Source organism: Loxodonta africana, chromosome 20 (assembly GCF_030014295.1).
Source record: "Loxodonta africana isolate mLoxAfr1 chromosome 20, mLoxAfr1.hap2, whole genome shotgun sequence".
NCBI lineage: Eukaryota > Metazoa > Chordata > Mammalia > Proboscidea > Elephantidae > Loxodonta > Loxodonta africana.
This window is the reverse complement of record NC_087361.1, coordinates 42,803,085-42,947,263: the sequence shown is the minus strand read 5'-3', so window position 1 is coordinate 42,947,263 and position 144,179 is coordinate 42,803,085.

Below are 144,179 nucleotides of genomic sequence, written 5' to 3'. Positions count from 1 at the left end.
TACACCACAGCCTGGTTTTCTAACAGTTGCACCATGTAGAACATTATTTCCCAGGAAATATGGAGAATTAGTTTTTCTTTTTCTTCTATTGTTTCCTTTTTTCATTTATCCACTTGGTCTACAGTGCTACATATGTTCTCCAGGATGGCTGCATATAAATATAGCTCTATGTTAAATGGTCTAAAAAATATTCATTTACCTTAATGAATACTATTTATTGAGGAGAAAGCCATCTTACACTGGGTTTTGGTAGCTACGTGGTTTGCTTGAAAAGGTGGCATAAGCCCTGCCTTTATTGTTCTGCAGTGTATCGATTCTCACAATATTCATTCTGTTAAGATAATACTAAACAACTCTTTCATACCATATGCTATTTGACATCCATTTCTATCCATTAAACACTGGACTTTCTATCGATTTTATTGTGTGCAGGGGAGAGATACCAGGTGAATCTCATTTGCTCATACTTATCTGCACAAATGGCAGGGCTAAAAGGGGAAAAAGGCTGGGAAGTTTTGTCTAGATTTTTCCTGCCCTCACTAAAGAAACTGTTGAATATTTCACATTAAGATAAATTATTTTCTTTGTCTGGAGAGAGGGACTAAAAGTTCATGTCAATAGTCCTGAAAATTTATTTATATTTATAAAATAAAATGTCTGGTTAAGTTTATATTATGTTATGTTTGTTAATCACCTAAATACACAAAATTGTATTTGGTAGTTTGATTTACTCAGACTATGTCAGTTCCCTTCTTAGTGTAACTGATAGTTTTGCCACAATCCAAATTGTAATTAGAAATTGCCTACAAGTAGTTGCCCAGCAGATCTTTACATGAAGTTTGATATAAGTAATAAGAGAAGAAATGAACATCGTAAATCTAGTTAGTGACATTTCCTCTGCAATAGTATATAAATCACAACTCTACTCAGATATTTTAAAAATGTCCAGGCTGAGAGGACCAAGTAAAAATCAGTGGATAATTATCAATGATATCTTGGATTCCAATAGCTGAAAGCTGACAAAGCAAGAGCTATATTTAAAAAAAAAAAGAAGAAGAAGCTATTTATCATGTATGTAGCCCAAGAAGATTATAAATGGGAAGCATCATTCTCACCTGACTACAATGCAGCAATGCACTGAGAAGCTAGGCAGGGAACCAAGGTCACTTGGCAAGCTAAAGATAAGGAAATGTAATTTTCCAGTTAAGTAGACGAGAAGAAGTGAGAGGTATACCATTATTTGGATTAGAGAGATATACATAATTTTTCTATTCTTCACAGGATGATTTAGGGTCTGCACACTCTCGTGTAAGAAGCCTCAGGATCTCTCCCAGGATTGCCATTAGCTAGTTGTCATGGATTGAATTAAGTCTCCCCCCCCGCCCGCCAAAATGTGTGTATCAACTTGGTTAGGCCATGATTCCCAGTATTGAGTGGTTTTCCTCCATTTTATGATTGTAATTTTACATTGAGAGGATTAGGGTGGGATTATAACACCATCCTTACTCAGGTCACTCCCTGATCCAAGGTAAAAGGAGTTTCCCTGAGGTGTGGCCTGCACCACTTTTTATCTCTCAAGAGATAAAAGGAAAGGGAAGCAAGCAGAGAGTTGAGTACCTCATACCACAAAGAAAGCAGCACCAGGAGCAGAGTGGGCCCTTTGGACACGAGGTCCCTAGGCTGAGAAGCTCCTCAACCAGCAGAAGATTGAGGACAAGGACCTTCCTCCAGAACTGACAGAGAGAGAAAGCCTTTCCTTGGAGCCAATGCCCTGAATTTGGACTTGTAACCTACTACACTGTGAGAATATAAATTTATTTTTGTTAAAGCCATCCACTTGTACTTCTGTTATGGCAGAGCTAGATGAATAGGACACTAGTTGTATAATTGAGAAAAAATCTTTTTTCTAGATTTTGGTTTTATCTTCTATAAAATGAGTGAGGGATTTGCAATAGTTGTCTTCTCATTAACTTTCACTCCTTCCAATAGTTATGTATATGTGAAGATCAAAACTATCATCTTTAACATTGTTTGAAGTGAAAGAGAAACAAGGTAGTATATGTGGCAAACTCAAATGCCAGTCTTTCTGATTCCTGTTTAACAGGAGCTCAATTCTTCCAGGAGACAAGTTACCTCATTTACTCATTCATCTGCATATATTTATCACATACCTGCTGTCTGCTAGGCACTGGGGATATGGTAGTAAACAAATCAAAGACTCTACCCTTATGGAGCTTACCTAACCTTTCAGGCTCTCTTTCAGCTGATTGTCTCAACAGAGCTCCGGTTAGTACAATGAAAGTGGGATTCCAAGAGATCTATTCTGTCTTCATTAATACAGGGAAAATCTTAGCTTCCACTTACCTTTTACCCTTCTCTCTTCCCCTTCCTTCTGTCCTATTCCTGCCTGGAATGCCAATGGAATGCATATAGTTGAAAAATTAACATTGTAGTTTGGAGTAGATCAGCACATCTTAGAAATTAGAAGGAAAAAAATGATCACAATATTTTTGGACCCATGTTGACAACTATTTTTCTTCATATTTACTTCCGTATGTTTTCTAAACAAACTTAAACATGGCATTTTCTGTGCTGGTTTATTGTTTCAGCTACTGAGTCTCTTGGCCAAAATTGCATTCCTTTTTCTCCTTTTACTTTAACCACATCAAGCCCGTTATCCTCAAGGCTTCTAACCCTTAACCATGCCCTCTGCTCATATAGCCTGTGTGTTGAGCTCTCAAAAAAAATACTACATGATTTAATGTAATTTCGCTGTTTCTTTTATTGGGTTTTCCAGTCCTTTTAAATTCTTATTCATTCTCCAAGACTACTAGAAGCAAATACACTACCATGATACATTCCCTCACCCTAATCCCGGAGTAGAGTTAAATACTCTAGTTTTTGTATCGCCAATATAGCTATATTGTTGTTGTTGTTAATTGCCATCAGGTTGGCTGTCACTCATGGCAACCCCATGCACAACAGAACAAAACATTGGCTAGTCCTGTGTCATCTTCATAATCGTTGCTATGTTCAAGGCCACTGTGTATTTTGAGTGCCTTCCACTATAACTGACAATATTCTATTGTGATCCATAGGTGTTCATTGTCTAACTTTTGGAAGAAGATCACCAGGCCTTTCTTCCTAGTCTTTGTGTGGAAGCTCTGCTGAAAGCTGTCCACCCTGAGTGACCTGCTTGTATTTGAAATACCAGTGACATAACTTCCAACATCATAGCAACATGTAAGCCACCACAGTACAACAAACTGAACGGCCAGTGGTAGATGGCTTTATTAAGCCAAAAACAAATAAACACATTGGTTTGACTCATAGTGACCCTATATTAGACTATTGTCATTTCAATGTGCTTATTTGTTTAGAAGTTTCCATCCTCTACTCTAGAAAATTTTGAAAAATGTCTTCTCAGTCCTGCACAGTGTCTGGTACATATTGAGCTTTCATAAATGTTATATATTTTTACTTGCTTTGCCACTTCTATTTCATGCCACACTTCTGTTTTCGTGATAATAAAACAAGTCAATTCAACTCAGCTCTTTAAAACAGTGCTTACAATATCTGCCTTGTAGGATTGAATGAGAAATACATGAAAGACTAGCACAGTGTTTGCCACATAGCAAATCCTTGGTTAATTACTTGGTCTAAATATATACTTATCTTTTTCTTTTTTTTTTTTTTTAATTCTAGACTAGAGAGAAGTGAATGCAAAGATGTTATCTACTTGTCTAGGCAAGTGTTTGTAGGTATAGGAAATAGAAGAGTGGTCAAAATACAGATTGGAGAAATTAACAAGTTTGGAATAAGAGTTGAGGCCTAATAGTACACTGCTCGTGATTGTCAGCTAGTGAGTTTATTCTTTACACAGTGAGGGGGGGAAGATTTTGAAGAGGCATATAATGTGATCAAAATTTTTGGCAAATAGATAGAGATATTAAGGCATGGAGACATTACATGATTTGACATTTGGAGAGCTAGCCACATAAATAAATGAGAACCGAGCATTGATAAGACCTTTCAGTCTCCAAAGACTCCTACCATTCTCTAATGTAAATGATTTAACACTTCTGTTTCAATTTCCCTGATCATATATATTTTTTCACAAGGTGATTTGGAGTCTGCACACTCTAGTGCATATATCTCTATATTAAATAGCATAATATATATTGTATTATTTATTACAATTGTATATTTATATATTATGTAATTATTATGTAATATTTTATATTTATATCATATTTATAAGCATGGGTAGACCAAGGTTATGGGATCTGAACCTTGTACACAAAAATGTCTCGCCTAAGAAAATAATAATTATATTTAATTATAATTATATTTAAATATATATTAAAATACTACAAATTTTATATCATAATGTATATTCATTAATATAAATATATAAACTCTAAAAGATAGAATTAGACAACAGCTTTTTTATAGTATAACTCAATAGCTAGGATTGTGTTCTGATTAGTTTTTGAAAATAGAAATATATTTGTAGCAAATGTTAGAAATACTTTCTTTTTCTTATCTTTTACAACTCTACATTTAATATAAAATTAAAGAGAGAAATGTTTCTTGTTGAACAAAAGGTCAAAAACATTACAATTCCTTACTTATCATCATTCTATTTATTTACTGCTAATCCAGTATGTCTTACATCTGAACATAAAGAAAATGAAAATTCTTAAAACTGGACTAATAACCAACATTATGATAAATGGAAGTTGTCAAGGGTTTCATTCTTCTTGAATCAACAATCAATGCCTGTGGAAGCAGCAGTCAAGAAATCAAATGACATAGTTTCATTAGGAAAAGGTACTGTAAAAGACCTCTTTAAAGTGTTAAGAAGCAAAGACATCACTTTGATGATTAAGGTATGTCTGACCCGAGCCATGGTATTTTCAGGTGCCTCACATGTATGTGAAAGCTGGACAATGAAAAATGAAGGCTGAAAAAGAATTGACATATTCAAATTGTGGTACTGATGAATATTGAGTAAACTATGGACTACCAGAAGAATGAACAGATTTGTCTTGGAGGAAGTACAGCCAGAATGCTCCTTAGAGAGGGATTGATGAGACTTTGTCTAGTTTACTTTTTGCATGTCATCAGGAGGGCAGTCACAGGAGGAAGACATCATGGTCACTAAAGTAGAAGGCCAGAGAAAAAGAGGGAGACCCTCAATGAGATGGACTGACACAGTGGCTGCAACAATGGGCTCAAACAGAGCAATGATTGTGAGGAGGGCACAGGACCTGGAAACACTTCATAAGGTGACCATGAGTTTGGAGGGGATTCGATGGCCCCTAACAACAACAAATCCTTGTCATCTCTGATTTTCTGTCTCTCTTCTTTTCTCTCTCTTTTTCTATCTGTGCCTGTCCCCTCATCTCCCTCTTTCCATATGTGGTAGCAATTGAAAAATTTTCTTATTATGAAAACATGAAAGCATTAAAATATATGTTTTTTCTATAATCCAGTTAATGTGTAACTGGAGTCAGAACTGTTATATTAATATAACACAATAATTATAAAATAATATGTAGAGAAATAAATTCCTACATAATTGCTTGGTAATCAGGTGGCTCTTCAACTAGATTCTTTTTTTTTTTTTTTTTACCTTTAGTGAAAGAATGGATCCAAAGATTAGGCAAATATTGTGTCAAGAATAATGCAGATTCTATTTTTAAAAGAAATTAAATAATAAAATCATGACTTTCAAAAGGCAAATACATGCTCATTTTGTTTAAGCACCAAAAAAATTAATTAGGAAACTACATAAATTTAGTAAAGTACAAGGAACTCAATTTGCCACTTTCATATAGCTCTGGTTACTTTTAATGCTCTCACTTTAAGCTGGATTTGCTTGTCCAGATTCTGGAAAATTTTACATTCCTAGTCTCGATTGAGGACTGAGATATTTTGCATGGTAATTATGCATTGTTCCTACTTATCCTGAACCAAGTTAAAAAAAAAATTTATTACTGTAGCCATCATATGTTGATGTGAAGCATTTCATTTCCTATTTCAAACTTCAAATAAAATTTCCCTAAATCTTTTTTTTTTAGTCTCGATTGAGGACTGAGATATTTTGCATGGTAATTATGCATTGTTCCTACTTATCTTGAACCAAGTTAAAAAAAAAAAATTATTACTGTAGCCATCATATGTTGATGTGAAGCATTTCATTTCCTATTTCAAACTTCAAATAAAATTTTCCTAAATCTCAATTCACTAAGTAGAGTTTGCTCAGTGATATCACTTCACCAAAAATTTACTATTCATATTTACTAGCAAATATATCTTCTCCAAAATGATCTCTTCTTTTTAAAATGTGGAGCTCTGAAACAAAACATAAAGCTACATAAAATGTAGTTTCTGTAAACCAGCAGTGGATTAAAAGTGTGAGGAATTTCAGAAGTTCAAAGCTCATAAATGTTGAATTTTACCTTAAACTTCCTTTCTCTTTTCCCCTCTGTCTTTCTCCTCCTTTCTCTGTCATATAAAATAACAGCCATAGAGAACAGACTCAGTACTATGAACCTAAAGGCCAAAGTCTAGAAAGTATTCTATTTCTGCCTTTTCACCTCTTTACCAGCCAACATGTAAAACTGGGGTAGACTGTAGCTTTGCATTGGTGGACTCTTTTGAAAGGGAATCCCTGTAAAATCAAAATAAATAGGTAATGTTGTGTTAGCTAAGTTGAAAAGCCAATCACCAAGATTAAGTGGCATTTGAAATGACACCTCAGAGTTATTTTGCATCAGAATATAAATGTTTCTCCAGCTGCTGAAGTGAATCTCCAGCCACACGGGTCCTGCACATTTAGCAAATTGCTATGCTTGAGCAACACTGTCTAAAAGGACAGCAATGTCAGATTGAACGCTATAGGCTCCCTGATTAATAGAAGTCGCCATATGATGGAGTAAGTTACAACCTTAATGTACAAATAATGAACCTCTATTAAAAGGAAGGGTATCATAAATCAAAATACTGTAGAAAAACCATAAACCTGTGGCAACATAATGGCCACTAGGGCCCACGCTATATTAATCTTATATGGTGTAATATTATTTCTCTGGGAGAAACAATTAAATATATCCCAGAAGAAAGTGAATTATGAGAGTGATAAACGTTCTGGACTATTCATTTAAATTAATGGCAAGGTTCATATTGAGATACCTCGTGGCTAAAGTCTCTTCTCAATCTGCCTTGAACTCTGCTTCAGTTAAGATAAACATCAGCTGCATCTATCTTCCTTTTCAGCATTTCATTTGTCTGAAATGACCTCTGAAATGGAGGAAGAAAAGAAAAAAATAAAATAAAATAAAGACAGAATAGCAAAAACAAGCAGAAATCTCTCCCCTTCGAATTTTTTTCCCTCAGGTAGTATACTTGCTCATTTTATTTATAGCTTTCCTACTTCTAGTCAAGTTCTACTCATAGTTACGTACACTATTTCATAGCATTTAGTACTATGTCTAGCACTTAAATTTGTGCGTTTTGATATATTTCCTGCACATTTTCCTGTTACCAATTGCATATTGGAAATGGACTTTCCATATGAATTAAATTCTGAAGAGTAAATAAAATATTTAGCCCAGAGAAGTAGGTTTTCATCAGTGTGGCTTGGCATGTCATGATTTTTAAGTATTACTTATAGGTAAGATCAGAAATCTTGGTGGTGTACTGGTTAAGTGCTACAGCTGCTAACCCAAAGGTAGGCAGTTCTAATCTACCAGGTGCTCCTTGGAAACTCTGTGAGGCAGTTCTACTCTATCCTATAGGGTTGCTATGAGTTGGAATTGACTTGACGGCAATAGGTTCAGGTTTATAGGTAAGATAGATTCTAGTAGCACGGATAATACAGGTTGATTGATTATATATTTTGTGTTGTTAAAATACACTCCCATTCAACCTTATTTTATTGGATTTTGCTCATGGTATGATCAGGGTACCTCAACATCACCTATATCAAAGTCCAATATCTCTACTGCTTTTAGGACTTTGTGGTAGCACAAATGGTTAGGCGCTTGACTACTAACTGAAAGGTTTATGGTTCAAAACCGCCCCCAGGTCCCTCTGAAGAAAGGCCTGGCAATTTGCCCCAAAAGGCCACAGCCTTGAAAACTCTATGGAGTGCACTTCCATTCTGCACACATGAACACATGTAGGCACATGTGTGGTCACCATGAATCGGAATAAACTTTAGGGCAACAGGTTTGTTTTTTATGTGTGTGCGTGTTCTAAGATATAGTAGGAAAGTATTTTAGTTATTCTACTGTGTTAAAAAAAAAAAGGAAAGAAAACTGAAAATTTATTTTCCTATAATGAATTTAAACTTAGTTCTTGAACCTCAAATTTGTTTCTATATTGGATACTTTTGTATTACCAATTCAAATACACATCAGTCATTTCCAGATTTTTTTCACGTATCTTTTGGTGACTCAGTCAATTCAGGATACCATTTCTGTCTCCTTCCATTTTGTATAAGTTGATCTATTTACCTAGGCCCATAGTTTTTGGCATTTATTCACCCTGGCTTCCACAGTCATGTGGTATCCCAGAAGGTCTTTGGTTATTAACAATTATCTCAACTGCATCTGCTGTCTATGATGTGGGGTCCACCACCATCCCAGGATAGTAGGCTTATGCATTGTGTGCCCTTCATGTCTAAATTTTGATCTCACTATAAAATCCCTAATCCTCTAGGGTGGGGCCAGCAGTGGGTGAGATGTTAGGGAACCTGATTGGCCTTGTGACACAAGAGACGTAAGGAGGTAGTGAATATTTCATGTCCTAAGTCTGCCATAACTTAACCTGGTTATATCTCTAATACAATATATAATAAAAAAGATATAAAGAGACTGAGAGAGAATATGTCCATATAGTGATAAAAACAAAGACGAGAATGTAATATGATACAGCATAACATGAAAAGGATCAGGTGAGTCTTTCACCTAGGATGATCAAAGAAGTCCCCTTTAAAGATGTGATATTTGAGATAATTCTTAAATACAGAAAGAGTGTCAGACTGGTGGACATTTGAAAGAAGAGTTTCCAATCACAAACAAATAAAACCCAAAAATTTAAAGACAGGGAAAATATCCTGGGAGAGAAAAATACTTTGCATTTTTGAGAAGCAGAGAGAAAGCCGCTATGACCAGGGCATTGTATACCAGGTAAGCAGTAGTAATGTATGTAGCCAAATGAGACTCAGTGTGCCTGCGTTTTAGACCATCATGAGGTTTTAGGTTTATTTTAGTTGCCATTAATCTCTTTCCTTTTCTGGATGAAATTAATGGACTAGATTCATGTCATAAAAACATTACTATGGTTGCTCTACGGAAAGAGGGCTGAAGAAAAACAAGAATGGAGGTTGAGATACTAGTTTGGAGTTTATAGTTTGAGAAAAGTGATCATAGTTTAGTCCAGGCTTATTGCCCCAGAAAGCATGAGAACTACTAAAAATGGAGGAATTCAAACGTGAGCATATCTAATATATGTATATATGTAAACCCACTGCCATTGAGTGGATTCTGACTCATAGCAACCCTATAGGACAGAGTAGAACTGCCCCATATGGTTTCCAAGTTGCAGCTGGTAGATTCAAACTGCTGACCTTTTGACTGGCAACTGACGTCTTAAACGTTGCGCCCCCAAGGTACCATATGTGTGTGTGTGAATACTCAAGGTAGGAAAGATGGTATTCATTTACTAAAATGGGGAAGATTTAGGGGTGGGGAATCAAAGGCTTTGTTTTGTTTTATCTCTGTCAATTGAATGATGATGACCAATATGTCTTGAGGTCTGTGTTCAATAAGTATTTTTGAATAAAAGAAAAAATTTTTTTTTTTCTTTTTAAGGAATGATTAAATAATGTGATGCTTATGAAAACACAGTTGGAAAATATGTGTGTGTGTGTGTCTGTTTCTGAACAGAGTATTATGGATAGCCTGGAGACTGAAATACAGGTTAGAGAGCCATCACATACCCAGAGCATTGAGGACAGAACTCTGGGGAACACCAGAATTTAGAGTTATAATAGACAAAGAACTCGTTGCCCTCGAGTTGTTTCTGACAGATAGCGACCTTGTAGGACAGAGTATAATTGTTCCATAGGGTTTCAAAGGAGTGGCTGGTGGATTCAAACTGCCGACCTTTTGGTTAGCAGCCGAGCTCTTAACCACTGTGCCACCAGGGCTCCAATAGACAAAGAAGATACTGTAAAATACTGAGAAAAAGCAGATCTTAAAGTAGGAGAAAGACCAAGTGAGAGTGGTGTTATGGCATCTTATCCCACAACAAACAAAATTAAATCAAAAGGTCAGATATCTACATATGTCTACGCATTCAGTAAAAATCTATTCAATTCTTACAGGGCTCTGTGCCAGTACCTATAATAGAGGGAAGAAATAAAAGGATGAATAGGATATGGACACTGTCTTTGAGACACCCAGTCTAATGTGAGATAAGGACATAAATAGGTGAATTACAAGATGATGGATTAAATGTCAAAACTTAAGTAATCTTGTTTCTGAAACTTGTTTTCTGAAGAGAGTATGTAAATTTGAGTGTCTCCCAAACATCCAAGATGTAGAGCAAAAGGTGAAAATAAAGTAAAAAACAAGCTATTACACTTTTTTGCATGTAGTAACACTATAAAAGTTACTTTTTCTTTAAATATAGTTTATAATTTGAGATAGTAAACCAACTTTTGAAGAAAGCAGAAACCAAATAAATACTAAATCAACTGCAGATATGTTGCAATTTTAGCCAAGTTGAGTATGGTCTGGAGGACTTCTGGTGATTCTATTGGCCAAACCCTAAAATGATAGCTGTAGGTTATTAACATGATAGTAAATGAGAAGTTTTAAATTATTCTACATTTATGTTATTGTGTAGCAGGTTGTCTTAAAAACTCATTGTTGTCGAGTTGATTCCGTCAACTTTAATTTTTAGTTGTGGACTATAACAAAGGAATATGCAAAGCAAAGCTGGACTTAAAACACAGTTTTTGAGTAGAATTTCAGTGACAGAAGCCAAATGTGAAAATGTTTCTTGTCATTTCTGGTATGAATCACTTCAGTATTATTTTTACAGTCATTTAGGAAGGTATCTAAGACAAAATGACCATCAGTATTTTGAGGCAAAGTGAAACCAAACAAAGCAATTGTGATGACATCGTTATGGTAAACTTAAAAAAAAAGACGTTTTAAATGACGATGTTAATAACTGTATTTTCTGTAAAAGGATGGTGATGAAACAAAACATTCCTATATGGAAACAGTTATATCATCTGTCAGGCTAATAGCCTGAGCTTTGAGTTGAGCACTCGTCTGCCATAGAAGAGTGACAAAAGCCACACTATTTCTTGGACAACTGACAGTAACTCTCGCCAAAAACAATTCAGGGGGTATCCTCTCAACAATTACAAATTCCCAATCATTACAATGCTAAAAACAGACACATCAATTTACTTGAAAAATTGAAATTATGTCTATATTATATAAATCATATTAAAATATTTCACATTTTAAGTAATACTCCCAGTTTAGGCAAATGCTACGCATTGTCGAAATATGAAGGTCAAGCTAAAAATCACTCCTCCTTCTTGTAAAAAATGCTGATAGATCTTCTTTAACTGAAATCCTTCTGTATATCACCAAAGTTAAAGCAGTATGTTTAGTTAATACATAAATGACTTGACATACAGGTGCATAAACTCTTTTGCCTAACTATTCCTCTATTGTATATTTTTCTCTTTTACTTAACAAAAATATTAAAATCTATTAAAAATACTGGAATAGGTTTGTAAAATCTATTAAAAATACAGAATGGGTTTGTAAAAATCTATTAAAAATACTGGAATGGGTTTGCAGCTGGTGAATTCAAACTGCTGACGTCTTGGTTGGCAACTGAAATCTTAAACAGTGCACCACCAGGGTACCGTGTGTGTGTGTGTGAATATTCAAGGTATGAATGATGGTATTGTTTATTAAATTGGGGAAGATTTAGGGGTGGAGACAGATTTTCTTTGGGCTCTGGGAATCAAAGGCTTTGTTTTGTCCCTGTTAATTGAGTAATGACTGCCAAGATGGCTTGAGGTCTGTGCTCAATAAGTATGCTCCTATATTTTCTGCTTCCTTTTAAACAGTTTATTTTTCCTACATTCTTAAGAAGTCAAATTCATGTGCTGGATATTTCTGTGTTCCCTACCCCTTGTGGCATTGGTGGTTCAGTGACATAACAAAGGGTCAGGCTTAATTGCAGATCAGTGTAATGTCTGTTGCTCTCACATTCAATATGGTACTTAATGTATGGTTTCACTTTAGGAGACAAACAATTTAAAGACAATTTGTAGACAAGACAAAGCTACATCACTTGCTGGACTGCTAACCATAATGAGGTTGTACAGGCTTTGAATTCTCTCTCCGTAGCCTGGTAAAACTTAGAGCTTGTGTGACCTCTCTGAGTCGTACTTCTCTCTTGTGAAAAAATAACAAAATAATACCACTTCTTAGGGAGTGTTGTTGCAAAACAAAAATAGTAATGTAAAATGATGAGCAAATTGTCTAAATATAGAAGATTTTCAATAAATGACAGAAATTATATTAATGAGATTGTTTTAATCTCTAAGAATTTGAACCCCCAGAAATGAAAGACTAAAATCAACCTAAAATAAATATATGTGCTAATTCATCAATGGACACTAACTTACCTTAGACTGGGCTAATAAATAGTTAGTTGATATGACCAGAAATTTTCCAAATTAAGAAGGCCAATACATCTTAAAAAACCAATCAAAATGTATTAGTTCTAGTCTTGGGAAAGCTTGTTCTCAATAATGGCTAAAGGAAAGACATTCAAGTGATAACCGATATTCAAATAATATATGATAAACCAATTATGGTACATAATATAGTAACTTACCAACTGTATTTTAGATCAATAATACATTCTTAGCTAAACAGTGTTATACAAAAAAACAAAAACAAAACAACTCACAGCCATCGAGTCAATTCCGACTCATAGTAACCCTCTACGGAAGAGTAGAACTGCCTCACAGGGTTTCCAAGGAGCGCCTAGTGGATCGAACTGCCAGCCTTTTGGTTAGCAGCAGAACTCTTAATTACTACACCACTAGGGTTTCCAGTGTTATACAAGCTATAGTTATTTAAAACTTCTCCTTTAACCTAAAATTAAATAACTCTGTAAGAAATAACATTCTAAGCTTACCTATGAAGAGAGGATAATATGATTAGCAACACGTAGAATGAACTAAACCTCAACAAACTTCAGTGAATTATTCTCAACAAGATAACAGAACCGATATAAATAAAAACAGAGGCTGACTCCAAGCAGATATTCCAACCTCATCAATTTGTTCTACCAAAATTTGCAACATCTAGAGGCTACAACTCTTTCCTTTACATTTAAAAACATGACTTGCCTATTTTAACACATCCTTTTTACAAAGGACCCAGAGCAATGAAATTTTAACAGTGGAATAATACTTGGCTTTCTATACACTAATATGAAAAATTTTTTTTTTCTTTTCAAATCCTTAAAAATATATGGCTTTTATGTCAGAAATAAATGTTATCTGTATAACATATTCCTACAAAGTTTGTTTTATAGAATAAGTATTCAAAGAAGGGAATGACCACCAAATCCAGAGCCTTGAATGAAAATTTGACTACCTGGAAATGTCTCATAGAAGAACAGAAAAATAATAAAAAGACTGAATCAAATCTGATGAATGTCTTTAAAGTTCTCTTAACACAGGGTAGTTAAACCAGATTATACATTCAAAAATAAAAAGTGACTTGATGCAAAGAGAAAATTTAATATACCTATTTCTCTCTCTCTTTTTTTTTTTTGCCTTCCTCCAATAAAATAATCAAACTCCAAATTGCTAGGATTTTTAAACCAAGGAAGGGATTTTTTTAAATATAAAAAGTCATTATAAAGAATTTTACAATAATTTTGGATTAAAGTATAGTATAAAAGAATGGGAATATTATATGTTTAGCATCAATTACTTAACAGGTGATGTGCAAGATTTTTTTGCTTCTCTGGTAGCTCTTTTAATGAGCTTTACTTAGCCGTTTAGAAATCTGTGTTGCAGACATTCTGTTTTGACTGTGACCTCCAGTTACATCCCAGATCCTCGTCAATAGTAGTTTGTAATGAGAACATATTAAAGAATACAGAGGGGGTTCCAGGTAAGACTTAACCAATAGTGACAATTTAACTTGTTTTCAGGAATTCACTGTTTAAAAAAAAAAAAAAATTCATACGTACAAAAAAGTACAGAGGACTTTTGGAATATATGTGTACTTATTATTAAAACATACACACACCACTTTACCCTCTTCTGTTTACGTAAGTCTGAACAAAGGGTGTGAAAGTTGCAAATATGAAGATGTGTATAATTAGGTAATAGCACCTACTATTCAGGCTTACTATCGTACTTAGTCAAAATGATTGGTGCTCAATATAACTGAGAAGGAGAGAATGTAGAAATATCTATTGATTTTTAATTTAGGTCATCGTATCATAAAGTAACAGGAAAAAAAAAAAAAGGACAATGAAAGAGGGAAAGATAAACCATTATTTTACTCCCATTTTCCAAACCAGTAATCCTTGGATATATTTGTGCATCATGAATGCCATTAGCCCTCGCCAGTAACTGTAGTATGACATTAAGTTGAAAGGATCAATGTCAGTACTTGCTGAGTTTTTTTAAATGTGATTTATTTCATGCAAAGCAAAATAAACTTTCCATAATCAATTATGTAATTGATTTTTAAATATTGGAGATGAATTGCAACAGAGGGAATTGTGGTGTCTCTACCTTGTCTTTTCATTTATATTGAAATACAATTTCATTAAATGACACAAAATATAATTGAATTTCACAATTATATATGCAAGGAGGAACATTTCTCAGGGTGTGAAATATGTTGCAACAAAATCACGTTCAGAAATTAGCATTTATATGTTCCTGTATACAAAAAAATTATGGTCTCTACAGGAAAAAAAAAAAAAAAAAAACTCAAAACATAAAGACACCCAGAAAGATAAATGGTAACCGGGAAAATAAAAAGAAGAAATTAAAAACAGAAGCAAACTTTAGTTATGAAGACCCCAAAATGGATTCTGTATGATTTAGTAATGGGTTATCTAGAACTATCGCAGCTTTCGCTGACTCAAATACTTATCATTTTGGGTCTCTTTGCATTTATTTATTTACAAGGATATGCAAATTCTTTTAGTAAGACTTTATTTTGCTTGTTGATGTACCACTTGCCTATTCTGTGGGTGCTTTTGTGTACTCTGCCTTACCAAATTTTATGTGCAAAAAAATCCAGATAACGAAGTATAACCACTTATGAAATAACATTATGTGAAAACAGTATACATAGGAGTAGGTGCCTTTTAGTTTTCTTTAGAAAATTTATTGTAGTGAATGCCGTAATATGTGGAATGTGAAATTCTTCTAGTGACAGCCTGGAAAATCAAGAGTACCTAAACTGGATGCCACGTCAGTGTATAAAAATTTTTGCTGTCAAGTGTGTTATTGAAAGTGACACCATCACAACCTTATATAAGTGTCTTTGATTGATGACATAACCAAATAAATATAATAAAGAAGAGTGTAGCATTTGATATCTAGTAACCTATGATCAACCTGCTTTAAAATTTTGCTTTCTCAGCTTTACCTCATGGTGATTTTAGTGTTTGAAAAAAAGGTCGAAGTGACAGCCTATAATTATTTCACTTTTTTTCCTCTAAGTAGGTGAATGCCATAAACTATAAATTGACGTGTTCTTATATACCCTCAATTGTCAACACTGATTTACTTAACCAAGTAAATTTCCTTAGGCAATGAAAATAAACATGGAAAAATGTAACTCATTTTTATTCTAATTTTGCTACATATCGTAAAGTATTTTATCCTGGAAGTATTCTATTTAAATACCCAATATTTTTTCCCCAATAACTTAATTTCTACCAGAGTTCAGGAATTTAAGTCCAAATGATTTTTACAAATTTTATCCCTTTTTACCCTCTGACATGTACTTAGAATCTAGTACATAATCTCTGTATTTTCCCTTTTTAATTTGAACAATTAATGACACAAAACAAAGTATTTAGAAGTCGAAATAAATTTTAAAATCACTTTGATAAGCAGCTTGCTTGAACTTCCCTCAGTTTCCCCCTTTGTGAATGTATTTGCTCTCTGACTTAGTACTAATGAAATTATATTTACAAAGGTATTTGGTGTCCTTTAAGCTCAAAGGTGCTATGCAAATAAAATATTTTATTATCATTACTATGCACCTTTCATGTGTACATAACTCAAATGAAAGTCAGTAAAGGTTAAATGCCTTTGAGGTCTATTCAGTCAGAATTCATTTATTAATCAGTGATAGAATGGAAACTGTCGTAATGTGTTAAAAGATTGTAGATTGTATGTATGTGTGTCTGTAATTAACATAGAATATTTATTTAAAATGCCAATTTGAAAAGATTATCTGCATTAAATGGCAATATGATATAGTTAACAAAATAGACTATAAAAGTCCACATTTAATATTAATAAACAAGGTAGAGTTCCTTCAATTGGGATGTACAAATAAAAGAGCTAAAATGATATTGTATAGCAGAACATTTTCTATTATCCAGCATTTCCTTGCATATGTTTTTATTTCTTCCTCTAGATTGTGCTCAGACATATTGCAAGAACGATATTTTCTCCAGATTAACCCTACTTTCTTTTTTTTGCAGGTGCCCATGCAGATTTTTCTATCAGGGATTATGTAGAAGAAAAATAATTGCACTGGTCTTCGAAACATAAGAGTTCTTACCACAGAGCTTTTAGTAGTTAGGCTGCTGTCATGCCTAGCCATGAAAATTATTTATCATAATTTTTCACATTTATATAATCTTGTAAGGTTTTAAAAATAGAACCAAATGATATGATTAATATGAAAGCACTTTGGTAAGAATATATTACTGTTTGCTTGTAAGGTGTCAAGAATATTTCACATCCTCATGAGGCTAGTAGTGATACTGCACAATTTTACTTGTCCCGAGAAGTTGGTAGAGTATGGCCTGTGCAGAAGTACGTGGAGGAATGAGTATAGGAATCAGATCAGACATGCTATGCAAAAATCTTTTAAAAAGTGGAGTTCTTCTAAAGTCTGTAGAGTTTACATTACAACACTCAAGAAGTAAATAAAGCAAACCAAATGAATGAACAAACGAATGAATTATAGTTTATGATTTGCCATTTTGTGATGAAATGGACTAATCTGCCCTCACTCCATGAATGTTGGTCAACTGTCTTTCACCATAACTTTCATGTTTGTTCTCCTTCCTTTCCGAGAAGTGAGGGAATGGCAGTGAGAGACAGACAGAGCAGGTGTGAAGAGCCTACAAACGGGGAAGTAGTTTACTACATCATGGCCAGGTCTTTCTCCCTTGGAGCTACTGGATGGGTTCCAACCGTCAGCTTTTTGGTTAGCAGCTGAGCACTTAACTCTTTGTGCCACCAGGAATGAGTGCAGATATGGGCGAACTTAAAAATTCAATGGGAAGAAATTCAGGTAGCAGTCATCCCATACCTCATGATTTATCGCAGAAGATGGAAGAAAAGAGGGGAGGCAGATGTTGGGGAGAGTGCAGAAAGAGTGAAATTATCAAGGATAAGAGAATGCATTCCCTACAAAGTTATACCCTTTATCCCTTTCATGAATCATGGGACTCACTGTATCCCAACCACTTTGTATGCCTCTGGAGTTCTTTGGGAAGGAGTAGCCAGATTTTAATGCATTTAGCCTCAAGGTGGGAGCCTTCTGAAATGCATGAAACTCAAGAACCCTGAACTGGAGCCTCATTTTTCTATAGACTGAACATTATCTTAGGTGATACCTCCTGGATGTGTGAATTTTCTAAACTTTCGACATGTTTGCCTTTATTTCTGTGAGATAAGTCTCCTCTCTCTGTTTCCTAGTCCCTATGTTCTCGTGAGAATGTGCTTATTTCAAGAGTAAGCTATTCCCAGTCTTCATATAGTCATAGTGGCCATTTTCTCCCTAATGCCTTTTACTGTTTCAGTTGTTACACACTCCATTCTTTTCTAGCATCTGAATAGTAAATAATACCTTTGCAAAAGGAGTAATGCATTGCAGTGGTACCTTTCAAGATATTGCAACTCCTATAAGTTATTCTTCCCTGCGTTCAATCTTAGGGCCCAATCATTGCTTCCGTGTGTAACAGGTGGATGCACCACTGTGAGCAGGTCTGCAATATTCCAGGGCAGCTGTTTCTGCTTCCTAGCTGTTAGTACTGCTTTTGTTATAATGAAGAAGACATGGTAACGGTAATTTCCCTGACATATAAATTCCTTTCGTTTTATTTATTCAGCCTGTCAGCACTACTTTTGCAGTAATGAAGAATGCATTGTAGTGGTAATTTTCCTGAGACAAAAAAGACCTTGGCTTTATTTATTTGGGCTGCAAGTACTGCTTCTGCAGTAAGGAAGAATGCATGGTGCTGTGTTTTGAAAAGTTTCATGCAAAATAATAAAAAAGGCTAAGAAGGATACTGGAATAAAATGTACGTGCAGTCATTGCCAGGTGCCTTCATGTTTTACTTCATGTTTTACAAATTTTCAAGAAATAGAAATGAATAATTTTGTCATTGAGTCATATCAGCAGGATTTATGATATCCAGGGTCTCATGGGATATAAGGGGCCCCAGATAATGAGTGTCACAAAGCATAAATCATAACAAAAATTTTGAATCAGTCCTTTAGTCAGCATGGCTTCCATTACTGAAAACACAGGATATCACCAAAAATTTCAAAGGAGAACATAATTGAGTCTTGAAAGGGTTATGCTGCAGAAGATATGAATACTCAATACAGTAGACCAGTTAAATAATTAATATAAAAAAAATCTGGTTCTTCCCCCAACACATCATTCTAAACCCTGCAATGTGGCATGTTGTTTCCTAGTCTCTCATAAGACAATACTTTCTTCCCTCTAGAAAATGAATTGCAAAAATTCTGGGGTCAGGAAAAATAGTGAAAGAAGCTGAGTGGTCCACATGGTTGCATTGAAAACACAGATGTTATTTGGAAGGGTGAATAGTAGAAACTGATCCATAGTCTGCTTCTCATGCCCAGTTCCAGAACACCTAAACCCAGGTTCATATTGTTCACACTGGACATAAGAAGATCTTAAAGAACTTAATTGTACCCATAGAAAAGACCAATAGAGGAAACCTCCTGTATCACTTTCCTATAATTGTTATAAGAGTACCACACAATGGGTGGCTTAATAAAAGAGAAATTTATTATTTCACAGTTCTGGAGGCTAAAAGTCTGAATTCAGGGTGTCAGCAGGGCTATGCTCTTTCTGAAGGATCTAGTGGAAGATTCTTACTTGTCTCTTGTAGCTGCTGGTTACCCCAGGTGTTCCTTGGCTTATAGTAGCATAATTCTAATCCCTGCCTCTGCCTTCCCATGACTGTCTTCACTGTGTCTGTCTCTGTCTCTATGTTTCTTCTTCTCTTCCTATAAGGGCACTAATCACATTGGATCAGGGCCGCCTTGTTCCAGTATGACCTTACGTTAACTATTTATGTCTTCAAAGACTCTCTTTTAAATAAGGTTGCATTCACAGATAAAAGGGATTAGGATTTGAATATATCTATTTGGGGGATGGAGCCCTGGTGGCTCAGTGGTTTAGAGCTTGGCTCCTAACCAAAAACATCAGCAGTTTGAATCCACCAGCTGGCCCTTGGAAGCCCTATGGGGCAGTTCCACTCTGTCCTATAGGGTCGCTATGAGTCAGAGTCAACTCATGGCAATGGGTTTGGTTCTTTTGTTTTATTTGGGGGATACAAATCAATTTATTGGAAACCCTGCTAAAAAGCCCAAATATTCTGCAATGATGCTAATCGAAAATAAGTCTTTCCATTGGACAGAAAACTTTAAATCAGCTTTTTTATATACATACACCTTGTATACATACACCAATTGCAATTCATTTGAGGAAACTTCCAAATGTAAAATATGGAGATGAAAAGCATAGATTCATGCACGTGTGTGCACACACATACACACACACACACACAGAGGGATGGGCATGAATTATAGCAGTGAGCAAAATAATACTTCATAGAAACTTTATATTTTCTGAAATTTAAAGATATAAATCATTATTGTAACATTAGTAAAATGATACAATGAAAAGAACAAAATAAGAGTTCTTTCTAGTTAGATTCAAAGAAGGTATTAATTAAAAAAAAATCTCAGCAAAGAACTGGAGGATAAAGTATTTTATGATAAAATTACTAAAAGTTGCATAATAAGAGAAAACAGTAAGAAAATTAGACATTTAATGCAAAAATAATGAAAAGATAGGCATTAGGAGAGAAATGTTAAGAAAATGAGGCTTCAATTTACGATTTTATAATCAAAAAGTAAGAGACACTGTAAGGGGAAAAAATCGACATCTTAGTAGGGAGGACATTATCAGTTTTCCACCACCCTTGAGTTTGATTCCTGTCTGTCATTTAGAGTTCAAATAATACAGAAGCTCTCTAGAACTTACTTAAACCATCCAAACTAAACTTCTGACCTGCTTTAAAAAAATCACAGTCAGAATTATCTACATATCATTTATTAATACTTTATTTTTATTAATTAATTACCCTTTATTATCTATTTTGACACACTAGAATTTAGGTTCTGTAAGAACTATAAGAATTGGGTTCCATAACAGCTTCATTTGTTTTGATACACTGCTTAGAAAGATTCCTGCCATATGTTGAGGGCTTAAAAATTTTTGGTTGACTTTTCTATGGTTCATTTTTGGTTTGTTTCTTGGTTTAAATGTTTGGAACATCTCCTTGAGCTAGTTACATTTTTTTTTTTTAATACCCACCTTAAACTGAAATGACTCTTGTTTTGTATTTTAATATGGCAACATTACTTTTCTCTGCTCACCATTAGTTAGGATTGAATATTTTAGATTTAATACGTGTATCCCAAGATCTGGTAAATCTGGGAGTAGGCAAGTAAGCAAGAGACATAATTAAATTCCTGCTTTAGCAAGAACCTATGAACAACATCAGGAATTTCGGTAAAATACTGGGCACAAGTTCCCCAAAATTTTTGGAAGAAAGAAATAAAAATGAAAAGTATAATAAAGTAGCAAAATCTGAACCATTCTTTTGCTTTTTGAAATAGTTTCCTTTATTATTTTGGAAAATAAATACAATAAATTCTCTTTCTGTATCATTTAGAATATCTTGGCTTTCAATGCATTCTAAAAATTATTACCCATAATTAACTAACTTATAGTTAATTATTCTGAGAACAGATGGCAAAATTAAATAGCTTTTACATATTCAGCTTTAAAACAGCATGTTTATTACTGAAAATTCATAGTGAAATATTTTAACAGAATGGCCACTTTTCTACTTGGAAAATTTATTATACCTTTTACTTTTTTGTATTTTTTTAGATATACATTTGTCCACAGTAATTTAAAAATTTGAAGTAATATTTAACTGTACTTTCATTGTAGTCATAAAATTATCCATTGGTCTGCCTTTGGGTATGTTCTAGTATTTCAATTATTGCACATGGCTATAAATGACACAAGCATTTGAAAGGGCTCGTTACAGATGGTTAACTTTCTTATTAATGGGTTGGAATGTGCAGGTCATAAATCTATACCTTGAGAAGAGAAGTCAATTAGTTTTTTTTTTTTTTTTCCCTTAATAGTCAAAGAAACTTACGTATTCATAGATATATTTTCTCCCTTTCTGAACAAAGCACAAAGTTTGTCAACTCTAACTTCTAAAAGCCTTTCAAACTCTTTTATTTACTTTGGGTAGGCAATATAATGGTTCTCCCAATTGGGTAGGCAATATAATGGTTCTCCCAATGATAACCCACGTGCAAATCCCCAGAACCTGTGGATATGTGGCAAGGGTAATTATGGTTGAAGATATAGTCAAGATTACCAATCAGTTAACCTAGAGAAGGGGAGACTATCTTGGATTATCTGGGTGGGTCTGATGAGCCAAGAAACACGGGCAGCCTATAAACAATCAGTTGCCATTTAGTACACTCTGACTCATGGTGGCCCCATGTGTATCAGAGTATATGGGGCCATAGCTTTTTCAATGGCTGATTTTTTAGAATTAGATTGGCAAAATACTTCCAAAAGGTTTCTGGGTGGACTTGAACCTCCACAGTTTTGGTTAGCAGCTGAGTTTGTTAACCATTTGTTAACCATCCAGGGACTCCATGGGCAGTCTATAGATGCTGGAAAATCCAAGAAAATGAACTTTCCCCTAAAGCCTCCAAGAGAAATGAACCCCTGCTTCCACCTTGATTTTAAACCAGTAAGACTCGTTTCAGACTTCTGACTATAATTGTAAGATAATAGTTTTTTAAATCACTAAATTTGTGTTCATTTGTAATAGCAACAATAGAAAATGAATACATCGTCTACTTTTTTTACATTCTTCACTGTCCTGTTACTTCTTTCCACCCACTTTGTTATGTACCTCTCACTCAAAATGCTCTTTTAGCTGACCTGGCATCAGCTCCCAATTCACGGAGACCCACGTGAAACAAAAGAAAACTGCACACTCCTGTGCCAACCCTATGCTGGGTTGTGGATTGGGCCACTGTGATCTACAGGGTTTTCACTGGCTGATTTTCAGACATAAATATCAGTTTATTTACATTAATTAGTTAACTAGTATACACAGAATAAAATTCCTACTAACCTAGATTTTTTTTTTTTCATTGTATCAGAGGAAAGTTTCAATTTTGATATTTGGTATTGGAAAATATAGCCCCTCAAGGTTTTCTCTGTTTTCCCTACAGACTGCCTCTCTAAGTGTTGTGAACCATACGCATGCCTTACCTCTCCAGCATTTATCAAGATGTTTAAAACAAGTATCTGGCTATATCACTATATCTTGGAATTTGCATCTGATTAAAGTATATTGTTGTTAAAAGATTGATCTCAGTTCATAATTGGGATTCAGACATGGACAAATTGATCAAATAGCATCTTACTTAAATCCTTTCCTCTCATTTAGAAAACAAACAAATTTCTTATTGGTTAGCAGAAAAAAATGTATCTATAAAATCGCATTGTACTGAAATCATTTTCTATCATTTAAGAAAAGTATCCCTGTTTTAATGAAACTTGATATATAAAGTCACAAAATACTTAAAATGCTGTATTTTCTTTTGAGAAAATACTTAAAATATTCTTTAAATCTGTTATATAAAAAATGGTTTTATATATCAACACCAATATCTACATCCAACTAATAATGCTATCAGATTCCAGATTCTTTAAGCCAAAAATAACTGAAATCACATTTCTTTAAATTCAATGTCATTAATTTCACAAATTATCCTATTTAAGGAATATACATGAATCATAACTACAAAAGCTCCAAATTGAAATCTTCATAAAATTTCCATTCAAGACTTATATTATTCCCAGTTTATACTTCCTCCTTCTTGAATTTTCCACAGTAAACTGTTTAGTTTTGTATACCCAAACTTTACAAATTATTCAGTCAGGAAACACTTATCACTTCTTTTCTGTCTCCCAAAACGTGACTTGAAAATAATTGGAAAGAAGTTTAAAAGCAATGTTAGTAATTTGAGGGAGTAGGCGAGCTTGAACTTTTTAGTTTTATCTGTGCTTTTAATTCTCCTTTAATAGACTTTCTAAAGCTTTTTTTTTTTTTGTCTCTATTTAAGTCTAGTTTGACAATTTCATTTTATAAACTTTGATATTAGCAAAAAGTTCTTTTGTGGAAGACTAACAAGGATGTGTTAAAATCAAGAATAACCAACAGCATTATTACTGCTAAACTATTGCCTTTTCACAATTAGCACTACAGATGTAAGAGTTAAAAAAAAAAAAAACAGAAGGTATATTTTTCTAAGTGTTGTTTAAAAATAAACTTTATAGTTTTATGGAAGGTAAATAAAATTATTTGTTAGAGGTCTTCTACCCCTTGGGGATGGGCAAGAATCTCTCTCCTATGTAAGACTTGTAAAAATTCAATACAAGGAGCATGGTCAATTAATTAATGAGTGGTTACATAGTCTCTCCCCTGAAGCCCAGGAGCAAATGACCTACCTATGGCTGAGGAGTGGAGAAGACAACTGAGAACACTGTCTCCTACCATGTGGAAAGTATGGAGTCTACCACAGGAACTAAAAGGAAACACGGAAGAAGACTCCTTGAGAGGTGTAAGTGTACAGGGAACTTTGAAAGCTAAAGGTGGAAAGAGAAGTTTTGAGAAAATCTCTCAGGCAGCCTATGCCACACTCTAAACTCAGGATAACATTAAATGAACTCAAAACCAGTGTCACAGTGAAGGTGACCAAGCAACAATAACATAAAAACCCAGCTTGATTCTGGACTAGCTTGATAAAATCTTCCAAAATAATGGCATTGAAGAAGCATACCCACTTCCAGTCATAAATATTGTTTACCTAAATGTCTGCTGCTCTACACATGAGGTTGGCATTTTATCTAAAATCATGAGTGTTTTTAGTTATGTAGAACTGCTGTAATAGAAATACCACAAGTGAATGACTTTAAAGAACAGAAATGTATGTTCTTACAGTTCTGGAAGCTAAAAGTCAAAATCAGGATCTTGGCTGTGTTGATTTCTTCCTTGTCAGTAGTCCAAGAATTTCCTTGGGTCTTTGGTGGTCCTTGACTTATAGACAATCCCCACATGACATCTGTCTTCCCTGTGTGTGTATGTGTTTTGTATGTGTGGGTCTGTGTTTATTGTGATGGTTTTATAACTTGGAAGTGGGTAGGTTTAGGACCCATCCTACGTATTGAGGTTATGCACTCATTAACATAAGAAAAGAAAAGCTCCATTTCCAAATAGGCTCATGTTCACAGGTACCAAAAAATAAATAAATAAATAAAGAGAAAACACCAAAATTGTTGTCCTGTCAATTCTGATTCATGGTGACCCCATATGTAACAGCATAGAACTACTCCATAGAGGGTTCATGGCTGTCGTCTTTACAGAAGCATATCACCAAGTTTCCTGCAGCATTGGTGGGTGGGTTTGAACAGCCAATCTTTAGGTTAATAGCCTAGTGCCAAACATTTGCACCACCCAACTAGTTTAGACAGGTACAGAGCCCAGGAATTTAACATATATATATATATATATATATATATACATGGACACAACTCAATTCATAACATTTCACCTTTTGACTCCTCATAATTCATGTCCTTCTCAAGTGCAAAACACATTCTCCCAATCCCAATGAAATACGCAGAAAGCAAGAGAAAACAGCCTACCTTAAAGAGGCAAAACAACCAACAGAATAGGATTGTGAGATGGTCCAGATTTGGGGACTATTATAGGTATAATTTGGGAACCCCACTGACACAGTGGTTAAGCACCCAGCTGCTAATCAAAAGGTCAGCAGTTCTAACCCACCAACTGCTACATGGAAGAAAGATGTGACAGTCTTATTCTGGAAACAATATAGGACAGTTCTACTCTGTCCTATATGGTTGCTATGAGTCAGAACTGACTTGATGGAAACGGGTTATACAAGGAAATTAAATATCTATGTTTATGGAGTTAAGGGTTCTAGTGGAAAAGACTATCAATGTGTATTAACAGATAGGAGAATTTAACAGAGAAATGAGTACTAAGGAAGCATTAAAATAGAAATAGTATAAATAAAAACCACTGTAAGAGAGAAGACAAATACCTTCAAAACAGTCATCAGTAGAATTGATAGAGATAAGAAAAATAGCCATATTGGTGCAGTGGTTGAGAGCTCAGCTATTAACCAAGAGGTCGGCAGTTGGAATCCCCCAGCCACTCTTTGGAAACCTGATGAGGTAGTTCCACACTCTCCTATGGGATTGCTATGAGTCGGAATCAACTTGACAGCTAAGGAAAAGAAAAATATTAGTGAACTTGAAAGCAGATCTCTGTAAATTATGCAAGCTGGATCAAAAAATGAAGGAAAAGGGCCATCTAGGAGTTGTGGGGCAATATCAAATAGTGTAACAAATAAATCTCAGAAGGACATGCTTAGAACAGGGCATAAAAAATTGTTGAAAAGACAATGGCTGAAAGTTTCCTGAAAATAATGAAAGAATATGTGAATGAAGTCCAAATGTAATTACAGACACAGGAATTTCAGGGAAGAACAAGCAGAATAAATTGTGTGCACACACACATGCACACCTAGGCATATCATAGTCTAACTATTAATAATAAAATGTGTTGAGAACTTCTTGACAAAATTCAAAAAAGAAAGACACATTGATTACCAAAGAAATAAATACAGAATTAGAACACAGTTTTCATCAGAAACACTGCAATCCAGAAGATACTAGAATAATATTTTCATAATGCTGAAAGAAAAAAAATGAAAAATGTCAATCTGTTGTTGTTTTTGTTGTTAGGTGCCACCGAGTTGGTTCTGACTCATAGCAACCCTATGCTCAACAGAGCGAAACACTGTCCAGTCCTGAGCCATCCCTATAATTGTTTTTACTCTTGAGTCCACTGTTGTAGCCACTGTGTCAATCCACCTCGTTGAGAGTCTTCCTTTTTTCCGCTGACCCCGTACTTTACCAAGCATGATGTCCTTCTCCAGGGACTGATCCCTCCTGGCATGTTCAAAGTATGTAAGATGCAGTCTCACCATCCTTGCTTCTAAGAAGCTTTCTGGCTGTCCTTCTTCCAAGACAGATTTGTTTATTCTTTTGGCAGTCCATGGTATTTTCAATATTCTTCACTAACACCATCATTCAAAGGAGTCAGGTTTTCTTTGGTCCTCCTTATTCATTGTCCAGCTTTCGCAGGCATGTGATGTGACTGACTTACCATGGCTTGGGTCAGGCGCATCTTAGTCTTCAAGGTGACATCTTTACTTTTCAATACTTTAAAGAGGTTGTTTGAGCAGATTTGCCTGTATGTTTCAAAATGCTGAAAGAAAAAAATGAATAATGTCAATCTAGAACTCAATATAGGAAATGTTAAAGGACATTCATCTGACAGAAGGAATAAAATACTTAAAGAACCCTAGAAATACACAAAGCATATAAAATATACACGAATGGTTAAAATATTAACAAATAAAAGAGATTTTCCTAATTTTTACTCACTCTAAATAATAGCACCCCAAAGCAAAAAATAGAGTATTGCATTGCAGGGTTAATATTATATGTAAAAGTCAAAAGATATTAGAAAAGATGGAAGGGAGGAACTAAGAACATAATGTCCTCTGGCTTTTATACTATACATACAGGAGTATGATATTATTTGAAGTTAGGTGGTGGTTAAATAAATATGTGTACTATAAGTTTCAGACTATCTATAAAAATATGTATTTAAAAGAGGTATAATTAATAAGCCAATAGTGCAGATAAAGTAGAATCATTAAAAAAAAAATTGTTGCTCTAAAATCAAGCAGAAAGAGGGGAAAAAAGAAGAAATTAGGCATAAAACAAAAAGACAACCATTAGTAAGATGCTAGATATAAATCTAACCCTAACAGTAATTCCAGTAAACTGAAATGACCTAAAGAAACTAATTAAAGGAAGACCTCTTCAGACAGACTTAAAATTAAAAGACCTAACTATATGTTCCCTAAAAAAGTCTCACTTTAAAAATGAAGACATACATAAGTTAATAATAAAAGGACAACATAAGATATAGAAACACTAATAAAAAAAAGTTGACCTATGGATATTGACATCAGGCAAAGTAGACATCAGAAAAATAATCACCAGTATTAAGAAAGATCATTACATAATGATAAAGGGACAAGTCCACCAAGAAGACCTAGATATGTGTGTACTTTTTAAAAAAAGTTTCAAAATATATGAAGTGAACAATAATTAAATTGAAAAAAGAAATAGACACATTTTCAGTATTTATGGAGAATATAACACCACTCTTACTATAATTAATATAAATAGAAGACATTTATTTATGCCTATTCCAAAGAAAGGTGATCCAGCTGAATGCAGAAATTATCGAACAATGTCACTAATACCACATGCAAGCAGAGTTATGCTGAAGATCATTCAAAAATGGTTGCAGCAGTACATCAACAGGGAATTACCAGAAATTAAGCTGTATTTAGATGAGGACATGGAACCAGGGATATCATTGCTGATGCCAAATGTATCCTGGCTAAAAGTAGAGAATACCAGAAAGATGTTTGTCTTTGTTTTATTGACTATGCAAAGACATTTGCCTGCGTGGATCATAACAAATTATGGATAACAAGGCAAAAAATGGAAATTCCAGAACACTTAATTGTACTTATGAGAAATCTGCACATAGATTAAGAGACAATTGTTCCAATAGAGCAAGGGGATACTGCGTGGTTCAAAGTCAGGAAAGTTGTGCGTCAGGGTTGCATCCTTTCACCATACTTATTCAATCTGAATGCTGAGCAAATAAAACAGGAAGCTAGACTATATGAAGAAGAATGGAGCATCAGGTTGGAGGAAGACTTATTAACAACCTGCATTATGCAGATGACACAACCTTGCTTGCTGAAAATGAAGAGGACATGAAGCACTTACTGATGAAGATCAAAGACTGCACCCTTCCGTATGGATTAAACCTCAAATAAAGAAAAAAAAAATCCTCATCACTGGACCAATAAGCAATATCATGATAAATGGAGAAAAGACTGAAGTTGTCAAGGATTTCATTTTACTTGGATCCACAATCAACGCTCATGAAAGCAGCAGTCAAGAAATCAAACAACACATTGAGCAAGTCTGCTACAAAAGATCACTCTAAAATGTTAAAAAGCAAAGATGTCACCTTGAAGAATAAGGTGCACCTGACCCAAGCCATGGTGTTTTTGATCACCTCATATGCATGCAAAAGCTGGACAATGAATAAGGAAGACCAAAGAGGAATTGACACCTTTGAATTATGGTGTTGGAGAAGAATATTGTATATATCATGAACTGCCAAAAGAATGAACAAATCTGTCTTGAAAGAAGTACAGCCAGAAAGCTCCTTAGAAGCAAGGATGGACATGTTATTAGGAGGGACCAGTCCCTGGAGAAGGGCATCTTACTTGGTAAACCAGAGGGTCAGTGAAAAAGAAGAAAACCCTCAACCAGATGGATTGACACAGTGGCTGCAACAATGGGCTCAAGCATAGCAAGGATTGTGAGGATGACACAGGACCAGGCAGTGTTTTGTTCTGTCGTTTGTAGGGTTCTTGTAAGTCAGAACCGACTCAGAGTCACCTAACAACAACAGCAACAGAAGATAGAAAATTAGTAAGGATGTAGAAAACCTGAACAACTCTATCAACTTGACCTAACTGACAATTATAGAACACTTTACACAGAAATAGCAAAAATCACATCCTTTAAAAATTTAAATGGAATATTCACTCAGATAAATGATATTCTGGCCCATAAAACAAATATGATCAATTTAAAAGAAATGAAATCATACAATACATTCTCTGTGAAAACACTGGAATTAAACTAGTAATCAGTTACTGAAAGATATATAAAATTCTCAAAATTTGAAAATTAAACAATACACCTCTAGTTAAACCATAAATTAAAGAGCTACATAGTAAATTCTAAAATATTTTCAACTGATGAGCAATGAATATGCACTATATTAAATTTTTTGAATGCAGCTACAGCAGTGTTTAGATGAAAAGTTTTAGCATTGAAATGTTTACATTAGAAAATAAGAAATTTCTCAATTGAATGATCTAAGCTTCTACCTTAAGAAAGTAGAAAAATAAGAGAAAATTAAACACAGAATAAGCAGAAGGAAGGAAATAATAAAAAGAGCAGAAATCAATGAAATTAAAGCAGGAAAAGTGTTGTGAAGACCAGTGATATCAAAAGCTGTGTTGAAAATTAATAAAATGGCTGAGCGTCTAGCTATTGTTGTTTGGTGCCATTGAATCAATTCTGACTCATGGCAACCCTATAGGACAGAGCAGCACTGCCCCAAAGGGCATCCTATGCTGAAATCTTTATGGCAGCAGATCAATAGTAACTGCGGGGTTCAAACAACCAACGTTTCATTAGCGACTGAGGGCCTAACCATTGAACCGCTAGGGTTTCTTGGAACAAAGGAGAGAAGGTACAAATTAACCGTAGCAAGAATTAAAAAGGACCCTCATTTTGAGCCTATAAACATTAAAGAAATATTAAAACAAGTTGATATTTATAAATTTGATAAATGAAATGAACATATTCCTTGCAAGAAACCTACCACCAAAGCTCCCTGAAAAAAGAAATGGATAGTCTGAATTGTTCTATGTCTGCTAAAGTTTACAGAATTTGGAGATAAGCTGTTCCTGGTATTGGTTCAAATAGCAATGAATCAAGGGACCAGGTTTCTTCTATATTTCCCATCTACCATGCTTAGAGTGATGGCATTTAATTTTCCTGCATATTAATCACAGTAGCCAAATAGTTCTAGCAATTATATCACGATACTTACATTCACAGTAGGAAAAAAAAAAGAGAGTGAAGAGGTATATCAATCCCTTTTATCAGTAAATCAAAAACTTTTTCTGAAGTCTTTCCCACAAAACAGATATCCCCTTATGTCTCATTGTCCGGAGCAGTGGTCACCATTAGCTACACAGAAAATGAAGGAACAAGATTCTACTTATTGGTTTAGCTCAATCAATACCCAATGATTGTGGCTGGGCTTTTGATGGCTTCAAACAAAATCAGGTATCTGATTATCCATGAAGAAAGGGAGAATAGATATTTGTAAGAAGTCCCAGTGTATGCTACATCGTTCTACTGCAATCTGGTTGTCCTATCAAAATTTTGATAAATGATGTCAGCATTAGCTAGAAAAATAAGCTAAAAGAAATACCTGCCATTGTAGATTTAAAAAAGAATTTTAAAACAGTGTTATCTGGTCTCTAATATAATATCATTCAAAAAAAATTCTTTGTAGCATGAAGCAAGATTTTAAATTTATTTAATTAATTTTTATGTTTAAAGTAAGATTTCTCTGCCTGTGGGTAGAATCCATCTGTCAGATCACAGAGTAAACCAGACAAAAGTGGGACAGACTTTCTTATTTGGATGATATGTATGAAATGTGGTAATTTTGCAGATTTGGATGCTGAAAAACATGTGAATTCCTATAAGCAATCTATGAACTCAAGCCAAGAACGTTAAGAAGAAAAAAGTCAAAATTATTGCTTTGAAATTTGTTTTTTACGTGCAGAGACCTCTGGGCTGGTTGTGAACCAAACTGCATGATTGTGAACGTGTTCTTTCCTAGCAATTTTAGATAATGTGTGTGAGCTTTTCCCCCATACCACCCATAGTAATGGTATATAATGCTTGATCTCCTGTCTATATGAATAAAATCTAAGTTGATCTTTAAAAAAATTAGTAGAATAACATTAGGTTAAGAGACATTGGCGGCTTTATTTTTTTTCAAAATTTGGCAGTACCTGAACACATTAGTGACATGGATCTCTAAATGCAAACTCAAGCATCATTTTCTATGAGTGTATTTTAGCCTTTTCAGCCTTTAGTATGATGATGATTAAAGCACCACATTCATAGTAACAGTTTTGTTCTTCAAAGTTTTATATTATCTGAAAATAAATGAATGAATAGTAACCATACAAGTTACATGTTAAAGGGTTTTTTTTCATAAATTAAAAGGAGTTAATTTTCAGCCAAATGTCCATAAGTAACACCGACCCATTTTTCCATACAACTTATTTCTTCTGTATATTTAAAATGCTTCTTCTTATTTGATTGTGGCATTTTTCCAGTTTCTCCGTATTGTTGTTTTTAGTTGCTGTCCACTTGTCTCCGACTCATGGTGACCTTATGTATAACAGAACAAAACATTACCCAGTTTTGTGCCATCTTCACAATTGTTGGTATGTTATAGCCTGTTGTTGTAGCCACTATGTCCAGTTCATATGAAAGAGGGTTTCCCTTGTTTTCACTGACCCTCTACTTTATCAAACATGTTTTCTTTTCTAACAGTTGCCTTTTCTGAGGACATGTTTAAAGTGCAAATCCAAGTAAAAGACAAATATTACAAATACTCTTCACTCTTGTTTGGTGAAATGGAATATGGATATTTGAGCATTTTTAAGCTATTTGTGCATTTAATTTCCCTGGTAGTTTTGAAATAATATCAAAAAATATAGTCTTTTCTAAACAGTGCTTACTCTTTTTTTAAAAAAAAGTATGATGCAATTTTTGTAACATACACAAAGGAGTAGAGAACAGCATAATGAATTGTTATGAATCAACAATAGTTTAAAAAATAAAACTTTTCCAGTAGAGTTTAGCCTTCCCCGCCACACCCCTGAATGTACTTATTGTACCTATCCTTCCCAGTGGTGCCCATTTATTTAGCTTAGTCTTCTTTATTCCTATGCATTTTTTGAACTTGTATTACCTATGTATTTATTATTAATTATATGTATAGTTGGAAACCCTGGTGGTGTAGTGGTTAAGAGCTATGGCTGCTAACCAAAAGGTCAGCAGTTTGAATCCACGAGGCACTCCTTGGAAATCCTATGTGGCAGTTCTGTTCTGTCCTATAGGTTCATTATGAGTCAGAACTGGCTTGACGGCAATGGGTTTTTGGGTTCTGATATGTATAGTTTTCTTTTCCTTGGGTTTAAACTATATATCCTTATGAAAATTGCATTTTTTTGCTCAATGTTACGGTTGTTTGCATCTTGTATGGTGATATATTGAATGATATACTATTTGGAGGTTTAGTCTATCCTGCTCATGATGAGGAAACCCTAGTGGTGTAGTGATTAAGAGCCACAGCTGCTAACCTAAAGGTCAGCAGTTCAAATCCACCAGTCGCTCCTTGGAATGTTATGGCACAGTTCTACTCTGTCCTATAGGGTTGCTGTGAGTCAGAATCAATTCGACGGCAATGGTTTTTTTTTTTTTTTTTTTCTTCACTGCAATGAACATTTAAGTTTTATTCAATTGTCACTTTAAGAGACTTTACTAGATATAGTCTAATAAACATACCCTTGTGCACATGTGTAAAAGCAACTTCAGTGTATAAATACAAGTGAAATTTCAGAGTTTTTCCTGATTGTAAATGAAATTATTCTAGTTTTCCATATTTCTGTACTATGCTAGCTGTAGATATTTTCATAGATACTTTCAGCAGTCTAAGAAAGTTCCTTTCTAATCCTGGACTGCCAAGAATTTTTTTATTGTGAAAGATTATTGAATATGATGAAATACATTCCTGGAGGCCTTCAGTCAATCACATGAACTTTTAAACCTTAAACCTATTAATGTGTGGCAATTAATTATGCAATTTCAAACAATAAGCTATCTGTTATGGATTTCATTGTGTCCCCAAAGATATATGCTGAAGTTCTTATCCCTGTACTGGTGAATCTGACCTTATTTGTAAAAATTGAATGTTCTTAGTTGTTATCAATTGAATTTCAAAAAGTTATCCTGGAGTAGAGTGATTCATAATCCTAATCCCTTCTGAGTGGCATCTAATAAAAGAAAGAACAGATAGAGAAACATAGTCACTCACAAAAGGGAAGACAACACGTGATGACATGTCTGCAAGCCAAAGAATACCAAGAAACAGAGTGCCAGGAAGCATCTTCCCCTAGAGCCAACCAAGAGAAAGCATAGCCCTACCAACACCCTGAATTTAAAACTACAGCTTTCAGACCTGTGAGAAAATAAATGTGTCTTTCTTTAAATTCACCTCTTTGTTGGTACTTTGTTATTGTAGCCTTTGGAGACTAAGAAAGAGCTTGGTACTGAGAAATGAGGTGCTGCTGTAAGAAACACCTAACAATGTGGATGGGCTTTGGGATTGTGTAATAGGTAAGACTGGAAGAGTTTTGAGGTGCTTGATAGTAAAAGTCCAAATTGCCTTGGAGAAACTATTGGTAAATTATGGATTTACCAGGCAATTTTGGTAGGGACTTAAAAAGAAAATGAGGAGACCTGTAGAGAAAGTTTCTGTTGTCATGAACAGAATGTTCCTAGAAATGTGGATGCTAAATGTGCTGTGGTGAAGGCTTAAAAGGAAATGATGTCTATGTTATTGGCTACTGGAGGAAATGTAATCCTTGTTATAAGGTGGTGAAGAACCCGGATGAGATATGGTCAAATGATTTGGAGAAAGTACAACTTGTAAGTGATGAACTTAGATATTTGGCTGAGGAGATTTCTAAGCAAAATCTTCAAGGTGCAACCTATTTTTTTCTTGCTGCTTATAGCAAAATGCAGGAGGAGAGAGATAAATTAAGAAATTAGTTTAAGTTTCTAAACTTGATGAACATGAAGATTTGAATGTATCTATTGTTTTTTATTGTAATAATTAAGATTACATAGGAGAAACAATAAGGGTCCATTGGATAACCATTTGCTAAAGAGATTGGTGTGCAACCTATGGATCCAGTCAACCACCTCAGTGGAAACTCTGTCAGCTTAACATGAAGAAGACAGAGACAGGATGAAATGAAGGAACACTGTCTGTCTCCTGGAATTCCAAAGGCAGGAAAAAGGCCAATGATCTGCTTGCCTGCAAACATGTGTAGTCAATTCAGGAAAAGGAAAGGACCATTCCAGGAGCAGTTCAGAGGCCAGCAAGACTGCTGACACAAGCATAGGAGATGGGGTCATTTCTTTCTTTGTTTCAGAGGGTAGGGCCGCCACTTTGATTCTAAGGAGTGAAAATCTGCCATCTCATTGGGTGAGGAGAACAGGGGTACAACCCAAAGTAGAGGGGGTAAGGATCAACAACCTGGTGGGCTGGGTGAATGGGGCACTCAGATATGAGGAAGTAGGGCCAATATCATGGTAGACAGGTAGAACAGGGCCACACAAAGCCAAGGGGATGAGGCTGCCATCCCTGTGCACTGAGAGAACAGTGCCACCTAAGGATCTGAATTTGAAGAGCAGGGCTGCCTGTTGTGCCTGGAAAATTATTTCTAACCTTTATATCTAATGAGTTTTTTCCTGCTGGGTTTCAGGTTTGCTTAGTATCTATAACCACTTCTTTCTCTCCAATTTCTCTGTTTTAGAATGAGAATGTCTGTATCTGTTTCACCATTGTACCTTGAAAACAGATAACATATATCTAGGTTTCACAGGTCCACAGATGGAAAAGAATTTTGCCCTAGAATGGAACATACCCAAGATCTTACCCATACCTGATTTAGATATTGTAAAAGATGGTATTTTGACTTAGAGCTGATACTAGAATACGTTAAGACTTCTGCGGTTGTTGAGATGGGGTGAATGTATTTTGCCTGTGAGAAGGACATGGATGTTTCGTAGTCAGTGGGTGGAGTGTTATGGATTGAATTCTATCCTGAAAGAGTTATGCTGAAGTCCTAAACATCACACCTGTGAATACGACCTTGTTTGGAGAAATAAGGTTTTTCTTTGCAGATGATATCAGTTAAATTACTGCAGTCATATCTGATTAGGGTGGACCCTAATTCTAATATCTTCTGAATGGCATTTTATAAAAGAGAAGGATAGACATGGAAACAGTCACACACACTGGGAAAATGTAACCTGTGAGGATCTATCTGCAAGTCAAGAGCTTCTAAGAAACTCCCAGGGCTACCGGGATGATAGGAAACAAATGGAGATCAAGTATAACCCTGCTGATGCTCTAAACTTGGACTTCTAGTCTCCAGACCTATGAGAAAATAGATTTGTTTTATTCACAGCCTCCTACGTCGTGGTACTTGGTTATAGCAGTTTCAGGAAACTAAGTGTTTTGCATTTCTATTGTAGGGTCGCTATAGAGTCACTATAAGTTGGAATAGACTTGATGACAGAGTTTTTTTTTTTTTTTATCTTAAATGCAACTTGTTTATATATACATTTTAGATACACTAGTGGGTTTAGTGTCCTAAAATTTACTCAACAATATTTGTATTATTTGCTTACATATTACTTTTGTACCCACTTTTTTTTTCATATTACAAATACAGTTGTATTAAATAAGTTAAAGAAAAATTCCCTAATTTTCTCTTCAGTGCAATAACTCATTTTAGTTTGAAATTATCTGTTTCCAGAGTTTTTAAATTATCTTTTTAAAATGCTATACAGTTCCTTCTAGCTGTATTATGTCCTTGTGCATAAAAAGTATAAGCATCCAAGTAAATTCATTATCTGATAGACCTTAATTTTATCATATCTGTGTTACTTTAGAGCATTCCTATATTTTTACATTATCTTGTTCTCTAATTTTGCCATCTATTGTTATTCATTATGCTTATCTTATACGTATATTTTTTTCTTTGGGAAATTTAGCTGTGTCCCTCCAAGTAGGCACACAGTATCTTTCCCTTCAGAGATGATGATAAAATTTAGAAACCCATTTCCAGATTGTGTCTGGTATAATTTATCAACTGTCATGGTCTAACACACCCTAGTAATTTCAGCAGGTGTCTGGGGAACTGTTTGGGCATCTATTATAGGGTTTGAAATGCCAATAACCAGGTGTTCTCCTGTCACTGCGGTTACTGTTATTCCCAAGGGCCTTACAGTCTCCATTACACTACAGAGGTTAATACAAGAAGTAGTTCAGAGATAATAGTCCCTGCCAAGTTTCACACCGGCAGGGCTTGTTTTTCATAGTATCGATTAAATTTTAGATATAACAAGAAGAAATTCCTGGTTATTAAAATCGTTCAAAAAGAGAAAGACCTGGAGAAAAAAAGTTTAAAGATACTTAAAAAAAAAAGTTACAAAACATTTAGGAGCAGTTTAAAATGTGTTCTTCTGTCTTATCATTCGTCTGCCATCAGATGCTAACTTATGAGATGTTAGGGCAAAAACACGGTCATTATTTTATTATTGATTTATTGGTACAAACTAAATGTGGCTTGTTCCTTATCAAGCAAATTTTGAACCCCTTACTCAATAGTTTTGGAGCCCTGAAGGTGCAGAGGTTAAGAGCTATGGCTGCTAACCAGAAAGTTAGCAGTTCGAATCCTGAGTGTTAATTGGAAACCCTGTGGGGCGGTTCTACTCTGTCCCATGGGGTCCCTATGAGTCAGAATTTACTCTATGGCAATAAGTATTTTTTTAACTCAATATTCTTAAGTCATAATTCCTTCAAACTACTTCTGGCCTTTGGTAATTGCATTCTGTAAGATAATCTTTAAGCTTAACATTATAAAATGAAGCCACAAAACATATTTTAGTTTTGCTTAACAATAACATTGTCCTACATAAATACTTCCTTTGCTATTCCCAGGGATTAAATTTGAAGATAGTTAATGTTGAAGATAGTTACTCTTTCAACATCTTCCCACAGAAAGGACTATAAAACCATTTTATATACTTTTCATGCTGTATGTTACTTAATTGTATAATTTTACACTAACAAGGGAGAATCCCTGTGTAGGTCAAATGGTTAAGCACTCAACTACTAGCCAAAAGATTGGCTGTTCCAACATATCCAGAGACACCTAGGAAGATTTATTGTTGTTGTTTGGTGCCATTGTGTCAATTCTGACTCATAACCACCCTATGTACTACAGAACGAAACACTGCCTGGTCCTGCGCCATCATCACAATCATTGCTATGCTTGAGCCCGTAGCCACTGTGTCAATCCATCTCATTAAGTGTCTTCCTCTTTTGTGCTAACTCTCTCTACTTTACCAAGCATGATATCCTTCTCTAGGGACTGATCCCTCCTGAACAACATGTCTAAAGTATGTAAGACGCAGTCTCGCCATCCTTGCTTCTACGTTTGTTCTTTTGGCAGTCCATGGTATAAACAATAGTCTTTGCCAACACCACAATTCAAAGACTTCAGTTCTTCTTTGGTCTTCCTTATTCACTGCCCAGCTTATGTGTGCATATGATTCAATTGAAAACACTGAGGCTTGGGTCAGGAGCACCCTATTCTTCAAGGTGACATCTTTGCTTTTCAACACTATAAAGAGGTCTTCTGCAGCAGATTTGTCCAATGCAATGTGTCTCTTCATTTCTTGGCTGCTGCTTCCATAGGTGTTGATTGTGGGTCCAAGTAAAATAAAATCCTGGACAACTTCAATCTTTTCTCCATTTATCATGATGTTGCTTATTGGTCCAGTGGTGAGGATTTTTGTTTTCTTTATATTGAGGTGTAATCCATACTGAAGACTGTGGTCTTTGATCTTCATCAGTAAGTGCTTCAAGTCCTCTTCACTTTCAGCAGGCAACATTGTGTCATCTGCATGCCTCATGCTGCTAATGAGTCTTCCTCCAGTCCTGATGCACTTGCCCTGTTCTTATTCATACAGTCCAGCTTCTCAGATTATTTGCTCAGCATACAGATCGAATAGGTATGGTGAAAGGATACAACCCTGATACACACCTTTCCTAACTTTAAACCACACAGTACCGCCTTGTTCTTTTTGAACAACTGCCTCTGGATCTATGCACAGGTTGCTCATGAGCACAATTAAGTGTTCTGGAATTCCCATTCTTCCCAATGTTATCCATAATTTGTTATGATCCACATAGTCGAATGCCTTTGCATAGTCAATAAAACACAGGTAAACATCTTTCTGGTAGTCTCTGCTTTCATCCAGGATCCATGTTACCTCAGCAATGATAGCCCTGGTTCCATGTCCTTTTCTGAATCTGGCCTGAATTTCTTGCAGTTCCCTGTTGATATATTGCTGCAATCACTTTTGAATGATCTTCAGCAAAATTTTACTTTCTTGTGATATTAATGATATTGTTCGATAATTTCTACATTCGGTTGGATCACCTTTCTTGGGAATAGGCATAAATATGGATCTTTTCCAGTCAGGTGGCCTGGTAGCTGTCTTCCAAATCTGTTGGCATAGATGAGTGAGCCCTTTCAGCGCTGCATCTGTTTGTTGAAACATCTCAACTGATATTCTGTCAATTCCTGGAGCCTTGTTTTTCACCGATGCCTTCAGCACACCTTGGACTTCTTCCTTCAATATCATCAGCTCCAGATCATATGCTACCTCTTGAAATGGTTGAATGTCGACCAAGTCTTTTTGGTATAATGACTCTGTGTATTCCTTCCATCTTCTTTTGATGCTTCCTTCATGGTTTAATATTTTACCCATGGAATCCTTTACTATTGCAACTGGAGGACTGTATTTTTTCTTCAGCTCTTTCAGCTTCAGAAATGCTGAGTGTGTTCTTCCCTTTTGGTTATCTATCTCCAGCTCTTTGCTCATGTCATTAATAATACTTTATCTTCTCGGGCCACTCTTTAAAATTTTTTGTTCAGTTCTTTTACTTCATTTCTTCCTTTTGCTTTAGCTACTTCATGTTGAAGAGCAAGTTTCAGAGTCTATTCTGACAACCAGTTTGGTCTTTTCTTTCTTTATTGTCTTTTTAATAATCTCTTGCTTTCTTTGTGGATGATGTCTTTGATGTCATTGCACAACTTGTCTGGCTTTGGTCATCAGTGTTCAATGTGTCAAATCTATTCTTGAAATGGCCTCTAAATTCAGGTAGGATATACTCAGTCATACTTTGGCTCTCTTCAACTTGTTCTAATTTTCTTTAGTTTCAACTTGAACTTGCATATGAGTAATTGGTGATCTGTTGTGCAGTCGGCCCCTGGCCTTGTTATGACTGATGCTATTGAGCTTTTCCATCATCTCTTTCCACAGATGTAGTTGATTTGATTCTTGTGTATCCCATCTGGTGAGGTCCACATGTATAGTTGCCTTTTTTGTTGGTGAGAAAAATATTTGTAATGAATAAGTCGGTCTTGCAAAATTCTATCATGGGATCTCTGGCATTGTTTCTATCACTAGGCCATATTTTCCAACTACTGATCCTTATTTGTTTCCAACTTTTGCATTCCAACCTCCAGTAATTATCAATGCATCCTGATTGCAAGTCTGATCAATTTCAGACTGCAGAAGTTGGTAAATATCGTCAATTTTATCATTTGTGGCCTTAATAGTGCATAAATTTGAATAATAGTCATATTAACTGCTCTTCCTTGTAGGAGTATTATCCTATCACTGACAGAGTTGTACTAGATCTAGATCTAGGATAGATCTTGAAATGTTCTTTTTGATGATAAATGCAATGCCATTTCTCTTCAAGTTGTCATTCCTGGCATAGTAGATCACATGACTGCCCAATTCAAAATTGCCAGTATCAGTCCATTCCTGCTCACTAATGCCTAGGATATTTATCTTGATTCATTCCATTTCATTTTTGATGATCTCCAATTTTCCTAGATTCATACTTTGTACATTCCACTTTCCAATTATTAGTGGATGTTTGCAGCTCTTTCTTCTCATTTTGAGTTGCCACATTGGCAAATGAAGGTTCTGAAAGCTTTACTCCACCCATATCGTTAAGGTCGACTCTACTTTGAAGAGGCAGCTCTTCCCCAATTGCCTTTTGAGTGCATTCCAACATAGGGACTCATATTCCAGCACTATATCAAACAATGTTCCACTGCTATTTATAAGGTTTCACTGACCAATTCTTTTCAGAAGTAGACTGCTGGGTCCTTCTTCCTAGTCTAAGTCTGGAAGCTCAGTTGAAACCTGTCCGCTATGCTTGACTCTGTTGGTCTGAATACCGGTGGCATAGCTTCCAGCATCACAGCAACATGCAAGCCCCCACAGTACGAAAAACTGACAGTCATGTGGGGGATAGGCCTGGCAATCTGCTTCAGAAAGGTCACAGCCTTGAAACCCCTATGGAGCAGTTCTATTTTGCACCTATGGGATCACCAAGAGTCAGAATCAACTTGATGACAACTAACAATACCATGCTAACAGGGCTCAATAAAAATTAATTTATTGTATCAATGCCTTTATGTGCTTATATATTTTGCAGTAAAAATGAGATTTGTTTGCAATACATAGGTGTTGAGTATTGGAAAGGCAACGTGCTGCATTTATTTAGCTTAGGAACTTTCTTTACGCAGTTCCTATGTGTCACTTGACACAAGGAAGAGCTTAGAATATATAAGGACTCTTAAACTGGAAGGATGAAGGTTTTTTAAAGAATAACAGCTTCACAAAGAGCCTCCAGATCTCTAATTACTACTGAATCCACCGCATTGTGACTATTGTTGGCATATCTTGTTTTGACTGCTTAAGAATAAAAGCGACTTTAGTTGTCTTTGCTTCTGTTTCCATGAATAATGAGGGTGGTACTGAGTCACCTGCAAAGCCTTCAGTGGGTGATGGTTAAATGAATTCCAAAGAGAAAATAAAAAAAAAGAAGGAATAAAAAGGATGGTGTAAAAATATTTTACTACTGATTAACTAAATCTTAAATATTTACTCAGAACATTCATTTGAATTTTCTTATTAATTTGAATGAAATTATTTTTAATTTAACTACTTCTAGTGTATTCCAAGACACAAAAGTACCTGGTAAGAAAAAAGTCAAAAAGACAGATGGAAAAATGTGGAACTTCCATGTAAATAGTCAATGTAGAAAAATACATTGTATGAGCAGAATATCCCAGTAAGTATGAAGATCCACTGATTTTAATTTGTGTGGTTGAAAATAGTTCTGTAAAAGGCATTTTAATTCTCAGAAACTCTTTGTATTAAGTCCATCATGATATAAATATTTTTTAAACACATTCTGTATTTAGAGTAAAAATTAGATTTTTTTTGTCACAAGCATACATTTTTTGTAAAATTTCATGCTGGGTAAGTTCAAATACATCATTTCAATGAGTACTTTTTTTTTTCTTCTTACTCCTCCTTTATTCTGATGTGGCCTCTCATGAGTCTTTGATGCTAGGTACTAATGTAAAATAAGGAGAACTCCTTATTTTGTCTATGTTTCAAATAAATGTTACTAAAACACACAATGTAAATATTAAAATATTGTCCTGCTAAGATACTAAGCAAGGTGAAGTTGCACCTATGCCTCTAAAGCTTTCCATTTACAAAGAATCATGTGATTTAGCAAAAGAAATATCATATAAAGGAAATTTAGTAATTAATTTATTAGTATATATTGCTATTCCTTAGCTTATTCAAGAAAAGTTTTCAGGACAACTGGGATTTACAATTAGGGTTGATGACATTCCATTTATATTATTTGCAGCATTTCTTCTGGTGTTGATAGAAATGTTTCATACATAAGGTGGATATTATATATAAAACAAGACAAAAACAAAAACTGTTGTCATTGAGTCCATTCCAACTCGTAGTGACTCTATAGAACAGAGTAGAACCCTGTGGGTTTCCAAAGAGAGGCTGGTGAATTGGAACTGCCAACCTTTTGGTTAGTAGCCGAAATGTTAACCACCGTGTCACCAGGGCTCAAAAAAGCCAGGGCTGCAAGGGTAGAGCTCTGTATCTTCTATTGTTTGTTTTTAATTGAGGTGAAATTTACATAAATTAAATTAACTCTTTTAAATTTAATGTAAAAATGAACCATTCAGTGGCATTTAGTATATTGTGTGTTGTGCAAACAACACCTCTAGTTCCAAAACATTTTTGTTATCCCAAAAGGGAAGCCATACCCATTAAGCAGTTACTCTGTATTTCCCCGTCTCCCAGACCCTCACTACCATCATTCTGCTTTCTATCTCTATGAATTTACTTATTCAGGATATTGCACATAAAATGGAATCATGCAGTACGTAACCTTTTGCGTCTCACTTCTTCACTTAGCATAATATTTTTGAGGTTCATGTCTTTATAGCACATATCAAGATTTCATTCGGTTTTATAGCTAAATAGCGTTCCATTTTGGTATACACCGCAATCTGTTTATCCATTCGTGTGTTCACAGGCATATGGATTGTTAACACCTTCTGGCTGTTATACATAGTGCTGCTATGAACATGTATGTTATGTATTTGTGCATATATTTGTGTACATGCATTTGTTTGAGTGCCTATTTTCAATTCCTTTGATTTGATGTAGTTAGTTGTCCTTGAGTTGATTCTGACTCATAGTGACTCATGGCGATCCCATGTGTACAGAGTAGACAGCTTCAAAGGGTTTTCAAGGCTGTGACCTTTCAGAAGTAGCTCATATAAAGGCTCTGCTTCTATAAAACTCACCCACCCCTTTTACTCTTACTGTCATCAATTACATTTCTATATATTTTATACCCTTTAACATAGGTTTAAGATTATTGCCTGAGTTTTTCTTTTATTTCTTTTAATTGTATTAAAAACACTTAATACAATAATATAGGATTTTCTAACACTGGAGTTACTTTTACCATTGTTCATTGTTTCTTCCTGTGCCTTCAAGCTACTGCCTAGTGTCCTATCATTTCAGCCTCGAGGACTTCCTTTGACGTTTCTTATAGAAGAGGTCTACTAGCAATGAACTCTGTAGGTTTTTATTTGTTTGGAATGTCTTGATTTCTCTATTTAAAAGAACAGTTTTGCCAGATAGAGAATTATTGGTTGAGAGTTTTATTCTTTCAGCAATTAAAAAATGTGCTGCTATACTCCTCTGGCCTTTGCGCTTTATGATGAGAAACCTGCTACTAACCTTATTAAGAATCCCTTGTATGTGCTGTTTTACTTACATTTTCTGTATCTTTGACTTAGACAAGTATATTCCATACTACTCAGTTTTTTGCAAACATGGCCTCTATTTCTGTATAGATCTCTTTGTGTTTATTCTTAGAATTTATTAAGTTTCTTGAATGTGCAGACATTTTTATTTTATCAGATTTAGAAAGTGTTGGGCCATAATCTCTTCAAATATTCTTTCTGCTCCTTTCTATCTCTCCTCTCCTGAAATTTGAATTATACATGTGTTGATATACTTGATGGTATCGCAGGTCTCTTAGGGGCCTCTTAAATTTTCTTCAAAATTTCTTTTTTCTGTGCTTTACATAAGATCATTTCAATTAACCTATCTTTAAATTCATTGATTCTTTGCTAAAATCTTCCATTAAACCCCTCTAATAAGTTTTTTTTCTAATTTCAGTTATTGTACCTTTCAGCTCCAAATTTCTCCATAATTTAATTCCTTTTTATATATATTTTTTACTTCTTTATTAGCATTCTTTATATTTCATACTTCATTAAGTACTTCAAGTCCTCTTCGCTTCCAGCAAGTAAGGTTGTGTCATCTGCGTAACGCAGGTTGTTAATGAGTCTTCGTCCAAATCTATGCCCCATTATTCTCCATACAGTCCAGCTTTTCATAATAGTGGGACCATACAATTTTTGTCCTTAAGTGATCGACTTATTTCACTCAGCATAATATCCTCCAGATTCATCCATTTAATGTTTTGCAGGCTCCTCATTAATCTTTACAGTTGCAAAATATTCCATTGCATAAATGTACCACAGTTTATCTCTTCATCCATTGATGGGCAGTTAGGTGGCTTCCATCTTTTTGCTACTGTGAATAGTGCTGCAGTGAACATAGGTGTGCATATGTCTATTCATGTCACTGCTCTTATACTTTTGGATATATACCTAGGAGCAGGATTGCTGGATCCTGAGGTATTTTTATTTCTGACTTTTTGAGGCAGCGTCATACCATTTTCTGTAATGGTTATACAATTTTACAATTCCACAAGCAGTGTATTAGGGTTTCAGCCTCTCCACGACTTCATCAGTATTTGTTGCTTTCTGTTTTTTTTTTTTTTTTCCATCTTTACAGGGTTGAGATGGAATCTCATTGTAGTTTTGATTTGCATCACTGTACTTGTTAATGATCCTGAGCACCTTTTCAAGTATTTTTTGGCCATCAGAATGTCTCTTTTGTGAAGTGTCTGTTCATGTCCTTTTTCCATTTCTTGATTGAATTGTTTGTGTTGCTGAGTTGTTCAAGTTTTCTATATATTTTAGAGTTTAGACCCTTGTCACATAAGTCATTGCCAAATTTTTTTTTGCTCATTCTGTAAGTTCTTTTTTTATTCTTTTGGTAAAAACTTTTGTTGAGCATATTTTATTTATTATTATTTGATTGTTATTTTTGTTCATTTTTTTTGTTTGTTTCCTATTTCATTTATATTTGCTCTGATCTTTATTATTTCCTTTCTTCTGATAACTGTGGTCTTCTTTTGCTGTTCCTTTTCTATTTGCCCAAGTTGTTGGGTTAAGTTATTGATTTGGGGCCTTCTTTTTTGAATTGTGTGTTTATTGCTGTCAATGTTCCTCTGAGCCCTGCTTTTGCTGTACCAAAAAGGTTTCGATATGTTGTGTTTCATTCTCGTTTGATTCTAACGATCTTTTAATTTCATTTTTAATTTATTCTATTACCCAATAGTTTTTAAGTAAGGTGCTATTCAGTTTCCATGTATTTTTTTTCTTGTCCTTTATGTTTTTGATTTGTTTCATAGCATTATCATCAGAGAGGATGCTCTGTATTATTTCAGTGTTTTTAAATTTATTGAGGCTTGCTTTGTGGCCTAAGATATGGTCAGTTCTGAAGAAGGATCCATTTGCATTGGACAAGAAAGTGTACTGTGTTTCTGTTGGGTGGTGTGTTCTGTATATGTCTGTGAGATTGAGTTGGTTGATTGCGTTATTTAGACCTTCTGCATCTTTACCGAGTTTCTTTCTAGTTGTTCTGCCCATCACTGAAAGTGGTGTGTTAAAGTCTCCTACTAGTATTGTAGAACTATTTTTCTTTTCAATTCTGTTAGATTTTGTTTCATGTATTTTAGAGCTTTGTCATTGGGGGCATAAATATTTATTATTGTTTTGTCTTCTTGGTGAATTACCCTTTAATCATTATATAATGCCCTTCTTCGTCTCTTATAATGGACTTTGACTTAAAGTTTAATTTATCAGAGATAATTTTTGTCACTCTTGCTCTCTTTTGGTTACTATTTGGTTGGTATTTTTTTCCCCATGCTTTGACTTTTAAGCTGCTTATGTCTTCATGTCTAAGATGTGACTCTTGTAGGCAACATATTGACAGGCCACATTTTTTATCCGTTCTGCCACTCTCTATCTCTTGAGTGGTACATTTAATTCATGTACATTCAGTTTGATTATCAATACGTAAATATTCACTACTGCCGTTTTGTTATTTTATTTTTGTTGTTAGTGGTTTCTTTATTCTACTTAATTTTCTGTGCTGAATTCTTGTTGTATATGTATTTTTTCCCCATCTTTTTGCTGTTGTTGTTTGTATGTTTACCGAGTCTTTTTGATTTTCATCTTTATTTTGGTGATTTTTTTAATTAATTTTCTTTGTGGTTACTTCAAAATTTACCTTTATCTTCTTAAACATGATTTGATATCACCTTGACTTCCTTTTCACATGGAAGTTCTATGACTATATTATTTCCCTTTTTTTGTTTTGAAGTTGTTGTGGTTTGCAGCTTAACATCTCCAGTTCCTGTAATCAGTTTTGTGGCTTTATTTTATTTTTGTGAAGTGTTTATCTGATTGATGCTGTCATGTGTCTTTATTTCAGATTGTTGTCTGATGTTGTTGGTTCTCTTTCTGAAGAAATCCTTTTAATATTTCTTGTAATGCTGGTCTTTTTTTTTTTTTTTTTTCCACAAATTCCCTTAATTTCTGCTTATATGGGAATGTCCTAGTTTTGCTATCATTTTTGAAAGATGGCTTTGCTGGATATATGATTCTTGGTTGGGAATTCTTTTTTTTTTTTTTTTTCCAGGATTTTGCATATGTCATCCCATTGCCTTTTTGCCTGCATGTGTTTCTGATGAGAAATCAGTGCTTCATCTTATTGCTACACCTTTGTAGGTGATATTTCATTTTTCATGAGCTACTCTCAGAATTTTTTCTTTGTCTTTGGTTTGGGAAAGTTTGATTATGCTATGTCTTTGTGAGTGTCTTTTAGTGTCTATCCAGTATGCAGTTTGTTGATCTTCTTGTGTGGAAATCTCCTCTTTCACAACATTTGGGAAATTTTCTGCCAATATATCTTCAAAGATTCTCTCTGTACTTGTTTTTTTCTCCCACTCTTATGAAATTCCTATTCCAATGAAAGTGGTGTGTGGAGGCATAGGATTTGAATAATCCAGACCATGTGTGAATGTGCCAGTAACTTGAGCACAGCTAAGAGTGAGTTAAAAACAAACACACAAACAAAAACCCATTGTTGTCGAGTCAATTCAGACCTATAAGCAACCCTATAGGAGAGAGGAGAACTGCCCCCTAAGGTTTCCAGAAAGCAGCTGGTGGATTTGAACTGCTAACCTTTTGGTTGGTTAGCAGCCATAGCTCTTGGCCACTGCACCACCAGGGCTCTAGGAGTGGGTTAACGGATGTTAAATTGTTAATCAGTAGCCAAGAATTTGGCACCAATTGTATGCCCAAAGGAGCCTTGTTGGCACAGTGGTTAAAGCAATCAACTGTTGGTTGAAAGGTAGACAGTTTGAAACCACAGCAGCTGTTTGGTAAAAAGATGTGGCCGTCTTCTTCTGTAGAGATTTACTGCCTTGGAAACCCTATGGGGTCATTATGTGTAGGAACTGACTAAATGGCAGTGGGTGGGTATGCCCAGCACAGTGATAGGCTTAATGTAGACTGTAGTTGCCAGACAGGGGGCATGTTGGAGCTTTGAATCTAGCCCAGAAAAAATGCAGTCTTAACAGAACAGTTACAGGACAATAAAGGTTTACACATGCATGTCTCAATCCACAAAGGGTTGAAGGCAGTGTGTGTGGGGGGGGGTAGGGGGATGGGTGGAGACCTACACTATAATAAGTGGCGAAGGGAAAATAAGGCATCCCATATAACTCTTACACTTTCTTCTTCTTCTTTTTTTTTTTTTTCTGATTGTTCCTCACACAAATTAGTATCAGGGGATTTGTATTCTGTTTGGCTTTTTTTCCACTGATTTAGTTCTACTTCTATATCCTTCCATTGATTTATCATTTCTGATATTTTATTGTTAATCATCTGGATTTCTAGTTGCTATTTTTGTATGGTTTCTAATTGTCTGTTTAATTTAGTTATTTTGTTCTTGTGTTTTTTTTTTTTTTTCCTAAATTCTTCTAAGGTTTTATCTGTGTTTTCCTTGATCCCTTTCAGGAGCTTAAATATAAGTCTTTTGAATTCCTTATCAGGTTATCCTATTACCATTTCTTCCTCAAGAAATTCTTCTGTTCCATTATTTTGTTCACTTATTTGATCCATCTTATCCTGTTTCTACGTATAATTTGTTATTGTCTGCTGTCTGTGAGGCAATTAGGTGAGCGGAAGTGGGAGAGTAGGTTCTTCCCTGATATTGGGTGACAAGTGTTGGGTAGAAGGACCCACCTGAGGTCCTTCTGATTTGATTCTAGCAGTTAGTGTGCCTCTGGAGATCAGGGCAGTACATCTCCATAGCTGCTATGAGGGAGTGCTTTCCAAACTGACAGGATAGGCCCTCTGTGCTTGCACAGATTGGAGTCTCAGTAGGTGGTGGGGTACCAAGAGGTTTCAGCGCATGTGCTATTGGCCTGCCAGAACTGTCTGAGTGTGGCCTGTGTACACTGCAGTCAGGCAGACATTAGATAACAACACTAGGATCTCCTGCTCATTATTTAGCAGAAGTGCAGGTGGCATCTGTCAAGATGTGTTGGGCATTGCTGATGTGGTGATTTGCCTGTTTGGCTGGTTACCTGGCAAGTGTACAAGGAGCACTCTTAGTAGTCATTGGGTTATAGGTACTGTGGGTGTACATCGCTGTTTGCCAGGTGGTCAGGGCTGGGGTGCACAGGTCATGGATCTCTGGACAGGTGGCACAAGAGATCGCACTGCCAGTTGCATGGAAGGAGGGGCTCTTGCCACTGGTCACTGGGTGGGCAGCATGGGAGTGTGCAATGTCAGTCACCAGGGAAGTGTGGTGGCATGGGGGCTGGGTAGGGCAGGCAGGCTACCTGTCATTGATCCAGTGGTGGGGGACTGTGTGCTGCAGATTTCCAAGTAGGGTGGCAGCAGGGGTTGTGCCACAGGTTGCCACGCAGAGGGAGCAGGTGGGTGTCACCGATCCTGGGTGGGACAGAGGGATAAGAGGGGAACTGCACCACTAGTTGCTGAATGGGTGAGGGGGGGTACACACCACTGGTCACCAGTTGGGTGGAGGGGTAGGGGGAGAGCTTGCTCCTCCTATCCCTGGTATGGGCTGTGGGGCACTCTCCACTGAGTGCAGCTGACAATCAGGGCCCAGTCCCAAACAAATGCAAGGGAGGGGGCTATAAGGCATGCCAGATCTCCAGCTGCCACTCAGTGGGTTCTCCCATTCATTTACAGCTTCAGCCCAAATGACCACAGACTGCTGATGGTGAGTAGTTCTGTCCCTATTTTGTGGCTTCTTCCTGCTATATAGTCACCTGGATCATTGGAGCTCTCGTCTGCCTTCCTGAAATTTCCCTCCTTAGATCTGCTTCATGCTTTGCTCACCTTGCTTTGCTCTGGATTAGTCTACAGAGTATCTCTGTCTCCTATGGGGAATTCTGGGAATTTGTCTTCCTGTGCTCCTTACCAGGGAATGCTGAATGCTTTGTCTCAAGATGTCCACACTGCGCCAGACCGGTTGGCAGGGTGCTTATGATCTGTAAATCTCCTCGTTCACTGTTTTCATCTTTTCTGCTTCCATTCGATGTTTGATCTAATTCTTCATCCTTCTGTTTGTTGCTCAGAGTTCCAGGGCTGGTCATCTGTATCTGTTTCACTTGTTTTCTTGTGTCTTTGCTATAGGGGTTTGGCATGGTATGTCTAAGCCATCATCTTAAGCCATCTCATCAGAAATGAACCTTTTGAAAGTACAATTAAACCATTTACAGTTGAAACTTATTATTTGTGAATTCTGTAATCACAAATTCACCTATTTGCAAAAATCACTGGCAGCACTCTTGTCATATGCAGACACATGCATGTGCAGACAGGTAGAAAATTCCAGGCTTTGGTCAAACAAGGCTAGTTCACATTCATAGGTTAGGTATTTGCAGAGGCTTTATGGGACCTAGCTGCTATTAATAAGGAGATATTAGTGTTAACATTAAGCTATAATTAAAGAGATAATCTTAATCATTATGAATTTAAAATAAAAAGAGCCTGTTTCTTTTGAAAATCTTTATTTCTCCTAATCATAGTATTTACCTTGACATATTGTTCTCTAACATCAGTGCTAAAAAAATTAATATACAAAAACACTGGGAAAAAAGAACTTGCTTAATTTAATAAAAGCTTAGGCATAGGCACTCTCTGCTTTTTCATAATGACTTTGAATATGCAGAATACCAAGGCATTTGAGATGAATGTAAAAATTCTGCCTTTGATATATGTACCCTGACATGTAAGCCAGGCAGCCAGGGTATCTTGCAGTGCAGGCGATGGACTGTTGCATTTCAAGGAAGCTGTCTTAACATTACAGTTCAGTGTTTGAAAATTATTCTTGAACAGATAGGAGATGAAATCACGAGAGGAGAAATTCATCAGCAGTAAGGATACAGTGACAAAGTGCTTCAAATCCAGTCATATGGTGTATTTTTATTAAAATAAGTGGGGCAAGAAAACACAAATTGTAGGTTGGAGAACAATAGATGAAAATGTTTGAACTTCCTTTTTAGTTATTAGAAACAAAACAAAGAAAAACCTGAATTTTAAAAAAAGAAAGCATGCATGCAAACATATACATACAGATATTTGTATAAACATTGTAAACACGATTTTATTTTATTCTGTCCCAATAGCTTTTATCTATGCCCTTGTACTTTTAAATAATTTAAATGGGGCATAAAGTGAATGGCTTCAATATCCATATCTCAAGTATATATCGCCTCTCCTTCTAAAGATTAATTTTTTTTAAGTAAAATAGTATACAGAAAATTAGAAAGGAAATAACAGACTGTACAGAGATTTTGACACATTTTGAAAATGAGAGGCAGATGAAAACTCATAGCTACATCAAAAGCAGTGGAGAGAGTCATGGCCCCATACATTCACAGGAAGAGGCTACCATCTACCCAGAAGCAGCCTAGAGAGGCACAAAGCAGAGAGAAAAGAAAAGGAAGAGATGAAGTAGATAGCAGAAGAAGTTATTAGTAGGGTGTTAGCTGAAATGGTGAGACTTCGTTTCATGTACTTTGAATATCTTATCAGAAGGAACCAGTCTCTAGAGAAGGACATCATGCTTGGTAAGAAAGAGGGTCAATGATAAAAAATAAGACCCTTAACGAGATGGAATGACTTGGTGGTTGCAACAATGGGCTCCAGCATAACAATGATCATGAGGATGGCACAGGATGGAGAAGTGTTTCATTCTGTTGTACATAGGGTTGCTATGAGTGGGAACTAACTCGGTGGCACCTAAAAACAAGCTGAAGTTTATACTAATGGCTAGAAGTTATGTCAGTCATTCTTCTCTGCCTTTTAACTTCACCCACATGTTTCTATAGAATTATCTGTAGTGCAGCACTGACTCCTAGGGCAATGTCCTAAAAAAAGTAGACGAATCTGCCAGAAAGGATAAGAATCCCTAGTGTAACTTTCATCAAGCCAAAATAATACCACCATCTATTTTTAGGTTGATTCCAATAGTCGTGGTTAGTGACATTGCTAATGGAAATACCATTCCTATGAACACAACAAATATTACATATCTATATGATACCTGGTGGAGTAGTGGTTAAGCACTTGGCCGATAACTGAAAGGTCAGTTGTTTGAACCCGCCAGCGACTCTGTGGGAGAAAAGACCTGGAGATCTGCTCCTATAAAGATTTACAACCTAGGAAAACCAATGGGGCCATTCTACTCTGTCCTATAGGGTCTCAATGAGTTGAAATTGACTCAATGGCACATAAAAACAACTATACATATATATATATATATATATATATATATATTCCCCCCCATAATACTATAATCATTTAGAAAATACTTAGAACTTGAATGAGAGATCATCCCCTGTAAATTCTAATCATATTGGTCAGGCGTAGGGTCCTGTCATCCCTTGAAGACTCTCCTAATAAATGATTTTAATGCGTGACTACCATTATATATATGTATATATCCCATAATCATTAGCCATACTGCATTTATTAAAGATTTCTAGAATAAAGCAGAAGGAATATATATATATGTAATTGTCATTAAATTGACATCAAATTATCTTCAGCAATAATAATTGCTAGAACCAATGGAACAATATTACAAGCAGAAATTAAAAAAACACACATACACAGATTCAATACTCAACAAAATGCCAAACGAATACAAATTCAGAAAAAATAAACATTAAGATAAGCAAATACTTCACACAAAATTTTTTTGAACATATACCTAGGCTGTAAATATCTATGGGTGTATGTAAGCAAAATGAAAATGAAATTTAATGAATAGAGATATATTGGAAACTATAAGCAGTAGAATAAAATCAAGAGCATACTGAACAGAAAATATGTGTATTGAAAACTGGAAATCTCTTTTCCAACCATTCCCCTGGACATGGCAGACTTAAACCGCCTCTCTTCATACACGTACGATAACATGACTTTGCCATTTCGGTCTTCATTGGCATTGTTGTACTTTCTCAGGCCTCTATCCCAGGCAAATGGTTGGATTGTTCATTATGGAAATTCCTGAAAATCCATCAGCTCTGTGATGGAAAACTTCCACAATATACGCCCTAAGATTCTTTGAATCCCCTTCCTTAATATCCTTACCCGGCTTTTCCCACAAATGCTGGACTTTTGTCTCATGATTCTTGCCCAATACAAATCAAGCCCACCAGCATTGAATGACTCACCTTAAACCCAACTTTCACTTCTCAGTAAATTCTGACCTTGCTTCCCTGCTCTGAGACATTGCCAAAGCTCTACTGAAACATAAGTTCTCTTTTCTTTTATTAACAGATGGTGTTGTTAGTGTTTGTGAAGTCAACATTTCACAGTATGCAGCAGATTTAAACAGCAGTCAATTTTCAGTGGATAATAAAGCCAAGGTTTCTGAGATTGCTGTATTCCAGTGTAAATGAAATTTTCTTTAATGTGACATAAGATACTCAGTGTGATTATCAACAAAATAGAGTCTTAATTTTTTTTATAAAATTAAAAAAAAAATACTATTACCTATACCAGGTAAATCAAAATCTGTCATATAAAGTCATGTTGCAATTATGATTCAATTTGCACCATACATTTTCAAAATAGGTGGTGCACTGTGTAAAGAGAATGTATTTTACCATGATGCCTCTAACATAATTATTCAAATAGCACAGGTTTAGTTACTTCAATCATATGTCATGCATCCTTTCCTATCAATTGATTGGTGGATAAGATTTATATAATCACAAATTTGCAAGCATGCATCATTGGATTTTAATTTTTAGGCTAAACTTGTAGGCAACTGCGGGAGATTAAAAATTTCTGCCAAAGCAAAGGGCCCTCTGTACCAATGTACAAGGATGAGAAAACAATCTATTATTGAATATGCAATCAGATTATAAGTACGCAGATAGGTCACTAGAGAAATTTCATACAACTTTATATAATAAAGTGGAAGAGCAATTATAACCTCTCTCATCTCCTTGAGATATAAGTTAATGCACTTTGTGACAGTCTCTCATGTTCCTGTGAGAAATCCCTGAGTTAATTTCAGATGTACGCATTTCTGTCGCAAGGGTCAAGAGACCTGAGACCTCATATTGTAAAATTGAAAGTTTAAGCCTATTATCAGATCTATTATTTTCCTTTTATTGACTCTAACTCAACTCTTCGACAAACGTAATTTCAAAATGTAAGGGTTATAGACTTTGGCAACCTACAGGACATAAAATCTTCACTGCTCAAAGTGGAAGATGAAATTAGAGAGAAATAGGTGAGAAAGAGTAGAACCATTTGTTGTCTTTTTTTTTCCTTAGCAGTAAGCAGATAACATCTAAAATTTATGAATTAAGAAATATAAAACTAACAATATATGAGATAGTTAAGACGGTGAGGCAGGAGTTAGGTTAAGTAAGACAATTTTCCATAAAGGACATTAATGAACACTGTTTAAGTTTGTTAAATTATATTTTCAAGATTGCAGAGGTAGCTGCAAGCTGAATTAAGAAGAGATGTGCATGTACCTGGCAGTGTAAAATTAATTATTGTAAAGTGACTCTATCTTATACAGAAATAAGGTAAAGATAAAAGGGGATATTTTAACTGCATGTTTGAACTTGACTAATAACCATGTTCAGTAATTAATTTTTGAACTATATGAACATCATCTAATAAAGCATATGTTAGCTCTATTTTTTGCACTTCCATTTGAATAAAGGTAAGAGAACTAACAAAACTCCATTAAAGTTATGCTGACAGATAAAAATATAATAAAATACTTATATAAATATGACTTTTTCATTAATATTTATTGATGAAATTATTCTTATTGTTGCCCTAATGATACAATAGCAAATTAGTTGTCATGGGACATTTGATTTCAATTGCTTGGTCTTTGAGAAAAAAATGAGAATTTTAAAATCAGTAGACTTCTGATTTAGTTTTTCTATCTATCTAAAATAGCAGAAACATTATGTACAGGTTCAAGTGGAATTTTATAACTATTTTGTACAAAATTTAAACAGTCATGAAATGTATAAATATATTTCCAATTTGCTTAATTCTAATGCTGCATAAAATACCATTAAAAACATGGAATCGGTGACAGCTAAACTCGTTTGATCAGAAAAAAAAAATTACTCTTCCACTTTTTATTTAGAAAAATAACAACTTTTTTCCAGTATTTTATTAAGGTTTATTTCTTTTTATTTGTTTCCTTATTGTAATTTCACACACATTTATTGTATTTTGTTGACTATACCAAGTTTAGAATAAGCCACCATCTTAGAAATTCTTATAGCATTTTTACTTTCCCTTATAAACACTACTCTTTATTGAAGATGTATAGGATTATTTTTAATATTCTATTTTCCTTTCTGAGTAATATGAACTTTTACTCCCATCATCATTTAACAAGCAGATAAAGTCAGGAAGCAAAAATGGTGAAGAAAGACTAGGTATCTGCAAGACAGAAATGGAAAGTAGAAGGTCCTTATGTTACTGGGTGGAGCAGAAGAAGAGAAAGAAACAGAAAGCAAAGCGTTACATGTTTTGAATGCTCCGTATCACTCCCCTCCAAAATACATTTTTTTTTTTTCTACCCAACTGATTTTGGGTGAGGCAGTGTTTCTGAAGACATCCAGTTGAGGTTGTTTAGATCTTTCAGTAGGGCCTCTGGTTCCTTGCTTTCCAGACCATGATCTTCAGAAATATTCACCTTCTTGAGGGTGTAACCAGCGTGCCGCTAAAGCTCTGTTACGAAAAAAAAAAAAAAAAATCTTCGGGCTAGAAGAAGAGACTGTTATGAGGGTGTTCCAGAATATAACCTATAAACTCGCAACCACACCAGCCAGTGAGAGAAAAGAAAAAAGGAAAAAAACAGCCAAAAATTTCTAGAACCACCACAGGTTTTAAAATGTTTTGAGAGAACTGGTATGTCAGTAAATGCTTGATGTATGAAAAAGACTACAGAGCTACAGGGATGGGAATCTCAAGAATTGGGCTTAGAGATTTCACACCTTGTTTGGTTTAGAAATATCCCTATAGCAAACGGGGCCCTGGTGGCGCTGTGGTTAAGAACTCTGCCGCTAAAAAAAAAGTCAGCAGTTCGAATCTACCAGCCACTTGTGCACACGCACAGGGGCAGGACTAAGCAGGTGTTAAGTTCACCCCAATGCAGAATAGTCAGTCATTCAGAAGTGTGAAAGGCACGTGGTTAAGTCCAACACAAGAGCCATAAGCTCAACAGGCATCTCCCTTTGTCTCCCTGACACCAGCGTGATCCATAACCCCCGCAAGGGAAAGGGTGAAGAGAAAGGATAGAAAGAAACCAAGAGCTGACTTCATTTCAATCTCATTAGCATAAACTATGAATTATAGCCCAAGAGGTCCACTTTGAATAACAAGGAAATTTTAAGCACTCAAGAATTTCCAAGGGTTTAGAGTTAAACTGAAGAAAGTTCAGATCTCTTTTTGGGCTGAGACCAAATTCTTTATTAAACGTTTATTAGTAACCATGATGATGATGATGATAGTGATAATAGTTTTGCTCATTCACAAGTGCTAGGCAATGTGATGTGGAAATTAAACAGGACCAAGAAAAATGATTTTCACGGTGAACTTCAATGTTTTCGTTGTTTTTAGGTGCCATCAAGGCATTTTCAACTCACAGCAACCCCATGTGACAGAGTAGAACTATCCCATAGGGTTTCTTGGCTGTAATATTTACAGAAGCAGAATGCCAGGTATTCTTCCTGGGAGCTGCTGGGTGAATTCCAACTGCCAACATTTAGGCTAGCAGCTAGGGCTTAACCACTTATACTACCAGGACTCCTTTCATACTTAGTGACTTTTTTTTTTTTTTTTAATAATTTTTATTGTGCTACAAATCAAGTCAGTCTGTCACATATAAGCTTATATACACCTTACTCCATACTCCCACTTACTCTCCCCCTAATGAGTCAGCCCGCTCCCTCCTTCCAGTCTCTCCTTTCGTGACAATTTTGCGAGTTTCTAACCTTTTCTACCCTCCTATCTCCCCTCCAAACAGGAGATGCCAACACAGTCTCAAGTGTCCACCTGACACAAGTAGCTCACTCTTCATCAGCATCTCGGTCCAACCCAGTGTCCAGTCCTTTCCATGTCTGATGAGTTGTCTTCGGGAATGGTTCCTGTCCTGGGCCAACAGAAGGTTTGGGGACCATGACTGCCGGGATTCCTCTAATCTCAGTCAGACCATTAAGTCTGGTCTTTTTATGAGAATTTGGGGTCTGCATCCCACTGTGTTCCTGCTCCCTCAGGGGTTCTCTGTTGTGCTCCCTGTCAGGGCAGTCATTGGTTGTGGCCAGGCACCATCTAGTTCTTCTGGTCTCAGGGTGATGTAAGTCTCTGGTTCATGTGGCCCTTTCTGTCTCTCGGGCTCATAGTTATCGTGTGACCTTGGTGTTCTTCATTCTCCTTTGATCCAGGTGGGTTGAGACCCATTGATGCATCTTAGATGGCTGCTTTTTAGCATTTAAGACCCCAAACGCCATACTTCAAAGTGGGATGCAGAATGTTTTCTTAATAGAATTATTTTGCCAATTGACTTAGAAGTCCCCTTAAGCCATAGTCCCCAAACCCCTGCCCTTGCTCCACTGACCTTTGAAGCATTAAGTTTATCCCAGAAACTTCTTTGCTTTTGGTCCAGTCCAGTTGAGCTGACCTTCCGTTTATTGAGTATTGTCCTTCCCTTCACCTAAAGTAGTTCTTATCTACTAACTAATCAGTAAATAACTCTCTCCCACCCTCCCTCCCTTCCCCCCTCATAACCACAAAAGTATGTGTTCTTCTCAGTTTGTACTATTTCTCAAGATCTTATAATAGTGGTCTTATACAATATTTGTCCTTTTGCATCTAATTTCACTCAGCATAATGCCTTCCAGGTTCCTCCATGTTATGAAATGTTTCACAGATTCGTCACTTTTCTTTATGGATGCGTAGTATTCCATTGTGTGAATATACCATAATTTATTTAACCATTCATCCGTTGATGGACACCTTGGTTGCTTCCAGCTTTTTGCTATTTGTAAACAGAGCTGCAATAAACATGGGTGTGCATATATCTGTTCGTGTAAAGGCTCTTATTTCTCTAGGGTATATTCCGAGGAGTGGGATTTCTGGGTTGTATGGTAGTTCTATTTCTAACTGTTTAAGATAACGCCAGATAGATTTCCAAAGTGGTTGTACCATTTTACATTCCCACCGGCAGTGTGTAAGAGTTCCAATCTCTCCGCAGCCTCTCCAACATTTATTGTGTTTTTTGGATTAATGCCAGCCTTGTTGGAGTGAGACGGAATCTCATCATAGTTTTAATTTGCATTTCTCTAATGGCTAATGATCGAGAGCATTTTCTCGTGTATCTGTTAGCTGCCTGAATATCTTCTTTAGTGAAGTGTGTGTTCATATCCTTTGCCCACTTTTGTGACTTTTTTAAAATTATTCAATGTTAATTACTTTGAATAACAAAAAGATTTTATAGTTTCATCTATAATGAAACATTAATTTAATATGTAGTGAAATATACATTTATAAGCATAATAGGAAGCCTGTTACACAATTTAAGTAAAAAATGCCAGTTCATAACTTTATATTGTCAACACATAGAAACCATGATTTTAAAAATGTCTCTGAAAAAAAAAAATTACGGAATAATCCAACGTTGTCAATAAGGTCAAATAGGTCTTGGCTTATTGTATAATGGTATTTTTTTTAGTCACACACATTTAAAAGAATAACTTCATTTATATGTTTGATTCACAAACAGCATAGTTAATAATGTAGCTTATATTTTGACTTGTTTATCTGACATATTTACTGATTATTGAGACTTACAGAGTGACTATTCTATAACTAGGTAAACCATATGAAATCGGCTATACTCAACAATTTTGAACTTCAGAAATGACAATTTCATATGGTTCAATCGTAATTTAGCTTAAAGAAAGAATTTTATACTTTTCCTGGGCTCTACTTATTAGTATGTGGTTCCTAACAGAATTCATCTGAAAAAAGGGAGACTATTGAATCTTTTGTATCAGAAGACTAGGCCATATGCTTATAACTGCTTTATCAAAAATAGTATGTTTCTGGCCAATAAGATATTGGTTGTAAAAGGCAACATATAATTTAACAGCACTGTACATCAACTTCTTAAATTTTTCTTTGACTCAGGTATCCCTTTTCTAATGACAGAATTATACATTTTTATCATTTCCAAAAATACACCCTTTTTAAAATTAACGTCACTAATATTTATTGGAGCCCTGGTGGCATAATGGTTTAGAACTTGACTGCTAACCAAAAGGTTGATACTTAAAATCTACCAGCTGCTCCTTGGAAACCCTACGGGGCAGTCCTAACCTGTCCTGTAGGGTCACTATGAGTTGGTACTGACTCAACAGCACCTAACAACAACAACATTTACTGAATGATTACTCCAGATAAGACTGTTCTAGACTATTCTCGGGCATAATTTCATTTAATCCTAAGATAGTCTTATAGCTGTAAATCCTGCTATGCTTTACAATGTAAAGATAATATATGATGCTTTGAAATTTTGAGTTGTCTGTTCCAGTTTATATTGATAACTGGATGAAGAACTTGCACTACAAATTAGATGTGTCTTGATTCCCAAGTCTGTGTAATATCCCAGAGGTGATGTATCCTTTGTGGATGTCCATGAGCATTTATTTATTTGATTCTATGTTACCATTTGAGAAAATGACTCTCACCAGGGGAGGATCAAAAATAGTGAAATGAGGGAGAGTTAGAGCAAAAAGGTTGCTTTAATAATTAATAATGCTCCTGATTGCCCATTAGTTTCATTACTGGGTTTCAGTTTGGGGCTTAAGGACCCTGTAGATTCTTCTCAGATGAAATATGGATAGAAAACATTATTATATACATCATAAAATGAAAGATTCTTCATTTCATTGAACTTATAATTCAATCAGATATCATTTGAATTACACCCTCAAACTCAACCTTTTGGAAAGCAAACAGAAAAAATAGAGACAAAGAGGCTTGCTTAGAACTAGGATTTTGGGAAAGGAATTTGGTTCTACAGGGTATAGATAGAGTTGAATATTCACTTTTAGTGGAAGACTGAGGTGAAAAGGCAGACAAAATTAAAGGAAAATGGAGAGGTAAAACAACTAAAAACTAGATAAAGAGACAACAAACATGGGAGTAGAAGTTATGCATTTTAGAGTGAAAAATCTGAATAAAACATCTTACTCTCCAAGTGATCTTAGAAGTTTATTGTAGTAGCTAATACAAAAGCAATGCCCGTATATTTAGCTCAGTGTGTGTAAAAGATCAGGGAATGAGGTTAACATTTATCCTCAGGGTGTAGGTTCATCCTTTGGGTTAGAGAATTCTGTCCTGAAAATCTTTGAAAATATAGATAACTTATATCTGGCAGGGGAGGGACTAGCAAGAACTAATAATTTACTGTTCATATAGCTTGGATAATTTGACATTTTACATTAGTCAAATAGAAAGCTTAGCTCATTCTCTACTAGGCTAGGAGATAAAGTTTTCAGGAAAACAAAGACAGAAAAGTGTATTTTAATGAGGACAAATGAAATGACTCATAAATACCTGTTTTACTCGTTTTTCTCCTTGTGTGTTTTCAGGAAATAATAAATAGAAAGCCAGGTCTGAATTTTCCAAGTTGTGAGCTACTTAATTTGAGCACTAGTATGAGATAACATTAGAGAGAGAGAAAAAAGTGATGGGAGGGCAAAAGAGGGGAGCAGAGAGAGAAGAGACGTTGAGTTGTACAAAAAGAATTGGTCAATGTTCAGTCGTTTCAGCAGGTAGCGTATAATCAAAAGCCGATAGTACTGAAGGAGGAAGTCCAAGATGCACTGAAGGCAAGGTGAAAAAATAAAAAGGCTTGACGAATTAATGGAAGACCAATTGAGATCCTGGAAGCACTCACTCTTTTACACCAAGAAATTTGGAGAAACAGCTACGTAGCCAACTGGCTGGAAGAGTTTCGTATATGTACCCATTCCAAAGAAAAGTGATCAACAATGCAGAAATTATTGAAAAATATCATTAATATCACATGCAAGTAACATTTTCCTGAAGATAATTTAAAAAATGGTTGCTGCAGTACATCAACAGGGAACTGCCATGAATTCAAGCTGGATTCAGAACTTGACATGAAACAAGGAATATCATTGCTGATGTCAGACAGACCTTCACTGAAAGAAAAAATGAGAAGTTTATCTACATTTTCTTGACTATGCAAAGGCTTTTGACTGTGTGGATCCTAGTAAATTATGGATAACATTACGAAGAATGGAAATTCCAGAACACTTAATTGTGCTCATGTGGAACCTGTACATAGACCAAGAGGCAGTCATTCGAACAGAACAATGGGATACTGCATGGTTTAAAATTAGTAAAGATGGGCTCCAGGGTTGCACCCTTTCACCATACTTATTCAATCTGTATGCTGAGCAAATAATCTAAGAAGGTGGACTATATGAAGAAGAACGGGGCATAAGAATTGGAGGAAGACTCATTAGCAATCTATGTTATGCAGATGACACAACCTTGGTTGCTGAAAGTGAAGAGGACTTGAAGTACTTTCTGATGAAGATCAAGGACCACAGCTTCAGTATGGATTACACCTCAACATAAGGTAAACAAAAATCCTCACCACTGTACCAATAAGCAACATCATGATAAACTGAGAAAAGGCTGAAGTTGTTCAGGATCTCATTTTACTTGGATTCATAATCAACGCCCACGAAAGTAGCAGTCAAGAAATCAAACAGCATATTACATTGGGTAAATCTACTGCAAAGGACCTCTTTAAAGTGCTAAAAAGCAAAGATGTCACTTTGAGGAGTAAGGTATATTACTTGCATGTGGTATTAATGAAACTTTTCCATAATTTTCCCATTCTGTTGGATCACCTTTCTTTGGAATGGGCATATATGCGAATCTCTTCCAGTCAGTTGGCCACGGACCTATCCTCCAAATTTCTTGGCATAGATGAACGAGCACTTCCAGTGCTACATCTCTGTTGAAACATCTCAATTGTTATTCTGTCAATTCCTGAAGCCTTGTCTTTCTCCAATGCCTCCGGCACAGCTTGAACTTCTTCCTTCAGTACCATCAGCTCCTGATCATATGCTACCTCCTCAAATGGTTGAACATCGACCAATTGTTCTGGGTACAGTGATTCTGTGTATTACTTCCATCTTCTTTTGATGCTTCCTGCATCATTTAATATTTTCCTTGTAGAATCTTTCAATATTGCAACTCGAGGCTTGAATTTTTCTTCAGTTCTTTCAGCTTGAGAAATGCCGAGCACGTTCTTCTCTTTTAGTTTTTTAACTCCAAGTCTTTGCACATTTCACTATAATACTTTGTCTTCTTGAGCTGCCCTTTGAAATCTTCTCTTCAGCTCTTTTGCTTCATCATTTCTTCTGTTCACTTTAGCTATTTTACGTTGAAGAGCAAATTTCAGGGTCTCTTCTGACATCCATTTTGGTCTTTTCTGTCTTTTTAATTACTTCTTTCTTTCTTCATGTATGATGGCCCTGATGTCATTCCACAGCTCATCTGGTCTTTGGTCATTAGTGTTCAATGCATCAAACCTATTCTTGAGATGGTTTCTAAATTCCAGTGGGATATACTCAAGGTTGTATTTTGTTCTAATTTTCTTCAGCTTCAACTTGAACATGCATATGATCAATTGATGGTGTGTTCCCAGCTCTTGGCTCCTGGCCTTTTTCTGACTTAGGATATTGAGCTTTTCCATTGTCTCTTTCAACAGATGTAGTTGATTTGATTCCTGTATAGTCCATCTGGAGAGGTCCAAATGTATAATCACCATTTATGTTGTTGAAAAAATTCTTGCAATGAAGAAACCATTTGTCTTATATAATTCTATCACTTGATCTCTAGTGTCATTTCTATAACCAAGGACATATTTTTCAACTACTGTTCCTTCTTCTTTGTTTCTAACTTTCATATTCCAAACACCATTCCTTAATAGTGCATCCTTGATTGCATATCATTTCGGACTGCAGACGTGGGCAAAACTCCTCAATTTCTTCATCTTTGGCCTTAGTGTTTGGTGCATAATGGTAGAGTGTCAATGAAAAAGAGAAAGACTTTCAACAAGATGGATTGACAAAGTGTCTGCAACAAGAGTTTCAAACATAGCAAAAATTGTGAAGATGGCCTAGTACTGAGCAACATTTTGTTCGTTGTATATAGAGTCCTTATGAGTTGGAAACTTCTCGAGGGCACGTAACAACATTTGTGTTTTGATGAAGAAACTTTAATGTTCAATTGTCTATCACAAAAGTGTTTCAGGACATAATTTTGTGAAAATGTCAATAAAATTTTTGGTATATTGTGAATTTCTGTACTTCTTTAGTAAATTTTTTCAGTATTGTCTTAAAAAACTCAGAATTTTAGTAATACTTTGAATATTTTAGCATGCATCAGTATGCAATTCTTGGTAGATTTTTTTTGTTTCTTGTGAAAAATTTCTCTCTCATTTAAGAAAATTTGCTTTGCAATATTTTCCTAGAAATCCAATAAACTTTTAAAAAATTAATGTATTTTCCAACAAATAATTTCAAATTCAAACATCTTTCATGAACTATTTTAGACCCTCTTCATTGATATTTTGTGTTTTGTAGCCTTTTCAATAGTATTTTTAGCAGTCGTTTTTACATTTTTTCCACACACAGTTTCTGAATACACTGTCACAATAAATATTAATTATTATTAAAAAAAAAACTCTTTAGTGAAGGGTAAGACAGTACACAGTACTGGAGAAGCCAGCACGACTTGTACAAGGCAAGGTCATGGAAGCTCCATAGACACGTCCAAACTCCCTGACAGACTGTATTTCCGGGCCAAGGACTGTGGAGACCACAATCTCAGGAAACATCTAGCTCAACTGGAATTACATTATTTATAAAGAAAATATTCCACATTCTACTTTGGTGAGTAGCATCTGGGGTCTTCAAAGTCTGTGAGTGGCCCTCTAAGATACTCCACTGGTCTCACCCCTTTGAGAGAAAGGAAAAATGAAGAAAACTAAACACACAAGGAAAAGATTAGTCCAAAGGACTAATAGACCACATCTATTTTAAGTTTTTTTTAACACAGCAAAAAAAAAAAAAAAATTTTTTTTTTTTTTTTTTTTTTTTTATCACAGCCTGCACCAGACTGAGTACAGTACAAGTAGATGGTGTCTGGCTACTACCACTGACTGCTCTGACAAGGATCACAATAGAGGGTCCGGGACAGAGCTGGAGAAAAATGTAGAACAAAATATAGAGAGCATGAACCCTAGACACACTTTTAGTTCAGTAACAAAGTCATTCCTGAGGTTCGCCCTTCATCCAAAGATTAGATAGGCCCATAAAACAAAAAGAAACTAAAGGGGCACACCTGCCCGGGGCAAAGACTAGAAGGCAGGAGAGGACAGGAAAGCTGGTAATTGGGCACCCAAGTTCAAGCAGGGAGAGTGTTGACATGTCGTGGTGTTGGTAACCAATGTCATAAAACAACATGTGTACTGTTTAGTGAGAAGCTAGTATATTTCTGTAAACCTTCATCTAAAAAAAGTACAAAAAAAATTCTTATACATTCTATTTTTCCCCTTTTAAACTTTTTATCAAAGGCTACACAATCTGTTCCATGTCAATTTATCCTTTGTTTCTTCTTCTTTATATATTAATCAAAACTTTTTTTATTTTAATATATATGTGTTGTTTTATATTTAATATTAATTTTCTTTCTGTTTCTCTGCTTTCTGTTAAGCTTTTTTTCTCATCATTTTTTCTTCTCATAGTTTAGTGTGAATCTTGAGTTTACTAGTTGTGATTCATTTTTCATTAAAAAAAACATTTTAAAACTCTCATTTCGCAAGCCTTAACTTTTCTACTTATTTTATCAGAGTAAATATGTGTATATTTAGTCATAATAAAATATACAATTTTTATGCATTTATCACAGTGTTCATCTTATAAACATCTTTTTCTGCTTTTAATGTTCTTTCTTTACTTTTTCTTTACTATAATTTGATAATAATTTTGTCATGTCTCATTAGTTTCCATTTGCCCAGTTGAACTTGTTAGTCCTTTAGCTATAAAATTTTGCAAGTAAGTTTCTTGTATGACTTTATAAACTTTCATATTATTATACATTTTATTTTACTTTTTGCCTCTCTTATGCTATCTTGCTTTATGCTTTCTTGTTTTAACTCTTGCTTGAAGTTTCTCTTTATCATATGTTATAAGAAATTATTCTATTATATGGAATTGTTTTTGTCTGGTTAATTCTCCTCTTAATTTTATAAGAATCTTATTTAAAAAAAAAAAAAGAGAGAAACATTACCCCCTTTGCTAAAGAAATACGTATACAACATTGAGAATAATTTACGGCAGTTTCACTTTCTACCTTTCTGCTTTAACCAAAAAACAAACAAAAAAACAAACTCAGTGCCATCAACTCTATTCCAACTCATAGCGACCCTATAGGACCGAGTAGAACGGCCCCCATAGTTTCTAAGAAGCGCCTCACGGATTTGAACTGCCGACCCTTTGGTTAGCAGCGGTAGCACCTAACCACTACGCCACCAGGGTTTCCAACAGGTCAATTTTATTTATTTTTTCTCTTTAACGAAACTATATTTCTTCTGCATAATTGTTTGAATGATTTTTTAAATTTAAAATTCAAAATTTTCATTAACCCCTATATCTTTCATTATCCTTTTCTTCAGTACACAAGATTTTTTTTTTTTTTTAACAATTCCTGTCTGTTCACCTGATATCCTGTTTCTTATAATTGATGTTATAAGATCTTCTGTAACAGTCCTACATGTATCATTCCTTCGGCCTCCCACCCTCTCTCTCTGTTTCTCTTCCTTTCTTCTTTATTTTCTTCCTCCCTTCCTCTGTCAAAAACCTACATGCAGAGAGAAACAACAAAAATTAGTGTAACAGGACATATTTATCGTGTTTAGATGTGATCTGAATCCAGCACCGTCAACCTGAAGGTATTGGCACTCTGCTCTGAAGTGCAGATAGTGAAAGCAGGTTATGGGCAGTCTCTGGATCACAAACAAGTTCTACTCTTAAATCTGTCTTTAAGTCAAATTTGTACATACATTGTAACTGTTAGGTATGGTTCGTATCTATGTTTAGTCAAATATTTGTCTTAGCATATAGTACATACTGTACCTTTTATGCATAAAAAACATTAAAGAAACACTTCCAAATATATTAAAACATCTTTAACATAATAACTCAGCAATAATAATAATGTTTTGACATGTATCTCAAAGTAGTGCCCATTTGTTCATACAATGAACCATTGTATGTACCTCAAATTTTGAATGTAATAGGCTTTACGGGGGTTGGTTGGTTAACAACAGGTTGTACATAGGCAGTGCCTTTGTAACCCGGGGCCTGCCTGTATATAGGCATATGGGGCAGGGTCTGGGCAGGGTAGTATTCTGAAGGTCATTGTCATTCTCCAAAAGAGCCCAGTGTCTAAGGCAAAATGATCTCAACTAAGCTGCTTACTAGGTTATTGTTTGACTTGAAGGTGACTTTAGGAAAAGAGCTTTTCAGAGCCTCAAGGTTCAAAAGGACACCTAAGGGCAAATGGCCTGGGCGTGTCACCCCAGCTCTGTGGACCCAGAAATCTGAATTTCAGGAGAATTAAAATGATTCCTCCCTTCCTTCCTTCCATTTTTCCTCTCTTGTGCCCTTCTTTCCTCCCTCCTTCTCTTACTTTCTTTTCTTTCATATTTTCCTTTTTGTCCTTTTTATTCCAGTATTTAAAGAATTGCTGAGCTTCACTTAAATTTGATTGATTTAATTTTCTGGAAAAAAATTTAAAAAGTTTTTCTCTTCACTGCCATAATTGCTGATTTTAATTTGGCAAGTTTTCCACCCACATTTCCTGGCATATAATCTTATTATACAGTGTGCTGTCTGACCAGCATCCATAGTTTATTTATTTATTAATTTTTTGGATATATCTTATTCCTTCCCCTCTTTCTGCCAATGTTAATCTTGTTTTTTCTTATTCAGAAAGTCTTCTCATCCTATTTCTTTTTATGCCTTAAGGACTTGCTTAGGGATAAACTTGCTCATGTACACTGAATTTGTCCATCATTCGTGCTTCTATGATGTTGAGGATTGAACTGTGTCCCCAAAAATATGTTTTGGAACCCTAACCACTACACCTGTGGATGCATGTTGTTGTTACGTTAATGTGGCTATATCAGTGTAGGGTGTTTCCTAACCTATTCACAACCTGAGTTTTAAAAAGAGCAGGTTAAACACAAAAGGAAGTACAGACGGAGGGAAGATAGATGCCACATAAGCTTTTCAAGAAACCAAGGAAAGCTAGATCTACAGACACCAGGGCTACAGATGCTAAAAGAGACAAGGATCTTCTTTCAGAGCCAACAGAGATAGAAAGCCTTCACCTAGAGCCAGTGCCTTGAATTCAGGCTACTAGCTTCCTGAACTATGAGAAAATAAATTTCTGCCCTTTAAAACTGTTCACTCTGTGGTATTTCTGCTACAGTGTCACTAGATAACTAACACACATGGCATTATACTTACATGTCAAATAAAGCAAATTCTGCATTCCAATATATATTAATCCAAATTGTATATCATTCAGATTCCAGAGACTACAGCATTTTAAAAGTCAAAGATACTGGCTTTTATCCTTTAAAGGTGAACTATCCAGTATGGTAGCCACTAGTCACACGTAACTAAATAAATATAAATTTTAATTAATTAAATGAAAATTTTAAAGAAATTCCTGTCACAATGGCTACATTTCAAATTTTCAATAGCCTCTGTGGCTTAGAGGTTACCATATAGGACAGTGCAGACATTTTCATTGTTCCAGAAGGTTCCATTAAATATGGCAACTCTTCAGGGCTGCAGCCAGTGCTTTATGCATAATAAGATCTCAGTCTATATTGTGAATTCTTTGAATGGCATTTTTTATTTTTAGAAATATATTTGATAGATTTTTCAGAGCTTTGAAAACATTATAACAACACTGTGTGGTAACTTCAAATTCAGAGGAAGAAATGTGCTTCTATGTAATTTAAAATGGATTTTATATCACATATCTGGAACCTTGATATATTCATACATAGCAATAATTCCAATATGGAACTGTCAAGTTTAATATTAGACTGAGTTGCAATCGTATTTTGACATCAGATACTCTGTAAAATAAAACTTTGTTTTCATGTAAGAGTTATCAATATATGTTATCAAAACAAAAATCATTTCTAGCTTGGCATATTATTATGGTTATATTAACATAGAAAAATAAGGAATCCTTGATCTTGATAACTTATGGTGAGTTTTCAACACTGACAAAAAATTACTGAAAAATTTACAAAGGCATTGATCCCTATTTAAAAAAAAAAAAGACATTAAGGATATAAAATGACTTAATTTCAGCAAATTTTATTAAAAATTTTGAATTTCTGTAGAATTTAATAGGCTATAAGAGACTAAAAGCCAAAACCAAAGCCAAACTCATTGCCACTGTGTAGATTCTGACTCATAGTGACCTTATATGACACAGTAGAACTGCCCCTTAGTGTTTCCAAGGAATGGCTGGTGGATTTGAACTGCCAACCTTTTGGTTAGCAGCTGAGCTCTTAACCACTGTGCCACCAGGGGTAATCCTTATTTTACATAGAGAGTAGCTGAAATCAGAAAGCTAAACTATTCTGCCACAACTCATACTGGTGTTAAGGGTTGAATTGCTTCCCCGGAAAGGAACGTTAATGTCCTAATCCCTGTACTTGTGAATGTGACCGTTTGGAAATAAGTTCTTTGAAAATATTATAATTGGTTAGATTAACAAGAGGCCGTACTGGAGTCCTGTGGTTTCTAGTCACATATAACTATACAACTATATAATATACAACTATATAACATATAACTATACAAGAGGAGAAACTGCACAGAGTCAGGGAGACAGAGGAAGGACGCCATGTGGCACTGCAGCTGCAAGCCAAGGAACACCTGGAGTTACTAGAAGCCAGCAGAGAGACAGGGAATGGACTCACTCTCAAAGCATCAGAAGAAATCAACATAGCTGACATACTGATTTTGGACTTCCAGCATCCAGAACTGTGAGACATACATTTCTAATAAGCAACTGGTTTGTTAAGGCAGCCCTAGGAAAATAGTACACTGCATATAATTGAATGTGTCAGAGCAGAAAGTTTATATTCGTTTCACTGAAAACTACCACTTCTTTTAAGTGTCTTCCATATTCAAGGCATAATTCACTGCCCTCTGGTAGCTAAGGTCAGTGCATTAAAAATCATTTTAACCATTAATACAAGTTAAAAAAAACAAACAACAACAACAACAACAACAAAAAAACCCAAACCCGTTGCCGTTGAGTCGATTCTGATTCACAGCAGCCCTATTAGTCAGAGTAGAACTGCCCCATAGAGTTTCCAAGGATTACCTGGTCGATTTGAACTGCTGATCTCTTGGTTAGCAGCTGTAGCACTTAAACACTACGCCACCAGGGTTTTTGGCACAAAACAAACAACAACAACAAAACCAAACCTAACTCATTGCCATCGAATCGATTTCGATTCATAGTAACCCTCTAGGGCAGGGCAGAACTGCCCTATATAGTTTCCAAGGAACTGCTGGTGGATTCGAACTGTTGGCCTTTTGGTTAGCAGCCAAATGCTTTACCGCTGTGCCACCAGGGCTCCGTAATACAAGTTAAGTAAAATTGTGTTAAGATTAGTATAAGTTCTATCAGAATGAAGAAAGAAGTGTTAATATGTGTGTACACAGACACACAACTATACATATACGTAGTAATATATCTATAAAAAAGATTCCATGAGGCAGATAACTTTTAAGATGAAGCAGATGGTTTAAAAAGGTGGATAGAATTCCTAGAGAATTCAAGGAAATGGGTATGAAATGAGCTAAGAAACATATATATACCTGAATATAGATGTTATGTTTCTGGAATTGTGAAAATTTTGGTTACTGGTGAGATATAGTGATAAGTAGTCCAGATTTAATCCCATATGTTTCTTAAACACATGTAACATTTCAATATTTTAATCTCCTCTTTTTGAAAAAGTAATATGCACTTAAAAAATCCCTCTCTCTCTGACACACACAAATATCCATTAAACAATGGGCATAGTAAAGATATGGACACATTAATTATTCATGATTTATGTTGATATGATTATATTCTATATAGGCTTTGTAGCTGTGCACACATTTTATTAAAAAAAATGCCTATGTGTAACTAGATAGATGTTTGATGATAGATAGTAGATACAAGAACTATATTTTTAGGTTAATAACAAATACAACGTTAATGTTAAGATAAAATAATTTTAATATTTCAATATCCTTGTTAATTAAGTTTCCCTTGACCATTAAAAGCTGGTTAACACAGGTCCAGAATCTGGACGTTAGTGACATTTTCTAAAGGGACTGCTATCATTTTCTGTTGATATGATTTTATCGGTTTTTCTGCTAAATAATCAGTGTTCTCTTTGTGTAATTAGTGCTTTTATGAATTCTTTCATTGTGTTCCTTGAACTAGGTCCCTCATTTGATGCACTTATTTATTCTCAGGGATTTTATAAAATCAATGATGAAATTCTCCCCAAATCTTTTTTTTTTTCTTTCTTTCTTTACAATTTCAATTTGCCCACTAACATGAATTTATTCTTTAAGATTCTTCCAAGGATCTTCCTTCTTCCCCGAAGATCCTATCTTTTGCTATATTTCCTAGGTCATATTTCTCAGGGTATTACGTCATTTCTGGCTCCCTCTTCCTCAGCCCAATTTATTAATCATTGAGAGTCATGACTACCTCCTCCAACATTCTATGTAACTAGGCCTGTGAAGGTTTCTAATAACTTCTTAATCATAAGGATAGTTCCTTCATGACTCTTCTGCTTAATCTTTCCTGTTTCATGAAGTGAAAAGAACATAAGCTCTTGAATCACTCATATTGGTATCTGAATCCAAAATTTAACCCTAAATATGTTATTTTAAGCAAATATTTTTTTGCCTTCATACACAGAATTGAGATAAAGTAAAGGAGCCCTGGTTGCTCAGTGGTTAAGAGCTTGGCTGCTAACCAAAAGGTCATTGCTAACCAGTATAAGTCATTGCTCAGTAAATTATAGATTTACTGCTTCTACAAATCTATGCTTTATTTATTATATTAACATTGCACTAGAGTAACTCATGTTTTTAATACTTATATCTTTCTACAAGTACACAGAGCTTCAACGCATTACTAAATATTATTTAATAGATGAACTTCCTTTCATTTAGTCTTGGTAAAACTAAACTCCCTCAAAATAAAGTAGAAGTGCTGTTTTTGAACTTTTCTACAGCATATTCCTCTTTGGTGACATCAATCATCCAAACGATTTCAGAAGTCACTTCTATGAGAATGGTTCCCAAATTTTCATTTCTAGCTTTGAACTATCTACTGATTGGGCGGATGGGGGTGCATGTTTACTTTTATGATATTCTACTAGAACCTCAAACTTTTCGTTCTAAAAATAAGCTGTTATGGATTGAATTGTGTTCTCCCAAAGTATGTATTTTAAATCCTTATCCCTATACTTGTGAATATAATCCCTTATGGGAATAGGGTTTCCTTTATCATGTTGATAAAGGGTTAACCTAACTAACGACAGCAGGTCTTAACCAAAAAAGGTCAACTTGTTTGTGAGAATCTGAAAAGCTTGAAACAACAGCAGACTACATCAAAGAAGTTAGACAGAGAGTTCTAACCAGCTCAATGGGCAGTGGATGAAACTTAATAACAATTTATCCCAGGAAGCGAGTTAAAGATCTACCTGACATGATATATAGCCCACAAAGCAAATAAAAAATAAACACCCTATGACAGAGCCGGGTCCCCTGCATCAAGAGGCTAAATTGTTAGAAAAGTAAAACAAGAAAAAGTCACTCAGTTACGATCTTCCTTTCTTGTCTACTTTAACCCAATCATAGTCTGTAAGTGGAGCACTGGCGGCACAGAGGTAAAGTTCTTGGCTGCTAACCAACAGTTTGGCAGTTCAAATCCACCATCCTCTCCTTGGAAACCCTAAGGGGCGGTCCTACTCTGTCCTGTTTTGTTGTTGTTGGGTGCCGTTGAGTCGGTTCCTACTCAGAGTGACCCTATAAACAACAGAACGAAATACTGCCTGGTCTTGCACCATCCTTACAGTCGTTGTTATGCCTGAGCTCATTGCCACAGCCACTGTGTCAGTCTACCTTGTTGAGGGTCTTCCTCTTTTCCACTGACCCTGTATTCTGCCAAGCATGATGTCCTTCTCCAGGGACTGATTCCTCCTGACTACGTGTCCAAAGTATGTAAGAAGCAGTCTCTCCATCCTATCTTCTAAGGAGCATTCTGGTTGGACTTCTTCCAAGACAGATTTGTTCATTCTTTTGGTAGTCCATGGTATATTCAATATTCTTCACCAACGCCACAATTTGAAGTCGTTAATTCTTCTTCAGTCTTCCTTATCCATTGTCCAGCTTTCACATGCATGTGATGTGATTGAAAATACCATGGCTTGGGTCAGGCACACCTTTAGTCTTCAAGGTGACGTCTTTGCTTTTCAACATTTTAAAGAGGTTATTTGCAGCAGGTTTACCCAGTGCAATGCGTCATTTGATTTCTTGGTTGCTGCTTCCATGGCTGTTGATTGTGAATCCAAGTAAAATGAAATCCTTGACAAATTCAATCTTATCTCCTTTTATCATGATGTTGCTCATTGGTCCAGTTGTAAGGATTTTTGTCTTCTTTTTTTTTTATGTTGAAGTAAAATCTATACTGAAGGCTGCGGTGTTTGATCTTCATTAGTAAGTGGTTCAAGTCCTTTTCACTTTCAGCAAGCAAGGTTGTGTCATCTGCATAATGCAGGTTGTTAATGAGTCTTCCTCCAATCCTGATGCCCCATTCTTCATATAGTCCAACTTTTTGGATTATTTGCTCAGCATACAGATTGAATAGGCATGGTGAAAAGATACAACCCGGGACCACACTTTTCATGACTTTAAACCAATCAGTATTCCCTTGTTCTGTCAGAACAACTGCCTCTTGATCTATGTAAAGGTTCCTCATGAGCATTATTAAGTGTTCTGAAATTCCCATTCTTCGCAATGTTATTCATAATTTGTTATGATCCACACAGTCGAATGCCTTTGCATAGTCAATAACACAGGTAAACATCCTTCTTGTATTCTCTGCTTTCAGCCAGGATCCGTCTGACATCAGCAATGATATCCCTGGTTCCACATCCTCTTCTGAAACCAGCCTGAATTTCTGGCAGTTCCCTGTCAATATACTGCTGTAGCCATTTTTGAATGATCTTCCGCAAAATTTTCTTTGCATGTGGTATTAATGATATTTTTCTTATAATTTCTGCATTCAGTTGGATCACCTTTCTTGGGAATAGGCATAAATATGGATCTCTTCCAGTCAGTTGGGCAGGAAGTTCTCTTCCGTATTTCTTGGCATAGACCAGTGAGCACCTCCAGCGCTGCATGTGTTTGTTGAAACATCTCAATTGCTATTCCATCAATTCCTGGAGCCTTGTTTTTCTCCAATGCCTTCAGTGCAGCTTATACTTCTTCCTTCAGTACCATTAGTTCCTGATCATATGTTAACTCTTGAAATGGTTGAACATCGATTAATTCTTTTTTGGTATAATGACTCTGTGTATTCCTTCCATCTTCCTAGAAGATGTCCTATGGCGTCACTATTAGTCAAAACTGACTGGACAGCACATAATAACAGTCTGTAAGTAATTTACTCATAATGGCTCAGCACCTGTCAAAATTGTTTTCTAAAGCACTTATAGATTGTACTTCTTTTGATTTTGGTCTTTTTGTAGCCTTATTGGCTGACATTGCAATTTCCCATTCTGTTTTTCTGATATGTCACCATAAAAATCTCTTTGTTGCAGAAGGCTTTGGTGAAAGTTTTTTCTGTATATCAAGGTAAATGAGGCCATATCAGTGGAGGATCTGTCTTAAGCCAATCACTTTTGAGATATAACAGGAGCAGATTAAGCATAGAGAAGTAAGCAGAGATGGGGGAAGAAAGATGCCATGCCACATGAAGATGGCCAAGGAACTAAGGAACAGAAACTGAAAAGAGATAGGGATCTTCCTCCAGAGCTGACAGAGACAGAAAGCCTTCCTCTAGAGGTAGCACCCTGAATTTGGACTTGTAGCCTTCGAAAATGTGAGAAAACAAATTTCTGTGTGTTGACGCCACTCACTTGTATTTCAATACCAGCAGCACTAAATAACTAAGACATAGCTCTTTTTTTAATTTTCCAGTACAGTTTCAGAAAGGATGTAATATAAAAGGTATCATCAGCATTATCCTTCTGTTCTTTGATACTAGTTACATTGCATTTATTTACATGGAGCTCATATCCTCTCAGGCACTCTTTGCCCAGACATACATAACATGTGTTCAACTCCAGACATTAAATTGCAAATCTCACAAATGCGTTCTCCTTTTGTTGTTTTTTAGCCAGCATTCTTACTTATGTCCTTGTTTTTTTTTGTCTGAGAATGTTGCAAAAGAATCGTGCTCTTCCATTTTCTACTAAATATGACAAAGATTTCCATACCTGACATCTGGCCTGGCCTCTACTACCATTCCAGTCCTTTATCCCACTTCTTCCTCTTATGAATCATATTTCTCAGACAAAATGGACTACTCAGTATTACCAGTATACCAAACCAGACCAAACTCATTGCCTTTGAGTAGATTCCAACTCATAATAACCCTATAGGACAGAGTAGAACTGACACATAGGATTTGCAAGGTTTTTTTTTTTTTTAATCTTTACAGAAGCAGACTGCCACATCTTTCTCCCATGGAGAGGTTGGTGGGTTCAAAATGCCAACATATTGGTTAGCAGCCCAGCACTTAATTAAGCCAACTTGGCTCCTTAATACTGCTATGGCCTTGGTAATTTTTAATACAGCTTCTCATCTTTTTCTTATTGCCTGAAGTGCTTCCCTCTTCATTCCCATCTAAGCCAGTTGCCACTGTTTTTTTGTAAATAGATCACCTGGCCTTTTTTCTGATGCATTTCTGTGTGGGCTCAAACCTCTAAACTTGGTTGGCAGCTGAGCTCTTTAACCATTTGCATTACTCGGGGACTCCTCATTCCTAACTATCTCAGTTTAAAAGCTAAACATCCTTCAAGGCTTGGCTTCAATGACCCATCTCAGGTAAACTTTTCTTAGAATATCGGTTTGAAGTGAATGCTGACTTATTCGTCCTTCTACAGCATTTGTTTCCCCTGGTATTGGTGGTGAGGGGATATTTATTACAATCTGTCTTATTCCAAAAATTTGTTTATATTTTATCTCCAAGACCTTATGTGTATTCCTGGAATCATGAACTCAGTCATAGACATGTTTGTATTTCTGAAATTTCTGAGGAATATATGTTGTATATTCTATCTCATCTATGTAAGTCTTTATAATACACAAATTACTCCTGCATATATTATATTATTTTACTGCTATAAAAATTTCATGAGGCAGAAAGAGCTAAAAATGGGATGAAATACTGTATGACGCAGAAATTGACTGAACTAACAACACATTTTATTTCAGTTATCAGTACCTCAACTGTATCTTTGGAGTATTTGAATGCTTAATAAGATAGTACGGTCTTATGAGTAGAGGCCCAAAGATCATTTTGCAATTATTTTCGCTCTAAGATTTGGGATCTTTGAATGCAAAATAATGTATCAGATTTCATGAAGATAGATCTTTGTTTAATATTAACATGTGCACATAAAAGCCTTCCCATCTTTGGGGAATTCAGAGGCCTGGTTTGGAGACAGAATAATCATGAGATCATGTCCGCTCGACTTACTGAAGCACAGTATGTATGTCATGCTATGGAGAATTTCTTATGCCCAGACCAGAACATATATGGTATGGGCAAGGAATACATTTTGTGTGTGCCTTAAACCATAGGCTTTCCTTCCTTCCTTTTTTCCTTCCTCCCTTCCTTCTCTCTTCTCTCCCTCTTTCCTTTTCTCCCGCCCTCCCATTCTTCCTCCCTGCATCATAGTCTAGCTACCGTAACAACCCAGTGATCCTAACATTTTAGTTAGTTGACTATACATTCTTCCAAGTTTTCCATAAAGATAAACTTGTCCTCAATTTGCAAAATCTTATTTTGTTTCTTTCTTTTCAAGCACAATGCCTATTCATATACTACTTATTTATTTGTTCAGAAAGCAAGTAAAGTGCTGAAGAGAAGAATATGGCAAACATACTCTACTTGCTTCTGATTTTAAGGAAAAGCTTTTTAAAATTTCCTATTAAATACAATATTTTGTAAGTTTTAATCACTTTTCCATTTTAAGAAAATGGCATTTGTCATTCTTTTTAAAGCTTTTAAGAATTTAATCATGAATGAGTGTCGAATGTTATCTAATGAGTCTTCTATATTCATTAAAATAAATATGTGATTGTTTCCCTTTAATCATCTAATCTTGTAAATCACATTAAGGGACTTTTAAATTTGATTAAATTTAAAATTATGTAGGGAGCATTATCTTCTAAAATCACTATTGGATTTACTTTGATAACATTATTACTTCATTTTTAAATTTTACATTTATGTTTGAATTAGCCCATAATTTCCTTTTCTCCTAAGATTTTTGTATCAAATCTATACAAAATTCATGAAATTATTGAGGAGATATTTGTCGTTACTTGTTGTTTAATACCCCTTAAAAAGCTTTTGAAGGTTAGAATTATTTGTCCCTTGGATATTTGGTAAAAATCATCATTATAGGTCAGCAGTTCAAATCCTCCAAGCACTCCTTGGAAACTCTATGGGGCAGTTCTACTCTGTCCTATCGGGTCGCTAGGAGTTGGAATCGACTCAACGGCAGCGGGTTATAATGATTTGGGTATGATAAGTTTTTAGCTGCTGCTTAAGTATTGAATTCTTTATTTAATAATGAAGGCTATTTATATCACCCACTTATTATTGAGTTAAATTTGAAAATTTAAATTTTTCTAGAGTAATTTCTATTTGAATAAACTTCTTGTTAGTACACATTTGTCATATTTTCTCATTAATTTTTAATGTTTCTACTGCACCTATACTTTTGTTTTCTTTTCCATTTCTGATTGTGTTTCTTCATTATTTTCCCAGTGGTTGGTCAACTTTATTAGAATTGAAATTACAAGAATTTACATCACTTGTTAACCCTCTGTATTTTCTTTTTGTTCATTAATTCTGCTTTTTGTATTTTTTTTTCTAAATTATTATGTTAGAGACTTAACACGGACTTCCTTTCTTATAAAGTAATATTTAAGGATAAATCTATCCTGTTTAGTATGGCTCCATACATTTTCGCATATGATATGTTTGGTCTCTGCCAAATGTAAATAATTTCTAATTTCCATTATGATGGCTTCTCTTGTGTGTGCTTGCCTTCAACATGTCTTATTATATTTTCCAAGGTATTTTTTGCAATTTGTTTTTTAGAGATTTATAAATTGCATTTTGGTCAGAGTGAGGTCTCTGTAATATCACAATTTTTAAATCATTGAAGTATTCTTTACTAATTATTACATGGTTGATTTTATAAATGCACCAGATATTCTCTAACTGCTGAGTGAATTGTTCATATGTGTCCACTGTTTAGTCCACTAGATTACACTTCTAAGTTGTGTGGTTCTAATTTTCAATTTTCTGCCAATGATTTTGTCTGATTTATCAATCATTTCCTAAGAAATGTATGTTAAAATCCTTCGATATGATTTTGGATTGTTTTCCACATCTTGGAATTTCGTCAATTTTGGCTCCATCTACTTTCTAGCTATGTCATTAGGCACATATTACCTTCAGATGCTTGTATCTTCCTCTTAACTGAAACGTTTTACTGTTATGTAGTGATTTCTTTGCCTTGGGTAAACGTTTTTACATTGATGTCAAATTTACTTATTTATTTTTTATCTTATTTAGCTTAGTATTTGCAAATACGTCTTTTTTAAATGGCCGACATCAGGGTTGTGTTTCAAATCCTGTCTTTCAGCTGGTTAGTTTAATACATTACAATTTATTATACTAATACATATACTATATTTTTATATTAATTCTACTATCCTATTTTGACTCTCTCAATAGAAAAAAAAATGTTTTTTTCTATTGAGTTGACTTTTCTGTTTTTTTTTTCCTAAGAAAGTATTCTCTTTCCTGTACTACATTATTTTTCAAATGTATGCTTTTTAATCGTTAAATCAGTAAGGCAATTCTTTCTAATATCCCCTTCTGTTTATTATTCTTTTTTTGGAACGAGAGGTGTGCAATCCCACAAGGTCAGTTGCTTTTTCATTAGCGACTTGTTTGCTGCTAGTTTCTCCCTTTCAGATCTAATGATAGAAATTAGAGCTCTATTAAAAAAAAAAAAAAATCAGTTCAAATTCACATGGCCAGAATTTAACTAGCATATCTCTGGTGTAAGAAAAGGTATGCAACTAGCCACATAGGCTTGAACAGTGCATTCAAATATTTCCAGAATATCATGATCTTAAGCCTTTGCATTTAGTATCTACATATGCGTTGCCCAACTCACTTTATTTTCTAGCAAGAAATTATTGTCTTGAAATTAATTTTTAAAATGATTTATATCCCAGTGTGGAGAGAGCAAGTGGTTTCCGACTAATACATAGCCTTTGTCCTTGAGCTAAGTTCAGGTTTTTGGAGAAAGAGATAGAACTTTACTACAGTGAGCAAGATAAAATATTTAATCTCGAAACCTTAATTTTAGAAGCATATCGGCAAAACCACGTTGAAATATTTTCCAGCTGATCACGCAGTCCCATCAAGATGGCAGCGCGCACTGCCAGAAGCAGATGTGCTGTTTTTTTCACTGTCACTGTAGGAACCATTGCCCCCTTGCATTTCCCTTGGCTCTTCCTGCTTAGCTGAGCCCTACAGATTAGAAAACTTAGGAAGGTGGTTCTATAAAATTAATTCATTGGAGAATTATTTCTCCTATTATTCTTGCACTTCTCATAGGCAATAAATTTACTGAACCAAAAAGAGATTAAAAAGTTAAATTTTACCTTTAAATTATGCCCTGTAAGTCACAGAGCAATAAAATATAACAAAAGTGGTGAAGGTACTAAGGGAGTCATCATAATTCGATGTTGCTAAGGGTAACTACGACATTTAAAGAGGAGAATTAAGAGTAGTATACTTCATGTGAATAAAAATTAGGAACAATACGTAAAAGATAGAAGAGTATTGCAAAGGCAGGAAGATAAAGACATCTGGGTCAGCCTGCCCTCATTTTAGGCAATTAATTCTTATCCATTTATGGGTGTTATAACCTGATGCGGAGGCATTTATTTCTTGACTCTGATATAATGATCTTGGGCATCTGAGGAAAAACTTTATGTTCTTCGCTGCAAAATTTATTTCTTCGACTAAGTAAAATGTCATCCTAGTAAAAAGTGTTTTATATTTGGTAAAAACTCATTACTTCACAAAGATTATACAACATTTTTGGCTATAATACCTGTATAAGGTAACCTAATTATGTGAATGATTTCCAAAACTTAGCACCAAATTTTTGTAAGGTTTGTTGCTTTATCATGGCCTTACACACTGATGCTGGCATAGAACATGTTTATATTAATAAATCCCACAGTCTGAAACTGTAATTCCAGTTATGTACCCTCCACTAGTCTAACTCCATCAAGGCCAACTCTACTTTTTCCAAGAAATCTTACATGTAACTGAGTTAATTTAATGACTTAATGTTTTGTCATAATCTTAATCAAAACACAGAAAGACACTTTTCTATTTATCTTAAGTTACATGTGTTCTTATATTTCCTAAAAATAAATAATGCTATTTGCATCTCTCATTTTATAATCGTTTTATACAAGTCCCAAACTCTTATCCAAAAATGCAGCCCACTGTAGTTGAAGCAGCACATATTTTGGACTCCAGAGTATCTAGATTTACTTGTTGAATCTTCAGTTAATTCACTGACATGGTCTTGGACAATTCCTTAATCTCACTGAGCCTCAGTTTATCATGTTGTACCAGTGTTCTGAAATGAAGTATATACAATGCTTAGAGTAGAGAAAATGTCAAATATAGGCAAATGGTTGACCATGGACATTTTTATTCTTCATTTCTTCTAAAACTGTGCACAGTAGTTAAATTCCCCTATGAACTGCTTAAATGATAAGCCTGGATCACAGGAATCACATAATACTGAGGTATGCTCCCTACAACATTTAGAAACCTCTTTGTCAGCGGCACTGGGGTATGTATCCACAGGCTTCATTTCTAATAACCTTAAGTATTTATGAACTAATTAGATATTACCACCTAAAGATAATACTACCTTAAATTCACTGTTTCATCTTTTTCATATTTAAATGGTATTTATTTCTTTATTATAAAAATTCTGATGTTAGGTCTGTAGATTGATACTATAAATACAATTCTGAAACTAAAACAAATTTTCAGCAACTAACTGCATTATTTTAGTCTCAAGAACAAAGAATTACTGGCATTGTAAATCATAAGCAATTTAGTCTAAAGATCTATGTGAGACATTTAGGGATTCAAGGATTGCTCCATATACAGTAATCATAGCATAGCACTTTCCCATAAGAATTAGACTTGGCCCACAATGGCCACAGAGACTTTGTTCACAGGCAGCCACGACCTTCACTGTAGTTTAACACCATCAATGTTAACAGTTTCTTTTTCAGTTTCATTAATATTTTCTTCTTTCAGTGAACCCATATATTGTGTAACCTGTTGTTGTCGAGTCAATTCCAACTTATAGCATCCCTAAAGGATAGACTAGAACTGCCTCACAGAGTTTCCAAGGAGCAGCTGGTGGATTCAAACTGCCAATCTTTTGGTTAGCACCCAAAGCTCTTAACCGCTGTGCCACCAGAGCCCCCATATTTTATTTAGCTCTACAGAGTATAGTTTTTTTTTTCCCCTGAAGTTCCATTCTGTCAATCTAATAAGAAGTAGTTTTTTTCAGAGTACCAGTGTAAATCCTGACTCTGCTGTTTATCAACTAAGTGAGCTTAAGCTAATTACCTCAACTCTGTGCATTTCCATTTTCTCATGTTTATAGTTGGGATAATAATAGAAACTCCCTCCAGGAGTCCTGGGCAGGATTAAATGACTTACTGCATATAAAGGGCTTAGAACACCAAATTAGGCAAAATAAAAAAAGAAGGTTAGATAGTAAAGGGAATACTGAAGTAGCTTACACTGTTTTAAAAAAAAAATTAATTACAGGAAGTAGTGTGTCTTCATTACTGAATTTCAAACATGTTTTAACAACTACTCAACGTAAGAGATATGTTTTACTTTGCAGTCTGGGAAACTATGTATGTATATGTATACACATAAATGAAATAGGAGTTTAATAAAGCAATATTTTTGTTAATACATATGATATAGCAGCAAGAAATCAAACGATGCATTGCTTTGGGCAAATCTGCTGCAAAGGACCTCTTTAAAGTGTTAAAAAGCAAAGGTGTCACCTTGAAGGCTAAGGCGTGCCTGACCCAAGCACTGGTGTTTTCAATTGCCTCAAATGCATGTGAAAGCTGGACAATGAATAAGGAAGACTGAAGAATTGATGCCTTTGAGTTATGGTGTTGGCAAAGAATATTGAATATACTATGTATTGCCAAAAGAAAGAACAAATCTGTCTTGCAAGAAATTCAGCCAGAATGCTCCTTAGAAGCAAGGATGGTAAGACTACATCTCACATACTTTGGACATGTTATCAGGAGGGACCAGTCCCTGGAGAAGGACATCATGCTTGGTAAAGTAGAGGGTCAGGGGAAAAAAGGAAGACCGTCAACGAAATTGATTGACACAGTGGCTGCAACAGTGGGCTCAAGCATAACAACCATTGTGATGATGGTGTAGGACCTGGCATTTTTTCCTTCTGTTGTATATAGTGTCACTACGAGTCGGAACTGACTTGATGGCACCTAACAACAAAAACAATGATGCACATTGATTTTTTTATTGATAGATTCTATTGTATCCTATCCTATCCTTTCCTATCATATGCAACTTTATTCTGTTTCATTTAAGAAAAAAAAATTGTGACCATGATCTATTATATTAATTTTACAACTAACTAATGTATTACAATATACAGATTGAAAGCAATAATATATAGGGTCCTTAGAAACATTAGCTGCTTGCAGGACTCTTTGCCTTTCTTTTTGCCTTTTTAATCACTCTCTCTCTCATCTCCATCCGGCAGGGAATATGCTGGCTGAGAACTCTGACATCATATGCTTTCAGTTCTAGGGTCACAAAATAGTGACACTTTACCACCTTCCATAGAAAAAATTTGATTATTCTGGTGTGAATAAAGTAATCAAGTGACTATTTCTAATCCAGTCCCTGGTGTAAAGGGTATCCCTTGGTGGTTACTAGAATTTTACAGGGAAATCAAATACTGAACACATATAAGCAATGGCTACTATAGCCTATCCTTTGATAGCCCAGACCTTGCATGATGGGTGTATACAGACAATTATCTTCAGTTACATATACGCATCCAAGAATTTCTAACACAATGAAACTGCCATGTATACTGATTGCCTTAATTAAAATGTATATTTGTAGTCTATATTGGTAAAATGTGCTGTTATATCAAACCCCAGAATACTTATATCACGCGCATGTAACTTTAAAATGGCCAGATGTTGCTCTTAAAAAATCTGCAACCATAACAAAGTGTATTAAGAAAACATTCTGCATCCCACTTTGGTGTGTGGCGCCCGGGGTCTTAAAAGCTGGTAAGTAACCACCTAAGATGCATCAACTGGTCTCAACCCACCTGGAGCAAAGGAGAATGAAGAACACCAAAGACACAGGGAAAATATGAGCCCAAGAGACAGGAAGGGCCACATAAGCAAGAGACTCCATCAGCCTGGGACAAAAAGAGCTACATGGTGTCTGGCTACCACCAAAGACTGCCCTGACAAGGAACAAAACAGAGAATCCCTGATGAAGCAGGAGAACAGTGGGTTGTAGACCTTAAATTCTAGTAAAAAGATCAGACTTAATGGTCTGATTGAGACTGGAGGGACCCCAGAGGTCATGGCCCCCAGACCCTCTGTTAGCACACAACTAAAACCATTCCCAAAGTCAACTCTTCAGACAAAGATTAGACTGGACTATAAGACATAAAATACAGGTGAGTAGTGAGCTTCTTAGCTCAAGTAGACACATGAGACTATGCGGGCAGCTCCTGCCTGGAGGGGAGATGAGAAAGCAGAGGGGGACAGGAGCTGGTTGAATGGACTTGGGAAGTACAGGGTGGAGAGAAGGAGTGTGCTGTCACATTATAGGGAGAGCAACTAAGGTCATATAACAGCATGTGTATATGTTTTTGTATGAGAAACTGCCTTGAATGGTAAACTTTCACTTAAAGCACAATTAAAAAAAAAAATCTGCAACCTTTGAGCTATATGATAATTTAAACATGACTCTATACAAAAAAAAAAAAAAAAAGGCCCGCGATCTGCTTCTGTTAAGATTACAGCCAAGAAAAGTCCCTGGGTGGCACAAACAGTTTGCACTTTGCTAGTGACTGAAAGATTGGCTGTTCAAACTCACACAAGTGGCACCTTGGAAGAAACAGGCCTGGCTATCTGCTTCCTTAAAGATTACAGCCAAGAAAACCCTATGGAGCAATTCTACTCTGTAACATGTGGGATCTCTATGAGTCGGAAGCCACTGGACAACAACCAACAACAATAAGTATGCTCAAAATATAATAGTGAATAGAAAACCAAGGTAACCACAACAAACATTCTAATTTGGAAAAGGCTACAAGTTGAACCAGTGTACAGTGATCCAATTCTACTAGATATGAATGCTAAGGTAAATTTACTATTGACACATTTCCATGGCTGCCAGTCTGTAGCCCGCCCATTCATTGTTGATGCGACTACATAGGCATGTAGAAGGAATGATCATACATCTCCAACCAGCTTGATTTGAAACCAGAACTCTAATTTCCTAAAACTTTAGACTGCAGCCCAGAATTTAATTAGGGGGTCCTCGTATTTTTTTCTTATTTACATACAAATTCAGAAGTCTCATATCATGAAATCTAAATGTGAAGCCCAATCTTGGACTTTGACTTTGTAGTCCTCAGTTTGTGCTTCATACTTACCTTCTGATCCTGATCAATGCAAGAAATTATAGACAAACTGAGGTGCTCCCACCTCCTGTCTGCCATTTTATACATTGTGCCTGTGGGTGGGGATAAAGAATAAAGCTCCCTGCTGTTTTTGCTTTGTTTTGTTCTATGTTAAGTTTTAGTTTCTCTTTGGATGCCAAGTTGAATCCTGATATTTTTGACCTTCCTTTCTTGGCTTGCCATAACTTCAGCATGGGTTAGAGAAGTTATTTCTGGCAGTTTCAAATTATGGACCCTTAGCAGTATTGGATCTCTGGCCAGAAGCAGACAGGATCATTTTTCTCACCATTTTGTATATGTCTGTCTCCTTTCTTCTTTCAGACGGGTCAGCTTAAATCCAAGTTTCTCTCTTTGGTAGCACTGACATTTGTCTCTTTTAGCACCTTACTGAGGGTGAGCAGAAGTCATCAACACACACCAGCAGCTTCACATTTTTTTTTGGCAATTCTTGCTTTTCTACAATGTCTCAACTTTTCCCTCAGCCTCGATTCTGAATTCCAAGCTACACAAGTCAATAATTAAAATGGTTTGCTCCCTTGTCATAAGATTATGTCTCATCAACCTAAGAATTCCAGGTAAAATGCAAAGCATTCAGAGAAACTTAAATTTCAGATAAACAAAAAATAATTTTTAGTCTGTCTCATGCAATATTTGGAACATACTTATGCTAAAAAATTCATTGTTTATCTGAAATTTAAATTTAACTAGATGGCCTCGAAACTAATATTATGTACTCATTATTAATCCAATGTATATTGTCTGCGTATATCCTCACAGACCCCCAAGGAGAGGAACATCAGAATTCCAAAGAATTTTATGAGTGGAATTGGTCAAATACCATCCTGAAGGAAACAGTGATATCAATCCATCAGTCATTATTTCTTTCTGATTCACTTTAGATGTTGGCGTCATTCCTTCAATTTTCTCCTCATGATAGAGTTGGAGCAAGATGAAGTTTCAATAATATTCAGTATAATTTTCCCCCGACATTTATTTTTGATCCATTATTTGCCATTGGATCTATTATTTTAACAAAATGTGAGCTATCATTAATAACCCTATCCTGATAGCCCCCTTCTATCACATCATCATATTTCATTATTTCAGCACACTTATTTCGTTTCTGAAGTTATTTTGCCTACCTGACAATGGTCTGTCTTTCTGATTAGAATGCAAATGTTCTAACATCAATAACTCTATCCTTATACAAGGAAATCTATTAACATGTATGAAACATAAACAATACACCGTTTTTTCTCTGACAGAGTCTCCATCAAAAATATGTTCTTTTTTATATGAATCAACTTCCAACTTGATTTATTTTTCTTTACAAATTGATCCCTTTTTCTCTTCAAAAATCTATGCCCTTTTCGTACCATATTACATCACATTTGAAAAGATGTCATGGCCCAATATAAATAGATATTACCAGACACTCAAAAGATATCCAGTCTTCTAAATACCCCTACATATTCAAGGAGTAGGTTTGTTAACATCTTTATAAAACCCATCACCGTTAAGTCAATGCTGACTATGGCGACCCTATGAGTTTCTAAACATCTTACATGGATTCTTGTGATGGATGTCCCACCTAAATCAGGAGCAAACCAGAGTAGGAGAGGGGTGACTCCACTTAGCATTCTTCCAAAGAAGAAACCATTCTTTACCTGATTCTTTCCCTGTTCTTTTGTTTTCCACATTTTGTATGCTATGAGTCGGAATCGACTTGACAGCAACGGGTTTGGTTTGTTTTTTGTGTACACATATGTGTGTATTTATTGTTATTATGGGCAGGTCTACTCTGTCCTCTAGGGTTCGCTATGAGTCAGAATTGACTCGACGGCACTGGGGTGGGGGGCATACACAAATAAATTTATCTCACCAAATATTAACTGATTTTATAATGCTATGGTTTCCTACTTCCTCCCTTCTGTTCCTTCCTTCAATATATGTTGCTTTCAATTAATAACACTCTTTTCTGGTGATGTTGAGGTGAGGAAGTAGTATAGAAGGTGTCATGGATTGAATTGTTCAAATGGTGTCCCCCCAAAATATGTTTCAACTTGGTTAGGCCGTGATTGCCAATATTGTGTGGTTGTCCTCCATTTTGTATGCAATTTTATGTTAAAGAGGATTAGGGTGGGATTGTAACACTCTTACCCAGGTCACATCCCTGATCCAATGGAAATGGAGTTTCCCTGGGGTGTGGCTTTCACCACCTTTTATCTCTCGAGAGATAAAAATAAAAGGGAAGACAGCAGAGAGAGAGGACCTCATACCACCATGAAAGCAGTGCAGGGAGCAGAGTGTGTCTTTTGGACCTGGGGTTCCTGTGCAGAGAAACTCCTAGTCCAGGGGTAGATTGATGAGAAGGCTGACAGAGAAAGCCTCCCCCTGGTGCTGACACCCTGAGTTTGGACTTTTAGCCTACTGTAGTGTGAGGAAATAAATTTTTCTTTGTTAGAGCCATCTACTTGTTGTATTTCTGTTATAGCAGCACTAGATAACTAAGAGAGAAAGGTAGTTTCTGCAGTTTCGAATAGACTATTTATTTCTCGGTTTCCTTCAGATCCAAACTTCAGAACCTAATAATTTTTGTTTGTATGCGTAAGCATCACCTAAAAGTAAAAGTAAATACATGTAAAAAAAGAAAAAAATGCCATTATTGACTTACCAATTTTGGAGCATGTATTAAGCTGAACTTATAATCACAAGGCTAGGTTTTTCCTCCTTTTCAGGTGACTTTTAATCTCATTTGGGGCAACCTCAAATCTTTCTAACCCTTTGCTCATATATTTTCTTATGTATAACTCTTTCTTCTAATCATTCAGCCCACAATCTACTTAAATAATTTCCTATAGCTATAAATGGTGCCATAGCCTCTTTACAAGGTTTCCTGACTAATAGTCTGTTTAATGTATATTAAATAAGAAGTAATAGTCAGCTAAGGCAAGTGTCATTTTGATCCCATTACTCAGCTTCTTATAGTGCCGTCGTGCTGCCAAATGGTCACTTATATCAAATGAAAATTACTGGCCATGTCTTTTAAAATATTATACCAATTAACACAGAGAAACCCCGTAATATACATATAGACTTTCCTGGAATGAGCTCATATCCCATTTCATCTCAGCCTATGTTCTAGTATAGTACGAAACATAATTTTCTGGCTCAATGTGTGAACTGTTAGCCTTAGAAAAACATACTAGTGGACTTTTTTTTTCCTATGAGGTGGATAAAACATGAGCATTAAGATCAGAACCATATTAAAATTCTGGTCTTACCACTTATTAATACCTAGAGACTTACAAAGTATTTAAACTTTGGTTTTTCATTTGTCTCATCTGTTCCAACATATATGTGTGTGTATATATATATATATTTTATATATATAATATATAAAACCTATCTCAATTATAGGGAGTTAATAATTAATGGGATATATTTTCCCTAAAAAAAAATCATTGAAACACAGTAAAAGTAAGCATAGTTCACAGAATATGAATGGTAAATGAGGAAAACAACAACAAAAAAGGAAAAATAACACCAAAGTTAATAAAGGATTAAAAACTTGGTTTTGTACTTAGAGAAGCTAAAGTGAACAGAAGAAATGATGAGGTAAAAGAACTGAACAGAAAACTTCAAAGGGCAGCTTGACAAGACAAAGTAAAGTATTATAATTAATTGTGCAAGGACCAGGAGTTAGAAAACAAAAAGGGAAGAACAAGTTCGGCATTTCTCTGAAAGAACTGAAGCAAAAATTCAAGCCCCAAGTTGCTATATTGAAGGATTCTATGGGGGAAATACTAAAAGATGTGGGAATCATCAAAAGAAGATGGAAGGAATACACACAGACACTGTACCAAAAAAAAAAAAATTGGTCAATATTCAACCATTTCAGGACGTAGCATATGATCAAGAGCCAATGATACTGAAGGAAGTGGTCCAAGTCATACTGAAAGCATTGGAGAAAAATAAAGCTCCAGGAATTGAGAGAATACCAATTGAAATATTTCAACAAACAGATTCGGGGCTGGACATACTCACTCATCTATGCCAAGAAATTTGGAAGACAGTTACCTGGCCAACCAGCTGAAAGAGGTCCTTATTTGTACCCATTCCAAAGAAAGGTGATCCACCAGAATGTGGAAATTATCAAAACAATATCATTAATATCACATCCAAGTAAAATTTTGCCTAAGATCATGCAGAATCAGTGGTAGTACTGCGTTGACAGGGAACTGCCAGAAATTCAAGCCAGATTCCTAAGAGCATGGAACAAGGGATTCTTTCTTTAAGACGCTAAAAATATAATTATTTTCACAACTAGGTTGAATGCCTCTTTGATCAGGGTTGTACCTATTCTGCATTTGTTTATTGCTAACATTTCTTACCTGGTTCACTTCATATAGTTTCCTTGGTATGATCTGCATTTAAAATTATTAAACTAATTTCTCGTCATGGGAAGAAAAGTAATCTTTGCAACGTTTCTTTGTTCCTTTCCCTTTGTGAAAACTCTACTAGCTGTTTCCTTTTAAAAAAAGTTTTCAGAAATGATCTACTGTATTTTTAATAAATTCATCTTTTCTTGTGTCATATTTCCAAAACTGCAAATACTGAGACAGTGTTACATGTAACATTTCTGATCACTGTCTTAAAGAGCTCCATTGTAATATTTATATCAAGCTCATCACCTCAACAACGAGCATATCTCGCTATACAGATTAAATAAGAGTATATAATTACCTATATAGCAGATGTAAAGGGAAAAAAAAAAGTTTGTTTCTATTTTCCATAACTATTTAGAGATAATTTTGAGAAGGCTGGAATAAAATATACTAAATTTAAAGAGATAAAGAAAAAGAACGTAATAAAAGCCTCTTAGATGACCTTCATTTTTCCAGCTTATTCCATAAAACTATGTTTTCAAGTGTCTCTGTTAAACATATTTACTGATGTTTATGGTTTTCTGAATGCTTTTGGCTCACAGACTACTTAACAGTCTCCCACATTTCTGTTCTCTTTGTTTCAGTAGTACATATAACAAGTATCAGATGTGTTTATCCTTAAATCTGTTTATGCCAGTTTTTTCCTTTCTTCACTTACAGAATTTATTTAAATATCATTTAAACTTATGAAGATAGGAGTGTGAAAATAGTTGTTTGTGTGACAACCAAGTGGTGTGCCTTGATAACAACTCTATAAAGGTGAGTTGCTTAAAATACGCTTTCAAAGTAAGTGTGAGCTGGACAATTATTAACAAAAAAAACGAGAAAAATCAGACATTTAAAAGGATTCTGCATACAAGTTGCTTCGCAAGTGTTTGTAATTACTTGATGTGCTTTAAAGGGATGGAAACAGAAAATTGCACATCTGAGTATGATTTATGTAAAAAAAAATTAAAAGTTAAAAAGTTCATTTGATGTTCATCAGCCAACATACACTCAAAGTGCTTGACCTTAAATCCCAAGATTTTGAAATAAATTAACATTCATACTTGTAAAGTTTAATAAAATATTTATTATATACCACCTTTAATTTTTTTTGAAAAATTTTCTGCCAAACTAAATTATTTAGGTAGGGCTTCTTCAATATTTTACATGTGTTAATCACAGAAGCTGACTTGCCCACAACTTTGTTCTGCTGGAAAATGTCCTAAATTCAGCTAGTGAAACTCCTCTGTGTTTGGTAACATGTTTGTTCAATTTTGGAATCTTTTTTATATTTTTTTCTTTTTTGTCAATTCCTTCTTCATCTTTTTTTTTTTTTAAAACAAAGTTTAATAAAATAGGGCCATCATAGGTAAATATAGAAGGAAGTATGTTCAGCGGTAAAATTCTTGCCTTCCATTCAGGAGACCCAGGTTCATTCCTGGCTAATGCACCTCAAATGCAGCCATCACCTGTCTTGTGTGTTGCTATGGTACTGGTCCCCACGGATGAGGTCCCCATAAGTTGAGGGCCGACTAACAACAACTACCACTTCAATTGTGAATTTTGGTTGAACTTTGTAAGGGTCACACATACACGCATACATATAGAGCCATGCTATTTGTTTTGTTTTGTTTTCTAACACTCACATAAAGTCAAGTGTTTTAAGAATCTCCAAACAAAAGCTAAGCTATGAATAAAGGGAGGGAATATGTTCCACTGGACCATAATTTTAACGCAGTGATAGCTAAGATATGCAGATGATTTTCAATGAGTCAGGTACTTACCCATAAAATGCTCCAACTCACTTTGGATTTTGTCAAGTTTTTAGTTGTTATTTTTAGATATCTATTTAGCTCTAATGTTTAGTAAAATACTATTCTTGTGATTATATTTGCTACTAAGAATGTATTTCCTCTGTACCTTATGTAAATCTAGTCAAATGTGTTTAGGGCATTTTTAGACATTGATGTGCAAAAATGTGCATTCCTGAACGTTGCATTTAGTCAGAGAATTTTATTGTCTTGATGCTGTTAGAAGAAGAATGCTAGGCTTATATTTTAGATCCAATTTTGCTTTTTTTTTAAAGAAATTTATACAGTCCAATTTCAAAGTCAAATTCCCTAAAAGAGTTTGCTAGTGATGAAAAATTTACTTCATAAAAGATTAACTCCTGATACCAGTAGTAGAAAAGATCAAGTCTGATGGAACAGCTGCTTAAAAAAAAAAATTATACACAGCAAATCAAAAACCCATTGCTGTCAAGTCGATTCTGATTCATAGTGACCCTATAGGACAGAGTGGAACTGTCCCATAGAGTTTCCAAGAAGCTCCTGGTGGATTCAAACTGCTGACCTATTGGTAAGCAGTTGTAGCACTTAACCACTCTGCCTCCAGGGTTTCCATTATACACATACACACACGGGCACACACACAGACACACACAAATAACTTCAAATATAAGAATCGGCACAGAGCTAGTTCCTTTGAGGCAGCTAGTGGACAAAATATATCCCAAATTTCCACATTCTCCAAGCTGCTGTACTGGTCCATCTCAGACCACTCTTCCTCCCCTCAGCATTCTTCCTTCTCTGGTTTGACTTTGGCAATTCTCTGCAACATTCTACAGAACTCACAAACTGTACTTAGATTTAAGTGGTTTATTAAGGAACAGGGTACAACTCGGGATCAGGGTCAACAGGCTAAAACTTCTTCAGTGCAGAACAGCTCTCTCAGCTACTCTTAGACCCCTGAGGACCAGCTCCTCTTTGCCACCTAGGATGAGGTTTCCCTCTGGACCTCTTCCAGGTCTCTGGCTGTCTTCAGTGTTACAGCCCTTGACCAGTATTACAGCTTTTTTGGAGGTTCCTTGCCTCCTCTCTCTCTGCTTCTTTTTATTTCGTTCAGCTTCTTCCTGCAACTTCTCTTCCTGCTTCTTTCTGTCTGACTTACCTCTTTGGTGTTGGCTGTATATATACACAAACTTCTCATAAATTTCAAGGCATGCCCTCACCAAGGCCAGGAACTGACCAATCCCCTCTCCATAGGCCACAGACACTTCATTTGCATGATAGGCAAGGCTGGGCTACAACTCACTTCATTTGCATCATCTATTGGCCAATCCCTGCAAGGTGTGTACCGATCACAGGGCAGGTTGCAGCCCAGGGCCAGGCATAAAGTATCATAACCAAGTAAATTGTTTATAGCTTACCCAGGAAATGTCAACCAATCTGGACAAAAGTAACAAACCCTCTGGGGTAGAAAACTAGGGCAAAGGTAACTCCTCAGGGTTTAGGGGAAAAATCTCAAGCTGTTTTTTCCAAAGAGCCAAGGCAAAAGTCCACATAAAGGATCTCATTTCACCACTACATATATATATTTATTTATATATATATATATACACATATATGTATATATATACATATGTATAAACATACTTTCACTAATTTTGTTACACTGCTATTTAAACAGTCATTGAGTTAATCTCTATGGTGCCATGATCTGAGCCAAACCTTAAAAAGAGACACACATTACTGATTTATTATGTCTACATAAACAAATGATTTAGTATACATTTTTTATTATTTGTTAGCTTTCCACAATATAATAATAATATCTATGTACTTAAATTAGTTAAGATGATTATTTACTATTATGGAACATGTGGATTGGATGTTTTCTCCTTTCTCTTTAGTGTTTCGTTTTGATTTGTTAGCTGAAGATATTGTTTTTCATTATTGTTAATAGCAAATAAAATATTTTAAAACTTGGCTAGAATGTTACATCTAGGTGTCTTTTACAGAAAGTAATATTGAGGTTTAACAGTCTCTGTCTCAGTTTCCTCTTAAAATAATAATAATGATGACAATAATAACTCCCCATTTTGGGTTGCCTTAACACCGTGAACAATAACATATGTAAAATAGTAAGCATACAACATATGACAAGCATTCACAAAAATGACTTAGATGAGTGCTCATTCATAAATGCTGAGGAACTTCTGAAACGACATTAACTGTTTGTTGTCTAGTTGATTCCAACTTGTGGTGACCCCTCGTGTTGCAGAGTAGAACTGAACTCCTTAGGGTTTTCATAGCCATAACCTTTCTGAAGCAGACTGCCATGTCTTTCTTCCCAGACACCTTTCAGTTAGTAGTAAAGTGCTTAATCAAGTGTGCCACCCAGAGACTCTGAAACTACATTAACTGGATACCCAGAAAAAAAAAAAAAAAACCATTGCTGTCGAGTCGATTCTGACTCATAGCGACCATTACTGCATTAACACATTCAGTAAGCACCAATTAACACCTAGACACAACGCTGGTTTTAGGACATGGACAGGGACAAGACAGACATGCCAAATACCCTCCTACTGTTCAAATTTTAGTCAACATAAGCCATTATTACTGTACTGGCATCTTCACTTCTTTTGAGTAACAGCTCTCCATTTTTTGATAATGCAAATTCGGTTTAAAGATTGATTAAACTACTTTTTAAAAGTATTTGTATCATTTGAGTTTAGATGTTCTAACTATCAATACCTGAATATTATTGAAAAAAAATATGTATTTAAATGAGAAGTCTACTCAAGTCATATCAGGAAAATGTAAAAATAAGAGATAAAATATTTGTTCTTCAAAAATTAAATGGTGCATGCAAATTATATTAATGTAATTTGAATATCTCAGACGTTTCTGTTACTAAAATGCCACCTTAAAAAAAAGAAAACCCTGTTGAAGCCCAGTGGGTTCTGACTCATAACAATCCTATAGGACAGAGTAAAACCCCCCCCATAGTTTCCAAAGAGGCTGGTGGATTCAAACTGCCGACCTTTTCGCTTAGCAGCGGAACTCTTAACCACTGTGAAAAAAAGAACCACACGTGGCTTTTGATCAACAAGATATGGATTGCTAATACTATTGTTAGTTTTAACTAATATATATTTTATAGGTCAAGTTCCAGCAGGAAATAATTCACAGGAAATTGTCCACATAAAGAAATGTTAAGCAAGAGGCTACTTACACATGTGTTTAGAGATGAAAGGGTATTGAGGCACCCACAAACTATCGAATTCGGGAAGGCATTATCAAGTTGATTCAAAGATGCAAGAGGACTATGGGGTGGAAATATGGAGGAGGGGCTGTCTGGCAGGGACTTCAGGCATGGGGGAACACTCCCATGACAGGCACATCGCAACGGCATTAAAGCAGCAGGGAAAAAGGAAGACATTGGGACTTTCCTTCGGGGTCTCTTATTGGTGTTTCCTAGTTGCTGAGTCCAACCAGGAATAAGTGAGAAAAGGAGTCTTGCTGACCCTGTATCCAGTCAAAGATTGGTCTCCCAGGGAACAAAGAAGATTCAGAGAAGGGAGGCATATGAATAAGGGGCAAATGAAGAATAAATTGCATGTATATGATGTCATTTCAATTACACTAGGATTTAAGGTTTTAGTTTTTTTTTTTTTTTCGCTTTTTCCTTTTGTTAATAGCATTTTGGTGATAGCTAATGTTCGAATATGAACTCATAAGAGCAGAGCAGTTTAGAATGGGTTAGATGATTTAATGATACTTCTCATGTTCTCTGTATGCAAGAGATTACTCAGGAGTGCCAATTTCCCTATTGATTCATGATTAGGCTATTAAAAATTCATACCATATGTATTTTAGAGTCTTCTTCATAATAAAGGCACTTATTATGCGCATATATAGTATCAAGTAGTCATAAAATATAATGCAATGTAACCATGTGGATATTCAATTATAAAGGTTAACTTTTGTTTTGTTCCTATTAGAAATTACTTGCCATAATAGTGAAAAATATTTCTAAACCAGACTATATTACTATGAATACAAATTTTATATTATTGTTCTAATAAATGCTTTTCATCTCAAACAGTAGGGATATTAACAGATCTGAAAAAAATAATGGGTACTTGATTGTAGAAGTTGAAGTTTTTTTTTTTAAATATCATTTTACCCGTATTTATTTATTTATTGTGCTTTAGGAGAAAGTTTAATGCTCAAGTTAATTTCTCATTCAGAAATTTATACACTTATTGTTTTGTGACATTGGCTGTAATCTCCACTATGTGATAGCACATTCCCCCTTTGCACCCCAGGTTCTCTGTGTCCATTCGACTGGTTCCTGTCCCCTCCTGCCTTCTCATCCTATTGCTGTACAGTAGCTGCCCTATTGGTCTCATATATCGGATTGAATGAAGAAGCATGTTCCTCACATGTATCGTTTTTTTGTTTTGTAGTCCTGTCTAATCTTCATCTAAGGAGTGAGCTTCGGGAATGATTTCAGTTTTGGGTCAACAGATTGTCCAGGGACCATTGTTTCTGGAGTTCCTCCAGTCATTCTCAGACCATTAAGTCTGGTCTTTTTACTTGAGTTTGAATTCTGTTCTATATTTTTCTTCTGCTCTGTCCAGAACTCTCTGCTATGCTCCCTGTCAGGGCAAAATTACATTAAAAAAAAAAAATTAAATTTTCAACTTGAATAATAAATTGTAAACTAAGTTCTCTTTTATTTTTCGTATTTACATGTTTTTTGTATTCCGGAGCCAGATATCTTTAAAAGAAATAAGTATTTTATATTTTAATAATTTACTTTTACTATTTTTGGTAATTATCATGTTCTGTAATGTCTCTTACAAAGGAGATTCTTTATGAAAACATTTGAGAAATATTTTAGTCTGCCATTTACTACAATTTCCAAAAATATTCATTTAAATAGTCCATTCTTATTGTTTAATCGTAATTGACTTATGTTTCACAATTTCATGTTAATATCATTAAATAATTGAGTGTCCTACTACTAATAAATGTAATTAAAATACGTATTTATTTGATTTTATAAACATACTTTTTGAATAATAATATTACATATGTAAGTAATAGTATATACAATTTTGTACTGCTTCTATTTTGGAATAACTACCCAGAAAACCCAAACAAGTAACAATTGACTCAACGGCAATGGGTTTGATTTTTTTGCAGGATCCAGAGAACAAAGCAAACCATTTCAATGACATATCTTTAGAAAATAATATTTATTATATGCTGCTGTTGTCAGGTGTCATAGAGTCAGTTCCGATTCATAACGGCCCAATGTACAACAGAACAAAACACTGCCCGGTTTCTGTGCCATCCTCACAGTAATTGCTGTACTTGAGCCCATTGTTGTAAACACTGTGTCAATACTTCTCCTTGAGGTCTTAATTTTTTTTGCTGACCCTCTACCTTATCAAGCATGATGTCCTTCTCCAGAGGCTGGTCTCTCTTGATAACATGTCCAAAGTATATGGGCCTTGTCCCTCTTGATAATATGTCCAAGTAGGTGAGATGAAGGCTCCCCATCCTCTCTTCCAAGGAATACCGTGGCAGTACTTTTTCCAGAACATACCTGTTAGTTCTTTTAACAGTCCGTGGTATGTTCAATATTCTCCTCTAATGCCATAATTCAAAGGTATTAATTCTTCTTTGGTCTTTGTAATTCATTGTCCAGCTTTCACATGTGTATGAGATGATTGAAAATGCCATGGCTTAGGTCAGGAGCACCTTAGTTCTCAAGGTGACATCTTTACTTTACTTTTGAACACTTTAAAGAGGTCTTTTGCAGCAGATTTGCACAAAGCAATAAGTCATTTTATTTTTTGACTGCTGCTTCTGTGAGTGTTGATTATGGAATGAAGTCATTAAGATCTATCCTAATTTGAGGAGGCAGCTCTTCCCCAGTCATATTTTGAGCTCTTCCAACCTCAGGGGCTCATCTTCCAGCACTATAGCAGACCATGCTTTGGTATTCATAAGGTTTTCACTGGCTAATTTTTTCAGAGGTAGATGGTCAGATCCTTCTTCCTCATCTGTCTTAGTCTGAAAGCTCCATTGATACTTGCCCACCATGGGTGACACTGCTGGTTTTGAAGTATTGGTGGCATAGCTTCGAGCATCACAGTAACGTGGAAGCCACCACAGTATGACAAACTGTCAATATACCCACACTAAAACCCTCATTGACAATGGAATTCTGGAAGACACAATAGTTCTAGTCCATAGCAGATATGGATTCCTAATGGGCAGCATTACGAGGTCCCTACACTGTCTGCAGAGAATTTTCCTTGAGTAAACCCTTATTCTACTTATGAGAAAATTCGTGACTCTTGCCCACTGTTTCTTCACGACCAATAGCTTTTTCATCTGAAAAAATATTCCCTGTCTAATATTCTCCTGATTGCTTCAGAAATGTCTCAGTGCTGAGTCTTAGTATGTTGTTTATTGCCCAAAATATTCCTCCATCTAATTTGTTACAGTTTGAAATCTAGAAGCAGTCAGCTTTTCCAACCCTCAAGGCTCTATGGTTTTATAAATACAAGTATCAAGTTCTTGGTCCATGCCATCTAACTGCTTCAATTCCATATATTTTAAATTTTGTTACAGAAGAAAACCATTTCAAAATAACAGTTTCAGTGCTAGTACAGATAATGTTAGCTGCTATAATAATATAAAAGATCAATCACCAATTCAGTGATTAAAAAAAATTTATTTCTTGGTCACATCACTGGTGGCAAGGGTGGAGTTGACCGTGTTGTTTCGAAGAACTAGGCAACTTACATCTCCGAATTTGCATCTCTGATCTTTTCCTTGCTGTAGTCTGATGGGAAAATGAACATTGCTGCCGAATGCACTTATTGCTTTGATTAAAAAATAATTAAATATTAAATAAAAGAACAAATGGATGGTGAGTATTTAGTTGAGAATTATATATTAGAGGCACAAAATATAGGAGATACAATGAATAATGTAATTTTATTGAAGGGACAAAAAGGTGTGAATCCAAAGAACAGACAAAAAAATTGACCTTAGGAAACATGAAAGCACAAATATGAGCATGTTTGCATTTTAAGTAATAAGATATTATTATTCCAACCATACCACCTCTATTTTCTTTGACAAATAAATACTAAGATGTTTAAAGTGAGGAGGTGGTGTGGGTATAAAAAGTTGGAAGAGAGAGGAGAAGGTTAGAACATTTCTTGGAGAGTGGATAGCTGCACAGTACGAAGGGCTGATTTGTGCGTGATTATAATATATTTTTAGGATGCCAGTATGCCCTCATGTGTGAAATTATCTAACGCTACTCACCTGCTGGGGCAAGCCATGCTACATGATGGTAGTTCACGGCATCCAAGGTTTCTGTTTTGCATGATAGGCTCAATAAGAATAACAGAAGAGAAAGCAAGTTTAGACTATTTGCAAGAATGTCCTTGAAATCATGGACCATGGAACCCAAGCTGGATAATGACAAATTAAAAAAAAGAAAAATGAGGAGAAATCATAAAGGTCTCATTTTATGACCAGAAGTTTTTGATCAAGCAGATAGGTCATAAATGAGGTTTTGATCAGAGTCGGGAACAAATGAATTAGTTATATTTAGAGAAGAAGTGTTATAGGTAATGGCAAGATAAGAATTGGGACTGTGGAAGTGCTGAATGAGAGTTTAAGATCACTAGAAATAAAATATCATAAAAACAAAAATTCTAGTTATTTTCCAGATTATCCATGTGGATGTTGAAATTGCTCAACATGATGGAAGGACAAACCCAAATCAAACCCTCTGCCGTTGAGTCGATTATGATTCATAGCGACCCTATAGGGCAGAGTCAAACTGCCCCATAGGGTTTCCAAGGCTGTAATCTTTATGGAAGGAGACTGACATGTCTCTTGTGGAGCAGCTGGTGGGTTCAAAGCACCAACCTTTGAGTTGGCAGCCAAGAATTTTAACTACTGTGCTAACAGGGCTCCTTAATGGTAAAACAAGGGTTAGAGAAAGCTGTTCAAGAAGAAAAGGGAAGTGGTACACAATAAGAAGTACAGAATTGTCCAGAGAGAGAAAGTGGCCTGGAAGAGGCAAGGAGAACAGGGACCTCCAACTCTGGATCCTGATATCACAGGGATATAGAGAATAAATAGCAATAACTGAAGAGAGAGCATTGCAGCAGTGGAATGGCCCCAACAGAGAGAACAGCTGTGAGTGGACAGCTGGAAGTCCGGGAGATAAGGGGACGCATAAGAAGCCAGTCAGTGCTAAAGTGGGGCCTCACTAAGTGGTGCTGTGGACAATGACTCCAGATGGAGAATATCAAACACACACACAACTACCTCATGAAAGAAAGAATCAGTAATTTTATAACCTCCATGTACAGAAGGAATCAATACCACTCTTTAGTTTTGCTCCTTGATTCCACTCTGGGAAATGAGCAGAAAAGACAAGGACTGACAGTGAGAAAGAAAAAAAAAAAAAAATGAACTGTGTCCCCTTCCCACTGTGGTCCATGTCTCAGCTGGGAGAGTGGAGGTTTAAAATTCGATATAGCTTGGAGCATTTATTACCACATTAAAATGGCCATTTTAGTTTAGAAATAAAACTGCTTTATGACAGAAAGGGAAGCACATCTATGCCTGTGCCTGAGTTATCACTCAGGGGTCGGGAAGAAAAAAATCTTGGAAAATGTGAAGGGGTGAAGTGGAAAAGTAAAATTGTTTGAAGATGGCGCCCTGACTTAATTTAGCTTGATCAATAAAAGAGTTACAAATACTGAATACGTACACACACCCCACACATATTTTTCAAAACAGTAGTTTAATTGAGGTCTATACCTTGAATATGGAACCCTGGTGGTACAATGGTTAAACACTAGGCTGGTAACTGAAAAGTCAGTGGTTCAAATCTACTAGTTGCCCCAAGGAAGAAAAGACTTGGCAATCTGCTCCCATAATGTTTACAGCCTAGGAAACCCTATGGGGCAGTTCTAGTCAGTTCTGTTGGGTTGCTATGTATGGTAGTCCCTGGGTGGTACAAACTCTTTACACATTTGGCTCTTAACCAAAAGGTTGGCAGTTTGAGTTCACCAGAGGTGCCTTGGAAAGGAGGCCTGGCAATTTACTCCCAAAAAATCAGTCATTGAAAAACACTATGGAGCACAGTTCTACACTGAAAACGTGGGGTTGCCATGAGTCAGATTCAAGAGCAACTACTTTGGTTTTTATACCTTAAATGGGCAAACTGGGGTGCCTGCTCTGGGCTCTGAGCTTGAGTTGGGAGGAGAAAGCGGGGCACTGCAGAAAGCACTGTACCTCACTCCTCGTTTCTGAGTATTATTATAATTCAACTTTGAAGCTTCAATGTTTAATGATCCCCAAAAATGTTTGACAGAAGATTTACCTCCTTTCAAGTTGGATTAATTTTGAGGGTTCCCTGGACAGATGAATCTTCTCCAAATTTACATTCTTCTAGAGATAACCTGATTTTATGTAAATACCACATTTAATCTACTAGGCTTCATCATGTGGAATTTTCAGATTGTTCTCAATATTTTTCTTGATCATAAATTGCATTTTTTAAATTAAATTGTATTTTCTCAGGGTAAATTGCTAGACATGAAATGTGCAGAATGGCTTAATTCTTATTTGTGAGTTGATTTCCAGAAATGTTATATTAATGCACATTTCTAGCAACCTATCAATACCTATTTCCACTAATAAGCACTGTGCATTACCATATTTTAGAAATTTATCAGATGGAAAGGTATAAAGGCATTCTTCCTTTCCTCCTTCCTTCCCTTTCTCCCTCTCTCTCTCTTTTCTCCTTTCCTTCCTTACTTCTTTCCTTGCTTCCTTCCCTCCTCCCTCCCTCTTTTTCTTCTTTCCTTTTTTTAATATTAATATTCTGTAACACTTAATTGTGCTCATAAGGAATCTGTTCATGGATCAAGAGGCAGTTATTCAAATAGACAAGGGGATACCGCATGCTTTAAAGTCAGGAAAGGTGTGTGCCAGGGTTGTATCCTTTCACCATACCTATTCCTCCTGTATGCTGAGGAAATAGTCCAAGAAGCTGGACTATACGAAGAAGAACAGGGCATCAGGATTGGAGGAAGACTCACTTACAACCTGCATTATGCAGATGGCACAACCTTGTTTGTTGAAAGTGAAAAGGACTTGAAGCACTTAGTAATGAAGATCAAAGACCACAGCCTTCAGTATGGATTACACCTCAACATAAAGAAAACAAAAATCCTCACAACTGGACCAAAAACTACATCATGATAAATGGAGAAAAAATTAAGATTGTCAAGGATTTCATTTTCCTTGGATTCACAATCAGCCCACATGGAAGCAGCAGTCAAGAAATCAAAAGACACATTGCATTGGGCAAATCTGCTGCAAGAGATCTCTTTAAAGTGTTACCTTGAGGATGAAAGTGCGCCTGACCCAAGTAATGGTGTTTTCAATCTCATCATACGCATGGGAAAACTGGACAATGAGTAATGAAGACCAAAGAAGAATTCATGGCTTTGAATTGTGGTGTTGGCAAAGAGTATTGAGTATACCATGGTCTGCCAAAAGAATGAACAAATCTGTCTCGGAAGAGGTACAACCAGGATGCTCCTTGGAAGCAAGAATGGTGAGACCACATGTCACATACTTTGGACATGTTGTCCGGAGGAATCACTCCCTGGAGGACATAATGCTTGGTGAAGTAGAGGGTCAGAGAAAAAGAGGAAGACCTTCACTGAGATGGATTGACACAGTGGCTACAACAATGGGCTCAAGCGTAGCAGCAATTGTGAGGATGGCACAGGAGCAGGCAGTGTTTTTTTTTTTTCTGCTTTGCATAGAGTCGCTATGAGTTGGAAGCGACTCTACGAAACCTAACAACAAAAACAAGCGTGAACAGATCATGATAATGTTCTCATACATTTGTACACATTATTCTGAGCTTTTACTAATAGTTCCTTTTCCCTGTTTCATTTTGTTTTATGCTTTTTTATCTTAATGTTTTATTGTTAATTTGCAAATCCTCTATAGCTAAAATATGTGAGCTCTTTCTTCATCTTATTTATTGCACTTATTTTTACAGTTCATTTTATTTTTTAACTTCTTCCTGTATTACACAATTTTTAATTTTCATAGTCAAATATATTGATTGCTTTTTTAAGCTTAGAAACCCATTCCATATTCAGTGATCAATGTAATATTTTATCGTCTTAACTTAAAAAATAAATACTAGAGAGAAAAACATCCAATAAAAGATGAAATATCTGCTTAGAAAAATGTATGCACCTGAGTCCAAAAAATAGACTAAAATTTACATTAATATGTTGATCAAAATGGAGAAAAATGTAAATAAAAAATAAGTATCAAATTCTGGGTGAAGTTAGAAAGCATGATCTAAAAGTGCTCTGATGTACCTAAGACCCTTAGGCAGTGCTTTCTTGTGATCCAAGCAAGAGGGCCTTGAACCTTGGCCTTGGACCTACAAGGTCCCATGATGATCCATTTACGGAGGCATCCATGGCAGAGTGGATACACCCATACAGAGTCTGCACCTCTCTTTAAAACTTGGTCTGAGTCCTTGAATTTCCTGCCCAATGGTCCAAGTCTGCTCCCTGGCTGTCATCTTCTGTTCTTGAGAGCCTCATTGCTGTGAACACTCTTAGGTCTAAGGAATGACCAAATGTTGGAGATGGAGGGCAATAGGCCTTTCAGGGCTGCGCATGGAATTATGGCCATGTGGATTGGGTTAACACATACTGTAGAAGTCAGTTTGTGAACTTGATGAAGCCAGTGGTTAGAAGTAAAGAATGGGCATGCTGTGAGCCGGGGGTGCTCCTGTGCACTTTTGGGAGAAACTAAAAACGATAGCAGAGGACCTGCTCTTAAATACTGGAATTTCTATGCCATCAGCTTGATTCAAAATTAGAGAAGTATCTTATGTATCTCTGGAGTTTAGTTTTCTGGCTGGAAGTGTGAAGGGACATATCTTGTGCTAATATTCCATGATTGGCCCTAGTTCTTATTAGGGAATTAAGATTCTTCTTTTTTAAATAGGAAAAATAATGAATGGATATACAGATAACAACCAACTTTTCCTACTTAAAGGAATTTGTATACTTTAATAAAACGTTGAGAGAACTTTTATATTAATTAATTTTCTCCTACTGGGCAGAACACTGATTTTTATAAACAAGGAATGAAACATTGCATGTGTGTGAGTGTGTGTGTGGGGGGGGCACCCATGTGTGTGCACATGCATGCCCAAGGGTAATCACTAAATTTCAGTTTTACAGATTTATATGCAGCCTCTGAATATGTTATTTTTTTGCAATAGGAATCATCTCTTGTTTATCGAGGTTTTTTTTTTTTTTTACCTGTTCTTTCCAGAGAAAAGAAACTTCAAGTGTATGTGTGTGTGTGTGTAATAAGTAAGTTTTCATCATGTTCAATACACTTTTAAAAATAAGCTTGCGTATAGCTGATTTTAATCATAACTACTGATACCGGATACAAATGATTCTGTCAATTAAAATAGTATCATTGTCTCTACTTGATCTTATTCTTAACCTGCCCTTTTTCCTATAATACATCTTTGTAGGCATGGTCCTAGCTCTAATGCCCTCATGAAGTCATCACTCAATGAAATCTATATCCTTTATAAGTTGTGAATTCCATGTATTTACCATGTTATTGCATAGCCAACTCTTCTCTATCGACATCAGCATACAGTGCTACTTTTTCTTGAACAGTTTCATGTACATTTGTCATTTCTACATAATTGGATATTAAAAATTATAGGTGGAAATGGGATGTTATAGCTTTCTTGTACTTTACAATAATGGTAATAAATTTCTAGGTGCTAAATACCAGTTTGTTGTTTAAACTGCTAAAAGAAAAACTTAAATTACTAAAAGCAGAACACCATTGTAGAATCATGCCTATAATGATGTACTATAAGAAAAAAAATGGTAAGAATAAGATCAAGTGAAAGTAATTATTTTGGTTCTTCAGATATTCAGGTTTTATCTAAACCTTTCAAATTGTCATATATATAACATTATATATAATATGTATACATTTGTATACATTATATATGATTTATATGCATTTGAATAGTATATTTGAATATCTATATCTGTGTGTATACAGTGATTACAGAGTTGAAAAATTGAATCTGTAATAATACTATACAGATTTCCTAATCAGTAATTTTTTGCCAAAATTAACATCATGTAATTTCTTTTTTAAAAAAGATTTATATATATCTCACCTATTTTTATTTCTTGTGATTGGTTTTTTTGTATAAGTACATGTTTTATAAAATATTGGGGAGAGTACTTTTCAAATCTCCATTACTATTTAAGTCTACAAACTGTATAACTTTTAGCTATTTATGTCAACATCTTCCAAGTATGATGATTAACATATGTCTTGTTAAGTTCTATTTCTTGAGTGAAATAATTATCTAAGCAACCTGTTTTCTACCTCCTTTTCCTTATGCTGTTTTTGGTCTCTTTTTGTCAGGTCGCAGCATGGTGCTTGGCATCTTTGTATTCCTGTGTGAGGCTCCTACTAAGAAAGTGTGTCATGACCTATGCACAGGCTTGATGGAGAGTTATGATTTTGTAGAGTTTAAAAGCATGAAATGCATTTTTCATCAGTTTAGATTTTACTTCTCCCATCTGATTTCATTTCAGAACAAGTGGGTAGTAAAGTGGAAAGAGCAGTGAATCAAATAAATATTATTCACAATTCCTCTGTTCATTTTATTTTTTCCTTAGTGGAATTCAGACTTTAATTGTATTTATCACATGCACAAAGCTATATAATTTTATCTTTCACGGTCACTCTGTAGCCTTAATCTTGAATGTCAGCTGGAGCACTATTCTATAATGAAATGATTTGTTCCTGAGCATCCATGGTCAGGAGTTTAAGATATATATTTTTTCTTCATTATTTTGTAGTAAGCTGCATTATCGACTCCCTCCAAATGCTCACCGTATGCAAGGAACATATGGCAGAGTTTTATAATGATGTTAATTTGGGGCAATGCAACTTTTCATGGAAGGACAATTTCTGCCCTGGACCTGCTGAAATATGACATGCAGATGTTTATATAATTTTTCTCCTTATCAAGAAGTTAATAACATCGATAAATAACAGCAGTATTTGTCATATTAAAATCATTTATTATTCATTTGTTCTCTTTCTTTACAAAATAAGCACATGATAGACATCAATGAGTATTTTGTTTTAATGAATAATGATTTTATAACTTCAAAGATTTTTTTAATAAAAGGGCTAAAAAAATGGATATTATCTAACTTGGCTAGAACAATTATTTCTATAATATGTTGTTCAAATTCACAATAATTATCACTATCAGAACTGTGTTCCAGTCCATGAATTAGAGCCTACTTTGGTAATGAAATGTCTGTTTCTTAGTAAAAATAATGATGCAAGAAGATCCCATATCTCTCCTAAGTATTTTAGATGGTGTTTCAAATTACAGAAATGGAAATTACGGAGATGGGAGAAAAAGAATGAAATTCTGACAACAGTACCCTATTGCATGTTGTTATTCTTTAAGGATTTTGTTCATTTTCTAATGTATAAAAATGGAATATAGAAAAATAATGGAAAAATTATTTATTACCTTAATGGCCATAGAAAATTATCCCTCAAGGTTTGTTTTATTGAATCTATTGATTGTCTCTCTTGTTGAACGATTCAAGAATATTAAAGCAGTGAATAAAATTATGTATATTTTTGTACGCACACATACACACATATATATATATATTTTTTTATCCATCCCTAGGCATGTACATGATTGACTGATATCCCAATGTTGTGATTAGGAAGTATGTAAGATCTCAATGGTGTTTTATTGGGGTTCTGTCTATTGCCTGGAAAAGTAGGCAACTGCTTCTGAACCGTGATCAATTAGTAATTAGCTAAGTATGAAAAAAAAAGAATTTATCAGCCAAGAACTGCTTTGGGTTCTTCTTTTGTCATTTGACCTTGACCCAAATGTAATCATCCCTCTGACTTTTAGTCACTTCTGATTATCAAAGAATCTGCTCCATTGGAGATTTGTTTTCTTCCTGACTCCTCAGACTCTTCCTCCACACTGACATCTCTCCTTCAGTATTTATACCAGTTGTGGTCGAGTCGATTCTGGTTCATAGCGACCTCGTGTGTATCAGAGTATAGCTGTGTCCCGCAGGGTTTTCAATGACTGATTTTTTGGAAGTAGATCACCACGTCTTTCTTCCAAAGTGCCTCTGGGTAGACTCCAATATTAAAACCAACACTCAAGCAAATGAGTGAACAAACTAATGTTTCTTTCTGCCTTGTTCTGTATGCTGATTCGCATGTTCCCAAACTCAACAGAACCACTTCCAGCAAAATTTTCAAAAAATCCGTCTTCCCTTATTACATTGGGCATATAGGTTAATGGTAGCGGTATTTGTCCAATCATCTAAGCCAGAGAACTAAGGATTTGCTTACTTACCTGTGTGATTCATCCTACAGAGCCGAGCTTTATTATTGTTATTATTTTTTTAATGTAGCTAATCTCTTACATATCTGGTATGCTTTCTTGATCTCATTACCATTGAAGTATATTGTTTCAAAATTATTCACTTTCCTGTGTGAGATTGAAAATATAGAGAAAGATTTAAATAATAACATCTGAGAATAGAGAAGGCTGCTGATAAGGGAAATAAAAGAAGGATATGAATTTAACATGAATGTCCAACTGGAGGCTGAAAGTCAGAAATATGTAGCAGTATAACTTTCTTTCCCCCAGCAGATCTTAGTAGCTCCATTTTCTTGAGGAAAAAAATTGTCAAGTGACATACAGTCAGCTCTGCAATAATGCACGTCATAGTTATCTAGTGCCGCTATAAAGAAATACCACAGCGGGTGCAGGGGCCTATCTGTGGAAAATAGAGCCTAGGGCAATTAGTGTTAAACTGCCGAATGATCTCTCACAGCTGGGAATGGAAACTGTGATGGCCTATAGAAACAGCTCATTGCCCCCTCCCCACCACATACACACCTTAAGCAGCACCCAGGACAAGCACCCTACCTGTTACACCTGAGCTACTCCTCTAACCTGGGTGGCTTTAACAAACAGAAATTTATATTCTCACAGTTAGGAGGCTGTAAATCTGAATTCAGAGCTCTGGCTCTAGGGCGAGGCTTTCTTTTCCTGTTGGCTTTAGGGGGAGGCCCTTGTCTCTTCAGCTTCTATTCCTTGGCTCCTTGGTGATCTTCACGTGCCGTGGAGTCTATCTTCTCCCATCTCTGCTTGCTCTTTTTATATCTTTTAATTTTTTTTTTAAGAGATAGACTCAAGACACACCCTACACTAATCCTGTCTCATTAACATAATAGAAATCTCATTCCCAATATTCATTTCAATCCATAACAATGTAACATATGCATTCTTAACAATCACCATGCTATGCAAAATCACGCAATAAAAAACGAGGCTTGTGGGAAAAATCAGGTTAAGGGCACAACACTCCAAAACTCTGTCAGTTACATATATACATATATAGAGTTTTTTTTTTTAAAAGAAACAATAAAAACAGTAGCATCGCTTTTCATATGTCAATTTGTAGAGAAATACATAGATGTTGCAATGCTCCAATAAATATGTCACTTAACCTTGGAAAAGGCCTGAAGTTTTCTTGTGGAAGGGGGTGTTGTGGCTTGTGAGTTATTGAGAAATAGTAGATGGAGTGTGTGATAGTTAATTTTATTTAACAACTTGGCTAGGCTATGGTGCCCAATTGTGTTATGAAATACTAGTCTAGCTGTTGTTAAGACGTTCAGTTACGTTTGATTAAATCGGCAGAACTTACATAAAACAGATCACCTTCCATAATGTGGGCAGGCCTCAAGCAAACAGTAGAAGGCTTTAAGAGCCAAAAGGGAGTTTCCCTAGGCTGTGTTCTACCTCCAGGCTATGAATCAACATTTTGACAGCACTCCCTGTCACCTGACCCATGGATTTTGGCTTGCAAGACTGCAGCAGTCTCCAGCCTACTCCCATCCTATGGAGCCAGCCCCCTAAAATCACATGAACCACTTCCTTTATTTAAATGTCTTTGACTCTCTCACTCTCTGGCCCTCCTTCTCTCTCTATGGCTGTCTATCTCTTTGTATTATAAACGTATATATTCACTTGCTGTCATGTTAATTCTGACTCATAGTAACCCTATAGGACGGAGTAGAACCGCCTCATAGGGTCTCCAAGGAGTGTATGGTGGATTTGAACTGCTGAGCTTTGGTTAGCAGCCAAGTTCTTAACCACTGTGCCACCAGGGCTCCATATATATATGTGCATGTGGGGGGAGGGGGGGCAGTGTGTGTGTGCATACTAGTTCACTAGTTCTGTTTCTCTAGAGAACCCTAAAAGAGAAAAAAAAAAAAAGAGGTTATATAAAATCCATATATACATATATATATATATATATATATATATACTAGTTTACTAGTTCTGCTTCTCTAGAGAAGCCTGACTAAGGCAGAAGGTTATATGAAATTAAAAGGAAGGTTGTAACACCAGGCATGGAAGGGTGTGGCTCACGACAGAAGGGGTGTACTCAGGTCAGTTGGTAATATTTGAGGTGTGTGCCTAGATACATTTTGTTTCTTCCTTTGTGGTTCTGTTCATCTGGGTAAGGTTTTCTGTGTTCACCTAGTGTTTCTTGGGGACAAAACTGTGCATAAATAGACCTGAAATTTACAGCTGTTTTGAATGAAAAGGAGATAATGAGCCGATATTGACATTATCTTTGAAGCTTTTCAGGAGGTACAAGGAATGAGGAAAGGTAGATATTGGTAAAGCAAGAGATGCCAGCCTCAGAAGGTAACAGTTTTTTTTTTTTTTTTTTTCAATAGAAAGAAGGAAAATTGAAGATGCCAATGAAGCCATCCTCCATGCTGCATTTGCATTTGAACAAGTTGTAATTAAAGGTGAAGACAAGATAAGGAGGTACTTCAGGCAAGAAGGTACAAACATTTGATTAAAGGTAAGAAGATTGGGGACACAGGTTTAAAGGAAGAGAGGATTGGTTTATGGAAGGAAAAGCACAAAGCAGTCATGAAGATGAGAATTATGGTAGAAGATAAATAAACAGTGAGGCTTATTTCTTGAGTGATGCCCTTGTTTAACAGAAATACGTAGCATGGTAGATCAGTCTATTAACAGGAATTCTCAAGCCGTAATGAGGCAGTAAGGAGTCCTGTTGTCTCAATGGTTAAGCACTCGGTTGCTAACTGAAAAGTCGATAGTTAGAGCCCACCCAGCGGCTCCTCAGGAGAAAAGACCTGGCTATCTGCCCCTGTAAAGATTACAAGCTAGGAAACTCTACGGGGCACTATGAATCAGAATTGACTTGAAGGCATACAGCAGCAACAATGTGGCAGAGTATGTGTGTTGTGTGTGTGTGTGTGTATGTGTGTGATTGCAACTTATTGCAATGTGCTTCTGCGGGAATATTTGTCCACTTGTGTAGGCTTTTAGTGGAATTAGCTCTCAAGTTGTTTTAGAAATTATGAGTGAAATAATTGCACGGCTGTGTTTGTGGATGTGTGTATGTTTAAGAAGTCATGGAGTAATTATTATGCTTCTGAGAAATCAGCCTAGATCTTATTCCATTAACCACATTGCCCAAGAGTTGCTGTTTGTCAGCTGCTGTTGAGTCAGCCGCAGGCTCATGGTGACCCCATGCATTTTCTAGTCTGTCTTAGCATGAGAGCTCTGCTGAAGCTTGTTCAGAATCATTGCAACACACAAACCTCCACTGACTGAGGGATGGGTGGTGGACGGGCATGAAGTGCATTGGTCAACCTTTCACTAATGGGGAATTAGAAATTGGGATCTGAACCCAAAAATAAAGGACATCTTGTACATGTTGGTGAATAGAAGACTGTGGTGGCTTATTCTCATCATTTCCTTCTGTTATCTTCAGAAATAACATGGGTAATGTGCTCGATACTTCGTGGACTCGAATAAAGTAACAAATAGTACAGTTACTTGACTTCATATTGAACAATTAATTTTCATGTTTATAACTCCCGAGTGTAGCAATTACTCTTGTTAACTGAGACCTAAAAGGGTTACAGAGCTAACAGAACTACTCAAAAATTAATTTAACAAATTAAAAATAAACCTAGAAATATGACACTGGAACCTAACAGCAATATATTCCAGCCACATCTGTAAGGGAATATTGTTACATAGCATAACTTGCCATGTTTGTCCAAGATCTGAAGTCTAGAAGTGCTGCCCTGAATAAAAGGAAAGACTACAGTAGAATTATTCCACGCAGAATCTGCTATGTGACTTTTCCCACACTTGGAAGTGTATTTTGGTGAGGAACTTAAGTATGTAGAATAACCTTAATCAATGCAGTAATGAAAGTTAAAAAAGGAAATAACTTCAAAGTGAATGTAATGGGAAATATAGCGTATTTTGAGAAATGCTCAAGGAAGTAATCTATACTAAGACAACGAACGCTGAAAGGTCGAGTCCTTAGCTATCTCTGTCTTTCCAGAGCCTAACAGAACAGAAAACAGAGAGAGTGAGTGAGAGAAAGAGGTGTTCAAACGCAGAGCACTTTCAGGAAATGGAGAGAAGCACTTAACAGTCCTGCCCTTTGACATTTATGGCTAAAAACTCGCTAAATACTCTTTCGGGGACGGATTTCCATCACCTCTCCAGACACTTCAGTTGTATTTACCTTTCCGTGAGATTAGAGGGTTGGTCAGCACACTCTGGAGAATACACTGAGAAATGCTGCCCAGTGTCTTGACTCTCACAAAGTGTGTTACGTAACAGTTGCACTGTAAGCAATCCACTGGGATTTTAAAAATGCAACTCTTTTCTCTTTATTACTGTCATGATTAGGTATCTCGGAAAATATTTTTCAAATGAAAACTTGTTTAAATCTTGAAATGTAATGAGGAAAGTATTAATGCCAACAAAAATGACATTTTGCTGTCTTAAAATGTGTGATTCCTTTTATTTCATCTGAAAGAGCTAGTACCTCAGTGATAAATATGATTTTGTTTTGCTACTCTGTTTTGTAGGTGGGTGGGAGGGATTTAAAAATTGGCTGTAACATAGTCAAGATCAGCAATTCGCTTGGATATATGAGGATGTATAGAAAACCAAACAAATTGGGAATTGTTCGAATCCTATTGGTAGCCCAAAGTGGTCACAGAAGTTCTTTACTGATACATTTTGGAGGTAGTTAAAACAATAATTTTATTTCAGTATTGCATGCAATAAATACTGACCCAGAATTAATGGTCACTTGATGATTTTGGCTTAAAACCTTCTATGCAATTAGTTTTCCAACAAAAGTTTAGCTGTAGGTGTTTTGGTGTGTATTGGGAGAATGGTGTTGGACTGTGAAGATTATATTGTTAAACGTATAACTATTTAAGTTTGATCCTTCTATTCTAGAGACTGGATTTTTGAACATTTTAACAAGAATTACATTAATGGAATTATGAAAATGCCTCTCCCATTATGGGAGATTTATCAGAGAGATACATGGTATGTCATTGTAATAAAGAAGCCCCCAAATCAGTGGATTAAAAAAGACATATGTTCACTGTTGTCTTGTTTGTCAGACCTGTGGTACATGATCCAGAACTGAGAGAGCAGCTTCCATTAACCCTAGCTCCAGCTCCACAGGCTGCTGTAGTTCTCCATGTAACCCAGGTAGCAGGAAGGGAAAAAGGGCCTTGACTTTTAAGAACATGTACCAAAATGATACACGTCAGTACTATTACAATCTTGTTGATTAGAACTTGGTTACATGACCATAAGTAACAATAATGGCTAGGAAATTGGATGTCTATTTAAGAAGCCATATGCCCATTTGAAACTTGAGAATTATGTTATAGAGAGTTGCATTATTTCAATGACTGTGATCTTCTGGGAATACATCCCCAGGCCTTTCTTCCAAGGCTCCTATGAGTGGATTCAAATCACCAACCTTTCAGTCAGTGGCTGAGCACTTAAACATTTGTGTTACTCAGGGACTACTAAAGTAAAATAAGTACTTTTAAAAAAAATTTGTTAATATTTTCATTCAGTGGGGAATAAGTGAGGTAAGGTAAAAAAAAAAAAAAAAAAAAGGATGTTTCCAAACAAATTTGGAATCCCAGAACATTAAAAATTATCCAATCCTTATTCCTTGGTTTGTGAGATTGGTAAGACATTTGTAAATATTTAAATCTTCTTCATTTTTCAAGCTATTTTCATTTCAAGGTAGTATCAAGCATATATGTAGATGACTGTGTTGGACTAGGCACGGGGAGTGGTTCTCTGAAATCTATTTCTTTATCAAGTTGTTTGATTATTTTATAATTTCAGTAATGATAGCTCGATAGATAGATGAGAGAGAGATAGTAGATGATAGATAGATAGATAGATGATAGATAGATAGATAGATGATAGATAGATAGATAGATAGATAGATAGATAGATAGATAGATAGATAGATAGATAGATAGATAGATAGATAGGTGATAGACAGACAGATAGATCACCCCGCCCCCACCATTGCCATCATGTTAATTCCGACTCATAGCGACCCTATAGGAGAGAGTAGAACCACCAACAGGGTTTCCAAGGCTATAAACCTTTATGGAAGCAGATTGCCACATCTTTCTCTTGCGGAGTGGCTGGTGTGTTCGATCTGCTGACCTTTTTTTAGCATCCGAACACTTAACCACTGTACCACCAGGGCTCCTAGATCGATACATAGGTAAGTAATAATGTTATCAACATTAAGAACTTTTCTCACAGAACAGTAATAAGTTTACACTGTAATGAACCTCTTCGACATTAATGAACTTAATTTAACTTGACATTGGTGCACTCTAATGCTGTAAATTTGTGAAAAAAAAGTTTTTTTTGAGTAGTTGGTTTTTGAAGTAATGAACACTTTCCATGTTATAGCACCAATGACAGTGATCCCAATTCTTGTTTCATATTTGATAATATGAATAAGAACACACTCAGTTCTGGATAGTTGATTCAATAACACAAATTAGTTTAGGGGAAATGTGTTTATTCTTTTTTTTATTACTATTTTAAATATAATTTATTTCATTTTTGCTGTTGTTGAGAATGTACACAGCAGAACATACACCAATTTGACAATTTCTACATGTACAATTCAGTGACGTTGATTACATTCTTCTAGTCATGCAACCATTCTCACCCTCCTTTTCAGAGTTGTTTTCCCCCATTAACATAAACTTACTGTCCCCTAAGTTCCTGTCTAATTTTTTGAGTTGCTATTGTCAGTTTGATCCCATATACATAGTTCTTAAAAGAGCACAATACTCAAGGCAGACATTCTTAACAGTTAAGCTTAACCATTGTTTGGTTTTAAGAAGATTTCAGGGGATAGTTTTATTTAAGGTTTATGGTTTAAAGATTATCTCCAGGTAATATTTTCAGGGGTTCTTCTAGCCTCCATGGTCTAGAATCCATGATGTTTGAAATTCTGTTCTACATTTTCCCCTTTTGGTCATGATTCTTCTATAGAATCTTTGATCAAAATGTTCAGTAATTATATCCAGGCATCATCCAGTTTTTCTGGTCTCATGGCAAAGGAGGCAGTTACTCATGGAAGTCATTAGCCTGCTTCCATTCCTGAATCTCTTATTCCTCTATTGCTCCAGCAATTAGAGATCAAATGTTATACCTTCATGGCTGCTTGCAAGATTTTAAGACACTACACAAAACAAACTAGGAGGTAGAACAGAAGCACTAAATATGTTGTTAGGCTAATTAACAGGAATGCCTCATGAAACCATGACCCTAAACCTCCAAACCAAGGACCAAAGTCCCGTAAGGTATTTGGATATATATAAGTAGTTGTAGCAGCTATTTTTTTTTTCTTTTCTTATTGTTGTTTTAAATATATTTGTTATGGATTTAATTGTGTCCCCCGAAAATATGTGTCAACTTGGGTAGACCATGATTCCCAATATTGTGTGATTGTCCTCCATTTTGTGATCTGATTATCCTCTGTTTTGTGATGTGTTGTAAATCCTAGCCTCTATGCCTGTGGTGAATGGGTCCATTTGGTAGTAAGTTGTCCCTTATGTTAATGAGAAAGGAATAAGTCATGTTAGTGAGGATTAAGTTATGTTTGTTATGTTAATGTGGTAAGATTAGGGTGGGATGTATCTTAAGTCACCTCCCTTCACTTGGGATATATCCTAAGTCACCTCCCTTCCCTGCCCTACAAGAGATAAAAGCAGAGGGAAGCTGGCAGAGAGACAGGGACCTCCTACTACCAAGAAACTAAAGCCAGGAGCTGAGCACATTCTCTGGACCTATGGCCCCTGTGCTGAGAAATTCCTTGACCCAGGGAAGCTTGATGACAAAGACCTTCCCCCAGAGCCAACAGAGACAGAAAGCCTTCTCCTGGAGTTTGAATTCAGATATCTAGCCTCCGTAACTGTGAGAGAATAAATTATTTCTCTTTGTTAAAGCCATCCACTTGTGGTATTCCTGTTATAGCAGCACTAGATAACTAAGTCAATACCTATCACACAACTTTTGCCCGTTAAACTTTTTACAGGCGTACAACATATTGTCAGCAATTACTTTAATCTATTGTGCAACCCTACTCTTAATCAATGAAATTTTCCAACACCATAAACTGAAACAGTATTTTATAAGCAATAATCCCTCCTTCTCCACTTCCTCTCAACCTTGGTAACCATTAATAAACTTTGGTCTCTATACATTTACCAGTTCTTGTCTTTTTACATAAATGAGGTCATACAATATTTGTCCTTTTGTGACTGACTGATTTCACTAAGTATAATGTCGTCAAGCTCTCCATGTTGCAGCGTGTATCGAGACATCATTTATCTTTCTGGTTGAGTAGTATTCCATATGTGCCACATTCTGTTTCTCAATTCATCCAATGATGGGCATTTAAGTTGTTTCCACCTTCTGGTTATTGTAAAGAATGCTACAATAAAACATTGGTTTACATATGTCTGTCATGTTGCTGCTTCTAAGTTCCTTAGACATATTCTTTGCAGTGGGTTTGCTGGGTAGTAAGGTAGTTCTATTTTTAGTTTTTTGAAGACCTGACACACTGTTTGCTACAACAGCTATATCATTTTGCATTCCCACCAGCAATGGATAAGGGTTCCGATTTCCCACACTCTCACCAATGTTTGTTATTTATTTATTTATTTTTTAATTTATCTTAGCAATCATAGTGAGAATGAAATGATGTCTAATTGTGGTATCTCTCTGATGGCTAATCCCATTAAGCATCCTTTCATTTGTTTAGTAACTTTCTGAATGTCTATTAAAGCTTTTTGCCCATTTTATGATTAGGCTGTTTGTCTTTTTGTTGTTAAGTTGTCAAAATTATTTATATATATTGGCTATTAGATTCTTATATGATATGTGGTTTCCAAAAATATTCTCCCAGTTGTGAGCTTACCTTTTGAATTTTTTTAGTAAAGTCTTTTGATGAATAAATGTTTTTAATTTTTTATTTGGTCTCAGTTATTTATATTCTTCTTTCCTGTTTGTGCTTCTATTATTATATTAGATAATCCATTGTTAAAATCTAGGTTAGACAGCTTTGCTTCTGTATTTTCTCCTAAGAGTTTTATAGTTTTAGTTTGCACATTTAGGACCTTAATCCATTCTGAATGTGTGGGTGTGTATTCCGTGAGGGATGGATCCGGTTTCATTTTTCTGCATGTGGAAATCCAATTTTCCCAACACCATTTATTGAAGAAACTCTTCTTTCCCCAAGCCTGCAAATAAACCCACACATCTGTAGTGAACTGATTTTGACAAGAGTACTAAGTGTATTATTTTTATTTTAATGATATTTTTGTATTCCCAGTAACTCAAGGCACCTGTTCAATATTTATACCAAAAACACTTTGGCAGAAACTTGCCGTAAGACAAATTTAATCAAATGTCTAAAATTTGATGTAGGATATTCATTATTGCAGCTCACATGAACTTGAATTTGAAAAGGGCAATCATCTGCCAACTTGTCTCATTTAAGTGAGGATTTATATCAAGAACATTCCAAGTAAATAGATGAGTAAAAATGATGTATTTCCTTAAATAATATTCCATTAATTTGGGAATAATATTGAAATGGTAATGAGAATGCAATAGCTCTTTTAATACAACCACATGAATGTGTCAACCTGACCTAAACTTACCACATTTCATTATATGGTATGAGTAAAAGCAGCTATATCTTAGAGAAGTACAAAATGTATATGATAAACCACAATAGTAACCATCACTTAGAAAGAACACATGGCCTCTAGAGAACAAGCAGAGTCAAATTTTGAAAAAAAAAATTTTTTTAATGTAATAAATTTTGTGAATTTCTGAAATGATGGAACATGCATTATTTTGGAAGGTGTATTTTGGGGGCACAGTGGTTAAGAGCTTGGCTGCTAACCAAAAGGTCGGCAGTTTGAATCCACCAGCCTCATCTTGGAAACCCTACTGGGCAATTCTACTCTGTCCCATACGGTCACTAAGATTCGGAATCAACTTGACAGCAACGAGTTTTTAAACAAAGATATTGATGTGTAAGTAAGTGAAATCACAGTTAAATCAGTGTGAATTGTTAATGCTACAATAACTAAAATTAGCTCTTTTTCCTAATGAGCTAATTCATGTGTTGTTGTTAGCTGTCATCTAGTCAGTCCCCCCAGACTTGTCACAATCCATTCACAGTGGAATGAAATGCTGCCTGGTCCTGGGCCATCCCATGACAGGTTGCAGATCAGACCGTTGTGTTCCATACAGAGTTCTTAGTGACTGATTTATGAAAGCAGATCACCAGGCCTTTCTTCCTAGTCCATCTTAGTGTGGAAACTCTGATAAAACCTGTTCAGCTGTTGTTCATTAACAACACACAAGCCTCTACCGATGGCCTGGTAGTGGCTGGCCATGAGGTGCATTGGCTGGAAATTGAACCCAGATCTCTTACGTGTATGTGGAGAACTCTACCACTGAACCACCACAGCAGGGACTTTCGAAAACATTCTTATGTTAATTCACATATTACATTAAATTTGTTAAAGATATAAGCATATCTGAGGCAGAAGAAATATACATCAGCCAGTATCTGTATCTAGCATGAATTAACCCATTCATTTTACCATATAACAAGTTTGAAAATATCTCTTCTCAAAAGAGTGAAAAGATTTTATTTTCCTTGAAGCCATAAATAACATTTAAAATCAATATTTTTTTTTACTTTTTAGAGTATTTTTTCAGTAATATGTATTTTCCAACAACATAAGCAATATTAAAAATGTGTTTATCTTAAATATATTGTTCCATTAAATGACTTCTAATGCTCATACTTACTGAGAAATTGTAGGAGAAAAAATGATTTCCTGAAAGCTATCCCAGTGAAAGTAATGTTTACTAGTGAGCTAGTTTCAGAAACTGTGAATTATCTTGCTATAATGTTTTCAGTAGATTCATTACTAACTTTGCTAAAAGTTTGTATTGAACATATGATTGTAAGTCTAGAGTCTAGTTTCTAGAGGAAACAAATATACTAAAGGATTCCATGGGTGGGCTTTTTTCCATACCGTTTTTTAGAATTAGTTACAGCATCAGGTATTCAAAAGCTAATCATATCAACTAAAAATTGTATAAGTGGTTACAAATATGTTGCAGTATTTTTATTTGGCTTTTAATCTTGTTTTTATATACGAATTTAGAAATAAAAGATACCAGATTTGCTGTACTTGGAAGCAATATCATTTTGGGTTTTGCTATCCAGAAGTTTACTAAAAGAAAGACAACAGACTAGTTCAGTATTTTTTGTCGTAAAACCCATGATCTTTCACTCATCCTGAACACACATTCCCCTAACTTACAATTTATAATAGAGTTCACAGATAAATATACAATATGATAAGTTTCAAGTGCTGACTTAAATAAATTTTACAAAGTTATTGGAAGTGGCCTAATAAACTGAACACAGGATGGAAAAACGCCATGCAATTAATATTGTATTTATTTTATAACTTTATTTTCATCAAGTTTTAATATCCAGTGATATTGTGAATAATTACAATTCATAGTTTAAAATTTTAAAGTTGTTTTCATTTCAATTCAACACTTTTAAATCCGCTGTGAAATTGTGCTTTCTCTGAATCTATCCTCTTTTTCCAAAACTGCTGTCTTAGTTATCTAGTGATACCGTAACAGAAATTTCACAAGTGGGTGGCTTTAAAACACACAAATTTATTTTATCACAGCTTAGAAAGCTAGAAGTCCAAATTCAGAGTGTGGTTTGAGGGGGAGGTGCTTCTTTGTCTCCTTCACCTTCTAGTTAAAAAAAAAAAAAAAAAAAAACACGTGTTGCCATCAATTCCAACTCATAGTGACCCTATAGGACAGAGTAGAACTGCCCCACAGGGTTTCCAAGGAGCAGCGGGTAGATTTGAACTGCCAGCCTTTGCTTAGCAGTTGATCTCTTAACCACTGCACCACCAGGGCTCCCACCTTCCAGTGGCTGTTATAATCCCATGTATCTCTCAGCTGCTAACCAAAAAGTTGGCAGTTCAATTCCACCAGCACACCTTGGAAACCCCAGGGGGCAGTTCTACTCTGTCTTATAGGGTGGCTATGAGTCAGAATTGAATCTAGGACAACGGACTTTATTTCTGTATCTATTTTTATCTTTTTATAACTCAGAAGTCATTAGGTTTAGGACACGCCCCTGCACTGATTCAGTCCTCATTAATATAACAAAGAAAATCTTATTTTTTAGCAGGATTACATCTATAAATCTAGTGGTTAGGATTTCAACACATTTTTGTGGGGAGGGACCACAATTCTATAAGTAACAACTGTTGTAACACTTTCGTTGATAAAATGTGTGTACATGTGAAGGGAGGGAGAACAGAAAAAAAGTGGATATTTTTAAAACTTTTCATAGAGAAAGAAATAAATAAAACAAACAGAACTTCATTCAATTTGGATTACAATTTTTTTTTTTTTTTTGTAATTTCATTTATTTTCCTAGAAACAGTTTTAACACTACTCAAGAAATCTTGGTAATTCAAGTCTGAGAAACAGAGATGTGCCAAATTAAAAAAAAAAAAAAAAGCACACAATATTTTTGCTACTTACTCAAAATGCATTAGTTGAAAATTTAACTAAAATGAACTTATTTATTTATTTTTCAATGAGAAATTCCCTTAAGTGAAGGCTTTTTCTAATTCCAAAAAAGTAGTATACAAACTGCCAAGGTTTTATACTACTTATAGGGATGATTATATTTGAGAAGCAACACTAGTAATTGATAACAATTCAGGAGACCTGGATTTGGTCTTGGTACAACCAATTATTTAGTTATGCAGATTTAGGCCAATTACCTATCCAGTTGCTACCCCAGTGTCCAATTGGCAAAATAAGAATAGTCTTCATTTGTTTATTTCAATTCAATATAATTCCAAAATTAATTTTAAATGTTATGTATGTGCTAGGAAAGTGGGAATCTTCTTAAAAATAAGATATGGTCCCTACCATCCAGGTTATAATAATAAATGCTGCAATTATGGGATAGAAGCTGATACGGGTTTTAACTGGTGTGTAAACAAAGCAATAAACATGTTGCCTTGGAGTCCATTCTGATGAATAACGATTCCATAGGACATGGTAGAAATGCCCCATAGGGTTTCCAAAGCTGTGATCTTTATGGAAGCTGACTGCCACATCTTTCTCCCAAGGAACAGCTGGTGGGTTTGAACTGCTGATCTTTTGGTTAGCAGCTGAGCACTTAAACCACTGCACCACTAGGGCTTCTTAACCAAAATAAGGGAATATAAATGATAGATTTGATTATCTCTGTTTAAGGGATACCATTGACCTGTTGCTGCCGAGTCAATTCCGACGCATAGTGACCCTATAGGGCAGGGTAGAACTGCCCCATAGAGTTTCCAACGAGTGCCTGGTGGATTCAAACTGCCAACCTTTTGGTTAGCAGCCACAGCTGTTAACCACTACACTACCAGAGTTTCCATTCAAGAACTAGGAGATGGCTATTTGTCAGAAATTGTATTTGAGCCTTAGAGAATGGATTGGTTTCAATAAACATGGAGAATATTTTGGTGAGAAGGTCTTGAAGTCCAAGAAAGCTGGTCTACTTGGGGAATGGCAAGTAAACAAATGCGAGTGAATTTTAGGGTCAGCTGTTTGGAATACGCAATTATAGTCTTTCATCAGATTGAAAAATGATGGTGATGATCAGATTTTTCAAAAGCACAAGTTGAAAGAGTTTTGCTTGTTCATTTGTTTGCTCGCTTGCTCGCAAAAAACCTATGGTTTTGAGATAAAGCAACACTATAATCCAATTTATAGTTTAGAAAGTTGGCAGTTCAGATAACGGGTTAAACTGACTGCAGAATGGTCAGACATAAGAGATTCTCAGCTAAAATACGGATAACCAAAATTGAAGGGCCTGAGGAATATCAAGTTTCTGTATTACATATGGTTAAAAAAAAAAAAAGCAACTATTTAAACTGCAAGAGAAAAAGAACTTACTTCATTTTGTATTACTGAAGAAGTAAGCTACAGTGAGCATAAATTTACAAGTACTTCTTACTTGAAAAATAAATGAAAATAAAAAGATAGCCAAAAGCCAAACCCTTGTCATCAAGTCAATTCCAACTCATAGCGACTCTATAGGACAGAGTAGAACTGCCCCATAGGGTTTCCAAAGAAATGCTGGTGGATTTGAACTGCCGACATTTTGGTTAGCAGCCAAACTCTTATGAGTATATTATATCACCATGTTGAAAATTACAACCTTTTAAAGTATCTATGTCTAACATTTTAGTTTAAAATGCGTTAATAGAGCATTTAGTACTTTTTTGTAATGCCACATAAAAGTAATCAAATAAGCTATAGGATTTCTAATTTGGAGGGCACATACTGTTGTCTGCCCCCCGTTTCTGACAGAGTAGTGCCATTTTCTAAAAGAAGAAATAATGCATAGACACACATTGATATTCAATTAAGTGCTAAATACATTAAATCAGACACCATTTTTAGGTAGATACCATACTGACCAGGATGAAATATGGGAGAAAGTAAATTTCAAGATAGAAAAAATAGATCATAACTTGCATTTGAGTATGAATTTCCAACTCCAGAGAAAGAGCCATTTATTTTCAAAACACTTTAAAAATTGAATCTCAAAACTTTTATGTCCTCCGATCTCTCTTCTGTATACATGTCAAATATCGAATACAGTTTCCCTATTTTGGAAGCTCAGGTTACCAGAGAAAATGCATCACAGTCTGTATTTTGGAGTCCTGAACCCTGCAAATTCTGTGATAAACCGGACCTAACAAGACCAAAACACCCATTAATCAAAAACCACAATATAGAATGTCCTCCATATGGATGCTTACAGATGAAATAAAACTCTGGATTTAAGGCTATGGGTCTTCACAAGTCATGATCTACTGTAATAGGTTAGTATAATATTCTTACTACATTGAACTAAGCTTAACTGTGCTGTTTTACATCCTGAGAGATTTTGCTCTTAATTTTAATTTTCCACGATTTTCAATTATGTAGTTTTATGAAGAATAACTTATGCTCTGATAATGTTTACATTTTTTCTTCCACCAAACACAGAAGTACACATATACATACATATGGTAATCATGTAATGATTTTTTTAGTTGTGGTGTTGCTTATATAAATGCTCAGATATTACAAGTATAATTGTTTTGAAGAATGCAGATCATACCCAAAAAAATATTTTCATCACCCCAGAAAATTCCGAAGTAAAATTTTCCCAGCCAGCCCCAACCCCTTCTGCACAGGAACAATTATTTTCTCACTTCTATCACCACAGAGAGTTGACATCACAGAATTTCAGTCATTTAAAATCAGATAGTATTTACATTTTTTGTTTCCAACTGATTCTGCTCAGCATAATATTTTTAACATTTATTGATATTGGTTAATATCAGCAGTTTGATTCTCTTTATTGTTGAATGGTGTCCCATGGTACGAATATAACACATTTAGTTGACTCATTCTCTTGTTAATATTGGGTTGGCTGTTTCTAGTTTGGGGCTAATATGAGTAAAACACATGGGAAGTCTTCTACAAGAATCTTTGTGGAGATATATTTTTATTACTCTCAAATAAATAACTAGTAATGGGATTGCTGGGCCATTGGGTGGAATTATATGTATATTTTTAAAGAAACACCCAAAGAGTTTTCCAAAGCTGTTGTACCTAACAACACCGACAACATCTGAGGTTTTGGTTGCTGCATACCTTCACCAACATTTTGTCAAATTTATATATGATAGCAGTTCTTATGGGTGTATAGTGGTATGCCATTAAGGTTATAATTGGATTCCTTAGTACTGGGTTTTAGTAGCTAATGGTGTTGGGTGCTTTTTCCTGTGCTTATTGGCAGTTTGTAAAATTTCTTTGAGCTTATTGGCTATTTGTTTTTATACTGTTCAAGAATTTGCCTCTTTTTTTATTGCATTGGAAACCCTTGTGGCCTAGTGGTTAAGTGCTATGGCTGCTAACCAAGAGGTTGGCAGTTCAAATCCACCAGGCACTCCTTGGAAACTCTATGGGGCAGTTCTACTCTGTCCTACAGGGTCTCTATGAGTCGGAATTGACTCGACGGCAGTGGGTTTGTTTTGTTTTTTTTAATTGCATTGTATTTTGTCAGCTATGTTATTGTTGTTAGCTGTCATCAAGCTGGTTTCCATTCATAGCAACCCTATGTACAACAAAAGAAAACGCTACCCAACCCTGCACCATCCTCACAATTTGTGTTATACGTGAGCTCATTGTGGCAGCCACTGTGTCAATACATCTCGCTGAGGATCTTCCTCTTTTTCACTGACCCTCTTTTTACCAAGCATGATGCCTTTTTCTCCAAGGAGTAGTCCCTTCTGATAACATATCCAAAGTATATGAGACAAAGTCTCACCATCCTTCCTTCTAAGGAGCACTCTGGCTGTACTTCTTCCAAGGCAGATTTGTTAGTTCTTCTGGAAGTCCACGGTATGTCCAACATTCTTCACCAACACCATGATTCAAAGGCGTCAATTCTTCTTCAGGCTTCCTCTCTCACTGTCCAGCTTTTGCATGCATATGAGCCAACTGAACATACCATGATGTCTTAGTCATCTAGTGCTGCCATAACAGTAATACCACAAGCGGATGGCTTTAACAAAGAGAAATTTATTTTCTCATGGTCTGCTAGGTTACATACAAGTCCAAATTCAGGGCATCTGCCAGGGAAAGGCTTTCTCTATCTGTTGGCTCTGGAGGAAGGTCCTTGTACTCAATCTTCCAGTGGTTGAGGAGATTCTCAGGCACAGAGACCCCTTGTCCGAAGGACATGCTCTGGTCCTGGTGCTGCTTTCTTGGTGGTATGAGGTCCCCTACTCTCTGCTTGCTTCCCTTTCCTTTTTATCTCTTGAGAGATAAAAGGTGGTGCAGGCCACATCCCAGGGAAACTCCCTTTACATTGGGTCAGGGATGTGACCTGGGTAAAAAAAAAAAAAGGGTGGTGTTAAAATCCCACCCTAATCCTTTTAACATAAAATTACAATCACAAAATGGAGGACAACCACACAATGCTGGAAATCATGGCCCAGCCAAATTGATACACACATTTTTTGGGGGACATAATTCAATCCATGAGACATGGCTTGGGTCTGGCGTACCTTAATCATCAAAGTGACATTTTTGCTTTTTAACAGTTTAAAGAGGTCTTTTGCAGCAAATTTGCCCAATGCAATACTTCATTTGATTTCTTGACTGCTACTTGCATGGGAGTTGATTGTGGATCCAAGTAAAATGTAATCCTTGACAACTTCAACATTTTCTCCATTTATCGCGATGTTGCTTATTGGTCCAGTTTTTTGGATTTTTGTTTTCTTTATGCTGAGGTGCAATCCATACTGAAGGCTGCTTGGCTTTGATCTTCATCAATAAGTGCTTCAAGTCCTCTTCACCTTCAGCAAGCAAGTTGTCAGATACAGGTGTTTTGAATACATTCTCCAAGAGTATGGCTTGTCTTTATTTTCTTAATGGTGTTTTCTGGTGAAGAGGTAGTTTTTAATTTGATAAAGTTCTATTTATCAATTTATCCCTTTTTCTCTTTTATGGTTTTTGCAGCTTGTGTTTTCTTTTAAAAATATCTATCTCATATTCACCGTTTCTTGAACAGATTATTTTTCTTTCTCTATTTTATTCCTCTCGTACATGCCCAAAAATAATTTGACCAAGCATGGGTTGGTCTATTTCTGAATTCAATATTCTTTTCCATTTATCTATTTGTCCTCTTACCAGTAGTATCATACTGTTTTCACACTACCCTATGTATAACTTTTTACATATGTATAACATTGCCCAGTCTTGTGCCATCATCACAATCATTGCCCATTTTTGCAGGCACTGTGTCAACTCATCTCATGAGGATTTTCCTCTTTTTCCCTGACCTTTTACTTTACCAATTTTTAAACTAAACCCATTGCCATCAAGTTGATTCTGACTCATAGTGGCCCTATAGGATAGAGTTGAACTGCCTCATAGGATTTCCAAGGAGAGGCTGGTGGATTCAAACTGCTGACCTTTTGGTTAGCAACCAATGTCTTAACCATTTTGCCACCAGTGCTCCAGGTTTTTAAATAAGGCATGTTTAATCTATTAATATCTTCTTTTTCAAAATGAGCTTTGGTTTTACTGGCTTTCCACCTTCCTAAACGAATTTCAAATCGTGTTATCCATTTTTAGAAAAAAAAGGCTTCTGGAATTTTGTTGGAGATTGTATTAAATCTATAGATCAATGAGGAGAATGATACCTGAAAATTATTGAGTCTTGCAATCCACAGATATCATATGTGTTTCAATTTATTTAGGATTTCTTTAATTTTCTTGGGAAAGTTTTAGAGATTTCAGTGAGCAAATTTTGTAAGGAATTTTGTTAAACCTATTCTTAAGTATTTGATGGGTTTGATGCTATTGCAAATGTCAATTTTTTTATAACTGTTCACCGCTTGTATACAGAAATAGACCTGACTTTTCTATCTCAATTTCACATCATACCATATTGTCAACTCCACATGTAAATTCTATTGTTTCCTTACATATTTCTTTTAATTAAACTTTTAAAAATTTGCTATCTTTCTAGATTCACCTGCAGTTGTAAAAAATAAATGCAGAAATATCTTGTGTATCCTTTACCTAGCCTTGATGGCACAATGGTTAAGAGCTTGTTTGCTAACTGGAAGGTCGGCTACTGGAACACACCAGTGCCTCCTAGGGAGAAAAGACCTGATAATCTGCTTCCCTAAAGACTGTAAAGACTGTCCTATAGGGTCATGATGAATCGAAATCAACCTTACTGTACACAATAACAACAAAACAATTTACCCAGATTCCCTTTATATTAATATCTTGCAAAACACTAATACAATGTCAAAAAGAGGATACTGACATTGACTCAGCCAGCATACCAAACAATTCCACAAAGGGACTTTAGTGTTGTTCTTTTATATCTACCTCTTTACCCTCTTCCTCCACTGATGATGTTTGGCAACTATTAATCTGTTCTCCATTATGTAACTTTGTCATTTCAACTGTTATGCAAATACAATAATACAATATGTAACAATTTGGAATTGAGTTTTCCCACTTAGCATAATCCCCTGGAGATTGATTTGAGTGGTGGTGTGTATGAAGTGTTTGTTCATTTTCATAAACCCGTTTCTTGAACCATTTGCCAATTGAAGGCCACCTAGTTTTTTTTCTAGTTTTAGGCTATTAGGAATAAATCTGCTGTGAACATTTCTATACAATTTTTTGTGTGGACATACATTTTCATTCCTCTGGGCCAGATGCCCAAGAGTGCAATTACTGAATCATATGGTAATTGCACTCTATGTGTTATAAGAACCTGCCAAGATGTTTTCTCTTGTAGATTTTTACAATTTTCTATTTACATAATTAAGATGGCTGCCAATAAAGATAATTTTGCTTCTCAGTTCCAATTAATATGATTTTTCTTTTGTTCTTGTCTTATTGCACTGCCTAGGATTTCCAATAAATTATTGTGTGAGAAAAAATTTCTTGTCTTTTTTTTTTTCTAATTGAAATGTTTAATTGTGTTTTGGGTGAAAGTTTACACAGCAAATTAGGTTCCCATTTAACAATTCTACACAGTTTGTTCAGTGACATTGGTTATATTTTTCACAATGTGTTAACTCTCTCATTATTCTGTTCTGGTTGTTTCTTTTGCAGTAATGCAGTTTCCCAAACATCCTTGTCTTACCCCCAGTACTAGAGGAAAAGTATTTAATGTTAAAGGATTATATCAACTGTAGTTTTTTTTTTTTTTCTGTTGTTGTTTTGTTTTTCTTTTTTCGTATGTGCTTATTAAAAAGCAGAGGAAGTTTTTTTTTTTTTCTTTTTCCCTATTCTTCGATTTCTTGGCGTTTTTAATAATAAATGGACAATGTATTTATTAAAAGCTGTTCCTGCATCTTTTTAAATGACCGTGTGATTTTACAGCCTTAATCCGTTAATGTGACAAATGACATCAGTTATCATATGGTAAACAAACCATGCATTATTGGAATATTTCTAACTTGATCATGAGTACCATGTTTTTAAATATTGTTGGCTTATATTTCCTAATGTGTTGAGGGTTTCTGCCTATATGTACATGAGTGATATTGTTTTGTAGCTTATTGCTTGTTAGTTTCTTTTTCCTGATACTTCCTGCAAGGCTAATAGATTTCTCGATTCTCCGGTTCCAGCCTTACTCTTAGGCAGGCCTTGTGTGCTAAGCCTCAGGTGTGGGGCTTTCTCAATATCCCTGCCCCTCCTCTGTGGCAGTCAGCATTTTCTTTTTTTTTTTTTAATGCAGGACTTGAGGCCAGACGGGTTTCCTGCTTCTCCTACAGCACCAAAGATATTCTTCTTCAAGTCAGTGTAGAGCCCTAACTGTGAGCAGATTTCCTGTCCTTCCCAGCAACAGATGGTTCTTGTGTAGTAACAGAATGGTGTCTGGTGTCCAGACAGGTTTCTTGTTTGCCTCCCGGTGTAAGTCCGGCACTACCTTATACTCATGCAGAGCACTGTGCACATGGTTTTTTCTAAGTTATGCAACATCTCCCTTGGAAGACCGTGAACGTCTGCATCACAGAGGGACATTTCTATCAGGTCTTAATTTTCCTTGTGAGCATTTGGCAGAAAACCGTAGAAATGAGTTTTTGAGTGGTAGCAGATTTTTCTTATTTGGGGGCCATCTAGGGACTTAAAATACCACGTTAGGCCACATTTAACCTTCAAGACTATTAACATTTTAGCTGCTTTCTAACCTGCTTCCATGGGGGGCACCTCTTCACACTGCGACTCTTTCTAAAGTATAACCATTCATTTGTCCAGTCTCTCCTCAGAAGGAATTGTCATGCTTTGAATGTCATTTTGCTAGATTATCTTGCAAACTTATTCATCTAATGGGCTTAAAAAATGATTTTATAGACTACTTAGCATACTATTTTGTTAAAGGGGATACAACCTTCTCTTGCCATTGTTCATATTTTAATAGGCAGTAGAAGGCCCAGTATGCATGCCATCATTTTTATTATAAGCATTTCCAGAGTACAATAACCAATTTTCTCATAGGAAATAACATCATAAATCATTAACACAGGATAGTAAAATACATTATTGTCTTAAAAATTAAATATATTTATTTTTATTTTGTATTTTTAGCACACTTTAAATGCAAGACTCCTTCATGGTTACTGAACACCAAGTTCAACATCACACTAAATGCAGTAGGGAAATGGTTTTATTGAGGAAAGGAAAACTCACAAGAATAGGATCAACAAGAGGATTCACTGGGCCTTCATTCACCCAACATCTCCCCCAAATTAGATCTGTGGTTCAGGTGCTCCAATGGGTGTGTGACATGAGTTCGTAATCCTGGAGAGAAGGAGTAGCCCCTTCAGTTCTCTTTCTTTTATAGACAAATGATGAGAAAGCAGCAATTCATTGGAAGAAGAGGCAGGCAGTTTAGCTCCAGATAAATCTGGATCAGTGTGCTGCCTGAGTTCACCAACCTCACGCAATAAATGTCTGTAAGTTAACCTTGACAACTGTTCTTCTCCCAATGTTATAATTACTCCCTCCTGAGCAATAATGCCTAGTAAGTAATAAGCATGGAATTCTATATGAAGTTAACTTCTAACAAACATCTGCACAAATGGTTGTAAATGTTGCAAGTTGAACTGATGTTACTGAAATATAGTACAGTAAACACATACGCCAGCGCACATATCTAGAAGATAAGTAGATCAGAGACTTACGCAGACACTATAAAAACATGAAAGATTTAGGAAACAATATTAACATTTAATAAGATAATTATCTATATTATAAAGCTATAACTGGATGCTTCATGTAAAGAAACCCAGTAAATTGTATCGAGATAACCCTAGTGGTTATTTAAATGCTTAAATGTAACTGTTTGGGAGAATTTCTTGGTTTTTATTATGTACCTTGTGCTTTATTTCTCCATTAGGATGATTTTATACTGAACATGCCTGCTTGTAAAGTAATTTTAGCAAATGTTTAAAAGTATCTTCTGGGCCGAGTGTATTAAGTTTTATATAAGCTGTGTTTTCGATGTTCTGTTTTATTGCAACTATGTTCATGGACCCTATAGTGTTTATTTAAGCTGCAGGCTACTGCTATCATCTTTAGAACATCTACCCAACTGCTTTTATGTCTTTAAGACACTCTATAACAGCTAAAATAACATTGGCAATAAGCACATCAAGAAATAAAGATGCATTTCAGGAATGGACTTCCCTAAAATTCTGCCTCTATGCTGGTTAAGAAGGCCCATAAGTGCTTTTGTAGCTTTTGCAGATAATCAAGAACAGGATTTCTGTTCAGATTTTTATTCTCAGAAGGAGGTTATTGTCACTTAGGAAAAAGAGTATGTTCTGACAAAACCATATGTGTGATGGTTTCACTATATCAATCTTTGTGGCACTGTTCAGACTTTTTTTTTATCCTTTTGGAAGTACAAAAAAATGCTTGGTTCATTTGAACAGTCTAATGTGGCTAAATATTTGGATTGGTTTTATGAATTTTTTTCTCCCAGAAGTAACATGAAATCAAAAGCAGTATGCATGCTCCATGTATTTCTTTCCTTTCCCCCTACCGTGAACCTTCAAAGTGTGATAGTATTTATTCAACAGGGAAAATTAAAAATAACAAAAATGTTCTGATTTATGAAATAAATGTTTTTGGAAAATTAAGAGGAATGAACACAGTAGAATTACACTTAGTTATTTTGGATATCCAGTTAAAATTTAGAAGACCATAGTAGGACAGTGTGATTTTTATACTTCTTAACCCCCTGCACTGTCAATGAATTTATTGTGCATCTTATTTACATTTATATTCATTAAATTATGTAATTGGAACACTGTTATTATTGCTAATTGCCCTTGACTATGTTCAAATTCATGAGACTTTAAAAGAACAAAATATTGTCTGGTCCTGTGCCATCTTCGTGATCATTGGTACATTGATATTGGAATAGACATAGGTGCTAAGAAGTGGAAATGCTTTACATTTCCATTATTTGCCGTTTAGATTTTATCTAAAGCAACAAAAATTTAGAAAAGCACTTTCAGATCTGAGAAATATTCCAGGTACAAAATACAAATTATCACTCTTTTGACTCGATGGTCAATGAAGTAAATGTGTAATTAGCTTGAGAAAAGAGGTGTCCATGAAGGGACTTGGTGTTATGTCGTTCACAACTGTATAGCAGCGTTTAGATGAAAATATGCTTTAAAATACGTGGAGAGGAGGGGCCAAGATGGTAGACTAGGTGGACGCTACCGCGGATCCCTCTTGCAACAAAGACTCAGAAAAACAAGTGAATCGATCACATACATAACAATCTACGAACTCTGAACAACAAACACAGACTTAGAGACAGAGAATGAACAAATACGGGTAGACAGCGATCGTTTTCAGAACCAGGAGCCAGCGTACCAGGCAGGTGACCTTCAGAGCCCGATCTGGGGCAGAACCCGGGGGGGCAGACGGCACAGACAAGGGGCCCAGCCCTACCCCCCGAACTCATCCCGGGAGGGAGCCTAGCCGGTTGGCGCCAGCAGCGTAGCGGCGCAGCCGGTGGGGGAAGCACCCGGGAGGCAGTGACTGATCTTGGAGTGGGGAGAGCAGCGTCCCAGCCGGGGAGCCGTCCTGCTGGGAGTTTGGCGGGAAGCGGGCGTGGCGCGGGTGAGGGGATCAGCTATATTTCCCTAAAGTGACCCGGGGGTGGGCCTAGACATTTGTGCGGGCGACCCCCACCAGTTCGCGTGTGCGGCGCGACGCACCGGAGGGAGAAGTCCCCGGGAGGAAGTGACGGGTCTCGGAGCAGGGAGAGCAGCGTTCCAGCTGGGGAGCCGTCCCGCTGGGATTTTGGCGGGCGAGGGCAGGGCATGAGCGTGGGGATCAGCTCTATATTCTGAGGTGCTACACTCCTAGCTCTGTGATCCCTCCCCCACCCTCCCCAGGTGGCTCCATTAACATCCGAATACCCTGAGCCAGAGGGAGAATTCAGATAGGGATCTGACTGCATTTTTTTAGCTGATTACCTGGAAAAACTAGTTTCCCAGTGATGGCTCGGAGACAGCAGTCCATATCAAACCACATAAAGAAACAGACCATGACAGCTTCTTCAACCCCCCAAACAAAAGAATCAAAATCTTTCCCAAATGAAGATACAATCCTGGAATTATCAGATACAGAATATAAAAAACTAATTTACAGAATGCTTAAAGATATCACAAATGAAAGAAGGATAAATGCAGAAAAAGCCAAGGAACACACTGATAAAACTGTTGAAGAACTCAAAAAGGTTATTCAAGAATATAGTGGAAAAATTAATAAGTTGCAAGAATCCATAGAGAGACAGCATGTAGAAATCCAAGAGATTAACAATAAAATTACAGAATTTGACAACGCAATAGAAATTCAGAGGAGCAGACTCGAGCAATTAGAATGTAGACTGGGACTTCTGGAGGACCAGGGACTCAACTCCAACATAGCTGAAAAAAAATCAGATAAAATAATTAAAAAAAATGAAGAAACACTAAGAATCATGTGGGACTCTATCAAGAAGGATAACTTGCGAGTGATTGGAGTCCCAGAACAGGGAGGGAGGACAGAAAACACAGAGAAAATAGTTGAAGAACTCCTGACACAAAACTTCCCTGACATCATGAAAGACGAAAGGATATCTATCCAAGATGCTCATCGAACCCCATTTAAGATTGATCCAAAAAGAAAAACACCAAGACATATTATCATCAAACTTGCCAAAACCAAAGACAAACAGAAAATTTTAAAAGCAGCCAGGGAGAAAAGAAAGGTTTCCTTCAAGGGAGAATCAATAAGAATAAGTTCAGACTACTCAGCAGAAACCATGCAGGCAAGAAGGCAATGGGATGACATATACAGAGCACTGAACGAGAAAAACTGCCAGCCAAGGATCATATATCCAGCAAAACTCTCTCCGAAATATGAAGGAGAAATTAAGATATTTACAGATAAACACAAGCTTAGAGAATTTGCAAAAACAAAACCAAAGCTACAAGAAATACTAAAGGGTATTGTTTGGTCAGAAAACCAATAATATCAGATACCAGCACAACACAAGGTCACAAAACAGAACATCCTGATATCAACTCAAATAGGGAAATCACAGAAACAAATTAAGATTAATTAAAAAAAAAATGCTCATAACAGGGAATCACTGAAGTCAATACGTAAAAGATCACAATAATCAAAAAGAGGGACTAAATACAGGTGGCATAGAACTGCCATATGGAGAGTGATACAAGGCGATATAGAAGGATACAAGTTAGGTTTTTACTTAGAAAAATAGGGGTAAATAGTAAGGTAAACACAAAAAGGAATATCAATTCCATAACTCAAGAAAAAAGTAATGACTAAACAAACATAAAGTTAAACATTATGAAAATGAGGATCTCACAATCTACTAAGAAAAACGCCTCAGCACAGAAAAGTATGTGGAAAAATGAAAAGACATCAAAATGACAGCACTACAAACTTATTTATCTATAATTCCGCTGAATGTAAATGGACTAAATGCACCAATAAAGAGACAGAGAGTCACGGACTGGATAAAGAAACACGATCCATCTATATGCTGCCTACAAGAGACATACCTTAGACTTAGAGACACAAACAAACTAAAACTCAAAGGATGGAAAAAAATATATCAAGCAAACAATAAGCAAAAAAGAAGAGGAGTAGCAATATTAATTTCTGACAAAATAGACTTTAGACTTAAATCCGCCACAAAGGATAAAGAAGGACACTATATAATGATAAAAGGGACAATTGATCAGGAAGATATAACCATATTAAATATTTACGCACCCAATGACAGGGCTGCAAGATACATAAATCAAATTTTAACAGAATTGAAAAGCGAGATAGACATCTCCACATTTATAGTAGGGGACTTCAACACACCACTTTCACAGAAGGACAGGACATCCACTAAGAAGCTCAATAGAGACATGGAAGACCTACTTACAACAATCAGCCAACTTGACCTCATAGACTTATACAGAACAATCCACCCAACTGCTGCAAAATATACTTTTTTTTCTAGTGCACATGGAACATTCTCTAGAATAGACCACATATTAGGTCACAAAACAAATCTTGGTAGAATCCAAAACATCGAAATATTACAAAGCATCTTCTCAGACCACAAGGCAATGAAGCTAGAAATCAATAACAGAAAAACTAGGGAAAAGAAATCAAATACTAGGAAACTGAACAATACCCTCCTGAAAAAAGACTGGGTTATAGAAGACATCAAGGAGGGAATAAGGAAATTCTTAGAAAGCAACGAGAATGAAAATACTTCCTATGAAAACCTCTGGGACACAGCAAAAGCAGTGCTCAGAGGCCAATTTATATCGATAAATGCACACATACAAAAAGAAGAAAGAGACAAAATCAGAGAACTGTCCCGACAACTTGAACAAATAGAAAGTGAGCAACAAAAGAACCCATCAGGCACCAGAAGAAAACAAATAATAAAAATTAGAGAACAGAAAAACAATTGAAAGAATTAACAAAGCCAAAAGCTGGTTCTTTGAAAAAATTAACAAAATTGATAAACCATTGGCTAGACTGACTAAAGAAAAACAGGAAAGGAAACAAATAACCCGATTAAGAAACGAGAAGGACCACATCACAACAGAGCCAAATGAAATTAAAAGAATCATTTCAGATTACTACGTAAAATTGTACTCTAACAAATTTGAAAACCTAGAAGAAATGGATAAATTCTTAGAAAAATACTGCCTACCTAAACTAACACATTCAGAAGTAGAACAACTAAATAGACCCATAATCAAAAAACTCCCAACAAAAAAAAGTCCTGGTCCAGACGGCTTCACTGCAGAGTTCTACCAAACCTTCAGAGAAGAGTTAACACCACTACTTCTGAAGGTATTTCAAAGCATAGAACAAGACGGAATACTGCCCAACTCATTCTATGAAGCTACTATCTCCCTGATACCAAAACCAGGTAAAGACATTACAAAAAAAGAAAATTATAGACCTGTATCCCTCATGAACATAGATGCAAAAATCCTCAACAAAATTCTAGCCAATAGAATCCAACAACACGTCAAAAAAATAATTCACCCTGATCAAGTGGGATTTATACCAGGTATGCAAGGCTGGTTTAATATCAGAAAAACCATTAATGTAATCCATCACATAAATAAAACAAAAGATAAAAACCACATGATCTTATCAATAGATGCAGAAAAGGCATTTGACAAAGTTCAACACCCATTTATGATAAAAACTCTTACCAAAATAGGAATTGAAGGTAAATTCCTCAACATAATAAAGGGCATCTATGCAAAGCCAACAGCCAATATCACTCTAAATGGAGAGAACCTGAAAGCATTTCCCCTGAGCATGGGAACCAGACAAGGATGCCATTTATCACCACTCTTATTCAACATCGTACTTGAAGTCCTAGCCAGGGCAATTAGGCTAGACAAAGAAATAAAGGGTATCCAGATTGGCAAGGAGGAAGTAAAGCTATCACTATTTGCAGATGACATGATCGTATACATGGAAAACCCTAAGAAATCCTCCAGAAAACTACTGAAACTAGTAGAAGAGTTTGGAAGAGTCTCAGGTTATAAAATAAACATACAAAAATCACTTGGATTCCTCTACATCAACAAAAAGAACACCGAAGAGGAAATAACCAAATCAATACCATTCACAGTAGCCCCCAAGAAGTTAAAATACTTAGGAATAAATCTTACCAAGGATGTAAAAGACCTATGCAAAGAAAACTATAAAACTCTGCTACAAGAAATTCAAAAGGACATACTTAAGTGGAAGAACATACCCTGCTCATGGATAGGAAGACTTAACATAGTAAAAATGTCTATTCTACCAAAAGCCATCTATACATATAATGCACTTCCAATCCAAATACCAATGTCATATTTTAAGGAGATAGAGAAACAAATCACTAATTTCATATGGAAGGGAAAGAACCCCCGGATAAGCAAAGCATTACTGAAAAAGAAGAAGAAAGTGGGAGGCCTCACTCTACCTGATTTCAGAACCTATTATACAGCTACAGTAGTGAAAACAGCCTGGTACTGGTACAACAACAGGCACATAGACCAATGGAACAGAATTGAGAACCCAGATATAAATCCATCCATGTATGAGTAGCTGATATTTGACAAAGGACCAGTGTCAATCAATTGGGGAAATGATAGTCTTTTTAACAAATGGTGCTGGCATAACTGGATATCCATTTGCAAAAGAATGAAACAGGACCCATACCTCACACCATGCACAAAAACTAACTCCAAGTGGATCAAAGACCTAAACATAAAGACTAAAACGATAAAGATCATGGAAGAAAAAATAGGGACAACCCTAGGATCCCTAATACAGGGCATAAACAGAATACAAAACATTACCAAAAATGATGAAGAGAAACCCGATAACTGGGAGCTCCTAAAAATCAAACACCTATGCTCATCTAAAGACTTCACCAAAAGAGTAAAAAGACCACCTACAGACTGGGAAAGAATATTCAGCTATGACATCTCAGACCAGCGCCTGATCTCTAAAATCTACATGATTCTATCAAAACTCAACCACAAAAAGACAAACAACCCAATCAAGAATTGGGCAAAGGATATGAACACACATTTCACTAAAGAAGATATTCAGGCAGCCAACAGACACATGAGAAAATGCTCCCGATCATTAGCCATTAGAGAAATGCAAATTAAAACTACCATGAGATTCCATCTCACACCAACTAGACTGGCATTAATCCAAAAAACACAAAATAATAAATGTTGGAGAGGCTGCGGAGAGATTGGAACTCTCATACACTGCTGGTGGGATTGTAAAATGGTACAACCACTTTGGAAATCCATCTGGCGTTATCTTAAACAGTTAGAAATAGAACTACCATACAACCCAGAAATCCCACTCCTCGGAATATACCCTAGAGATACAAGAGCCTTCACGCAAACAGATATATGCACACCCATGTTTATTGCAGTTCTGTTTACAATAGCAAAAAGCTGGAAGCAACCAAGATGTCCGTCAATGGATGAATGGGTAAATAAATTGTGGTATATTCACACAATGGAATACTACGCATCGATAAAGAACAGTGACGAATCTGTGAAACATTTCTTAACATGGAGGAATCTGGAAGGCATTATGCTGAGCGAAATGAGTCAGAGGCAAAAGGACAAATATTGTATAAGACCACTATTATAAGATCTTGAGAAATAGAGAAAACGGAGAAGAACACATACTTTTGTGGTCACAAAGGGGCGGGGGGAGAGTTTTTTATTGAGCAATCAGTAGATAAGAACTGCTTTGGGTGAAGGGAAAGACAACACTCAACACAAGGAAGGTCAGCCTAATTGGACTGGACTAAAAGCAAAGAGGTTTCCGGGATAAAATGAAAGCTTCAAAGGTCAGCGGAGCAGGGGCTGGGGTCTGGGGAACATGGTTCGAGGGGACTTCTAAGTCAATGGGCAAAATAATTCTATTATGAAAACATTCTGCATCCCACTTTGAAATGTGGTGTCTGGGGTCCTAAATGCCAACAAGCGGCCATCTAAGATACATCAGTTGGTCTCAACCCACCTGGAGCAAAGGCAAAGGAAGAACACCAAGGTCACACGACAACTAAGAACCCAAGAGACAGAAAGGGCCACATGAACCAGAGACCTACATTATCCTGAAACCAGAAGAACTAGTTGGTGCCCAGCCACAATCGATGTCTGCCCTGTCAGGGAGCACAACAGACAACTCCTGAGGGAGCAGGAGACCAATGGGATACAGACCCCAAATTCTCATAAAAAGACCATACTTAATGGTATGACTGCGACCAGAGGAATCCCGGAGACAATGCTCCCCAGACCTTCTGATGGCACAGGACAGGAACCATCCCCGAAGACAACTCATCAGGCATGAAAAAGACTGGTCAGCGGGGGGGAGAGAGATGCTGATGAAGAGTGAGCTAATTATATCAGGTGGACACTGGAGAGTGTCTTGGCAACTCTTGACTGGAGGGGGGATGGGAAGATAGAGAGAGAGGGAAGACGGCAAAATTGGCATGAAACGAGAGACTGAAAGGGCTGACTCAGTAGGGGAGGAGCAAGTGGGAGAAGGGAGTAAGATGTATGTAAACTTACATGTGACAGACTGATTGGAATGGTAAATGTTCACTTGAAGCTTAATACAAATTAATTAAAAAAAATACGTGGAGATTTTAAAGGGAAATATTCTGGTATATCATCCTGTTACACTATAAATACAACTTTTCTTATTTTAAGAAGTCCAAGAATAGGGGCCTATACTGTATTAAATAAAATTAAAGGCATGAAAAAATATAAATCTTGAGTTATAGCTGATAATAAACCAAAAAACCAAACCCACTGCCATCAAGTCGATTCTGACTCATAGCGACCCTATAGAACAGAGTAGAACTGCCTCATAGAGTTTCCAAGGAGCGCCTGGTGGATTCAAACTGCTGACCTCTTGGTTAGCAGCCATAGTACTTAACCACTACGCCACCAGAGTTTAATATTTCTAAAGTAAATTTTAGATAATTAGAATATAATTCTCAATGAAATATTTCAATATGATTGTGAAATAGCAAAAATATATATTAAGTGAAATATTTAAGTTATATTAGCTTAAATTACTTGTACAATTAACTTTAGAAAAGCTATATGTTTAACACTTGTTCTTCTATCACTATTACTTCTATTTAGTTCATATCCTTATCACTTTGCTCCAACATTTGCAAAAATCCAGTAAATAATAATCTCCATTCCCATCCCTCTTTGTGCTCACATCTATGTTTTAAACCACCAACAAAGTTATATTTCAGAGACAGGAATCAAAAGACACAAATTACTTGATCATAACTTTCTACCTCCACCCAGCCCCATTATTTCTTTTTGTTAGTTGCATCAAGTGAATTGATGTTGGCTCATGGCACCTCATATAGAAGGGTTGAAATGAAGTCTTGCTAAGGTCTTGAGGTGACCATCCTTGCATCTTTGAGAGCACCAAGAAAGCTTGTGTGGCTGAAGAGGAGTGAGCAGATGGGGGACTAGTAAGAGGACCTGTTGGAGAGGTAATAGCAGCCAGTTGGCGTCAGACCTTTGGTTATTGTGAGGGTCTGACTTTTACTGCGGGATGTTTAAAGCAGAGGAGTAGTATAGTAAAATTTATATCTCACAGGGTGGCTGCTCTGTTTTGCCAATAAACCACAGTGGAACAGGTTAAGAGACAGGAAGAAAAAAAAAATTAGGAGGCAGTAGCAATAATCCAGGTAAGAGATGACGATTGTGGCTTGGGTCACAATGACAGTGGTTAAGTTGGGGCCAAGAGATGATCCTCTTATGATTCTAAATGAATATGCTGGAAAATTTAAACATGGATTCATATCTCTCTTGAAATCATACAAAATATGAAATTACTACATGTCCGAGATATACATGCCTATGAGAATATGCCAAAATCTGTCTTATTATCAATAACGGTGAGAATGTAGAGTGGGCAGGTTTGTATCAGATTAGTGTTCACCAGCATCATTTTACCAATTGCACGTTTCTACTTGTAAAGTTTCTGCTGTCGAATACCACGCCATTACCATCAAATGTCACCGGGTGACAAAAAAAAAAAAAAAAAGACCACTGCCTTCAGTAATTCCTATTAATGCTCTTTTTGATTTATTTTTAATATGTTGAGTCCCTTTTTCAGGAATATTAGATGCATTGATTGATTATAGTTAGGGATGGGAGAAGCAAAGCCCTCAAGAGAAACTTGATATGACTCCTACAAATTTACTCTCTAATTCATTTTAATCCTGACATTGCAGCGTATGTCAGAAATCCCATTTCTAATATCCCTTTTTCACCTTAATGGAATGTGTGTGTATGTGTGAGATACATAAAGTCCTACCATGAATTTTTGGTGTTTTGAATAAAGAAGTTTTCAGAGATAGTGATATTTTGAATTTCCTTCTGCTTGGCTCCCTGGAGGCTTTTATAACCCAGAGTGAAGTACCAGGGTAAGATTTGTAGTAGGTAAAATGTAGGTATGCATTTCTTTTGTAAAGGAAAAAGGGCAATTAAGCAATAAAAGATGAAAAAAAAAAAAAACACTAGTGGCGTATCTTCAGCAAGGTGTGTTCTCAGGCATATCAAATTAATGAAATAGAGAATATGGGCCTTAAGGATTTTTTCTTTTTTAATTCTTTTTCTTAGTGTTCTGTATGTCCACCTATCCCATGAAAATCATTGTGGAATCAAAAGAGTGCTCAAATCTTTTGCATACGCCTCCTCTGAGAAGTGTGAGAAACACATCTTTGCTCAGTAACACACACTCTGTCAAGGAGGCAGCAGAGAAAAGTGTATTTAAAAATTCAGCAGAAGGAAAATGTTAGGGGACTACAGTTTATTCATCTGCAAAAGAAAACCGAGATGCATTTCTGGATAAACAGATGGAGAAGTTAAGTAAACATATCTCCAGCTTTTCTATCATAAACTTTAATACCTATCAATTTCAGGAACAAATCTATAGGGAAAACATAGCCAAGGCTTTAAAAAAAAAAAAGCAACAAAATGTTGAAAAATATTTCTTCAATTTAACTTCGGAAAACTTTGCTCATTCCTGAACCCTGCTGACTTTCTTGAGACAGAAACTTAGAAAAAGTTGGTACCTACAGGTAGTAATAAGTAAATACTATTTTAAGAAAAAATATTTCTTACTGGAATAATATTACTTTTACATAAACACTAGCTTAGAAAAAAATAGGCAACTCGCATAGAAGAAAATATATTTTAGTTTACAGTATTTATATATTTCTCCATGGGTTTAATTTGAACGCTGTTCAACTATCTGTGTGAACTGAAATAAAATGCATCATTAATAGTATTCATAATGTACCTGGCAATAACTTGTTACTTCTTTCTCTTACTAAAGCTTATCCATGGAATATGCTGTTAAAATGAATATCTAAAGTACATCTAATTGAACAGAATGAATGTGGTTTTAAGGATTATTTTTTACTGCATTAGTCCACTAATATTTTTAGTCAAATCCCATGTTTCAAACAAATGTCAAATCTTTGAGGTATTATCTTTATTTTATCTCTTCATTATTTAATCTGTGATTCAGTATCAGAGGAATTCTTTACAATGCTTTTCCTAATTTCTTATCATGGCTTTCCTTGGCTAGTTAAAAGACATTTTGAGAATGAGGTAGATCATTTTAATTCTTTAAGTCTTATGATTTAATTGTTTTTTGCTTGTTTGTTTTTTGCATTACCACTGTACAATGATAACCTTGGGGAAAAATTTTACTCAAATTATTCACTCGATGTTGTTACAGTCCTATATCACATTGCGACCTGTGGGTTTTTTTTATATCACATTGCAGTAGTAGCCTATTAAGTCCAACACATTATCAGATGGGGTTTCTGAGGCTGTAAATCTTTAAAAATGCAGACTACCACTTCTTTCTCCCACAGAGCAACTGGTGTGTTCGAACCACTGACCTTCTGTTAGCAGCTAACCTCTATAACCACTGCACCACTAGGGCTCCTTCTGGATGTCAGACCATTAAAGGGTACCTCTCTCTACTTGATTAATTATGGCTGGTGTCAGTTCTTTCAGTTGGGATAGAATAGAACTGAAGGGACAAGGACTCCAGGCGTCAGAACAGGATGGTGCGCTACAGTACACAGGAGATACAACAGAGGACTGCACTTGTGTGGAAGCCATGCTAAATGGAAAAGACACGTGGCCTGGACACAATGAGCATGTAAAACATCTCTGCTGTGTGCTATTCTCATTCTATAAGTATTGATGGAATATGAATACTTTTCATAGGCATCTTTAAACATTAGCATTTGTACTCATTTATCTGTAATCTTTTTTCTTACGATTAATGAGCAAATGAAAAAATTAATTTACCAGAGGATAATGGTTCTTCTAGGTAGACTGCTTGGTTACCTGGAAAGGCTAATTAACTACAAATATCTCCCCTGATTAAACCCCAAATTTCATGAGGAGAAAATCAAAGAAACAACAACAACAAAACACTATTATTACTTTTTAAACAAATCTATTGTGCTTCCTGGCACAATAGTGCACAAAGACTTAAGCTTGATGATTTTTTTTTTATTGTGCTTCCTGGCATAAATTAGAAATAATTAATTAATTATAATTAATTAATTAACATTACATACATATAAAAGACATATTAAGTTTGCTTCTTTTGAAGAAGTTTGATAATTTTCTATTAGGTAGAAATATTTTCCTATTATATACATCCTTTCTTTTTTTCTAAGAGTTTGCAAGATAATTAATTTTTGTAAATTTTTATAATGTCTTCATCAAGATAATAGAAAGACTGAATTAAGGATTTCTATAAAATCTCACATAATGATACTCTAAGGGAATACTAAAAAAAAAACAAACAAAAAACATTGCCTTGGAGTTGATTCCAATTCACAGCCAGCCTATAGAACAGAGTTTCCAAGGAGCAGCTGGTGGCTTCGAACTGCCAACATTTTGGTTAGCAGCTGAGATCTTAACCACTGCACTACCAGGGCTCCAAGAGAATATTAGTAGGGCCAAATTTTTGAGGACACAGAGGATACCCCGAGCACTCAATCGTTTAATGTAAAGGGAGCCACAGAAGCAAGAATGAGGACATCAAGTCCTGCCATTTTCTATGCGTGATTCTGATAACCTTCTCAGTAGCAACTATTATATCCAGAATAAGTATTCTGTGGTAGGTATTTTATTGTGTTGTTATTTAGTCATTTTAATAACACTATATAGGTATTATGATCCATAATTTTAAGATGACACAACTTTAATTGTTTAATGTCACATAGGTCCTAAGTGGCACAACAAAGATTAGAACCCTAGGTTTCTGACTTCTAAATGAATAAATTATACTTTCTACTTGAAAAAGCAGATCCGTTTTCAACATACCTTCAAATGACTATGAGGCTAAGGTTAGGGCAATAGTGCAGAAAGATGTAAGATTGATGATTTTTTCTCATTATGATGAAAATATTTTTGTACATTTATGATAGAAAAAATTTAAAGTTTTAATCATGAATTTATTTAATTTTGGTATATTACTGAATACTTTCTTCTTGAAATTTTATCAGAACAAAATTATTTTGAGGTGTCATTCAATTATGCTGCTGTGATAGAAAAAAATGAAGCTATCACAAAATTTTGGTTTCTTTCAGATTCATTTTGGAATACAGAATGAATAAAAAATCTAATCAACTAAAACAAAACAAAAAAAAAAAACACTAGGTTCCATAACATATCTTGTTTTAACAATATTTTAATTCCTTGGAACGATAAGCCATGCAATTCAAGGGGCCGTCAAGGAATTCTTTCCATGATATTTTCAAAACTTAAATTTAAGACTTTTGTAATATGTATGAGTTATCTGTTGCCACATAAGTCACACACAAAACAACCACACAACCTTGGTGGCATGCAATAACGAGTGTATTTTGTTTCTGGATATTAGGTCAGCTGGGATAGTGGATGTATCTTTATCTTGCCTGGGCTCATTCAAGTGTTTGGGAGTTTCTGGCTTTCACATAACTTAGACTAGATTTGTCTGGGATTCCACATCTCTCTAACCCTCCATCAGGCTAATCCTGTCATATTCTCATTGGCAAACACAGAAGTATAAGAATTTTGGAGTAGACGCTCTATCGCTCTGTCATCTCCACCTCATTCAATTGACCAAGTCAAGAAAGAAAACCTGTTGCTATGGAGTGGATTCCAACTCATAGTGACTATAAAGGACAGAGTATAACTACCTTATAGGATTTCCAAGGGGCAGCTGGTGGATTCCAACTGCCAACCTTTTGGTTAGCAGCTGAGCTCTTAACCACTGAATCACCAGGGCTCACAAGAAAGAAAGGACATAGCAAAAAAACAAGGCAAAGGGCTTGGGTACAGGGAGAGGTGAACAACTGGAGTGTTCAGTGTAATCTATCACAGTGTCCAAGGAACGAGGTGCCATTCTTGATTTTTGTTTGTTTGTTTGTTCTAGTAAGTCAAAGAAACATTCTTCAGGCCTAAGTATCTCCAAACGATACCTCAATCTGTTAGAAATAGGACATTTCTATCACTGTTAACATTTCCCAAACTGCAGGTGTATAAAAAACCCATAAAAATACATTTTCTTCCTGTCTTCAATTGCCCTTTTTATCTCTAGGTTTCAAACTGCATACTGAGGCACTAGACGAATAATAAATGCAGTTGTTGGGGATAATTTAGAAGGCTTAGTCAAGCACCTTGGTCACCAGAGAAAGGAAATAATTAAAATATTATTGTGGATCAAATCCTCTTTCCAATACTTTTTCTTTTATTTCATCTGACAATTAAGGATTAGATCGCAGGCTTTTATGAGTAGCACAGCTGTGAATTTAGAGCACTGTTCCTCTCAAAAAGCAACTGGAGAAATAACCATAACAATATTACATTCAATGTCAAGTGCCTACGGCAGGAACTGAGCACTAGAATCAGAAAAGAGAGTAGGAAAGAACCAATGATGTGGCAATAAACATCCTGGTTTTCAGCAGGAGGCAAAGGGTAAAATTACAGTAACAGTTATCTTTACTAATATTTTATTTTTATCTGTTTTAAATGCAAATAGTATAAATAATCTAATAATTTATAAAAAGAACAACCCCTGCCCAATAAATGGGTCATAACTTGATTACCAGTTCCAAAAGCCAATCAATTTAAAGCTTCTGATGTTTACCCTTTTTTTTTTCAATTTACCTTTATATTCCAAATATCATGCTTATAATTTACTTCCTTAATTTTCAAAGTTGACATATTATCTACTTCTGGTGGCATAGTGGTTAAGAGCTACAGCTGTTAACCAAAAGGTCGGCAGTTTGAATCCACCAGGCTCTTCTTGGAAGCTAAATGGAGCAGTTCTACTCTGTCCCATAGGGTCACTAGGAGTTGGAATTGACTTGGTGGCAAGGGTTTTTTTTTAAAGTAAGAACAACCACTTACTTATATGACTAAATATCCCACTTTCACAAACAATTTTCTCTCCCTACCTATTCTCCAATATAGTTCTATTGGGACTTCAGTTAAAACAATCATTGTTCAAGGTTTATATTATTGTGACTACACTTTTATTGTTGGAAGAAAAAAAATTACAGCTATGCTATAATTATATTTGCTTTCCTATCCACTTTTCGTTATTTCCCTCGAGTAAAAACTTCCATGCTTGATTTTTTTAGTTTTCTACGTACCTTTCATGAATCCTTCTACAGATTCTGCAAGATAGCCCTTCAGTCTACAGATAACAGGGGATATATCAGTTTGCTTACCTTTTTTCTTCTTCCTTGAGCCCTCTTTCACTCGTCCTGCTTCAAGAAGACTGAGGGCTGGCCTCATACACAGCTCACTAACACCCATTCTGCATTCTGTGCCTGTTTCTTGTCTAGGTTACACCTCATTTTTGCTGAACACAATTTCCAGAAGCTTCCTAAAAAAGAGAATGCATGAGAGGTAACTATTTTAAGATGTCCAAAATGGCATTACTCTACTCACAGTTACTAGATGTTTTAATGAAAACAAAAGCCTTACTTGGAAGTGATTTCCCTTAGAATTTTGAACACATTGTTTTATGATCTCGAATCTTCACTCTCCTATTGAAAGAAGCTCCGTTAGTATAAGCAACTCCCCACCACCTTTTTATTTTCCTTGTAAATGTGATTTCTCTTTACCCACCCTGTTTTGAAATTTCACGACGGTATCCCCAGTTTTATCTCTGAGAAAATTTCATGAGTTATTTGATAATGTCCATCTCTTCATTTTTACCACAGTTCAAGATCAGAACTCTTATTACTAGGACATTGAACTTTGTGAAGTGAATCATTAAATTCTTAGTTGTTTTGTATTTTGTATCAAAATTTCCATCTTTTATACAAAATTCCATTAACTTAGTCTTCTAATAGTTCTATTGAATTTTTCTTAATTGCTTTCTGTTTTAATTCCCATTAGCTGCTTTTATTCTCTGAACATTTCTTTTATATTTGTTTTCATGGATGAAATTTTTTCCCTAAGTTTTGAAAGGAATAAATTTATTCAAAGTCTTATCTCTGCATTTTTTT